The sequence below is a fragment of the Scomber scombrus genome, chromosome 1 (assembly GCF_963691925.1).
Source record: "Scomber scombrus chromosome 1, fScoSco1.1, whole genome shotgun sequence".
NCBI lineage: Eukaryota > Metazoa > Chordata > Actinopteri > Scombriformes > Scombridae > Scomber > Scomber scombrus.
In genome coordinates, this window is record NC_084970.1 from 6,666,397 (window position 1) to 6,810,575 (window position 144,179).

At 38.7% G+C, this 144,179-nt stretch overlaps 1 long non-coding RNA gene across 1 annotated transcript; it reads right to left on the bottom strand.

Moving 5' to 3' along the window:
- Positions 1 to 16,923: 16,923 nt before the first annotated feature.
- On the bottom strand, positions 16,924 to 99,209 carry LOC134000075 (uncharacterized). The gene is made up of 3 exons (XR_009927396.1): positions 99,129 to 99,209; positions 97,990 to 98,043; positions 16,924 to 17,021 (listed from the first exon to the last, which is right to left on the bottom strand). It is a non-coding gene; the product is annotated as an uncharacterized LOC134000075 (long non-coding RNA).
- Between the last annotated feature and the right edge of the window lie 44,970 nt (positions 99,210 to 144,179).

Sequence of the window (144,179 nt, forward strand, 5' to 3'; positions counted from 1 at the left end):
AAGGTAATTTCATATATCCATTGCATTTATTTACATGACATATAACATTCATTTTATATAATGACACATGAAAAACTAATAATTTTAGACATTTGACTTATCCTATATTTATTTTATTTACGTACTGTACATAAAATCTATTGACATTTATACTATATTACAAACAGGCACATGTGGCTTACAGTGAAATACCTATTATATATGAAATATCTAAATCTCCAAAATGTGAACTCAACCCATACAGTAAAATTACATTTTTTTACTAAGTCAGGGAAAAATAAACTGAAAGACATACAAACCTTTGCATACAAATTTGTGTTTTTTAAAGCAACATATGCCTGTCTGAATAACCACTATTGTAAGCCTTTATAAAATGTAAAATCAAAATAGAGAACAGTGGGATGTTCAGTAATCGTGTTCCATTTCTATCCAAATTACATCATTAAAAAGAAAATTGATAATACAACAACAAATGAATGATCCTAATGTGGCACAATACCTCAAATTAAGATCCACATCAACAAAAACAGTTTTTAAACAACCTTCCGTCTCATGAAAATCACTGGCGGTGATGTTATTACTTACCTAATATATGAGCTGTAAATGTTTGCATGTATTATCTAAAATATTCTTCTCACGGATGTTGCCAATGAAGGAAAACGAGACGTTTTGAATGTATGTAGTCATTAAATGTCATTATTAGATGTGCCTCGTTTTGTGAAGCATGTGCCCTAGCTATGTCTAATGACAATAAAACTCATCTGAATTTTATTGAATAGATGTTTTCCTTTTTAAATATCCTGTTTACACAAATATAAAGACTTCATCCATCAAACACTAACAAGCAGAAAATAACACAAAGGAGAGAATGATAGATCAGCACTGTTTAAAAAATGTGTGGTGCTTATTCATCAGTGGGAGAACCCCAATTATCTAAAGATTACACAAGACCTCACTCATGTTTGTGTTGATTGAAATGGTCAGAGCATGGCAGTGTCTGTATAACAGTTAAAAAAAGGGTTTGTTATTGGGTAATTTACTTGTTTTAAGGGTGAACATATGTGTGTCCAGGGTGGGGGCATGAGTTGGATGACTGGCACTGACTGGAGTATCTCTTAGGGTTGCTGGTGTTCCATCCAATGAGCTACTCCGTCTACACTACAACCCTGCACTCTGACCTCTCACACACTCTCCATTAGCTTGTGAAGGTATTTCAATGTCCCTGTAGTTTTTCATCTTTAACATTGCAGCTGCTTTACAAATTTTGCATTAAAATGAGGGATGCACCTTCTCCATTAAAGTGATCTTACATTATTTGAATTCCATAAATTCCATTTATTTACATCATGCAATAATACTGATGCTCAGAGCAAAGTGGAGGTACAATGCTGCCGTGTGATGACACATTTGCGTGGGATTAGAAAGCTACACTGGAAATGTTGTAACAGAACCTGAACTTTACTTATAGTAAAACACACATAAAGGACTAACCTTATTAGATTTCCTGGAAATTGTCTTACCATATTCATTAACCATTATAGGCAAGGGTGATAGGGAAACCATTTTACATTGCATATTGCTGGAAAAACCAAAAAATGTATTATTATTATTAAAACGTTGCATTGAAATTTCTTTTTACCATTTTTTTTTCTTTTTTTTTTTACAACTATTTCAACCTTATTAATAACAATCCTGGCAACCTTAAGCTTTTTTTTCCCCATCATAAACCATCTCTTGAAGCCATGATAATCTTTCTCAACTGAGAACAGAAGAGTGATGTAACAGCTTCAATAACGTTTTCAGAGCCACAGTCAAAAACATCCGATTTTTGTCGTGACACCAGCGAGTCAGGTCCTCTACTTCTTTCAGGTTTGGCCTTTTCATTGTTATCTATAATCAGGCCCACCACAGTGTCATCAGCAAACTTGATCATAGTGTTGGAGTTGTAAATGGCTGTACTGTTCTACACAGTGTGTACAGGGAGTACGGCAAGGGGCTCAAAACGCTGACCTGGGGTGCTTCGGTGATCACATAGAAGAACCTTTTTTGGTTCAACAACAGAACCATTCAGCAGAGTTCCTTAAGAACCATTTCAGCAAACGGTTCTGTAAAGAACCTGTAAAGGTGCCTCGAAGAACCATCAAAAAAACGGCTCTCCAAATAACTTCAACAAAAATAGGTTCTTTATGGAACCATTTTAAAGAACGTTCTTTGTTGACCCTAACTGGTTCATTAAAGAACCTCTTTTAAATGGTTCTTCAGTCATTTTTCAAAATAATTGGTTCTACACCAATTTTGAGATTAATTTATGAGTGATAAGCAAGTACAAGAACATAGTTGTTGACAGTTTGACATTCCTTTTTATTTCATAGATTTAAAACACAATATATTAAAAATTCAAGCTTCTATAGAAGGGGTGAGTCCGCCTACCCACCCCTGCCTGTCCATCAGGAAGTCAAGGATCCACATGTACAGTGAGGTGTTTAATCCCAGGTCCTTGAGCTTTTTGACGAGACTGGAGGGATTTAGGGTGTTAAATGCTGAACTGTAGTCTACGAACAGTAATCTCACATAGTTCCCTTTCTTGTCCAGGTAAGATAGGGTGGTATGGAGGATATGTGCTATGGTGTCTTCCGTTGATCGGTTTAGAGGCAAACTGTAATGGGTACAGTGTGCTGAGAAGCGAGAAGCAGACTTAATCCTTGCCCAGCCATTCAGAGCACTTCATCACTAAAGAGGTGAGTAGTCATTCAGTCACCTGGTTGAATGGTGGTTTCCAGTATTCCAGGATTTATCCCAGTTTCACTGAATCTCTGATATCCTGATCGAAACTGATGCAGGCATGGAGGTCATCCATTTTATTATCCAATGTACATTTGAATTGTCTGTATATTGGCAGAGAAGATCCATGTGGCTGAGATTACAGCTGGTGTTTAATCCCTCAACGTTTACTTCGGAGTTTCCTCCGATGTTGGGGGAGAAGGTCTTGCTTGTCTATGTGGTTGGGATCATAGCTGGCTGTTTATCCCCTCCACCTTTTCCTTGATGTTTTTTGCTCATCATTCGGCCAGGTAGAAGAGTTGGCAGGAGGAGAGTTTATAAATTGATAAGTAGACTTACTGCTGCAGTAGGTGTTACTGATGTTACAGTGTGTTCACATACATAATTACATTTTTTCTCACCCACACCACCAACACAATAGGTTTTTTTTTTCTTTTCGTTTATATAGAATATTCTGTCTTCTGTGTGGTGTGTGGTGTATGGTGTATCGTCTATGTAGGTGTGTTGCACACAGGAACAGGAAGTAGGTAGTAGCATCCTGTCCTTTTGTTCTTTTCTTTGCCTGGCATGCACGAGCATCAGAGGCCATCTTTTTCAATCCTGGCTTGTTATGGTTAAGTAAGCCATAGAGGTAAGTTTATTTCCTTAATGCTTACAATCATGTTTGGCATTGTAATAAGTATGAATGCTCAGTTTGCCAGCATGTATTTTTTTTGCAAAGCAAAAGCGCCTATTTGGCAATATTTCTGATTTAAACCCAATGCTGTAGTGAAATTGATAATGTTAATCAAGCAATCTGTAAACTTTGCTTGATGATGGTGGCAGGATCTGGAGGCCCTGTTGAAAAGTAATCATTCTGAGACCTCTTAAACACTCTCGACTGCGAGCATGAGGTAGCCACCCATTGCCAGATTGGGCCACAATGGACCATCTCAGCAGCCGAGTACTTTTCCCTCGCAGCAGACATGTGATCCAGTACAAAAATATTACAGTACATATCACTAACTTTACATTTATTTGACACAGAATGAACCCTGGTATCCAAATGTGAGAACCACACTGCCGCTGATCTGCACCTGGTTGAGCTGCTTTGGGCAGAAACATGACCATCGCTGTGTCCAACACTTTCAACAACACAGAGAAAGTTTGCACAGACCGTGTCCTGGCAGTTTGTCAAACAATCCACAGCATGTTCTCTCACAGCTGGAGAAGGAGATGGGATCTACAGAAAGCCCAGGTCAAGCTTGGCCACATAGAGCACTCGCTGGTAGCAGCAAGTTTATTATAGTTTATAGGTGATAGAGTTTGGGAACAAAACAGGGAGGTATTAATGAAATAAAATACAATAAAATAACAAACAATGATGATAAACAGTAAAATGAACAGTAAAATAAATAATAAATGATAATGAATAAAAGTAGCCTATAAAATAATCAATATTAAATAGATGGATTTTTCTGAAAAAGTAGCATTACCAAATGTTTGTCTTCTTCTTTGTGGAACAGCTTTACATTTTATTCTATTTTGTTTTTCTTTTCTTGTTTGACACATTCACATGATTTAAAATAATTTACAAAATCTGTCCTAAAACAAGTAAATGAGGGTTTGGTGCCTTTCTACTTTCATGTATAAATATGGTATTTATATTATACCACCACACCCAAAGTATTTTTTAAATAGTATGGTTAAATTGGGTATGTATTTTAGCCTAACATGACTGTGGAACTCGCTGGGTCTCCAAGCAGGAGATGATCGAGAGGATGTTAGAGCAGAGGCAGGATATCAATCCAGTTCTTACAGATGACCGTAAAGCCATATCAGAGACCAGATGAGGTGGAGGTGTCCATGGAAGATAAGGAGGGTGAGGCACCGAGTTGCATGTAGGTTATGTGTGCTGTAAAAAAGGGGATTTTGTTTTTTTGATAATGACAGGAAGGAGTGAAGATGATAAGAACTGAGAACAGTTCAATTAAAAATAAAGTACACAAGTAACATGATTTCAATATGGCTCTGGTTTTCCCATCAGTGTTGTTCTATACCTTGTTCGTGTTAATAGCTTTCATATCACAGATCAGATGAGGTGGAAGTGTTATGGAAGGCAGGAGGGCACAGCAGGGAGAAGCACCACTGAGTTGCAGGTAGGTTACATGTTATAGTAGTCTCTAAATAGTTGCCTAGACTATATATTTTATTTTTATTTAAACTCTCTCAGTGACGGCTGTGTGATCATTGCATCGTGTGTGGCAACTGTGATACAAAAATATCAGCTGCTTCAGACACATAATCAAGTTTGTATGTTTCAAATTAGTGTCATGAAAACCCTTCAGTAAAGAAACTGAATGTGACACGCTGATGCTACACTATCATTTCACTGTTGACAGTAAGCTAATGTAAAGAAACAAAAGCCTGATGTCAGCAGTAATTCATAATATCAGTGACACAACAGGAACTTACAACTTTACCTGTGAAAACCTGCTACGTGCATACTGTGTCAAAAAAAGGGAACTCTAGACCCTAAAACTTTTTAGGAGAAAACTTCAGAAAAAACAATAATTTCCAACAAGTTTGACAATTTGACACCAAAAGAATAGCATGGATTTGAGGGCTAAACCCAAGAAAGTGAATATATTTCACAGGAGACACTGCTAAGATGAGTTGTTTTATACCACTCAGAGTTAACTTGGGTATAACATGAAAAATCAATGTATGAGAAAAAAAGTTAGACTATCCCTGGCTGTACACTGAAGTAAAATTTGGAATTTTAAAATACATCAATGTAGTATTAGTACTTTAATCTGCATTATGTCTTGTTTTTGGGCCTTTTTTCACTAAATTATGGCTCAGTGAGAAAAATTAATCCTGCAAATATTAATTTATATAAAATTATAGCAGCAAAGCAACAAAAGAGCATTCATGTGACTTTTTATATTCCCCTGTTATACTGTAAACTTTGTATTGTGTTGTTTACTGATACTGTTCTTCCCACATAATGAAATTCAAGAATAATGGATGATCGATCCCAACCAGCCGTATTCAAAGCAGAGGAAGAAAACCATTGAGAGACTGATGAGTTCACACATCTTCGAGAGATCTTAACATCTTAAATTTCAGAGCAAGTTTTGCCAGCAGACTGGATCCTGTATCAGTGTGCTCTATTTGGAACCCAGTTAAAAGCTGCCCGAGATCCTCTTTTGTAAAAAGAGCCAATTGATTGAAACGGGATGACACTTGGATGTTGGATGTAGATCCGTCTTCACACAAGGTTAAAAGTCTCGGCTGATCTAAGGGACAAAGAAAGATGATGTGCTGCGGTATGAGCAAAGTATATACGAGCCATGTGATCATGTGAATGTTTGAAATCACCTCATACGACCAAATCAGAACTGTTTAAAATGCTCAAGGTATGATGTTTTTCTCTGAGCCTCAGCCAGAATGGCACCGTGATTGATGATGCATCCTGTCTTGACATCCCTCATAGAAACAGCTAATAAAACTGCCTAAACCCCTTTGCAGCATGTATGCTGTGCATTTGAATTGGCAGTAACTGTAAGCTCCACTAACGGCATGTCTTGGCTACTCACAGCTTTTCTTTCACCGTCTTTTAGTGAGTAAATAATATGAGTGGAGCACAGATTTCACACAGGTTTATGCCAGAGTATCTTTCATGTGTTGTTTCTTTGACAGTTTCAATCAGAAGTACACATTCACCTGCTTTTTTTCTTCTTACATGAATGTGTGCAAGGAATCGCAAGCTGCCCTGGTGCCACATATGAAGCAGCAGTGGCCCAGTGTGTTAACAGCTGAAGCAAAATGAAGGTGACTGGTTATTGTTTTTTCCCTCTCTGCTATTTAATCTCCTTTTAGAGAGCTTCATTAGGCGCCAAGAGCAAACGGCTTGTAGATAAAACTTGATCTGTAAGCCCGGGACACTCAGGACAAACCAATCTTCATTCACCTGCTGGCCTCAATGGCATGAGCGCCAGTCTAATATTCTGTCACATGAGTGTTCTGCAGCAGATCTGAAGCTTTTTGTTGTGCTTTTATCTTGGTGCATGTTTTCTCTAAAATGTTGTAGCCAGACCGGATAAGATAATTCTAATTATTACAGAATGTGATGTTAAAAATACATAATAAGGCTGTACTAGTGTTGCCTTCAGCATCAGCTTGCTAACATGCTACCAATAATGCTAAAAGTAACATGCTAACATGCTGATATTTAGCAGGTATAGCATTAATCATTTTATCCTTCTTAGTTTAGCATGCTAAAGTTTGCTAATTACCACTAAACACCGGGTACAGGTCTGGATGATTGGGATGTCATTGGTTTTACGGGAATCTGGTCATGAATAAGACTACTGTGATCTCTTAACCTAAATTATAGAATGTGATTTTAGAAAGACATTATTGAAACAAAAAACAAGAATATGAGTCTACTGACACTCTAGCAGCTCTTCAAGTCTGCGCTAATGGTACTTTTAACATCAGCTTGCTAATATGCTACCAATAATGCTAAAAAAAACATGTTAACAATGCTAATATGTTGATGTCTAGCAGGCATAGCTGTAACTATGATCTCTATCTTAGTTCAGCATGTTAGCATGCTAACATTTGCTAATTACCACAAAACACAGGTAACATGTGAGGATGATGGTAATGGTCATATATAAGACCACTGGACACAGAAATGATGCATTCTTTTAATCATCTTCTTGTCATCGGGTCAGTTTTGACCCAGGACAACAGACATCAACTCAAAAATTAGGTATGCTTTCCTTTAAATGAGGCTTACTGACTATGATTTCAAATGAATATGTGTAAAACATGTGGTTAAAGTTGCACAGTCCATGCAAAGACATCAGGAGGGCTTACCAAGAGTTAAGAGATCACCAAAAACTCCTGCAGTGGACATGGATGTCTGTATCAAATTTCATGGCAATCTATCCTAAATTTGCTGAAGTATTTTATTCAAATCCACAAATGTCAGTCTCATGGTGGTGCAAACTCAGAGAATCACCAAATTGATGGATGTCTGTGCAAAATTTGATGCCAATCCGTCAAGTAGATGTTGAAATACGTCTGTGCAAAGTTAATGGAAATCAGTTGTTGAAACATTTCAGTCTGGACGAAAGTGGTGAATCAACTGACTCTTCAATCCACACAGCCATGCCACTAGAATGGCTAAAAACAAGTCATAAATTAGTGAACCACGGCATTGCCAACAAGTCTCAAACCAAAAACTGGGCGGGAATTCGAGCTGGCTACTTTAAATCCAATCTCTCCTTATACCAAAGCCAGGAACGGCACACGCTGAATGTAAATGAAACATGCCAATCTCGCCCATCCCCTACTTTAAATCCACCATCCGCAGCACTGGAAAGGAAGGTAGAAAGCACTTTGGCTGTGATTTGTTTCATGTGAGGCACCGGGGGGAAGTGTGGAAATGTTCAGTTGTTATTAGGAAGGACACGGAGGAGGAGGAGGAGGAGGAAGAGGAGGCGGAGATGGCTGCGGCTCCGGCTATGGGAATGGCGTGAGCATATCAGGTTGAGCAGATTGTGTGGTCTGAGTGGCTATTAAAAGTGACAGGATGGAGGCCTTGGAGTTGGTGAGCCGCCTGATTACACCTCTCCTCCCCAGTCCCCCCCCTATTGACTGTGGTTAGGATGTAGCTTTCCATTTCCTGCCGAAATAAATTAAAAGTCAGAAGTAATTTGCCTGATGGGGGGAGATGCAGGTGTTTTCTCTATCATTTCTTTTTTTTGTGTGCTTCAAAGTTTCTGAATAAAAAAATCTCCTAGCCTGGAAATCAATTGAACCCTTGGCTCTTTGATAAGGAAAGGGCTTATTTTCAGCCTGTGACAGTTTTGTGGCAGGGAAGCAAAAAAGGTAGGGATTTGATTAAAGGGGAAGATAGTGAGAGATTGAGGTCTTGTTCTTGCCATAGGAAAGATCAAGGCGCGTAATCACGTCTGCTACAATGCTGGCTCTACCGCCATGCTCCTCCTGCTCCCTCATTGTCACACACACACACACACACACACTTGATTTCTCACTCACATAAACTCGCACAAGCACACGCACATGCTGACATTCTCTCATGTGCGCTTTGTAGTGACATCTGATAAGTAAGGAATGAAGGAGGGGGAAATGCTGCTTTATTTTCCCGCTCAGTTCTGTTCTGTCCAAGATCCCAGGATGATCCGGGTTTTGCTAGGGTTTCTACGACGTTCTCACCTACGCAACCTCTCCAGCAAATATCCAGTTGTTCTTTTAAAAAAAACAAAAGAAATTTGCTTTACAACCCTTTAAAAAGGAATGCTTTGCCGCCCACGCAGCGTGATTTTTGGTAGTTTTGGATAGATGCCTCGAGAGCGCCAAAGTAAGGGCAGGGTGTGAATCCTCCCCAAAGCTGTTAAAACTGGTGATGAGCAAGGCTTTCAACAGCAAGCTGTGTGACAGTGACGACTCTATGTGGGTAGACCACTGCCATCGGGATAAAAACCGCAAACAATGACAAAAATGCATCAAAAGGGAATCTGAAGAGTCTTAGCACATTTTAAACTGAAAGGAATGTAATTACCTGTCAGATGAGACAATCACAATCCTAAAACAGAGTCCTCGCACCACTTTGACCACACATGCCCACCCAACAGAGGCTCTAAAGCATTGCTTTTTTGGCGCTTGTTACTCGTGCTCCCGCTGTCGTGAGCAAGGTGAACCCCTTGAACATCAAACAGGCTTTCATGTTTCTTTTATTTTAAATGGCAGTGTTTGTACAACACCAGGAATCCGAAGCCTCATCCCCTACCCCTGCTCACGGCTCGGGGGGGGGAGCATCCGTATCACCTGACCTCACCCCTCGGCTTCCACCCTCCCTGCTTCTGGGACGCTGAAACCCCTTGTTCCCGAGAGGCCCTAGACGGGGCGCACGGAGGCGTCTGGCGTGGGCGGAGGAAAAAAGAGAAGGAGCGACGGCACAGAGATGGAAAGGGTCGAGGCACGCAGGTTCTCCCTCGTCTCTTTGAGTGGCACAGATGAAATTCACATCAGGTGCAGCACGATCAAAACGCAGATGAGTCAGTGTCGGGCCGTGTTTAGACGCTTGGCTTTACGACTTCAAATGGCACACAGCCGCAGATCACACCGACCTCCCTTTGCACTCCCACATGCCCCCCCCTTCAGAAACACACACACACACACACACGCACATACTCATGCACAAACACAGATAAAGACACACACACAAACACACAGATCTCTCTGGTGAGCCCATCTGGGAGTGAAAAGAGGCCTCGCTTGAAGTGCTTCCCAGTCGAGGTGACTACATAAATAGATGGAGGAGGAGGAGGAGGATGAGGGGGGGTCTTCAGAAGATGGAGGAGAGAATGCGTTTGGGCACTTTCACCTTCGTTAATTTTAGATGTTGTTTATTTCCCTCCTTTAAGCTTTCCCAGTAGAGAGCTTATTGCCTTGGTACATATTTCCATTTTTCACCAGTGGCTGAGCTGCTGCTGGGTAATTTCATTTGACTGTGATTTTGGATGCCATGATCTGAGTTTGTTCACTTGGAAAACAGCAAAAGAAAATGCTCTTTGTGTTCAGGCACTTATGTACAAACATGCCTGTGTTCACCAACACAAAGATATCCAGAAGGGTTTTTTTCTACAAGAAAAGAAGATGACAATGTGCAATAATAATTTGAGACATAAGCACACATGCTGTAGACACCATGATTTAGATCAGGGGTGTCAAACTCATTTAAGTTCAGGGGCCACATACATCCCAATTTGATCTCCTGTGGTCCAGACCAGTAAAACCATTGCATAATAACCTATAAATAATACTATAAATAAATCAATCTATTCACAAAACTGATGAACAGCCTGAGATGTCTTCAGAAACATGAGTGCAGTTTCAACAATACTACGTCTCAGTGTGGAACGCAGTTTTGTGTTATTGATGCTTATCAAAGGAAAAGCTTGTTCACAAAAATAAGTCATCCCAAACATGCACAAACCTGGTAAGAGATACTGATAACATGTGTCTGAGCTCACTGAGGCAAATCTGTCCTTCAGATCTGAATCATCCGCAAGTCAGTTGTCTCAAGTTGGACGTCCACGGGCAGATCAGAGACAGAAAAGCACTGCATTTTATTGAAAATTTGGAATTACTTTACTGCAAATTTTCATACTTTACAAAGTTATCCAGTGTGCCGGATCGGACCCCTTGGCGGGCCAGTTCTGGCCCATGGGTCATATGTTAGACACACCGTCCAGATTATGTAACATCAGGGTAAATTTGACAAGTGTTTTTTTTAATCGTTTGCCAAGACATTAAGACAAATATTTATTATAATTATACTAATGATAGATAGGATTTTAGTTCTCATAAGAATCTGTTAATAATGCTTAATGTGACATCAAAATACTGGAAATATATTTAACAATTTGTATATCTTACCAAAAACAAAGTTAAAGGTAATAATTCAAAAAAGTTAACGTCTGAGTAGATTATTTAGTTTGTTCAAATCAAATGAAAGAGCCTCACCATTGGTTAACATTTGGGCTGTATTTTTGTTTGAACAAATCCTATAATTCTGCTGTCTTAAAACTGTACCAGAGCACCAAATGTGTATTAATCTGTATCTGACAATAGTCCCTAAAGTTCCCAGTTGTTTTAGGAAATGACTCAGCTTGAAACACGACGACAACAAAAAAAACCTGAATATATATATGTATAATATCTGTTCTCTTTGTGTATGGCTGGCATTCCAAAACTATTCCATAAAGGTCCATGTGGCTGCAGGTTTTTGTTCCAGCCAATCAAGGGCACATGATTCGACCAATCCACTGTCTGAAGACTGAGATCAGTTGATTTAATGAGACGAGCCTGGTGTGCTCCTGCATGGTTGGTCATGGCCCTTTATGGAATAGTTTGTACATGCCGGGTGTATGAGGACCAAAGCCGTAAGCATATAGGGGGTAGTTGTCTGTACATATTGTGATTTTAGTTTAAATAAATAAAAGTAGTAGATTAAATGTACCTTTGGTCCATAAAAACAAAAAAATCTGACTCTTTTCAGACAGCGGGGAGACTGTAGCATTTTGGATGGGATCAGGTTTTTGTCATGGTGAAACAGAAAATACTTCCTGAAAAGTAAGACTTCCCTCACAGTGAGAAAACTTGTTATTTCCTTGACTTGGGAATTGAACCAAGTTTGTTGGAGATGTTGGAAAATGTTGTTTCTGCTTGTGTCTCATTCACCTAATGCTGTCCAGATGGGTGAAACTGATTTCTCTGATATTTTTTTGTGTGTGTGTGTGTGTGTGTGCAGAGATTTCAAATTAACATTTTAAATCATGCTCATTTCACCAAATTCCACGAAACAGGAGTGAGACAGAAGAGGACGAGAGACAGAGGAAGGAGAGAGAGACAGAAGGTGAGAGAGACAGACAGGGAGGAGAGAGGGAGAGAGAGAGTGAGATTGAAGGAGCAGTGTGCCAGAGGGAGTCTATCTCCTCTTCAGCAGGAGCTGTCAGCCGGTGCCGTCAGAGTGGCTATAAACAAAAAGTGTTTTCTCCCTTAACAAGCTCAACAGGACCTTCAGTGGGGAGACGACACAGAAATGCTTACTCTCCAGGGGTGACAGCCACTGTCTGCCATCAATCAGTCAGACTCACTGCGCTACCCGCAGACAATGCCTCAACAAGGGCACAGCTCAGATTCATCACAGAGGGGAAAAAAAACTAAACAACAGGCATGATGAAATATACACATCAGCGCTGCAAGTCATTTAATTTTAATGCACGACGTGATTGGGTAGATTATGCAGAAAAAAAATGCAATGACAACATGGAGAATTAAGTGTCATGTATCGTAAAGGGTATTTTTCTCACATATATGGCTTTGGAATTACAAACGCTGATGGAAGCAGCCCACAGTCAGTGGGCACGCGCCCGGGCTCACTAGCAATACTGTATGCATGCACCTACACACAGACTCACTTAGACATTATATCCTTTGAAGCGCTGTCAGTGTTTCGAAACTATGCTCTCTGTCACAGAAATCATTTGAAACACTTCTTTCAGAATGTCACAGCCCTGTTTGGGCTTTGATCAAAGCCAACAATGTCAATTTTGGGAGGAACTGCTGTGTAGTAATGCATGATGAAACTGTCAGAAAGTTGTTTCAGCTCGCTCCCCTGTGCATCTTAAAATAATCATTGGGTTGCTGCCTCCACATATGTCGCCGTTTTTTTTTAAAAATTATTTTGTGAGGATTTCCTTGATGGTTTACAGACATTAGCTGACAGGAAACAAAATGGGTTACATTTGTATGATAAAATATCCTATATTACTGCAGGTAATTTACACGTGTAACTCTTGTTTGCTTCCTCTGATAAATGCTCGATCCGATGATAGTCAAGATGCTTTCCACTCTGGCAGAAAGCTCCGCAACCTGGTGACATGTCAGGTTGTGATTGTGTACTGTATGATAAACTTTACGAGCAATGAACAAACTGCCACAAGCCTGTGCCAGCACGAACGACCCCCAATAAAACTCACTCGTGTGGTTTGTATATTATACTGTAAAACAGGCAAAGAATAGATTTGAATCTGTCGTCTTTTATTTCTAATGTGGGTGAAATAGTTTTCAGTCAGTAAGTACGTGTAGGCTTTATCACACATTTAAAGAAAACATATAAACCCATGAACCTATTCTATCTATTTATGCTGCATTTCTATCTTGCCTGTTTTTCTTTGCATAACTGCCAGATTTTCAGTATCAAATAGCACTGTTGTGTTATTAAACCCTGTCTCCCCTGTCTCCTATAAATTATATTTAAATGTAGTTATTGTTTGACCTCAGTGTTAATTAAGAAGAGTGGAAATGTTGCTGTACAACTTCCTTTAATTTTCAAATGCTGTTATTTATTGAAGGTTTCAGTGAGGTTTCATTTCAAAGTTTCAGGCTTCATTTATATATGTCACGAACAGCTGCCTCCTAGAAGTTAACTATATGTTTTGACAGAAACATGATACCACCTAAATTAAGTGTCTTTACAGCACGTGTCAAAGGTTTAGACACACCTTCCCACTCACTTGAAATAAAAAGTGTGTCCAACATTTTGATTCTTAGGCTACCATATCTATACAGTATATATTTTTTAAATATTCAACATGAATAAACAGAAAATAGATAAAACAGAAAAAGATAAATATAATAAATCCCAACCCACAGATCATCCCCCCAACTCCTCAGAGCAAAAACTAAAAGTATTAGTGACAAATAGTAAGAACATTTCATAACACATTAACAATTAATACTGAGAACTCATACCAGAAAGTTCAACTGACAAAGGAACACAAAATAAAAGATAAAAAAGAAAAAAAGAACGGTTGAAACAATCAAAACATATGTATACATTCACACTGTACATGCATACACCTGAATTGTGCTTCTTAGTAACAAAATAAGGTAACATTTCCAGTGATCGTAGAAAGTGTCTATCATGTCACCAAACTGTTCAACTAAACATATCTGTAAAATGTTCACTAACAACATATTTCATTGGTTTTCCTACAATAACAGCTCACAGCAGCTACAACATGATAAACATGTTCATGGTTATGTTGAGGCACTCAGATCATTCAGTCATGGTCTTGGTTAAATACTAAAAAAAAAAATCAAGACTTACTTGAAGCAAAAGGCATGATGTTTACTTAAATGTCTTTAAATTCAATGTTTACCACAGTCTTTCCCAAACTTTTAACCAAAGTGTTTTTCTTGCCAAAAACCTAACTACATGTGGGACTCAAGATGTGAACCCAGGTCTCAGGAGTCAAAACCTGCACACCCACCTACTGTTAACGACTTGTATGCAGTTTTTTTTTTTTTTTTTTAAAGAAGCAGAACTTAATCATAATCCTGGCAGAAATTACACCTCCCTCCAAATCCAATTGACAAAACAAATTAGTCGTGAATAAATGTAATTTCTAGGAGGCGAGGCTGATGTAAGATACTGTATGTTCTTGAGCTTTAAATGAACTGCAGTGCTAGCTGATCAGGCTGCCTTTATTCCAAGATAAGACTGCACTGTTATCCAATATAACGTAATACAAGGTTAACAAATCAGCTATGAAGAAACACGTTGCATAGAAATGAACAGGGTAATTTGAGCCAGCAAACATCTCCTCGACCTGTATCAGTTTACCCAAGTACAAGGCAACGAGCCAAACACTGAATCAAAACTTTAATGCTTTTCTGTCTCGGTTCAACCTGTTAACCCACAGTATCTTGTCCTTATCTGTTTCTCGCCAGTCATTTCAAATCAGGCCAGCAGTTTTGCAAGGTAGCAGTTTTGCTCTCAGTTCTGCTTGTGTCACCTTTCTGTCTCGCTATATGAAGGCTATGTAGGTGACGGTGTGCCACCAAAGACGGAGAGCACGGGAAAGGAAGAAATGTTCTAGCAGCTTTTAACAATAAAAGAGAAGGGAGGAGAGACAGGGAGCCGCTCACTCCAATTCATCTGCGAATGGCCTTGCTGACTTAGAGGGGGGAAAAAAGAAAAATGATGCAGAATGATTTCACCTTATATTTGGCATCACACCAGTCAGATCCTATCACAATCAAAACATCTCTTTGTTGGGTAAAAGCACACACCTGCAAACCTCAATGTAGAGAGGAACAGGGAGGAATAACTAATAATGTGTGCTTAATGTCTAGCAAGTATAGACACCAAAGCAGTTCTAAAGACTCAATCTAGATTGTTCTGTATCGTTTTAGACAGGAGCAACCTCTCGTGGATGACTAAATGTGCTGAAATGGAGTGTCCTCTACTTGTATCTCTTCGGCAGCCTGTACTCATAAGAAAAACGACACAATAGGTCATCATGTCAGGCACTAAAAACAACCTATAGTTACGTTATAGTGACAGGCGCCATCTAGCAGCCGTAATTATTATGACATGTACAAGTGGCGCATTTCCAATGATGTCTTTTTTATGTTTCTTATTATGTCTACCACTACTGCATCTTTTACAAGATTTAAAATAAAAGATAGAGTGTGAGAATGATGGGTCTGCAGCCTGATCTAGCAAAAATTCTCCTCACATCTTACTTGGCACAGGATTGCCCATCTGAGTCTATAGATCTGATTGCTGAAGGCGGCCTACCATAAAATTCCTATGAGCTTCTGTACATGGAAAATAATCCTTGGAGCAGCTGATGAGGCAGTATATCTAAACACAGGACAGCACCATGAGCCAACATAATTTAACAACACATTAATCTCTTCACTAATGCAGTCAATAGCATATTAAGCGAGCTACAAAAGCAAAATTAATGAGAAGTATTCAGCATAGCGCTCCGGTGAAATCCCGAGCAGTCAGCAGGAGCGGTCGTGCCAACTCATTTCTTAGCTGTGTCTCTTTATTTTGCATCGGGATATGCCCTTGGGTGAAGAGGTGCTCAGATTCCACAGATGTCATCCACAAATGCCATATTTCAAACGGCCGGGGACGTGATCTTCAGCCTCACTTAAAATACGATTCCCAATGTGGCTCTAACAGGTCGGTGAGAACACAAATGTGATCCCTAAGTCTGTAAAGAAGGACTAGTTTTGTGGAAGTGTACATTGCAGCTCCAGGAGATTCACAGCAGATTAATAAAATACAACTACCACTGAAACTTGTTTACTGTATATGGCAGGGTTTCCCACAGCACTTTACAGTTAAGGCGGCCGCCTAAGCAACACACGCCTGCCGCCTTAACTAACGTCTTAAAAAAATAAAAAATAAAAAATAAAAAATAAAAATAAATATATATATATGATCAGGGCCTGAATTTCAGCGCGGGATTGCAGGTATTGCACACAATTTAATTGATTCCCGCAAATCCAACACTTATATTCCCGCACACATTTACAGCTTACTGCTTACTGCAGGACGACTGGCCGGAACCGCTATGTCCGACTGTCTGACTTCGACCCTGAACACACCTGTAGCTCTCTCTGTACCTCCCGCTAGCATAACACAGACATGCTAACACTGATATTAAGTTTAAGGAAACAAACACAGACCGCTGGTTAAAACATAAATCTACATCATCTGAGGCAGAACCTGCTCAGAAAAACTAATGAAAACAGCGCCATGTGATGTCATCATTAACAACGTTAATCCTCAGACAGGTAACTGTGACGTTACTATAGCAACACGTTTCAGGCTTTCTCATTCAGCAGTCCTGAAGAGAGAGAGTGAGGCAGATTCAACAAAAACGTGATGCTACTGAAGCTGAATATCACTAATTAACTGTATAATACTATATAACTTGTTATTACTATAAAATATAGTTCAGAGAATAAGTTAACTATATAAGATACTCACTGGCCTAACCTGTGCAATCTAATTTAATCCAATACAGCAGCTCTGCTATAAATTCTACATTTATGAAGCTTATACTACATTTTTTAAAAAGAAGGTGAAAATTCTGCTTAATGTTCATTATTGAGTGATTGTGGTGTATTAGGATGCATTATATTGAATGGTGTTCCTAATATTTTGTCCATTCCATTAACATACATGAGGAGGGCAAAATATTAGGAACACCTTTCAATATAATGCACCCAAGTACACCACCACCTCTTAATACAACCTCAGTAATAAACTAAGTGGAATTATCACATTTTTGACAATGTCAACAAAAACTAAAAATGTTTAAATTATTTATTTATTGTAGAAGAAGAAAAACGAATTTTGGATAATACTGAGTTGATTATACTGGGAATCAAGAAACAGAACGCTCTCTCTCAAATGATGGATCATTAATCTCTTCCCCATCAGATTCTCCCTCACTCATGTCCTGGAACATTGCCAGAACTTCTTTGGCATTTATCCTTCTTCTGCTCCAGTTCGTGTTTCCAAGTGAGTTTATCTATCTATCTATCTATCTATCTATCTATCTATCTATCTATCTATCTATCTATCTATCTATCTATCTATCTATCTATTTAAACAAATGGAATGGTGTGAATGTTTAGCACAGCGCTGTACAGCGACCTCTTTGAGCGGTAGAAATGACCAGTTTGTTGCAATCTGCAACCTCACCTCTAGATGCCACTAATGCCTACCCACTGCACCTTTAACATTATTAAAACGTGATGCTTTTTCAGAGTTTTGCTCAACTGCCACACAGACCCGTTGCTTCTTCCTACTTTAATCAGAAAGGAAGCTAGTAGAGTGTTTGCTGCAGTAGGGCCGGTAGGAAGCACAAGCCTTTGCTAGCCTCCCAACTAGCCCTGGCTCTCCGTGTGGATCAAGCCAGAGCATCAGGGCTGTCAGGGTGAAACAGTCCACAATGGGGACCACAGTTAGGCAGCAGAGGAGAAGGAGACTAATTGGCCTGTCTTATCAGCAGAAATGTTCCTTTCAGCCTGATGCCGATATTTAATTTTAAAGCCTTTATCGACTGAATGTGCCATTTCATCGATATATATCAAAAGAAAAACGTATTTAAAGTGGGAAAATGGTTGATTTTGCGATTAAATAATATTATTTTCACTCATACGGCAGTGGGGTCTGTGTACCTTAAACAATTAGGAAGTCAATCTAAAGAAAACATAAGGGCAAAAAAAATGGTGGATGGTCTTTTAGATCATATTCACGGCAAACATTTTGACTTGTCAAAGTGTTACTAATAACCTTAACGATTGCTCTCTTCTATTCAAGAGTCCCCGTAAAGCAGTAATAGCGGGACGTTGAAACTGAAGCAGCTAAATTGAATTCAGCCATCATTCTTTTGAATATTTATACCTGTATTTGGCCCATTATGACATGGCTTTTTCAATTAAAGAAATGTATCCTATAGAATTACTGTTTACATTTCATATGGTTCTGTTTCTAAACTGCTACAATCATGCATAGACGATCATGTTTTCTATTTTGCACTTATGGGACACTACAAATTAGATAACAATTTTCATATTTCTGTATGTGTCATTCTCTTTGACGCATATGACCATGAACAATTAAAATATCCCAAACATATGTATGTGTTCATTACTATTATTATTTCAAAATACGCCTATTAAACTGTTTTTCAATGGAAATTGGAACATATAATATTAGTTCAAATATAGCATTCTTTTAACATAAAAAAATGAACCATTATTGCTGTTTAAGTGCTAAAAAAGTGCTTTCAACTTTATTTACAACAAAAATATCTAGAAATCATAAATCTAAAAATGAAATATGAATCAGTAACTCCCTCAATGACTACTTATCATTGTACCCTTGACCAAGTCACTTGAAGCCCTCCCTCAGATACACTTACAGTGCATGTCATTACTGTGTATTCGGTGTGTATTCCAGGAGTGATTTAAAATTTTTGTACATGAAGTGTTGTAATCAGTCTCCTAGTCAGTCTCCGCCAGAAAAATGTAAGAGCTGCACCCTTTAAACACAACCCTGTCTGATGGCAGCACTGCCTGCTGAAAGCTGGATTTCTTGTTGAACTTTGATACTAAATACTGATTCCACAGAAATAAGCCCTTAATAAGCACATTACACCACCAGGAATGATTTGAGACATGATGTCTGACAACCCACTTTGGCGCCCTCAATTCTTGCATGAAGCCTGCTTAAAAAAAGGTGGTATTATTTTTGATAGTGTTTTTTATTCTGATTTATATTAGTCTATCATTACAAACACAATGGCACCAAACCGTGACAAAACTATCCATCAGCTAACATAGGTGAAGTCACTTAGCCTTGGCAAAACTAACAATCCAAAGATTCTTATGATTTGGGATTTGTTTAACAAACAATGTTTCAACCTTATTGGCTGTTCATGAGATCAACATCTGTATTTGTGCTTTTTCTCAGAAGCCGATCACATACAGCGTGGTTTTCAAATTTTGTTATCTAATAATAACAGGAATAAGAAAATTCTTCATTTTGTTGCTGGCAGTATAAAGATATGAGACTGAAAATGATTAGCAGAATTAGCAAGCAAAGTAAATAGGAATAATTTCAAAGATTTTATTTATTTATTTATTCATTTATTGTAGGGGGTGGGTTCTCTTATTTAAACCCTTGTGCAAGACTTTGTCCTCTTTTGTCTATATATTCTGTGGATGAAAGCAAGCAAACGTATGTATGTGTGTGTGTGTGTGTGTGTGTGTGTGTGTGTGTGTGTGTGTGTGTGTGTGTGTGTGTGTGTGTGTGTGTGACAAGAGAAGCAAGTGGTTTTGTTTTTCTCTTCATCAGAATGAATCTACATTATGTGCCCAACAGCAAACATACGTCAGAGCAAGCCCACAGTGCAAACACTATGTTTACATTGAGGATAGAATAAGCCACTGGAATAATGCATGCTAACTGTGATATATACCCCAATTAAGCATTCTGGAAATTTACATAACAGAAAAAAACAACAACTTCAATTAGCACATGAGCAATGGCTGCTGGCATTTGATTGCAGGAGGGAAATACACGGGACAATAAACATAATTTACAAGATGTTTAATTTTGTGTTTGGAAAATTGAATCCACCGGCAGTAAAAAAATATGTTGCATGTTTGTGGGAAGATGCTGTGGTTGTGATTGATTGGAGGAAACTAATCTGTGTTGCGCTGCACCGGCAATATACATAACCCAACCTTTAACTCTTAGAAGGCAAACAAAGTCCATGGCTGTAGGAGAGATGAAAAGGCGCACAGGAAGAGTTCTGCTGTGTAATTTTGTTGCTATTCGACCTAATCAATTCTACCTCTGTCGTATGCAGATCCCCATGGAAATATAGAGATTCATCATCTTTTATACTCCACGGTTCACCGTCCCTGAGTACGAGGAAATAATTTCAATTTCTCCTCTTGATGAGCTTCTACTCATGGGCAATTATCTCAACACAATAGATGGTACCTTGGTGTACAATTCGGCTGCTGCTGTCCACAATATGAGAGAGAGAGAGACAGGGAGAGGAAGAAAGAAAAGAAAGAAAGACAGGAAGAAAGGGAGCTTATGAACCTCCCACCCCCATCAGAGCCAGGCAGTCCGGGGTGAGAGAGCTTCAGCAATGACTAATTTGTGTTTTGCAAAACATGACAGCATGTGAATGGTAATGACAACACATAACTTCTGTTGACTGGGTTAGGTCAGCTCTGACAACTAGATCGTAATCATACACAGAAGACAGAAGGGGAGACAGTTCAATAAACTAACAGATATGTCAACCAAGTACAGCCCTGCATTTGAATGTTTGGATTAACTCAAGTTCAGAGAGCAATGTTCCAGGAGTTACAAAGACATATTTGTAGTTTAAAAAAAAAAAAAAAAAAAAACAAAGAAAGGGAAATAACCTTCATGGCGATAATAAGAATGAAGAAAAATGAATTAAAACATATCTGTACAACTGAACTACAATTACCATAGATAGTCTCTCTTACGTGGATTTGGCTTACTAGACTCAAATTAATGATCTGTAACATATGTATATATTCTGATATCAAGGTTTTTCGGTATCAACCAACTGACATTAAAGACATTTCAATACTCAAAATCTCATATGGTTCATCAGCGCTGCTGAAAGGTATGGATTCCCTGAGGTTTGAAAAATCCATATATTAGAGACATGCTTATGTGATAGTCATTAGAATCTCGTGACATGGTGTGAATTGGTGTCAAGCTACATGGGTGAAAATGTTCTGATAGCACTGTGGGTAGTGGACAATTGATGTCGCAGTCTGCCCACTCTGTTTAGGGATTTTCCACCCAGACATAAATGAAGGTACATTTCCTTCCCTTTTTCTCCTGTCCAAATAGTTCTCTTCTCAAAGGTGTCTTTGGGCAGGCCTAAGGATTTAAAACAGTTATCTTGTAATGACTATGTCCTTGTGCTGCAGTGTTCTGGATCATCTGCAGAGGTTTGAACACACTTGTGGGGAACCTGCCAGTTAGGAGTAGCAGTAGTCAATACATGATATTATTATATTATGCTCAGATAGATGGGGTCTAATCTTCATGATGTTCCCGGTGTTAAGGGCCTTAATAGATAAGGGGACAAAAGAGTTTTTGAACCGGTTGCGCTTGCTTAAGGGGATTCTGTACCACCTGCCTAAGGGGAGAGGCTGATATTCAGGGTGGAGAACGTGTTGGATCTGAGATGATTTTTGAGGAACCCATGTGGATAAGCCATTTGGTTTAGACACTCAAAGACTTTTAAAAAGATCTTTCTGAGAGATAGAACACAAACCAGCAGAGGGCAGATCCTGAGATGCTAAAATTAGTGAGTGTCTACAGGAGAATTTGGTGGTTAACTGTGTCAAAAGCAGATGACAGATGTAGTTTTTCCAATTACCAACAGGAGTGCAGTATCGGTAGAACGACCTTACTGGAAGTCGGACAGATTCTGATCAATGTTATAACCTTATGTTTTTGTCATACTCCTGGTCATCAACTCATGAGGGAAATACAGGGCTCATTAAAAGCTAAATAATCCACTGTTTTATTATATATACTACTATGTTCCCCAGCGAGTTGCTAATTTTGTCTGCTGTTTAGTGCTGGGCAAGTAGCATCAGGTAGGGGGTTTTGCTGAATTGTCTGCTAGGGCTGGAAACAAAGTTGATGTGAGCTGTGAGTCAGAAACAAAACAGCAACTTGAAAGATGCTAAAGTGTTCTATAGGGTTGCAGAGTTGGGTTTCTGTGGGCGTTGTTATATAATAAATACGAGTCTTGCCAACATGCACAATGATGTTCACCATCTTAGTGTAGCACGTTAAAAAGATAAAGTGTACTAATTAGTTTGAGGTACAGCTGATGATAGGGATGTCATTAGTTTTGCTGGTCTTAGGTTATAAACCAAAGCCAAATTAAATTAAATTAATTTTTTGACCCCATAATGGGGTTCACCAAAGTGATAACATTTCATCCTGTTTTATGGAAATCCATCCAATGGTCACCAAGGCATTTCACACCACAAATGGCAACCTCACAGTGGCACTAAAGGACATGTGAGGGGATCATCAAATTCACTGTGATTCATCCTTTACAAACCACAAATGTTTAACTAGTTTAATTACGATGCATCCACTGGGAATGATGAATGTACACAATCCCATGGCAATGCATTCAGTAGTTTAGATATTTCAGTCTGGACCAAAGTGTTGGTAGACCTACTGACCAAATGACCCTTAGACTGACTATAGCATCCATACCATTGGCATCCATAAAGCCAGCCTGTGTCTCCACAGGTTAAATGTTAACTTCAGGGTCTTGTTGTAGTGGATTATCCCTTCTTTGTTGGACCATGCCCTGTTTATGTTTGGAGATACAGTAATGAAACAAGGTTTACTATCAACCTTCCCAAATTTTTCTGACTCTGCAACTTCATGACAACACTTACTCCATCTCTACCTAGCCCCTGTTGATTTGATGAAGGTCCAGTCCAGGTACAGTCAGGAGCTTTCGATTCTTGCCTCAGGTGTTTGTGCTCTTTATCCTTGGACTCTGCCCACAGTAGCACTACTTACACATAGCTTGTGGCAGATATCAAACAGCATACTAGTAAGTGTTTAGATAACCAACTTTCTAGTCAAGAAGGGCAATTTTTTTTTGGTCAGTACATAATCATGAGTGAACTTCATGTTGTTGTCCACTGAGAAGATGTATTGGTCAAGGTTAGAAACGTTATACTTTATTTTAAATATTGATTCATTCTCAGGTGTCATGTACTGTACATATCACAACTAGTAGCTTGGAACACAACCTAGGTGTTATACAGGGACAAGAGTTAGAATGTAAGTCAACCTATGAGATGAGTCGGATTTTCAAATGATCATTCAGTATGCACTTGTTCTCAAGGCTAATAGATGTCAAAATTAGTCAACATTCCCTCAACATTCCGAATGAAATAGATTTTTTTAATTAAAAAAGGAAACAATGGAAATTATTACAGTTAATCTAAATGCTGTTTTGGAGTAAATACACTATTTCTGGTACATTTAATCTCAAGGTGCTCAAATTTGCTGCCAGAAATTACAAAATGGAGTAACAGACATGCATGCAAAGATGCACAGGCAGTCAAAGCAAACACAAACTGCATCGACTTTTATTGGGATTGTTTAATATCTCTATGAATAAAAACCCGTTACCATCAGATTAATTTGAAACATTTTATAATCACATAAAAAAGGAGATTAATGAGGCATGGGATTGACACTAGCACCACCAAGATGGTCAAAACTGAAACAAAAAACTAACTGTAAATTGTCATGGGATATTGAAAAGGTTGCTGTCCTGCTCTGTGATATTTTGTTTATTTCATGTAACTTTTAGTAACTTCATCAAACAAATGCATTGATGTGCTTTTAAACACTTACAATGAAATTACATATGATGGTCTGGCACCTGTAATGCTGTTAGAATGCCGGCAGTACTAGTGTTAATGTTAATGACACATAATGACTTTAGAGTAGATACATAGGCTATGTGTTGTCAGATGTGAAAAATTCATACATCATTAGCACGGTAAGATCAAGGCTTTAGAGGTGAATGGAATGGAAATAAAATATTAATTTTTGCATATACAAAAACAGGGCTACAACATCCTGGCTGTATATCTTCTTCCACAGGTCAGGCATAAGTGATTTTCAAAGTATGAAACCCCAGCAACTGGCCAGAGTCATTTGGTACTAATCAACATCCCTGTCAACCCCCCACACAGATATATTATGGTAATTTTATGCTATGGGGCATTGAAAATCTTACTAATTGCCTCTTGAGTATGTGTGCTGTATAATAATTAAAGACCACACAGCTGCTGTGTAACATTTTACGTTATTAAGTGTATCTTTGAGTGCCCTTCTTCGCTACAGTACAGCTGTCATAGATCTCATAGATCAAGCACCATAGTACGAGCTCTACAGCTTCACAGCCAAAGCATTATTTTATACTTGTCTGATTTTTCACGACTTCCTGTCCTGTCTCGCATGTCTGGACTCCAGGTGTGATTCTATAAAAGTAGCATTTTTGATTTACAGGGCCATTACCGACCAATCCGGAGACACTGGTTTGGTGTCAAAAGAGCATATCATTATTCTGTTGTATGACAAAGCAGTTTGCCAAAGGGGACTGTAATTACATCGTTGTCTGCTTTTCAGTTGACTCCCGGCAAGGGAATTATTGGTAATCATCCATGTAATGCGGTGCCACTCAGTTTTTGACAGCTGAGTGAAACCACAGCACTGTGGTTTTGTCCTTTTTAGATGTAAAATCAGAGCTAAAAATCCCATCTGTTCCCTAGGCTCAGCACATTGTTCCTTATGTGTGCTTTCCCACCAGAATCCAAGGCACCAGAAAGACAAAAAAGGACTGTTTTATATGTACAGTTTCTACCGCATCAGCTAGAAGATTTCTGGCAAAAATACAATTTTTTTTTACAGCTTTTAAAAGAATATGATGCAGTCACTCCAGATTTCCTTGGAAGTGTGTCATTATGCCTCATGAAACACACATACTGTAACACAAAACAACAATAACCCCCCCATCTCCAAAAGGATATCATTATTATTTAAAGAACCAATCTCTGCTCTTAAACCCCTTCACCTTCTTCATGCCGGAGATGCCCTGTCCGCATGAGTGGCCTGCTGTCTTTGTGCTGCCATTTAATAAGCATTCTTTAACCTCAAGGGACTGGGCCTTCCACTGACTCTTGCAATGCTAGACAGGAACGCTGTGACACCAAAAAAACCCAGACCTCTTATCTGTCGTCTTCTCCGCCTGCAATTGTCAGCAAAAAATAAATAAATAAAAATACTGAAGCTTCCATCTCCAAACCGGTGGTGCTGTCAGCTCCTATTTAGAATTTGTGTTTATTCCCGCGTTCAGGCTTTTTATTTATTTAACAGAAAAATATGCGTTGGGGTATTGACTCGCAGGAAGACATGTCAAGACACACAGTGAAACCAGCAGTGTCAGGGCAGTTAACACTTCAGTAGACAGCGCTGTTGGTAAGAGTTCTCACACAGTGATTGTGTTGTGCGTCAATGTCAACACCAAACACACCATGCTTTTTTTTTTTTTAAGCGGTGAAGTCCATACCTTGCATGTATTTGAAATCTATACTGATAGGAGCAGCTGTGGCATGCCATTAAGGAAGAAGATTCAGTTTCACAGTGTAACCAAAGTCAACTATAACAGCTCCAGTAATCCCTGTGTTTATTTCTCGGAACTGGAGGCTTTTTGATAACAAACAGGCGAAAAAAAGGGGCATTTTAGCAGTGCAAAGTTTGACTTTCAGTGGATCAAGCCTTCGGTAGAGAGAGAGAGAGTGAGTCAGATTAATAAATAAGAATGCATAAAGGGTGAGCAGTGCTAGCGGGTCTCCCTTGGATATTGCTTAGGAGTCTGCACACCTGCCCAGACTGTCAAGCACCAGTAGGCTTTAGTGATTTGGTTTAAGGTAAATTTAGCACAGGCCACTGGGGATTTTACATCCAATTCCCTTTTTTCATAATACAATAGATGTAAGAGTGGAGAGGAAAGCCAAATAAATCAGCTACAGGTGGCCAGTTGGGTCCTTAGTCACTGACTTTGTCAAATTAAATAGTTAGGATTCAGAAGTTGCTCACCTCCACATGGCATAGCTGAAATAAGTCATGTGGATACATTACAGGAAACTTCTACTTAGTGAGACAGGTGGCCAATGCCAGTAATATCGGTGGCTGATGCTACAGGCCTATGGAAGGTAATTGTAAAAGATGTGGAAGCTCAAACTGGGCATTTTACACACTTTTTGTGAGGGTGATTTCCTTTGAATCACTGTAATTAAATTCTACAGTACATGGCTGCACTGACAGTGGAATATGACATCAGGGGGGAAACATAACCCTATCACCAGACAGGAGCAGCAATATTATACCATTTTGCAAAAGCCTGGAGTACGGTCAGTGCCAACATCCAATTGTTGACTACAGGATAATTAAGGTTAGGGAAATAATGCAGTTATTATCTTTTTCTTTTTTTTCTATATTTTTGCATTTGCACATAATTATACACTGAAGATCATTAGACAACACAAACATACTGTAGAATACAGCAACAACATATTATTAAAAGACACGGATATTGTGCTACCATTAATGTAAGGTAAAAAAAATAAATATGTATAAATATAATATTAAAACACTCAACTCTTACCCATATTTTAACCCAGAAGTATGTGTGTGTCTAAAGTGTCAAAATGTCATTCAGTGTAACTGTCCCCAATAAAATTCTAATGACAAAAATGTTTTTAAAATGTAGAAAATCATCCTAAAATGTAAATGAACGCCCATGGCAAAGTATGTAAGTGTGTGCAAAAATATATAGAATAGTGGGCAACATATTTTATCTTTAAAACATTTAAATTTTGAATAACTTCTGTCCCAAAATTTGTGCGTCATCAATGTCATTCAGTGTAACAACGGTAAAAGTCATTGTAAACATATGACATCATGCTGATCATGTGACAGTGTGTGACATCACGAAAAGGACCCTTAGAAGACTGCCCATGTGGTGAGGTGACTAAATATCTATATTTATTTATAGTATAATATTTGATGATATCACTTTTTCACCCACTAGTAACCCATGTAACAAAAATGTCCTTTAGTACAACACAGAAAACATACTTTTAGTTTTATTCTTTGTTAAAAAACCATATTAAATATGATAATTAATGATAAAGGTCACAGCTTTATATTGGTGGCAAAGGAACCGCCTGATAAATATGTTTATGTATGAGATCCATCCCTCAGTGTAATGCTTATGTCATTCAGTACAATGCCTACAATGTACACTCAAACAAAAGTAGTCCCTTTCAGTCATCACTTATGACCTACTAGACATGTGTATGTATCTGCAGAGACTGCACTCTGCCTGAAATTTCTTATTTACTTATCTTTTTGCTGTGTTCAGGATGTTTCAGGGCTTCAGCCTTTGGGCAGTGGGTGCGTAGCCCCCAGCCAATAAGAAGATATGAGGTTAGGACTCATACCATAGCAACCAGGTTACATTACTTTGTTTTCCTTTGATTCAGTGCTTCCTCTGCTACTCTTTCTCCCTGCTCTACACCAATGTACAATTGCTGCATAGTATACCTACATTTTAATTAGGTATTAGCCATAATAGGGTCAACCTGACTTGTTGGGGGAGCCAAGGTTTAAATCCCCTCTGGTTTGGGCTCAAGAAAGGCTAAAATAACTGGGATAAGGCCTTCACATTATTGATAATATTGCCATTAAAGGAAATTCCTTACTTGATCCCACCTCATTCGGAGCAGTTCTCTTTATACAAATAACATTTAAAAATGATCTAACGAAAAGCAGTTTGGTTTGCAAACCTTATATTTCAACAAAATGAGGAACACCTGATTTTGTGACAGCTGCTTTGAAGGACAGTAACAGCTCTTGTTGTTTCATACATTCATCCACCAACCCAGACCTCCACTCCCTTTCTTTCTGCCATGCTACATGAAAGGCACACTACTTCCTGCAAAAGGCACCGATGTGTTGGAATAGGATGTTAATCATGAGGTGCAGCGCTGTATAACTGTATGTAACTCCTAAGGATACTGGCAGAAAAACAACAATCAAAAGGCCTGCAAGGTCTCCATCGGTTGATATTTTATTCGCCATCCAGTTTTTCATTATTTTCCGAGCCTATGAAGGAAAATGAGAATGACCTCAAATCAAGCCCTCAGTTAAAAACTTAAAGAAAGTAAGTGGTGAATATTTTAAGTGTAAATCCACCCAGTCTGTGCCAACAGGACACAAGGACACCGAGGTTTGTGCTGAGAACATTAACAGTTTATTGAAAAGGTCTCCAAACTCATCCATTTAGGCAGCTGCCAGTGAAGAGAAGATTTAATATCCCAGGCGCAGAGACTCAATTCACACTGCAGTCCTTCACTCGCTGCTTGTATCTGATACCTTTGAATAACTCTTCATATCAAAATGTGACTTTGGGTTTTGACTGACTTGAAGCTGCTTCACAACTGTCAAGCTGGCTGTTTCTGCTTTCTTTATTGTTGTGTTTTATCATCATCAGTGCTTATTCAGATTTAGACATTATGACAGTCATCTCCGAGTCATTCTGGACTGGTTTCTCATCTTTTCCCTCAAATGTTTTCTGCTTTGAACCAAAATCTACTCGTGCCGGAGTGTCCTCACAGCAGAGTGGTTACAGCACATGCCATATGCCCTTAACGTCCCTGGTTATAGTCCAGCAAGGGATGTTTGTTGCATGTCATACCCCTTTCTCTCTCACCCCTTGTTTCCTCTCTGCCACTAAATGTCCAATAAAGGCAAAAAGTGCCCCCCCCCCCAACCTGCAAAGAAGCATGTCCTTTTAATGATGATCACACAAGACAGAATTAGCTCTACAGTAAAGCAAATAACAGTCAAGTGATGTCTTTAAAAAATATATTGTAATAAATGGAGTTTACAAGTCAAAAATGGCTAGAATCATGATTTTCGTTTCGAGTCCAGAATTATCTAATGAAAGGACCACTTTCACCTCCTGGAAAACTGTGAATTCTACTCATTTAACAATCCATACCTGACAGACCACTGATTTACAATTCACTGTCAAAGAACAATACATCAAGATAGTAATGATACCCTATCTTGAGATCTTGAAGTCTACCTATGTCCAAAAAAAAAATCATATAAAGAAATTGTAAGCTTTTTAAGTGTTTATCCTTTTTTCGAACTTATCCTACCATCAGAAGGTAATCTTACAGAATTTGCACATTTTTCATCTACACTCTTTAAGATGGTGTTTATTCAGTCAAATATCAATCTGTCTGCAATTTATCTGACCGGTGTTAAAACTGATTTGGCCCCGCGACTACTAGAGAGAGGAGGGGTGGGTGGGTTGGGGGATGAAGGAGGGGTGTCTGGCAGTGGGCAGCTGGAGGCACGTACACTCGTTAGCCCTGCTCGCTCTCCCTTTCAAATGGGGCCTTAATGATTTATAGATGTTTGCTTTAAAAAGTCATTGGCATTAATCCCATGGCTCATTAACCATTTAATTAAAATTAAATTCTGTGTTAGGACTAAAGCAGATTGAGAGTATTTCCTCCTGGTGGGAGGCTGTTGAATCACCTCATTTTCGGAAATGCTTCATGCGAGGGGGATGTGTACCAACACACAGCTGACATGTAAGAACAACTGCTGGCAAAGTCAAAACCGGGAACGACCGCGCTGATGGATCGCAGCTCACATTCAACGAGTATACCTTCTAAATCATTTCATTTCGCCGCCATATGCCAGACATTATTTTGATACGGATCCTGGCCTGAAATAGGAGTTACTCAAATTTATACACACCAAATAGTTTTTGAAAGGCAGAGGTGAGGAGTTGTCTGTTTATCCTCATCAGCAGCATCGTTAAGTGCAAATAAGCTTCAAGTTGACAGCAGTTTGAGTCATGACCTGGATATAAAGTAGTGTCTCTTTCACCTGGTGGGAATTAGTTGTATAAACATGAGTGTGAACTGTGACACCACACACACACACCACAATCCTGGCTCCTATTTTCATTTTCTAGCTGACTGCCTGAATTTCTGATTGCGAGAAAGTCTCCCTGTGCCGATTCCCAGTGTTTCTGATGGCAACTGCACAGCAGCACTGAGCAAGAGTGTTATATAACAATACACCTGTCTTATCAGTCTAAATCACAGTGGGGTTGCATGCTCAGTAGCTGATATGTTATATCTGCCCAAAATAATTTCTGCTGACAGTGTGGTCGCAAGTAGAAATGTTCCCAGCTTATAGAAAGTGAGAAATTTAACAGGCATAAAGTGCACAGACCTAAAGTATATCTGTGGTCATTTCTTGTATAAAAGAAGGAAATGGAGTATGAAATTCACTTACTAACTTATAGCAGTAGGTCCACAAACAGGGAGATACTCTTACTCACTTTTTTTTTGCTGAGAGTAAGACAAGAAAATGGAAACACTTTCATACCTGTAGGCTAAACATAAGTCTACTGCTGGTAGCTGCTAAGCTTAGCTTAGCATAAAGCATGGCTCTTTCCTAAAATAAACAAATCAACCTCTAAAGCTCACTAATTAAGACGTTATATCTTCTGTACTTCCCAAAGTCTTCAATATGAGATAGAAAAAGGGTTACTGTGCCCCACCAAGACCCAGACCAGTACATAAGCCACAAACTGTTGTTACTACCTTGTTTGGGTTTTTTGGTACAGATGAAAAATAGATAGCACATGTTAATTAGTGAGCTCTGGAGGTGCTTCTAGGCTGATTTTGATACAGAGCGAGGCTAGCTGTTTCCCTGCTGGCTCCAGCTACATATTTAGCATGTTAACAAGAGAGTGGTATTGATCTTCTCATCTAACTCTCAGTTAGAGAGTGAATAAGCCTATTTCCCAAAACGTCAAACTATTACATTCAAATCTTGATAATAATTATTATATGTTATAAACAGGAATAGTTTGCCATTTTGTTTAGTGCCATTTTTTTTGTCATTTAAATACACATTTGGTAGAGGCTGTTTCTGAAACATTTAAAACCTGCATAGAAACACACTATCCCTATTTTCTGTACTTAGTGAAAAAAAACACACAATTCAGCATGTAAGAGAGCACTCACTTAAAAACATCACCTTTTGATACATCACTGTCTTAGTCATCTGTTTCAGTGTCTCCTGCTACCAACACTAACACAACAACAAGTCATATCAGGGAGCTTTACCGCAATGGTGATACAGTGTAATTAAGAGGCACCACTCCATCACTGGCCCTAGTATCTGTGTAGTACCTTAAATTGCTTTCTAAATGGTTCTATGTTACCCAATATGTGGTTTTCTCTCCGTGTTTCAACAAAGTGAAATGAACTTGGTGGGAGGATGGAAGGAAAAAAAGCAAAGATTGATCGCTGTGCTCATTGGAGTAATTCAACCCCAGTCATTTTCCTCTGCAGGTTTTTATAGCATTTAAAATAGCAACGCGGTAATGACCCACCCCTCCTCCTCCACACACACACACACACATATATAAGTGCACACAGAGGCAACCACTTTGTAAGTCACAATGTGGTCTAAAAGTGCTGGGAAATGAAAGAGGGTCGAAGGGATTAATTTATGTCTCCAGAAATACTCCTTTTGAAAGTGTATTTGTTTGCCACCTATGTAAGCTGAGATATGACGGTCCATTTTGGTTATATGATCATCTCCTCCACATATATCTACTCATTTAGAAGTCAGACATTTTTTTCCAGGTATTTTTGAAAACGAGTGAACACTGTATATGTCACATTCAGCCGTGTACGGTATACACTGAGCTTCTTACTGCCTGAGCAGCTAAGCCTATAACTCTTATCACTGGTAACCAATTGAGATATTGTCCAGAGCACAGGGCCGATTTACAGGCTTACTCATTCAAAGTATAAAGTGAGCAAAACACGGTGTAGCGAGCAGTAGCAATAGCAAACACGCTCTGATGACTTTTCTCACTTTCTCAAATTGTTTTGGTCATTGTGTGTGAAATGTATGGCGTAAGATTTGCAGTAAATGTATATCAGTGTTATGTCCTGGCCAAGACCTGTCATCTAAGGTATGAAAGAGCCATTGCCAGGCACTGACATTTAAAACTAATTGCATAGAAAGGAAGAGTTTCATCTCCAACCTGTTATCTCACTGATGTAAAGCCAAGCGGTGAAGACCACTGAGAAATAATGAATCTACTTGAATTACTAGTGCAGAATAGATCATATAGATATTGTTAATGAGTAGTCAAATTATTGATAAAGGATCAGCTCGCCTAAAACATAAAAGACAAGAAAAACAACAAAAAAACATTCCAGTTTCAATGTATTTTTTAGTACAGTTGAGACATATTTGCATTTTTAGATATATTTATAATTAGAATTTATCATTTGTTCATTGAATTTTAACCATGTATATGTATTTTTTTATCATTCCTACTTTTTACACTTGCCTTTTAGTACAATCAATCAATCAAACTTTATTTATATAGCACCTTTCATACAGACTAGTGTAGTTCAAAGTGCTTTACAGTTAGCTGATAATAAGACAACAAAAAACAATAATAATTATTATAAAAGACAAAACTGGAGACCAATGCAAGCAAAATAAAATAAACAATAAATACAAATTAATAATTAAATAGATAAAAAATAATTTAATAAATAAGAACAATTTGAATGAATGAATTCATATAATGCTAAATAAGTATGTAAAACAAACAAAACCTTTGAATTTTTAGCCATGCAGAAGGTTTTGTTCATGTTTTGATGGGTCTGTGCTTCCATGCTGTTTGTGTTACTCTGGATACCACACAGAACACATGTTGTCTACAGTTTTCATAGGAGCTATTTGATCCATAGCACATATTTCCAGTGAACACTATTCAAGACGCCACCTGTAAATGATCCAAATCTGTTTATCTCTTTCTGGAGAGGACCACAAATTCCATCATCATCCTTTTATAATTGGATGGAAGCAGAAGGACAAATAAAACTGAAAGTATTTGCATGGATACAGTAGATACTACAAGATGTATGTGAGAAAAAATAGTGATTTGGGTGAATCAACCCTTTAAGGTGGCAACAGCAACAATATGAAGTACCGCCAGCCAGAGTAAGACATGCACCCTTATTCTCATTCTTCATTGGACCGACCCTGTGCTATTTGCAAGTTCTAAATATTTGCCTTTGTTTGACATGCAGGTAAAACTCCTGAATAATGTAGATGAGAAACACATTAGCATAAGGAAATGACTAACATGACCGCGGGTTATTGCTGTTGAAGCAGGTGTGTGTATGTGTGTGTGTGATGTGTGTGTGTGATGTAATACGTTGCCTCGATGGATGTTGATGTATGCAAACACAGCTCGCAGTGTAAACCCTTGAAAATGGCCGACTCATCCCGTTGTTTGAGCAGACAATAACAGAGCTGCCGGTGGGTTATGACTTCTTTCCCACTAATGTCTTTGCTAAAGTCTGGCTAGAGGCCAGCGGGAAGAGGCAAAACTGGCAGACGGCACCACATCAATATCCCAACTAGCCACCAGAGCCCGACTCAAACGATCGGGGGAGTTTAAAGGTAGCAGCTGGTGAGTTGATATGGGGCTTCCTGCGTTCTGCCGAGGGGCTTTAGATTCATTTAAATGATAGAGATTACTTTAAAGCGCTACACACACACGTTAATTGATGTTGAGAAACAGTCGCATATTATGTCCAGCGCACGCACGCACAAAGAACTGTCTCAAGGACGTTTTGTTCCACCTATCTATCAAAAGAAAGTAAAGGTAACACATAAACACAGATCCTTATGTACTCTGGTAGTTTGTTATTCTTTCAAAGATAGGTCTGTTCTTTTTTGAATTATTCACCTCTGGAGTCTCTGAAGGACTTTTTTTTTCACATACTGTGCTTTTGATTTTTTTTAAAGTATCAATACAGTGTGTAACCCATCCTCCCGTTTGTATTGTGCATGGTAAAACTCCCCTATCCCCCCACCTCTCTCTTTTCACTGTCTGCCTCTCCCCTGCTTCATTGTAATTCTTCCCCCCGCTTGGTTTCCATCTTCCCTCACTTAGTGGCCCAAGAGGTGCTGCTAGTTCCCCGAGGAGCCTGCTGGCTCGCGGTCAGAGGCCCTTTGAGCTGCCAAGTCAACTGAGGCCGTCGGTCCCCCTACTGTGTGTTCCTGCACGGAGGCTGCTGGGATGCTGGCACAGGCCCATTGATTTACTGCCTTTGGCTAGGATACTCTCCAAGGAGCTCCTATTCTGGCTGGGATATCATTTATTTGGGACACATTTGGCAATGCTGGCTTCTTGGCCCTCATTTGAAATGCACTGTCCAGAGACAAAAAAAACAAAAATGGTATCAAAGACGTGTCAACCATGATGCTTTTTTCATGAAGGATGGGAGGAAGGGACGGCACACTAAAGCAATTGTGTCCCGGCACAGCGCAGCACCCTGTTCAGAACAGACACGGCACAACAAAGCTTGACATCAATAAGGCTGTTTCAGTGTGTGTGTTAGGCGCGTGTCAACGTCATCCAGTAGAGTCATGCCTGACACTTCATAATTTCTCGGCCGCTGCTTTACGGACAAGTATTTTCATTTCGCCTCTGATCATAGAGATCTCAAAAACATCACATTGTGCCTGTCAGACGTAAGTGGTGGGACGCGGCTTTGTGACAGTGCAATGTTTGCTACTTCACACTTTGTCTACTGGGCACTGAGAGACAGCCCAGGCATTGTGAGACGTCTTTCTGTTCCACTATTTTCTAGGTGAAATTTGTTCTATGTTGATACTTATAGGCAGGGGAGAAGTGGGAAGCTGTAGTTGAGTGGCAGCATTTTGTTTTGCATTTGTCTCCAAACAGATGCATAGCTGTCATTCAAGGTCCCATTGAAGATTGCTATCAAATGTAATCGCTTCAAAGCTTATTCCCATGGATGCCCGCTTACAGATACAGCTTTTTCAGGTGTCTGTCAAAAGGATGTTGCAGAGGGGCATGCAGCAAAAGCTTCAAATATATGAATTTAAATATAGAAGAGGGCACAGACATTATGATTCACATCAGGCGCTCCTAAAGCAACACAATACATTTGGTTTCATTGTGTTTTCAACAGTATTGCTCTATCATTAAAGACTGTTGCTTTGGTGTAAACATTGAAATGTTAATATTCTGGAAATCAAGCAAATTATAGGCTTTGATACACTGAATCATATAATCTATTCAGGTATTATTTAAAGCAAATCAAAGTCAAAGTGACATAACAGCAGTAAGTGTTTGTATACCTACCTTGATCAAGCAATTGTTCTCTCGTTTTTTTCTCCAACTCTCATCATAGCTGTTTGGCCAAGCGGTTTAAATTTTGTTCAGCAAATTGTCTCTGAAAAATCAATTAGATGTGACCCCGGTGTTAGCCTTTGTAATATTTGGAATCAATCAGCTTCATGGCTCAGTATGGATTTGCAATAGTACACCCTTCAGTCCTCTTAAGAGCAATCACAGTCGTTTCAGTCACACCCTGTCGTCACCTCAGGCTAAGAACCATGTTGGCTTGGAGATGTTTGCCATTTAAAAACCATCAGGTTGTTCTTTCATCCAAGTGCTGCAAGGAGAGGAAAATTGCTGAGCGCGGGCAGCATGTAAAACCATGTTGACACAAATGTAAGATGTGAAATACCTGATAACTGAGGAAAATTACTTTTTTTTTTTGTTACTATATGACAAAACGAAATGGGAGTGTTGAAAGACAGTGAAGAGCACTTACTGTAAGTGGAGGCAATCACCTTGCTACCCTTCAAATTAATTTCCTCAGCTGATATTATAACTGATATAGCTCAACACAGTTTCACATCAAAATGTGTAATAGCTACAAATGTATTAGTTTCATGATAATGGATCTAAATTGTTAGGTACCTATTTTTTTGTTGTTGTTTTTTTTAACCTATTCTTTTCTATCGTTCTGTGTCATGTGACTGCCAGGCGTCTGTCTTAATTTCCACTATTCATTTCTCAGTGGAAAGTGAAGTATTTTAAGATTGTTTTGTTTTGTTAACATTTCTAGCAAGAAATGTGCATTTTATTTGAAACATCTTGATTCAGTGAATGTATTATGATGTTTAGTTTGTCAGTTATCATAAAGATTCTTTCAGGCTTTCTATCGTTGCTATGGTGGTTGCTATGGAATGTGTTATCACTGAAACCACATACTTGCATGAATCATTGTCTTTGCGTTGTGTAGTTATCTAGCTGTGATGTTATTTGTGTCATTTTATGTAACTGTTTGATGATGTTCTTTCAATAATAACGTAGTGTTTAGAGCGCTGCAAGGATGAACTGAATTTGAAATGCAGAATTTGAAGCTTTGTGATTGGCTGACTGGAGGAGCCGCCTGGAAGAATTTCATCATGTTAAAGTTTTCTTTTAATGATCTTTCTCAACACGAAAAACACGAGTGTGCTTGATAACTCTACAATATGATAGGCTCATGTTCATGTTAGAAGCATCCATGGCAACCACCATAGCAACAATAGAAAGCCTCTTTGTAATACCTAAAAAACTAAACATCATATACTTTCACTGAACCAAGATTATGAAAATAAAATGCGCATTTTTCACTGTTAAATGTTATCAAAAAACATTTGAATGCTGACGCTATTTTAAAATATTGCTTTTTTCTCTGAGAATAAAATAAATGTCAGCCTTCTTTTTGCAGACAGAAAATTGACAGTCATGTGACGTGGACGTCAATAGAAAAGAATAGGTCAAAAAGCAAAAAATGTAGGATTCTCACAACTTATTGCGGTTATTGTGAAACTAATATCTTTTACGCTGTGGACCTACATAGCTGTTACTCATTTTGATGTGAGACTGGGTTCTTTTTTGCCAGTAAAGCAGCCAAGTTACATAAGCTGAAGACAAGAGCTAAAACTGGCTGATATTGACTAAGTAATGACGAACTAGTAACTGCACACTCAGCTATAAGCACATGAGCAGCATGTTTTCTATTTAGATTTACTGTTGTATGTTCTAAGTATCACACAGTCACTGTCTTTAGCAGAAAAAGCACAATTGCACAAATGCATTCAGCTGTGAAATCTAAGCAAATGTGATAAAAACAGAATTACTATTGATCCTATGTTTGAAATATTTATCTGGAGTTCCTGTTGGGATCAAACGCATGTGATGTAAGTAGCACAAAAGAGATTGCCTGAGAAACTGTATTTTAATGATACCTAACCTTGAGAAACTATACATTATTGAAAGCACAGCGCCTTACAACTCTATGTGTATAAACCATCATAAGATCCCAAAATCAAAAATCACGGCAGCTGCTTATTTTGTGGCATGAATACATACAGAAGTGCAAAAACTGTGTTCTGCAGTGAAGCTGATACACTGATGCTGTGCCATCATGTTACTATGACAGTGTACTAACATTAAGAAACTTCTTCATCCATGTGTCTGAATTATTTGATACTATCAGTGATGCAAAATTATACCAAACAAGAACACACAACATAACCTGCAATGACTTTCTTCCTACAAACAATGAAAAAACTAATAATAAAAACACACTCTTAAAAGTGCAGTGTGTACAATTTGGTGACATCTAGCGGAACAAACTTGGCAGATATAGAATATAATATATAAGTATGTTTTAATTAGTGTTTATTCACATAAAAATAAGACTTGTTGTACTTTCATTACCTTAGAATGAGCCCTTCATATCTACATAGGGAGTGGGTCCTCTTCCACGGAGGCTGCCATGTTACACTGCCATGTTTCTACAGTAGCCTAGAACTGACAAACCAAACACTGGCTCTAGATAGGGTCTTTTGCATTTTTCATGATTTTTGCAGCCTTTCTAGGTTCTCCTTGTCCTTCTTCCTTGGTAAGTGAGGGAGTGGGGTATTAAACCGGTTGCAATCTTCAGCCTCACCACTAGATGCCACTAAATCCTACACACTGCACCTTTAAGTACATAACAATAAATAAATAGCAATGAGTAAACAGATAATGACATAGATGAACATTTAAAAAACTATATTTATAATATGCCTGTGGGTATCACTGTACTGTACTGTGTGCGTGTAGCTATATGTATGCCATGTCGTATGGATGTAATATTAATGTACTATACGCATAATACATTATATATTCAACATTATGTATTTGTATGCATGTGTATGCAATTTAAAATGTCATAATATTTCCCATTCTGTCAAAAGATTTACATACATATTACATAATGGCTAAGGATTTACAAGGATAAAAAATTTAGAACAGTTACATTTTTTTAAAATTTTAACATCAGTATTTGTTAAATAGCCAAATCATTACTTATTTAAGAGTTTATTACTGAATATAAATGAATTAGACTGGGTGAAAGATAGTCCCATGCTTCCAAAGACCAGAGGTAGTGTTTAAGGGTTCATTTTCACCAAACAGGTGAGGCTAAATTTTATTCAGAATTAAACTAAATCTGATTTTTTTGATGATAAACTCATGAGAGATCACTTTGAGTAGTGACCAGGATGATGGCTGTAATTTAAAAGGGCTCAACAGCTGCAACTAGAGCTTAACGGACATTTCAGTTTTAAAGAGAGCGTTTTTAGGTTAGAGCCTTGATTCGGGGTCGCACGGAATGTTAAGATACAATAGCATGTCCCCTCAAACTGATGCAGGGAACATGCATATGTATAAGTCAATAGGGTAGATCCTAAGGGTTGACTATAGTAAACAAGTCATACCCAGCTAACGGCCACTCTTCCCCTCCAGAGGACACGGGCAGCTGTGGCAGACACCGAGGCATCCACGCCAAGACGCCTCATGCTCTAGTCAAAGATGACACGTCGATGCTTCACACCACATATCATTGTCACGTAATGTGTCCCTACTGGTGACAGGCTGATGACCACAGTTACCCTGCAACCCTTCAGTCAGTTCAGCTAAGCCGACTGGGCCACTCCAGAGGCCGCAGTGGAAATAACACTGGACGGCGAGGTGTGTGTGTGTGTGCGTGCGTTTAAAAGCCGGCCCCGATGCTGCTACTCTGTTTTGACATATGCTGCTGTTGATTTAAGGTGAAAACTTACAAAACAAGCTCCGTTTCATGGGTTACCCACCTGCTCCACCTACCTGCTGCAGGTGAGAAGAAAAAAAAGCCGGTTGTTTGTGCGGTTCTGCATAAATACTGCTGCATTACACAGTCTGTGCTTTATATTTCTCCTATTTATTCGGTTTGCTGGTACAAAACAGGGCTCTATACTGTATCTTTCCATCAAAGACTGCAAAACAGAACAGCACTCCAAAAGCAGATGATGAGCCAGAGGGGGGTCACACATAAATTAGATTCTGAGACATATTAAACTCCTTCCGATAAACAAACAGCAATCTTGGAAGGCAAAACTGTTTCTGCCCACAGAAGTTTGTCAAGTTCTTGGCAACTTGAGCACTGAACTTTGGCTTGATCCCAGGTGTGGAATGGATTATTGCCTGGTTTGAGGTCAGATATGATGCCTTATTAGCTCATGAAAGAGCAGGACAGAGTGCCAGACCATTGTTCTCCATACTGAGATGAAAGGCTAGCTGTCTAATGAACATCTGCCAGCCAGCATAAGGACCCCAGCAGACACACAAAACCTTGAATTGACCATTGCTGAGCAGCTGCTCTGATCACAAAGATTCTGATGTAAATGTAGGCTGAGGGTCCACCATGGAGCAGCTGTAATAGCCAAGGACTAAGATTAGGAGGGAGGCATGCAGCGCTCCTCTTATGTCTGTCTAAAATGCCAGAGTTCATCAAGCTTACCTCTATCAGGCCGCAGAGCAGAGTTCACTAGTTCTGTCCTCCGAAATGGGGATACTAAAAAAAGGATGATGTAGATTTCAAAGATGTACATTCACATTCACCTTTTCAGGAAATGAGAAATCCTATCAGATTTCACCTGTGACTCCTCTGAATTTGTACAATTTCCAGTGGAGCGTCTGAGGCTTATTTTCATAGAGCCATATGCTGTTTTTCAAAGGGAACAGAGCCACATATAAAATTAAGCTAAAAAAAGGTTATGTATGGTATGACATGATTTCAGAATGTTACATGTATTGCTATTTGTCAGAAAAAATTTAATAAACGGTGTATGCAGTACATGAAAATAATGATACAATTGTATAAAAGAGGAAAACCTTTCATGTTGATTATCTTTTTATATTTATTTTCCCATGAAAAAGCCTTCATATAGAATGTTTCTCAAAATGTTCTGAAGATGCTTATTTACAATTTAAAAGTGCCAAACACTTAAAGCACCTCAATTCTTGGTATCAAATCATATATATATTTATCTACAGAATTAAATATTAATGAGGAAATAAACAACAATCACATTTAAAGTCTGCAAAACAAACAAAACAAAAAAAAACATACATAGTTATTATACATTATGAGTTTAACTAAAGGACCCAGGACTTGTTACTGTCAGATCTGAATATTGAGGAGTCATGATTGGTGCAGGAAATTGCTTCCCATCCCACTTCAGACCAGTGAGAATCACAAACCCAAAAATTCTATCATCCAAAATAACCAAAACTTTTCTAACTCAGGACCCCATTGGTCAGGGTAAGACTCTGATTGAGTAAACAGGTTTTCAGGTTCTTTTAACACATTTTGCTGCAATGCTCACAATAAATATCATGCTATTTAATGGCAAAAAACCTGGAAAACTCCTTTCTGTCATGTTAAGTCCAACGGGTTAGGGACATCATTAAGTTGTCCTCCACATGATTCTGAATTCATTTGCATAATGCTATAACTCTAAACCCTAAAGTGCAATTGCATTGCTCATACCACCATGCACTAGGAAATGATTCCCCTAACTACAGTGTCAGAACGCATCACGAAACATATCAGAGTAGGATCTGAAAGCGGCAAAGGCTACAGTGCAGTGTTAATTAGGTTACTGATACTTTCCACTGCACAATTACTCTGTCAGAGTGGCTCATGTTTCATTTTCTCTGGTCACCTCCTTCCCTCCTTAAGTTTACACCGGGAAATTGAATCTGTTGAACACACTTCTGACAACAGTTAGGTAACAAGCAAGGTAAAAGTCTAATGAAGGCCTTGTGATCAACACCCAAGGATAACCAAAGAGAAAAAAGAAAACATTGGAAATAAACAATGTTTGTCCAAATTTAAAAAAATAAAATAAAATAAAATACTTGGGAATGTTTGCAGTGGCAGAGGAAAAAGGAGGCAGATGGCTGCTCCAGGGGCAGCTCAGAGAAGCTGGTATAAACCCTGCCAGATAGTTGTTGCTTCTTGGACTTGTAAATAGAAGTAGGAGATAGAGGAGGACTTTAAGGTAATTGTTTAGAGACCTCTCTTCTCCTTTTGATGGGGGAGCTGGTGTATTTTTGGAGAAACCTGAAGGATTAAAAGAAACCCCAGGCAGAATCACTGGGTCACACCGCCTGAACCATCCAGGCCTGAAGCAAAATCATTCAAATCAAGGGGGTGCAGCGCTCAAGTGTGTGTGTGTGTGCGTGTGTGTGTGTGTGTGTGTGTGTGTGTGTGTGTGTGTGTGTGTGTGTGTGTGCGTGTGTGCGTGTGTACTTGCGAACATATATGTGGGTGTGTGCATGTGCCTGCATACATGTAAGTGTATCCCCTATGAGGCTGTGCATGAGGCAGGGGGTAATTGGTATTAGAAGTGTGGAAGATTGCCTCAGACAGTGAGGTTATCACTTGCGGTCTTAGCTAATCTTCCTGCAAATTGAGGAGGAGCTCTCTTCAGCCTCACCAAAGCATGGTGGACCAGAGTTGCCATTAACTAGGGCTGACTCTGCCCAGCCAGAACGCGCCTGTGAGACAGACCCAGCCTGTTACATGAAAGAAGATGGTAACTGAATAAATATATAGTCTAATCAGGATACTTTAGTGAATTCATGCATGTGTGGGGTTTTATATGTATTAAGTGTTATTTTTACAGAGTCACCTGTAATTCTCTCACTACAGTTGTACATTTTGCAAAATTGGTCACAAATATAGGGGAGACCGGGGTTGGTTGTCACACTTTTTACTCTTGTGAGATTTGCGGATCATCCAAACATCTTTGATGATTCCTACATTAAATGGTACCCTAACCCAACTTATTGCAACAAGAAGTAATTAACCATCAAAGACACAAAGACACATTGTGACAACCAACCCCATCACTGTGTTGGTTGTCACAATGTATGGGGTTGGTTGTCCCTATAGTTTTAATTACCAAAAAAAGTGATTTAAATGAGAGCAAAATGAAGGAATTTACATTGCTGAAAAAATCTAGCCTTTATTAAAGCCATTGTTTCATAACATATCAGTGTATGGACCGGACCTAGCCCCCAGAGGAATGAGACAACCATTCCTGACCGACTTCTTGACAAACATTTTAAGCTAGCTACCAGATTGCTTTAGCTTGCTACCTAAAAATGGACTCCTATCAAAGCTATTACCTTTTTACACTTTTTTAATGTGTTTGATTTTTAAATGACTAATATCCTAAATGCTTTTAATACAGAAACAACACCAACATGAAAAGTTACTCTGACACTTAGTGCACCATAGTTTTGCTTTTAAAAGAGGTTAAATAATATCCTAAGACAACAGTGCACTGTGGTTTCTCCCATATTTTATTCATAAAGGAGTAAATAGTGTATTTGTTTGGGACTATTTTCAACTAGGGATTAATACACATACGGTGCACCAGTGAGTATTTACAATAGCGGTACATTGTATGTGGGTTTGACACTAAATAAACTACAGCGTGTGTGTTCATAGTAATGAAGGAACATGTCACAGTGCAACAGTGTGGTTCATTGTACTGTCTTTTAATCATTTTTAGACAACAATGGAGCTCCTTTCCACAGAGGAATAAGACGATTTTGTTGGTTCATTGTTGTCTTTTCATGAGATTTATTGACAATAAGAAAAATATAGAATGCTGTCGGCGTGAGCGTTTTAATGCGCTCTAAGATAACTGTGCACAGGACAAACAGTACCACAACTGAGACACAAGAGGATAACATGTTAAAGGTAATTTGGCAAAAACAGCCAATTTCTGACAATGTCGGTGTTGTCTTATTCAGGTTAAGCTGTTTACATGACTCTTTGATACCCTGTGATTAATGGTCCCTGTTGACATGACTAAACCAGCTGACAAAATATTCTTATCCACAGCTAGAACCATCTGCCCGCAAGTATGAAACGTTACTCCCACTAGCTTCCCACACTCTCTGAGTGAGCAGGAGAAGGTTATATCTAATACGTGGAAAAGAAAAGATGATCCCTGTAGTAATGTGCAGCATTTTTTTCTTGGCATCGAAAAGGACCCAAGACACCATGCAAGTCTGAATTTGTGCAGACAATGAAAATCAGAAGTAGCATTAAGATGCTTCCATGCCAAAGAAGCCAGTCAAAGTCAAAACAAATATAAGTAAAGTGTAGTTATGTGTTTATCAGTCTCTCCCAGATGATTTGATACATATGTATATACTTGGTTCGTAATCAGCTACAAAATAGTTAGACAGTAACTGGACATGTAAAACAAAAAAGAAAGAAGGAAAATGATTTCTACTGCCAAAATAAACATGTACAGTGATACTTGAGTTTTATTTTCACTTTAGTACTGGGTGTTCACTTTGGTTCATGGCTGAGAGTTATACAATTTGGATATTTTTTTAAATATACAATATGGCACATGTCCTTGGAAATAAAACTGCAGATTTGGTCAGTTTGGCTAAATTTTATTGCCATGTGCTTCAGCTGCTAATACTACATTTACATTTAGTCATTTAGCAGAAGCTTTTATCCAAAGCGACTTACAAGGGAGAATAACATTCAATCTACATTGCAACAGAGACATTAATGTGACAATAAATAAATACTGCTAAGTAGTGCTAAGTAGTTGTAAGTTAAGAGTGCTAAGTAATTGTAAATTAAGAGCTGGGTCTTCACGTGCTTCTTAAAGACAGAGAGGGAGGCCCCTGCTCTGGTGGTTTTCGTGCTGCTAATGCTAATGTTTGCTGCTAATGTTACGTAACTTTAACAACGCTGTGCCACAACAGCACATTTTAAGATAGCGTTTCTCATTTTACAGACTACAAACATGATTTCAGGCAGATTAGCACATAGTAGGATTGATTGAGTCATTGAATGTGGATGAATGAGGTTTCTGACAGCTGTATCCATTTTTACCACAGAATTTGGTTCACATCTTTAGTTGTGTATCAATATAGGAAACAACCGGATAAAGCCATCAAAATTATCAACCACAAGCTACCATCCACCTTTTCCAATTTGGCTAATCACCCTTTTCATTTCTTTCCCTTTTGTGAGAAGCTTGAAGCTATAGAACAGCCAGCCTCTGATACAGCATTTATTTAGTCTAATCTAATATACTAGAGGATGTGTTATTACTTTAAGACACTGTAATGGTATGCACACACTGGTACAAGTCAGTTTTTTTTTTATGTTATTGAACAACCCTATGGGAACATGGCATACATTAAAGTACATTACTTTGCATGCTGTCACCCTTTTTTATGCAGTTAAAGTTTTTTATTATTTGACTTTGTTTGATCAGTTAAAAATATGTACATAATTGCACCCAAAGCAAGGTTATTTCAGACATGTGAGTGCGTTCAAACACACAGTGCACTACCATGGTTGTATTGCTATGTGTGTGTATATGCACAGATGCATCTATAACACAAGCATGCTGCACCATGACAAGGGCTGGCTATGGTGCCACAATACCGAGAAAAGTCAGCTGCTGCGTTTGCTGCTGAAGAGGAACTGCCTTGGAATATGAGTTGGAGACAGTTGGAGAACGTGGCGGTTTATTTCTTAATAAAATACTTTTATTTTACAATTCAACCATTCTTTTGAAACATTTGAAAAACAGAGGGACAAAAAGTACAGCACTAACGCTCAGTAGAGGCTGGATCAATACGTGATAGAGAACTTTTATGACTATTACCTCTTTGTGTGTGTTCTTTTTTGTGTAGGTGTGTGTGTGTGTGTGTGTGTACAGTATGTTGTGCAGTTGTGCGGGCATGCGTGTACGCCATAAGTAATAAAGGCACTGTGGCTGTGTTGCAGCAAGCCCTGAATGTGTGACAGCCACTCTCAGACCACAGGGGAGGAGAGGGATGGCTGCTCAGAGCTTGAAATATTGAGCTCCGGTACAGACGTGTAAGCAGCTCGCCTCCAGCTCCTCTAGTCATGACCCCTCTCTCAGCCCAAGGCAATTACAATGGATGAGAATCAGGAGCTCAGGAGCACAAAAAGCCTCCTGCAGAAACAACACAATAAAGAGTAATTTCCAATTCCACCTCTACCCGCAAGTATTGAAAACATATGAATGTATTCTCTTTGCACTATCTACTTATTAAACACAACAGTGGAAGGGAGGCAACGACAGTAATAAGAATGCACAGGGTTTTTTGCCACGCTTGGGCGGGCAACCACTACTGTGCCACGGATAAATAACAGAGGAGAGGAAGATGACAAGACTGTGCCTGTACCTAGAGCAGCCGAGCCGGAGCCAGAGGGTTACAGGAGCAGCATTGTGTTGCAGTGTAACAGTAGAAGGAACCACCTCTCTGCTACCCGCCTTCACTCAACTGCTTTGATCACCAACTAGAGTGTCATTCATCACCTACAGCACCGCTGAGGGCTGATGATGGTGTATGTATGTATGTGTGTGTGTGTGTATGTGTGTGTGCCATTTCTGAATACCAGTATTGTCTTTCTATTTCGTTTCAACTTTCTTTTTTTTCTTTCTGAAGTCCACACAGTACGTGAGAAGAGGAGGGGGGGTGGCAGAGTAAGAGTGAGGCACAGACAGACAGTAAAAAAGGGAGATTTAATTTGAAGAAGGTTTTCATTTGGGGAAGATTGAGAATCTAATTTTTTCACCAAATCAATATTCTGATCCCTTGACCAATTATCATATGACATCGACAAACATGAATTCCGTCCGGTTTATTTGATTTCTGAGAAAATATTAGCATAGAAAATACATTCAGGAATTATGAATTCCATTTAGTTGACTTGAGAGCTGTGAATCACACAATAAAGGCTGTGAATTGTACAATTGCACAATCACTGCAGCTAATAACAGATGACTAAATTCTGGATGAACACTGCCAGTGACCCGCTAAAGATGTCGCTTTTAACTTCTGTAAGATACTTGCTGTCGTTTAAGCCTTTAATATGAGAATTTAAATAAACCCAAGCTGCTTTTGTTGACTTTATGAAATGCCTGTTGAAGCTGAAATTTGCAGGAACCAGAAAGCTGAAGATAACAAAGTGAAGTTATTTTGTTCTGAAACATGAAAAGATACTCGATAAGAGATTAGAAAATTAGCATGTCTGCATATTAGCTACAGCCTTTTAGCTACAGAAACAAATGAATACATTGTCAAACAGCAGCATACCTCATTTCTTTGCTATGCAGATGATACTTTGCTGTACTTGTCCAGCAAACCATCTGAAACAGCTGCGTTATCTGCCCTGCTTCTTCTCCCTAAGGATTGGATGGCAGTACATTTTCTTCAGCTTAACTGCTCCTAACAGGAAATCCTTATTATAGGTCCTGAGCACACTCATGGCCATGCTCTGTCTGCTCTTGGCTCTCCAGCTCAGCATGTGGCACCCATTGTTAAAAACCTTGGACTTATTTTAGACCAGAACCTCACTCTCGAGTCTCATGTTAAAAGGCCAGCTCAATTGTGCTTTTTCCACTTGAGAAATATCTGCAGAATTAGATCTTTTATTTCTTTGAATGATCTTCAGAGAATTATTTATGCTTTTATCACTTCTCATTTGGATTATTGTAATGCTGTGTGTACACACCTTAGCCAAAACATGATTGCACAGCTCCAGGGTGTCCAAAATGGAGCCGCCAGACTTTTAACCAAATCACAAAAGCATGATCATATCTCCACTATTTAAGCTTCTCTTCACTGGCTGCCCGTCCCTTTTTAAATTGATTTTAAAAAATGTACTTTTGACTTTTAAGGCCCTGAATGGTTTGGCACTGAGCTACCGGGCCGAGTTTCTAAATCGTTTCTCACCAAGCTGCGGTTTGAGTTTCTCTGATAAGGTCCTGTTAGCTATTCCCTGGTTAAGGCTGAAGACCAAGGGCAACAGAGCTTTAGCTGTTAGAGCTTCAACCTTTTTGGAATATCTTACCTGAGGAACTAACCCTAACTCTAGAAAAGTCATTGCCTTCTTTTAAATCATTGCTCAAAACATACTTCTGCTGTATGACTTTTGCTTAATTATTGTACCTGTTACTTATTTTATCGTTAATGTATGTCTTTTATCCATTATTTTACTTTTATAACTGTTTTTTCTGTTATGTTATTTGTTGACTGTGATTTTGTATTTAGTTGTTTTCCTGCTTTCTTTTATTTGTCCTTGTTTGTATAGCACTTTCTAATGGTTGTCCTAAAAAGTTCTATATAAATAAAGTTATTATAAAAAATTATGATGAAAGATTTTAAAGAGTGCCAAATCAATAATAGTATTTTTAATAAATATGGCTTGTAGGGTAGACACTGGTGAGCCTGGCGTTATACAAGGCTCACTTTGTCTTGAGCGTACAAGCTGCAGGATAGTTGAGCTGGGAGACCACCCAGCCCACCCTCAGCTAAGCAGCCACAGGGAAGCTGAAGAGATAGAGGAAATAAAATCTCAGAAGCGAGGTGGGAGTCTTCAGCTCAGCAAGGAAGCACTTCTTGGGGTGCAGGCGGAATCCTTCATGTCCTAGATGCTCCCTCACTGGGTAACCATAACCCTAGCCCCCCAAAATTGATCTTTGATATTTTTTGTGATACGTGGTTGAGTTTTTCCTTTGAGTCTGGGTGAGAAACATGGTTACTCTCTAAATGCTACAGTAGCTTGGGAGAGGCAACTGAGGCAACTTCACAAAACGCTCTAAGAAAATGTGTTGTTGCCCATACAAGCGCTAGATCAAGCTAAACATACTCATGACCCAGCAGCTATAAAGGTGGGTATATATTTCAAAATGTATGACAACACAATAAAGCAAAATGATATGGCTAACTACTATCCATCTTCCATTTTTGACCCTTTCATCAAAAATCACACCTGTTCTTTCACAGTCATCATCCAATCAACCACAATGCATGACATACTCAACTTAGTGATATCTCTGACATCCATAAAGAGTCCTTAAAGCTGATTCGCTTTTTTTTTTTGCTGAGGGTAGATGAGAAGATTGATACCATCTGTCAAATTCAATATGAAGTTGAAACCAGGAGATGGTGAGCTCAGCTTAGCAAAAAAAACAAGGACCCAGCCACCTTGCCTCACTGTGAAAATAAAAAAAATGTGTATACCAGCACCTGTAAAGCTCTAATTAACACTTTACATCATGTTTGTGTAATCCATACAAAAACCAGTGTTAAAGTGGCAATTAGTGGTTTTATAAGGGATACTGTGTGGGACTATTTCTCAAGACAGAGAAATAATCTGCTCCCAGCCAAGAAAGTTCACCAGCTCTGGCTCCAGCTTCATACTTTATTATACAAACAAATATGAGAGTAGTATCTGGTAATCTTCTCATAAAACTCTCAGAAATTAAGCATATATTTCCAAATTTTAAATTGTTCTTTTTTAATTACTCTTTGAAGTTGGATACAAATGAAAAGTCTCCTAATAACTTTTTTTTTGCCTCATGATCCTCAAATATAGACTTTTACTTCTAAGCTGTCCTCACATCAATACAGACAATACAGAACTGCTAGTAGTTAAACCCTGACGTCACAGTAGTCTCTCCGGTGTGGCAATGTTCACAGGGTACAATATATCATGTGTTAGCACAGTAATTAAATCAAGTGGAGTAGTGCCACAAAGCCTCTCTTTCCACATAGTAATGAGCTGCAAATATAGAAAAATATAAATAACACAATTTAATATGCTTGTGAAACACACACTGACAGTATGGCTGCTGAAAGACTCGTCAGCAATTAACATTAGCTTTACCTACTCAAACACATATTATATATTAATAGGTCTAGACATATTTGCTGTCATTTACAACAATCAAAAATGCGAATAATGAAACAATTTTACACTGAGTCAAACATTTTTTCTCCTATAAACTGTTAGTATGATTGTATTTTTGAGTAGCCTATCCATTCTGAAAGTAGCAGTAAATGGCATGCCACTAAATAAAGGCAGTGAAAACTGAGAAAAACAGCCCCAGGTTCAAAGAGTTTACTTGCAAAACAGAAATTATTATATATCATTATATAATTATATAATTAATCTAATTATAATTTAACAGAGTTCCATATTTGTTGTAAATCCATTGTGCATTAGTTTGACATTTCCTCTGTGACAGCAGCAGCTGAACAAAAAATGTCCCCGGTAATTAAATTAACAGGGGAGCTTTTTGTTTCATTTTTGCCCAATATCCTGACTCTATAGAGTGCCTTTGAAATGAAGTCAGGCACTGTGTCGATAGATTTTAAAATAATCACTGACAAAATATGCAAAGACATACAATGTCATATTACAGCAGTGAGAAGAGAGGATAAGCAACTCTCAGGCAACAGTATTAGAGCGTCAGTTGAGACGAAGGGAATAGAGAAAAATGCCATACCCTCAGGTTCACTGTTGCTTTGTTGCTCATTAAACTTGCATTGTTTGAAGTGTTTAGCTGCCGAGCTTGTTGACACAGAGGTGCCATGCGATGCATATGAGGCAAACAAGTTCCACTGCCAACCAGGAGCAGAGAGCCTATACTGGTGCAGTAATGAGCCTCGAGAAAATGTAAAGCAGGGGAAGATGAAACAGACTGTGTGATCCATCAGCTGTTCAACCTCGTGGCTTTCTAACAGCTCCTCTGAGCTGCAATGAAAAAGCTGATTGACGAGTGGAGCAGGTTGGACGGGGGGCAGAACGGCGGCTGAGAGACGAGATGAGGTATCAGGTGGAGGAGAGCTCTGGGATTTTTACAAAAGCACACGTCTGAAATATTCAATTTAGCACTGATCAACAGTTGCTTTTTTCAAGCTCAGATTGAATTATCCTATATGGCAACGCCATTATGTTGGGGATTATTACATGCTCTCCAGGAGATTTGGTTTATTCATCTTGCCTATTGTTGATGATGACTGGAGCACTCCCTTGAGAGCAGCCCAGAGAATTGATTTCTGACAATCCATGATTCACCTCCTCGAGTCCCCCCTCTTCTCTGATACTTCTGCAAATCAACTTAAAGGCAGAGCCTGACAGCTTCTCACATCGTACTCCATATAAACAGCCATTATTTCTTCAGAAAGCTCTTTTTGTCTTGTACGGGGGCTTCAAAGCCAGCACATCCCTGTTAAGATGAGCCACGGTTTAGAAGGCACACAGTAGGACTTTGAAGCCAGGAAGACGTACACGACATGGAAGAAGTGATGAGGCGGGAGAGTCACGTAACTTTCTCTAAAGCCAGATTAGTTATAGCTTTCACTGCTGAGCATCCCAGGTGACGGTGTTAGAGCAGGGAGAACGACCCCTAACGCAGAGCTGTCAAGGTCACACAGTTGGGAGTTTGGGTTAAGTAAAATGTACAGAAAGTGATGTTTAGTTAGCTTTCATTTGACTGCCATAAATCAAATTTCCTCAGTGGCAAACCCCACCACCTGCTTCTCCAGCAGGTTATTTGCTTTTTTGCCGAAAGAAAGATGAGACCAATGCCATTCTTACATCTGCTCATTCAATAAGCTGAAGCCAGGAGACAGTCATCTTAGCTCAGCTTAAAGGTAGAGTCAGTCATTGTGGAGACAGATTGTAGGTATTTGAGCTAGACACACGAACAAATACATACCTCCCTTCAAGCTCCTTTCAGAAGCCCCATCCCCCAAATTCATGGACCAGCATCACTGAGGCAACGACCTAAAAAGAATTCACAGCTGTAGAATCACACACATTATCACGAGCAGGAAAAAGAAATGAAAAGAAGTCTCATGTTAGCACAACGGTCCATCCACACTCTCCACCTCTCTGCGGCCTCCCCACTTCTAACTCGACCTGCTTTCAGTGTCTCTGTCTACAGAAGCATCTGTCTGTCAGCTGCAGCTAACATCAGCATTCTAACTGAAGTGATGTCGCACATATTGATGGACATTGGGCACCCACTACCCCACTCTCTTGCTATTTTTATTGTCTTGGTTCATTTGTGTTCATCCACTCATTACTGGATACCTATTCACCTGCCAGAGGTTAATTAATTGATATGATGAGTAAAGATCACACATGCAATCTGGGCAGCTGAGGGGTCCTTTAGGCAGGACACTAGGGGGCGTCTCAGTCAGTAAACAGAGACGGCAATGCTGAGCTAATGTGCTTGTGTTACTGTATTTCCAGGTGAGCAAAAGTGTACAGAAGCAGCGACACATGTATAATGTATATGTGTATGAGTAGCGGACTATGTGCTATGCAAATAGCAGTTTCATTGCAGTTTTGTAAGTTAAGCACTTTAGCTAGTAGTGTAACCACTGTAACACTACTAGCTGCTAAAATATGAGTTGTAAATGTGTAGAATAGTGTCGATTTGAGTAAGTTTGAGAGTTAGAGTGAAAGTGTATCTTTGATATTTTATACAGTTTAAGAGTGAATGTTAGTATTTACAGTGTCTCAGTCAGTAAAGCCTGAGGTATCTAGCAACGCTGAGCTAATGTGTTTGTATTTCCAGTACGTTTTGGGAAGTAAATAAATCATTTCAACATAAGCAAGCCCGGAAGTCTCTTTGTGTCCACAAGTGCAACATAAAATACTCACAATGACCGTGTTTACATGTTAATATTCAGCACATAAAATGTCTCCCACGTTCACCATCTTAATTTAGCATGTACGCATTTGCTAATTAGTACTTAACACAAAGTAGCCTACAGCTGATGATGGGAATGTTGTCACAAATTGAAATTTTAACTTGATTATGATCATCCTCAGTGAAACATTAATTGTAAATACCAAATTTAATGGCAATACATTCAAAATTTGAGGCATTTAACTTAAAACGACAGGTGTGGACGTCCTCCACTAGAGGAAAAGTCAGTGGACTTCCACCAATATCTCTAAAGCTCACTAATTCATATGTAATATCTCCTTTGTTTAATCTGTACAAAAAAAACATACTATAGATTAGATATTTTATGTTAATCAATGGACATTTTTTATGCTAAGCTATGCTAGCCATCTCCTGGCTGTAGCTTCATATTAGACAGACAGATGTGAGAGTGGTATCAATATCTCAAAATATTCCTGTGAAGCAGGCACAACAAATGTGAATACTTGAAGAGTAGCTTCACCAAGCAATATGTCAAAGATTTATCAAATTCACAGCATTTAAAAACAAATACAAGATCCCAATCTAGTCTGGGTTTTTCTGACTGTAAATATGTGTGATAAACAGGCTTTGCCTCCAAGCAGATGCACTTAATCAATCACAAATTGAATTTGCGATGGTACAGATTCTTATTTAACGGTGTGGGGGCAATTCAACTGTGTCAAAAGACATTCTGATGGATAAATGGTATAAGAATGGGCCCCCCTCCAGTCAACGCCTCTATGTTTCTGACACGGCCATTCCACGTCACACTGCTTGAAAAATGAGCTCCGTAGAGGCATGCAGTCCTGCTATGAGATTGCACTTCATAAAGGGGAACAGCTCACAGGGGTGAAATTCCACTGTAGGGTTATGGATTTTCCAGTACATCACTGATAGATTGCACTAATATAACCTCAATAAAGAGTTTGAGAACAACTTTATGGATGTTTTCCCTCTTTTGTCATCTCATTTTTCTCCCCATTGATGTATGCTCCACTTGATTTGTCTGTTTTTTCTCTTACTTTGTCTGGCTGTCACTCACGAGGCGCAGAGTAACAGTCTCAACACATTAGTCATGGGATGTGAAGCATGGAGTGTTTCATCCAAAACTTTCACAACTAGAACCTCGAGCAGCTCAATTTTGTTTGTTTTTGCTTCAAGCAGCAGAAGCAGCAGCAAGATGTTTTGGAGACTGTGATGTGTACATTGCACATAAATTCCTAAACAGCACCACTTAACACAAAAGACAAGAAGGGCTTCTTTAGAGCTTTCTCATTTAATCATCACTCCGAGCTATCTCCAAACTAAAGATCAGCTACAGTTCACTTTAATTACTACAAATAATCAATGCTGGGGAAGCTACTTTGAAAGCTTAGCTGTGCAAGCTACCAATTACTTCATAGTGGAAGAAGTTGAACATCAAAACTACCCTAGAGAGATATTGAGTTTTGTTCGATCTACTTAGAAAAAGCAGTTGAAGCTACTTTGTCAATAAAATTATCAAAGACATGATACAAAAAAGCAATTAATGCCTCTCAATTCAGTTTATTAAAAAAAGGGGCCACTTATTCACAGGTCATACATATACCAAAAATATATATAATACCCCACTATTCATGGGAAAATGCAAGGAGCTTTGGTTTTGTATACAATGTCCATCAGTCAAACGACTGCATTCCAGAAAGTAGAGTCCAGGTGGACGTATTTCACCCAGCAGGATTACTCAGTTACCTCAGTAACTTCCAAAATAGCATGCAACAATTTATCAGAATATGCTAATAGATAGCAGTAATCGACACATCGACTAAATGACAATAGTCAAATATTTTTCACAGGTCAGCTAACAGTCCAACTTCTTGGTATAACCCTTAGAACTAAACCTGTCCTAAACTTAACAGTGTCATCTGAGCTTTTCACAAGACAATATATATTTTTATTGTTAAAAAAATCTGGATTTTGTATTATCTGACTACAAGTAAACAAAATTTACTTGCACCCTTTTTAGACCGTTGAGCGCTCAGACTGACTTGAGCGCTAGTCTAAAATTAGCCTGTTGTCTTACTCGTCAGTTTTGTAACATCTTACTTGTACAATCTTCAAAATCTTCAGCTTGCATCTTTTTAGACAGTATGAAAAGCTTGAACACTGGTCTAAACAATGGGGACATCTTTTTACATGTCAGAGCAATATTATTTTTTAATATTGTACAATACATGAGCAGTCTCTTAACACTGTTATCCGACAAGCGGCTGTTCAATTATGACTTTCGTTTTTTTGACAACAATGAGAACACATTTAGTGGGGATATATATGGAAACTTCAGAAATGTGTCTCCATTTTCGAGGGTTAGGGTTAGGGTGAGTTGCAACGATCAGCGCTAGCAGAGCTCCAACTGGTATTTTCCTGACCTTGAAACTTGCTTCATGGGTTCATGGGTTTCTGTTGTATTTTAGTGACTAGCACAGAGCGCACAGTGCACAGATGGGAGGAAAGACGAGAGGTCCATTCAAAAGCAGAGCAAAGACACCTGTTGTATTTAAGTGGACATTTTGTGGACGTTGCGCTGAAAATAGACGTCTCAGAATTGCATCTATCAATCTGCTGCTGCTTTGGTGATTGTATCAACAGGATCAAACTAAATTATTGCTGCAGATGTGCTGCAACAACAGACTGATGATTAAAATATGAAAAATGTATTTCAGTTAAACACTCTCCTACCAAAATTGGCACAGAAAATAATGTTTAATGTGGTTAAAGCAGTAAAGTCAGTAAATCAGTCCACATTGATCTATAAATGAATGTGGGTGATTCTTACAGTATCTGTTCTCCACAGATGCTCTTTACTATATGAGAAGCTTCCCCTTAAAGTCATTAAATCCCTGCAGCATCTGAAGGCAGCAGCACTGATATGTTGATAAATCTGCAGCTTCTGAGAAGTGCCGCATCAGAGCGCAGTGCCGTTACGCACGGCCCTTTAACTGTGTTTACCTTCATTAAATTGCCTAAAAAATGACAACAGGCTGCTACAAAATAACCACACACACACCTCCACACACATCAGACTGGTTGGTTACAACTCAATAAGCAGGAAAGACTGAGAGAGAGAGGGGAAAGGTAATGCAAATGCTGTTGAGTTCACGTTGTGCTGTATGTGTCAAGAAATGCCAGGTTTGACTTGATATAATAATATATGAAATATTCATATAGACTGTAAACATACCACATAGTGATATGGCAATAATGATATACTGTAATCAGTGGTAGAAAGTTACTATAGATAGTAACCAGAATACAATTATATGTTATGCTACTTTAAACTTACATACATTTAAATGGAAAATTATATTATTATTATATTGTACTATATCGTCCACTACATTTATTTGAAAATTATGGTTTTAATGTTGTACATATCACAATTACAAAAAGACTAGAAAAATGCTATACAAGTGTAACCCTTTCGCCACCGGCTCGTGATATGAGGAACGCTTTCAGATATATTATTATAGCATTAACCTCATTTTATCTCCAATAATCAATTGTGGTGAACGGGACATCTCATTGTATAGTTAACATGTCTAGGGTAAACAATGATTCTCACTCTCTCATAATACCCAATGAGAGGCTGAGGGAATAACCCTGGCTTTGACAACAAAATAAAATTACTGCAAAAATGTATTCATTATCCTACTCATATACTCACTGTATGAATTGACAAATGAAAGCACAACACGGTTTCTCAGTCTCTCAGTTTTGTATTAAATGAAGCAATAAATCTTCCACATCAGAAAATAGAAAACATTGTATGAAAAATAAAATAGGAAAACCCCTAAATAAAATTGACCGGGGATTTTATTTTCTCAGTCTGCTAGTTTGAACAACCTGAGTGCACTCTGTGTTTATTATGTGGTCTTTTAGCAAGCTTGAATTAGTTCGTTGGCGCGCTTTGCGTTTGAGCTCATGAAGAAACAGGACGCAGTAATGTGTAACCCTCAGTGGCGGCACCAGAGTATTTTTTGTGGTTCAACTATGGTGGGGCTAACCCCTACAGCAGTGGGCCAGAATTTCAATGTGAATATATATTCAATGTAACAACATCCTCCCACAGCTAGAAACACGCACACACAGAGAGAGAGAGAGAGAGAGAGAGAGAGAGAGAGAGAGAGAGAGAGAGAGAGAGAGAGAGAGAGAGAGAAGTTAGTTAATACTGTAGTTACGTTAACAGCACAGCAGGTGGATACGACTGAAAATTCGGCAGATATAGAAGGCGATGAGACCAATATAAGATCACAGTGGGCCAATAAGGCAAACTTTGACGCACAGATCACCCAATTCAACACAACACAATACTACCACACAACAGCCAATAGTCAAAACACATCTCCAACAAATTAGATATGCTAATAAAGCAACAAGACCGCAGCAAGGAAGGAACAGACAACACGCAAAACGCAATAATAAAGTCAGCAAAGTTTCCAAAAACAATATTAAAACTCCATTAGAAAAGATTAAACAGCTCCTACCACCTCCGCGAAAATCCTCCCCGTCAGGCCTGGCTCAGCCCACAACAGTTAGCAGCAGCATCCACACTCCCAACAGCAGCAGACAGCAAGCAGATGGTCTCCAGCCTCAGTAAAACGTCCGCTGCAGCTCCTCCCGACCAGTCTCCTCCTCTCGTCTGTGCAGGTGAAGATGTCCAACCGCTCTCCCTCGACGGCAGCAGCTGCGATGAGCTAACGTGGCTAACTAGCGCGCTAGGCTAACGTGGCTAGCTCAACGCTCTCAGTAGCATAAAAACACGTTATTAATAAACAGTCCCAACTCTGGTAAAGTCACCTCCGAGCTTTTCTTCAGCAACAATATTTACATAGTCCAACGTGAAAAACACAATAAACGAAGACGTCTGCAAGGACTCTCCCATGAGTGCCGCTCTTCTCCTTTTTCATTTTGAGTTTTTTTCCCTCGTATTCTCACGTGAACACTCAGAGGTCAACCGGAAGACAAAACATCCGGGTCATTAATTCTCCAAAATAAATGAAAATGACTGTTATGGTTTTCTTTTGGTAATGAACTGAACCACTTTTAAAAGTAACTTATACATTTTAACTGTACGTTTTTAAATCACTATTTAAACAGAGTAATATATGGATAATGCTTGACAAATCTTTTAAATGCAACTTGACCCAACTGAATAGAAATTATGCACCTGTCAACAATTCACATATTTTAAATGAGGGACAAAAATACAAAATAACTGATTGACATCAGGTTATTACACAAGTAAAGTCCATTTACCATTCATATCTCTATATGCACTCACTGTTTCCAGTGTTGGGTTCTTGAAACTTGTATTAAGCACTGGTACTTCATGTGTGTATTGACCACAAAACGTAATCAAATCTAACCACTGCAAAGCACCAAACACCTTGAGCAGGTTGGCATCATATCTCCTGCAGCATTTCCCTGTAGAATCTCCTAAACTTAAGCAGACCTGAACTGTTGGCTCATTTTGGAACACACATGATCTTATCGTCACATTTAGTTGAGGTCTAGTGGAGCTCTCATAATGTTATTTTGTGATATGAGGTCTAGAGCAGTGTTCATACTTTACAAATAAATGTAGTTTATTCAAAAGGGGGATTAAATAGGCAATTTTAGCCCCTGTCCTTGATTGACAACACCAGCTCATAATTTAAATGACGCAAGGTTGTGTCAGTTCACATCTGGAAAGATTAAAATGTATTAATTGTGATTTGTGAGGGGGGAAAATACAAGGTGTATCTGTGATGCTTTGATTGGTATTTATATAAATACAGGGTATAAAAGATATAGCACCTCCATCCCAACAATTCTGTCTGGAACATTACAGAGAATTGAATCCAGCCTCTTAAAATAAGCCAGCATCTGTGGTCTGCACATCTGAGGTCCTGCTTGCTCAGTCACCATGCGATACCTGCTGATCCCATCTCCAAGTTTCCTGACCGCTCGCTCCTACCACTTGCTTCCAGTCCGAGGCTCCGCTGTGCCCTTTTTCAACCCGGTCAGCAGGACCTTGCCCCCCACAGCTGTTACTGCAAAACACAACCCTCCATCAGTCTCTGTTCTTTCTCTCTATCACTGTCCCTCCTTGCCACCTGGGGGAACTATTCAATCACCTATGACCCAATCCATCTTTTAATGATGTTCGGACACTCCAAGGCCCACCTGCACCCAATAAAAAGCTCTTCTCACAGTTTGTACACTCTCCTTGGCGAATCTTCACTAAAACTGATATTGCAGGATATGTGTGTGTGTGTGTGTGTGTGTGTGTGTGTGTGTGTGTGTGTGTGTGTGTGTGTGTGTGTGTGGGTGTGTGTGTGTGTGTGTGTGTGTGTGTGTGTGTGTGTGTGTGTGTGCTACGGACCAGATGCATGTGTTTGAATAGCCCCTGCAGCTTTTCCCCATATTCCTTCTCTTCTGAGACCTTGACCAGTTTTGGGTTTGTTTATGAGTGCATGTTGGGAGAGTCCGGAGGAGGCGAGCCATGTGCCAGGAAAAACATATGGCACTGCTGGGATACAGACACCTGCTGTTGGACTGGTGAGAGCGCTCCCAGAATCATTAGGAATTAAAGGAATTTAATGACTTCACAAATAATGCAAATTCTTTTCCTAGGTGGATCATTTTACCCCCACATGGGTAACTTATCCCTTTTGCAACACAACCTGGTATGCCCTTGCTATAACTCTGTGTGGGGTGATGTGCGTGTGTGTGTGTGTGTGTGGGTGTGTGTGTGTGCGTGTGTGTGTGCGTGTGTGTGTGTGTGTGTGTGTGTGTGTACAGACACCGAAAACTTTTTTTAAACTTCTCTAAGGATAAACCGACCTTTCTCACCCCTCTATAGCAAAGTGTCAGGTTGACACTTTACAGAACTATCACTAAGGCTCAAATAACTTGTGGGAGCCCTGCTGCGTCATGAAACGAATTTATGACACCCAACAGGGGCACTCACAGAGTCTTTCCGATTCATCCGAATCAACACAACCTCAGGAGGAACACAGACACAAAGGATTAACAAAACTTTACCTGAAAAAAAAGTTTAAATTCGAGATGAGATTAGATGTCTCATCAAGTCTGTAATGAGATTAAAACAATCCTGCTATTGTTTTGCTCTCCCTGCCGCTCCTTCTTCTTACACACACACAAACACACACATGTTTCCATCACTTCAGAGGACAATACATTGACTTACATTCATTTCCTGGAGACTCATGTTGACCCTAACCCATAACTACCACATACCTAACCCCTAACCTTAACACCTAACACCTAAGCCTAACCCTAACCCTAAACTTACTTTAACTTTAAACCAAGTCTTCAAAGAATTACATTAAAGGGACTTGCTTTTGGTCCCCATAAGAGAGGTGAGTCCCTGCCACATGAGCCTGTAAAAAGATTTACATCCCCACAATGTGAGGAATACCTGGTCCACACACACACACACACACACACACAGCCCTCTGTCTCTCTCGCCTCACCTTGATGTGATCTTAGATAAGACATTTGCCAGGCCAGTCATAAATTACGGACACATTCCACAATTTGAATTAACCCCATTATTCCCTTTATTCAAACCAAAGCTTGAATTAATGTAAAGTAGCTGTCCAGCTACTCAGAAACCCAGTTAATATTACTCAGCAAATGTTTTCATGTCAGATGTGTCAATTCTGATGTATGTGCAATATAAAATGACAGAATTCTCCATTCCTAGAATAAATGCATTAAATTACCACCACACGCACCCAGTGACCATATGATAATCTCTTCATCTTTGAATCTTTTAAGACTGAGCAGAAAGTATAAAGGAGAGCAGAAGAATTATGGCTTGCACCTTCTTTAGGGCACAAGCTAACACTCGAAGGTGTATTTTTTTAATGACTCTAGTCCTCTGAAATGAAGGCCTTTTATTTTTCAACCCTAACTTAAGTGTCTGGACTTTTTTTTAAGTAGCGAGAAACTGTAATCTAGACTATGAATAGTTTAGTTCCCTTTAAGACTGAGCATAGTTAGCAGTTCTGTAAAGATTGCAGTTTTATTTTATTTTGTGATCAAATTAGGGATGTTTAACCCATGCATGGATTTTCTGTCAATGTTTGCGTGATGTATGGTATCATGAGATCATTTGCTCATGAAGCATTCTGAATTACTGAAAGTTGTGACGCGGTCTCATTAATGTCGCTTAAGTTTACCGAGTTGAATATAGTCAGTCAAAAGAAAAACACACATTGACTTTCAGGCAAAGGACCAGGGGTGTTTCACCATTTTTAACACAAAGTAGTAAGCGTCCACCTCAAAACACACCCCTGCCTGCCGAAGAGACAAAACAGGCGGGACCCTTGTCTCACTCGCTAGTCTCTGGAGACACATGTCACATCTCAGAGTTTTTATGTGCTTTCTTTGTCTGTTACAATGTGCTCTCTTAAATTTGAGTGTTAGCCTGCATTTGTTTCTTTTTGCCCAGTTGCACGTGGCATTTTAACTTTGACGATTACTTTCATACTTGTGTAGTTTGGAAATCGCTACGCTTGGCCAATAAAATTACTTTTTATGTTATTTTGGTGAGTAAAGTTTAATATTTAACGGTTAATTCAGAGCTATAACCGCCTAAATCAAAACAATACATCAAGACTCATCCAAGTGGAGGGACAATGGGACAGTGGGCAAAAGAGTTTCATCTGCTGCTGCTGCTGTGGTTAAGAGTTAATGTTGGATAGGACTGAATTCTTACCTTTTAAAAAAGAGGTTTAAATAGTTTGACCTTAGTGTTCAGCTATTCGCTGGTAGCTTAACGTTACCACACATTACCGTCTTTAACCATCGCTAAGTAATCCATTCCAACTTGCCATTTAAAATTAATTGTATTCATCCATTTGATTCTACCATTGTGTTACTGCCTCATTTATTCATTTGTTAACAACATTTAGCTGTAAATGAATGTTCCATTTATCCAGTGAGAAGTCGCTGTGAATATTTCTTTTAAGCAGGTCAATGTGTCCAAAGAACTTACATCTTAGGTTTACTGAGTAATTTCAATTATTTCCTCCTAATTAATTAGTTAATTAATGGGGGTGCCCCATCTTATGAGTGCAAATTTAACACAAAAGTAGTTATGAGAGAAGTAATTAATTATGCATTTTGTCTTTATTAAGCTAAACATTTGTATTATGTGTCAGACGTGGAAGCGGTGGATGCACTATTGCTATAACAGAAACAGGCACATGTGCATTTGTGTGTGATTGTGGCTGTGTTTTTCTAGTTGAAATGACCTGCATCTCCAGGCACCCAGCAATCAAATGCAGCCAGGCCAGAAAAGCCTTGACTGATTTGCTTTAGAAACCAGTTTCTGTGATATTGCCACTCACTAACAGCAGGTCTTTGAATATATGGCCAGGCAACCTACTTATAATAAGATATGTCACAAACCAAGAGAAATTATTCTTTAACAAAGCTCATAAACAAACAGATAATTCACATTTGAACACACACACACACACACACACACACACACACACACACACATAGAATAGTACCAAATGATGTTAAAAAGGTCAGTAAATTGCCTAGTAAAAGATGTTTTTGTAGTTTTTCCCGATCAGTGGGACTTTGTAGCATCAACTTGATGGGAATACCTGGAAAGATTTTTGAAGAGGGTGTTAGGGGTCCTATTTTACAATTTGGACAGGGGAGTTTGGGGTAAACCAATTATTTTGTTGTCCTGATTAGCTATTAGATTAGCCGGAGAGTTTTGTTTTTTGTTTGGTGCTGAGGCCGTTGTACGAAGATGAATGTTGAAGGTAAGTATATATTCAATTAGTGTACTGTAAACCAGGTTAAAATGTCCTTGCTGACATTAAAAGTCCTGAATTTCCTTAGCAGGTAGAGGTGCTGCTGGGTTTTCTTGGGTACAGAGTCAGATTGCTGGGAAAAGGACAAGGAAACGTCTAGCCATCTATTTAAATGATTGCACGTTTTCCACCAGCCAGCCTTTGATGCTGACGGCTTGGGGAAAAAATGGCTGTTTTCTCACTGCTCCTACAGTACAGCTCCATGGTTTTAGTGATGTAGAGCTTGAGGGAGCGCCCCGAAATGTCTGGAACAGGTTGTTTATTGCCCGATGGTATTTAGACAGAGCATTGGTGCCACTCAGGTGGGCCACTAGGGCCATGTCATCCATGTACTTAAAAAGTGTCATTCCATCCCTGTTACAGGAGATGTTGTTAGTGTAAACAGAGAGGAGAATGGGGGATAAATGCAGCCTTGGGGGGGAGTCTGAAATCAACTTACTGAATTTGAAACCATTTAGAAGAAACTGTTGTGGCCTGTCCTGTAAAAAAACTCCCAACTCTCCCGGAAGTTCCGGGAGTCTCCCGCATATTGATAGCGGCTCCCTGACGCCGCAAATGAGACACAATCTCTATTGTGTGGCATGAAATCACATCCATTTTATTTTTATTTGTAGAACATACCACTGCTGCCCTTGCAAAGTATGTACTATTGCATGCAGTGCAATACAATAGAGACCTTCTTCGTCATACCATTGTGCCTTGAACTTTGATGCTCTTGCTCATATATGTCACAGCCTATAGTGTGAAAATGATATAGTTATATGTTATATATAAGATGATTGACACTACATTTCTTACATTGGAGATATAAATGCTGTTCACCAAGCTCACCAGAGATGTAATTACTGCTGGAGGTCAACTTGGGAGTGCTCTGCTGTAGTCACTTTATATACGGTATGTGTTTTTAACTTAACTGTAGATTCTAACATGCAGTATTATAATCACCACAGTAAAATTTCATGCATTTAAATGTTGTTCTTATTTTCACAGTTACGTCCTTTTGTTGTTATTATTATTTTGTTCACTTAAAGGTAGGGTTGGCAATGTTGGAAAGCTAGCAAGAGAGCTAGCAAGATTTGAAAATAGCACCTCCTCCTGCCTCCTCTAAGTTCCACCCCGCTGCTCCCCCTCCCGTCAGTGAGTCCGTCCAAGCCACGCCCCCACAAACCGGCAACAGCGACAGGTGAAGACTGTGCACGTGCAAAATAGGAAGGGAGAGAGGGGGGCGGATACAGAACTAGACATGAAGGCACCTGATTGGTTTTTGCTTTTCAGTGCGAAGAGCATGGATTGGTCGGAGTTTTATCAGTCCTGTGGCTGTCACAGAGGTCTGATTTTTTCCGTTCCTTTTTCTAAAGACATAATGTATTGATACCTCTGATAATAGAAGTACCATTTCACCCAGTATAACAAAAAGTGCTTCTGAACAGGATTACCAACCCTACCTTTAAATAATTCCTATTGTTATTATCTATTCAGCTGGTCACCAAAATAAATATTACCTCCTTGTACTGTTGCTGGCAGATGGTTCTTTGTTGTTGAATGTGTTTTCATGCCGAGATCCATCTGCTGGCACCTACACGTGAAGCAACCTCACATTTAACTTCATTTTATTTGTAATGCAACAAACTTGTCAATTCTGTTGTGTAACCATATTCCTTATATAGTGTATATGTATCTCAAACTGGAAATAAACCATGTACGAAATGAATTGTAGCTGTTCTAGCACCACCCTAACAGTGTTGGCATGATTGAGAATAGCTATAAAATATGAAACAGTTGTACCAATATAAAACAGCTAACTGGCAGAATAGGATTTTACAGGAATTCAAATGAGGCTTTTGCATGACATTGAATCCTTTTATATCTCATATTCAAAGCATGTCCACTCTACAACATACTACCACTTGAACCCAAACGTGCCCATCCTGCAGCTCTATTCTGATAGTGTGTCCACCCTCCGCCCTGACCTTAACCTGACAAGAGAGTCTATAGCAGCACTTTCAGGTGCAATTACACATGAAGCTGATCGTGAATGGAGAAAAAAAGAGCTTTAAGTCCTTGTATTCCTATACTTTCCCATGCAGCTTCTTACAGGCTACTCTCAAGGGCTTTTGACATCCCCAAGGCTACAGTCCATTGGATAATACATAACGTCAGCCAGGCAGCAGTTGGGTTCCTGTAGAGGGTTGTCTGGATCCGGTAGTGGATGTTGGCTTTGCCCAGTTAGCAGGCTCCCCAGCATTGCCCCATTGACCGGGGGAGGATCCAGTTGATTGGTGCAACCGTGAACCGGTTGAAGAAGCTATTAAGCTACTCTTTAAAGTACATGGCATCCATGCAGTCAGTCACGGCAGATCCAGGGGCTTTACCCATCATGGTGCTTCATACCAGATATGCCTCCTTTGCATTTCTAGATATCAGTTTCTGCTCCACCTTGTCATTGTGGTGGCTATTGGCCAATTAGTGCTCCCTTCTGGACTTTTTCTCCTATTCCCTCATCCTGAGCTTGTCTCCTTTAAAAAACCCTTTTTCTTTTGAACCAGGCAGATTTTCATGTCCTTGGTGAGTCATTGCTTATTGTTTGGATGAAGAGTTAATTTGTTTGCTGGGAGTTCCCTCACATCATGAAATGTAAGAGGTCACTACATTGGTCAGTAAATGAAGATCTGCACCACAATCATAAAAAACAGTCAGTCCCAGTCAGTCAATTCAAAACTCCCCCTTAATCTTTCGGTCGCCTCTTTATTCCAAACTCAAATGTTTTTGGGTTATTTTTATAAGTACACCTCTTTTCAGTTGTAACCTGTACTTTGGCAGTAACAGAATGACATTGTGGTCTGATTGACCAACAGGAGGGTGGTGTTTTGAGGTAAATGCATTTGGAATGTTGCCATAAAACAAGCCCAGTGTATTCAGCATTGTGGCAGGAGTTGTTACTGCTCCAAATTGGGTAATGCATGGTGATGTTGCATCTGTTAAAATCCCTCAGTAGAAATACTGGTTGTTTGCCAGATCGATTGAAAGTTCAGTTATAACTGTCTGCTATGTGCTCAGCAGCTTGTGTGAAATCAGGGTACATACACTAAAATGATGCTGATCTGGGAGAACTGTCAAGGCAGTGCCATCTAAAGGACACAGTCATCAATTTGCAGGGTTTATAGGCCTCAATCTCTTGTTGCCCACTTACTGTTACTAGCCATACATAGCCCACCCCCCATCAACGTCCATGTTTTCCTTGCAACTCTGTCAGAACGTATTATGTTATTATGTTAAAAGCATCAAGATGAAAATCTGCTGCATCCTCGGAGATCCATATGTCACTGTAAAAACAGAACAGACTGGTTTGCAGGTAGTCCAAGTTGAACCTGCTTAGTGTCGAAAGCTGCTCTAATAAGAGGGAGGTAGAGAAGGAAGAAGGAAGAGCATGAATTATCATCTAAACATACTGAGATAGGTTAGCTCTGTCCCAGTTCCACATCACACATTTACAGATAGAGTTTTAAGAGTGTTTTAAACATGAAACTCTACCTGTAAAGTCTGATGCTCTCTTTTTCTGTTTGCATTAAAATAATTTAAGAACATATCTCGACAGAAATAAAACTGGGCATGGTGACTTGGAGCACCAGTGCTGGAAGGGACACCAGCTTTCCCAGCATATTGAATTATTTAAAACTTTATGAGAATTTGCACTTATACAGCATGTATTAGTGAGTTTAGCTTTGCCACCAACCCCGTGAAAATGTCAGGGAGCATACGGAGCAGGAACTAAACTCTTGTCCACTGCAATAACCCTGAGTTTTATTTCCTGTTATGCTGAATCCATCTTTCAAAAACAATTGTCAGCGTGCATGTGGGCAGCTAGTGAGGGATCAAACCCATGTTGCTAAGCGACTTGCACTTATTGGTGGGGGAAGCTTTTCTACTGGCGAAACTCCATGTTACAAGCTGAAAGTTGGGGGAAAAAATTCCATCAATAACCTTTCATACCACTTCTCTGCTGCTGCCTGTAAATTTCATACTGTGTATCTAGTAATATCAGGTGATTGTGAGCAGTTTCAATGTAATGGCACAGCTGGGGAAAGTTTCCAATGATGGGCTTTCTCTTCTTTAATGCAGTTGACTTCACGGTATAAATATCAAGTGATTAGCTACTTAGTCTTGAGAAAATGGTAACTTACCAATAAAACTCTGATTTTGAGCAGGTTTACAAAAGGAACATGTATAATGCACTGAGAAGATGCTTGCATTTAAGTGACAAATTGAATTTTATGTCTAGTAACAACAAAATTATACATGCATTTTGACTGTTAACCTGAACCTTTAGCTTTTGTTTTTATCTGACATCTCGAGGATTTAAAAAAAATAAAATCTTTTGATATTTCTTACACCTTAAAATCCTCTGTACAGCGCAATTAATGATTTTATATCATGTTTTCCCGGCTTTAACTTTGATGGTGAAAATCTCTCTTATCCTTTGACAGGGGTTGGTTGTTTGACTTCTGTTGACATTAAGGTCAAGCAGTAAGACTTTTAGAGGTGCTCCAATTTCCAAAAATGTTTTAACAGTATTGTTTTAACAGTAATTATGGTGCCAGAAAATCATTTATCTGAGTCTGCGTTGTTTTCCTAGTTGTATTTCTCCTATGTGGGCATCATGTTTATGCATGTCTTACATACGACTGCAGCAGCCAGATGTGTCAGCTGACTTCACACCTAACAGATATGGGTGAGGCTTGATAAAAATCAGTAATTGTACCGGTAAGGCTCCACAACTTGCTCTTGTTACAGTTGCTCCAGTTGTCCAAACCTGCTTGACAATGCGAAGCACAGGGTAGTTAGTGTTCTTGTGTTAGGAGATGTGTTACAGAGATTTGCATTTAGTGTACACTGAGAGAGAGCGAGAGTAGGCAGGTTGTTGAGAGACAGAAGGGGAGTCAGTATTTTGATTAAACATTCATGAAGGCTCAGGAGGAGCCACTTACTGTCAGGTGTTAATTAAATAAAGGTCAGCCACTCAAGTTTTGTTTATTGAAACAAGTTGTTTTCTAAACCGCTGTACACAAGTCTGCCCTTGTGTGAGTACACAGGATAACAACTACAAAACGTATGTTGAAAATGGAGAAATTGCCTCTAGTGAAATTAGATAGAATGCCGGTTCAGTATTTTGGGAAATATGCTCATTTTCTTTCTTACTGAGAGCTACATGAGAAGATCAATACCGGTCTCATAAGTGTCTCATGAATAAGGCTACAGCTAGTTTGCTTAGCTTAGCATAAAGACTAGAATCAGCTAGCCTGGCTTAAGGTCATTGGGGTTAAATGGTAATTGCGCTGCACTTTTCTTGTCTACCGACCACTCAAAGTGCTTTACAACACATGCCAACATTCACCCATTCACACACACACATTCATACATCTAGAGAGATACATGCTAACTCCCTGTTTCCTGTCTTTGTACTAAGCTAAGCTAGCCAGCTGCTGACTATGACTTCATATTTATCCATTATAGACATTAAGGTAGTGTTAACCTCTCCATTTAACTCTTGCTCTTAAGAAAGCGAATATTCCTAAAATGTCAAACTATTTCCTAAAAGTGCTCTAGCTAAGTCTATCTGATAAATGTAGCTGAAGCATGGAATATTAAGCTAGCTACAGGTATTTAAAAGTGTTACATTTTCTTCCCTTATATGCTAAATTCTGTCACAGCTAAACTGAAAACAATAAATCAAAGTCACTGTTGCACTAATATGCAACACTACTATATGTGTGTGTAAGGATTTCTTCACTGAACCGATTTATAAAATAGTTGTACTACTACGCATAGTAATGATGTATTATGCAATAAGTTAGTCTGGCTGAAACGCATCATTAAAATAAATGAATTAAAATGTATTACACCGAGTAAATAATAGTAAGTGAATAATACTTGTTGAGGGTTATACAGTAATGAGTGATTAAAGCTCTTAGTTGCAATATAGGACTAGAAGTGGTAAATATCATATTGGTTGTTATTTGTGAAAGTATAAATAGCTAAAAGAAACTTATTTTGAGTCATTAGCTATTCCCCGTAATGTGAATGAAGTCTAGTAGCTGATGCAGCATTGCCTCTTCTATTATAAGAGCTCTTATTTTTTTCGAGTGTATCGAACTGATTCTTGATTAACAATTGTAATCAATCTCAGGCTTTTACCCCCTCAAGTCCACTCAGTAGAAGCCAATCTAGAAGGCTGTGAATATTTTTGAGCACATTGGACACACGCTGCCCGCTATCACGAACCCAGGCCACTTAGCACCAATCACATGAAGGGTCATGAATGGCGAAGAGTGACAATCAGCAAACGGACCCAGACTGAACCGAGTAAATAAGAGGGCTGAACACGCTTTGAAAATTTCACCTCTTATGCTTTTGATTTTCTTCTTAAATTTCTACTTAAGTTTCTTGAACTCAAAAAGAGAAATACATCAAAAAAATATACTTTTTTTTCACACTTTATGACAGTATTAAATCCTGTATGTGCTACATCTCTGCATCAGTTTATGTACATTTCCCTCTAATTCAGCCAGACATATTTCATATATTTAAACTTTTAAATCTTTGAAAAGGTTGGCATGTCTCACAACATGACTGTTAAAATAGACACACCAGTAGGTCGGGTCGAATTTAACAGAGTGGGGTACCAATAACTGACTTGATATATCTTATTTAAATCACAGGCAAGGATTTGCAGCTTCAAAGCATTTCATCCCTCAACTGATGTGACAGGTGGCACTTTTGGGCTCGCAATAAATCAAAAGGCAAACAGCACAGTAAGCTAATTATTCCTGGGTTTTAGGGATTGTATGCTCAGAGCTGCAGACCTACATACAGTCTTCCTGCATGCTCAAATATTTGCTTAGCGATCATGTTTATTTGGATGTGTGGCCATTGATTTGCTGTGCAAACAAATTCCATGAGCAAGACCAAAATAGCACGTTCCACTTCACTGGCTGATTCACATTAAAGGAGGGGCTGAGGAAGAAGTGTTGACAGAAAATAACACCATATCTCAAAAGCCCAACAATGGTTACGGTGCTAAGCGCTGGGTCTCACTGGGCATGCAGAGAGGAGGGGCTACATTTACTGTAATAGCACCACTGATTAATATGGTAATGTGCAGTGTTCGGTGGCAGAGAGGTAGCTGTATTCATGGCCAGATTAACCCTTTAGGTGGCCCTAAGGCAAAATGAGCTGTGGGACCCTGTTTGACCCTCTGTTCCTGCCACTCTCTGTGCACTGTGTATGCACATGGACACCTCCAAATGCCCATCAAGTACAATACACACAACAGACTACGCATAGCAGTTTAATTTCATTTTTGCCTAAAGCCACAGAAACCAACCAATAATCTCACGCTGGAACTACCTGGTCCCAGGTCGGCTGTGTGTCAATTAGTTTCAGGTAATTTAATTAAACCCAAATCTATTTAGAATAATTTTGCCATGCAATACTGAAGCACCATAACGACTAAGACAGGGCCTCAAGGTGAGGAAATAATACAGGACCTGCCTCGAGGCCCTTATCAATTAAGTTAATATTGTGCTGCACTGGTGTGTGTTCCCAAACAAAAACATTGAAATGAATTAAATCAAAAACCACATTCAATGGTCTGGTGTTAGATGTCCTCTTTGACCCGTGAGTAATCTATCCATAGTCGTATTCTAATACTCTGTGGAGTTGTCACATAAAGTATTCTGTCCCTCTTGCTATTTAATTTGAGGGGAGGGAGGAGGGGGTTTCTGTCCTTCCTCTTGTAATATATAGATCGTTATTTATTTATGCACAAAACACTCAACCCTAAACAATTGTCCCTCCACCATCTTCATTGTTTAATCTGAATGCAAATGCAGCCCATTTGACCATAAATGTGGACAAATGTGGGAAAATTTGTAGCTGAGGCCCGCTGACTGCCACAGCAACCGCTATGCATACAAATTATGTTCTGGAAGAAGTCTCTGTCCCACAATCCCTCTCTCCCTCTCTCTCTCTCTCTCTCTCTCTCTCTCTCTCTCTCTCTCTCTCTCTCTCTATGTCTCTGTCTCTCACTCCAACCTTCTTGTCTTTGGTTTTGCAGTAGCTGTCGCATCGCTCTTAACATTGCACTCACATTTCTCTGAGGCATCACCAAGAGGGAAAGGTTGAAAATCACGTTAATAGTAACTGCATGGCTGGGACAAAAGGCAACGGGGGGGTGGGGGGGTATATTTATTCATTTATTTTATAGCTTATTAAGAATGGGTCTCAAGGACTTGCCAACATTGTCTTCACACGCTGGCTCACGCACACAATGTATGCCCTTGGCAGTAACCATGCCTGTGTTACAGTACAGTATGTAACAGAACATGATACATTGACAAGCTGTTTCATAAGACAATCCATTTAAACCTCTAATACCCCATGAGACGTTTGATAATATTAACATGCATGAGTTATTATATACTTAATTATGCTACATGCAATCAGTATGAACCATCAATAAAACATAACATTTCAAATGGTATCCTCTTAGAAATTGTACCTCAAGGCATGACAACAATGTTAATGAGCACTTGTTCAGTGTATATCTGTACCTGCTCATTTTGCTATTTGCAGATTTAAAGGATTTATGAGATTTGTACATATGATGAAGCAGTGTGTCTTCATATGATGAAGAATGTTGTCTCATTTATAACCTTTCCCAAACCAAAAACACACATAAGAAAAGTTGATGTGCTCTCCAACGTAGGCTTCAAACGTTAGCATGCCTGGCTAACTAGCTTAGAGTGGCTGACTAACCACCTCAGCATTAACTAAGTCATTACTATTTGTTGGGTTATCTGGGATAGCGTTAAAGATTGGTTCGTCCTTGAAACGTAGCGCAATTAAAAAGCATGAATTGCTCTGTTTTACTCAAGTAAGGATTTACTTTTCACCTGGGACATGCTTTTAATGCATCAAACTGTATATTCAAGACACCTTTTTTTTTTAATGAGTCAACTAAAAAGCCAGGTGAGGACAACTCTTTCACCCAACTCAAGCACCAAATGTTAGCCTAAATATCCAGTAAACTATAGCAAAAAACTGCTATCAAATCTGCTAGCAACAGTCCAGCTAACAACACTGACAGTTGCTAGCTAGGAACAATAAGCCAGCTTTCTCTCTGAACCCAACATTGTTTCAAACATTACAAAAAATGTTGGTCTTAAAACTGCTACCATTATCGACGGCTACTGACTCTCATACATTGACTGTGAGACGCATACAGTTGACACTTTTCACACGCTCTTACTCCACACGTCCATTTTCTCATATAGCGAAAAACAAATGAATAACTGATAAGGTTGTGGTGTGTAAAGGAGGACACTGACTGCACACATCCATTATATGGCCTAGGGATGCTCTGGTCTTGTGTCTTGTTGCTCTGAAGCTTTTTCACAATTCCCAATAATAGGTTTTTAGGTAATCTACAACCATTTGAGGCTGCATGTTTTTAAAAAAAAATGTAATTACAAATATGAAATAGGCAATATTTTGATAATCATTTCCTGTCCTGATCCATCCAATGACATACTGTTCTAGATGCATTCTTGGTTTTCAAAGCATCCTCAATCTAACTACACTAGATGCTAGACTAGTAGAGATGGGGCTTTTCTTAATCCATAAGGTTAGTTTGTTTAAAATGCTGGAAATTCATTTTAGATTAAACTTTTTTTTTTTTTTTTTTTTTTGAACTAATGAAAAATATGTGTAATATCTGGAGTGTATATAAAAAATGTTACACAATAAACTCACATGAGCAAAAAGAAAAAGGTGTTGGTTCATAAGGCCAGAGAGAGCTCACATGGGTTCACCACTGTTTTCCGCATATATGCCATGTGAGAACCGAATTCTTGACAGGCGTAGCAACAGGTTTTGGGGGGTGGGGGTTTAGCCAAAGGTCAGTTGCAGATTAAAGAGTAGATTTCTTTACTTTTTACACTCACATATCAACAAATTACATAAGCACAATTTGGAAGTAGTTCTTAACTGGCCGTCTTTCTAAATGTAATTAATTTAATTTAAGATGCTAATCAGTTGGAGCAAATATATACAGTAATCCCCTGATTAGCATCTAGTGAAAAGTGTCTTTACAGCTCACCTTTATGTAGTCCTCAGAGCTAAAAATGTGAAGCTCTTTGACTTTCTCCCTCTTCAATGAACAAACACTTGTTTGATGGGAGGGATCAAGTGTGCCTTGTGGGTAGAATCATCTCTTCAGAATCCCTATGAGATATGAATGTTTGGCTGATGGAAGAAGCACTAGGAATGCACAGTTCCACTGTTTAAAAGTGCTTTTGACTTTGACTGTTTAGCTTTTGTACATGTCAGGCTCCTCCTTGTGTGTCTGAATATGTCCCCAGAGTGAATTATCACACCTCACTTGTCTTAAGATGTGATGTGTGGAAAATAAGTCAAGGCCAGCTAATTGATTTAGTTTCCTGTCCCTGGGGTTTCTTTATTATTGCGTTATTATTTTCTAGTTTAAGAAGCACTGATGATGAAAAAATAGACTTTGTGGTGACACTGAGGTACAGTGGTACTCTTGCTCACAATATCATCACACAGAGATGAGACTCTACCATTACAGGTGTTTCATAAAATCATTGCCACATATGTCCAGTAAATTCGAGGGTTTTTTCCCAGCAGCACAGTGTCAGAGTCAGGGCTCAGGTGGTACAGAGAGGTGCAATTCAACAGGACAATTACCGCAAAAACCTGACCAATGCTCTGTGGGCCTGTAAATGAATCTCCTCTATTATATCACTCCTGGCAAGAATTTTTAATAACTGCAACTCTGGCTTTTTTTTTTATAATCAAGGAATAGATTAGTTAAATGTCATGCAAAATGTAAATTAATTAATAAACAGCAGCTCTGGATATCATGCTCTTTGTGTTATTCAGTTTTGCTGTGTTTAATGTGGTGACCCATACAAACACCGGGCTCTGATTTCTTGTTTGACACTCTAAGCAGGGGAGGCATGTGATTGGCACAGTTTAATTTTTACTGAGAAGCAAGGTTGAACAAGAATGAATGACACAGTTATTATGGAATTACGTTCACAAATATTTCAAGGTCTGAGTCAATTCTCTGACAATCTCATGCAGTTTACCCTGCGCCTCTGCCGCTATGTTGTAATATTACTGAAGACGACAATTAAAGATGCAGTGTGAAGTTTAGAGACGGTCATTCCAAGAAAAACAACACAATATTTCACAATATCAGTCTCACAAAAACACTATGTAGTATTTTTTGAGTGACAGATGCCATTTAGCAGCCTTAGTAATTATGACCCGGAGCTGCAGTGCAGTTTGCCTGTATAAGTCGACAGTTGATGGGTTGGTGGTTCCAACAGTGAATTTGGAATGCTGTTTCTTTTTCTGTTTCCAACCAAGAATGTCACATTTCCAACATTTTTTTTTAATATTGTAACTATAATCGTCCCTTAATCTTAACCCCATTACAATGAAATTCGCCTAAATTTAGTAGTAGTAGTAGTAGTACTTTTATCATGCCATTCTCTAACCTTTACAAAGTGGGTCATTTTAACCAGATCCATGATCTTTCCCTAAACCTAACCAGACCTTAACCACTGTGCTGTTACATCATAAAACATCATTATATATTTTTTAACATTGATTTGTAATGGTTCTGTAGAGCACAGACAAATGATGCTGTCTTGCCCATTACCGCTGATAGGGCTGCCAGATTAGAAAATGCTCCTCTGTCTCATTATGGAGTGCACAACAGTGAAAAACAAAAACATTATGCTTGTTAATTTGGAGGAGGATTTGTCGGACCAGATCACAATATTGAATGACTTAACCCAATACCATACAATAAGAGTATGTCTTAATTGATAGTATGATAAGAAACAGAGCTTGGCAGGGGATTGAATCCAAATTGACCTACGATAGAGCTCCATTAAGGTCCCTTTAACTCCCTTTACCCAATATTCACTTTGCTTTAAACGGCAATACTAGATTCGAGGTCGAATAGACCTCACAGTGACAGTCTGCATTGGTCCTCTGATGAAAACTTGTGTTAAACTGTTCAAATCACATTAGTCAACAGTACAAATGTGAGTGGAAAAGTTCACCTTAATTGATTTTGATGCAAATAATTCACACAAACTTAAAATATTATTTGTTGATCACAGCAAAACCTCCAATACCAAATTATATTTTTACTAATGAATGTTATATGAATAGGCTTTAGGATTTAGAATGTGTATTTTTTTATTTTTTTGATGGTATTTTACTTATCTTTTAATAGCCAAATACACTGAATTTGAACACATCATTCTAGTCTTCAATTCATAGTGTCCTCAGACACAGAGAGGGCTACAAAACTGTATCTAAACACTAAGTGAGCATGGGCATTTTTTAGCCTTTCAGGAATACAGTATTACATTCAGCGAGCATCAGAATTTCTGCAGCTTTTAAGGTCGTCAGCTATTCATTTCAGTATCACTCTCTACACAATCAATACACCAAAAAGTTCAGAGTGCACAGAGAAACAAAAGAAACTAAAACCAAGAGCTTTACTCAAATCTATACAGCAAATGCCTCTCACAAGAGGGACTTAGAAAAAAAACACTGACGCAGACAAATCAGTCCCCCTGCAACACATACAGAGACACAGAGATGTAAAAACGCCACTGGGGAGGTTGTCCTTCTCTTCCCTGACACAGACTCTTCAATACGACATGATGGAATTCTTGTGTGCTGTTATTATTTAGGCTTCTTTCAAATGCGGCAGTGACTGTACTATAATTAGAGAGTGAAGCTCGTAGGTCTGAACAATGTGAGTGATGTTTTCGCAAGTTCTTTTGTGTTGCTCTTCATCTCCCTTAACTTTACCCCCATCTATCAGAGCTTAAGAATTAATCAATGTATTTATAATGGCCTTCAAGCCCTGTGGCATCTCTCACGGCTATGCAACCAAATAGGATGCAAAGCTGTGATCCTCAAAGAATTTCCATCACAGGAATAATGCGGTCCCAGGGCACTGCTGCAAACGCTTGCCCCGAGCATTAGGCACAGATAATTTAAACACATAAGCAGGTTCTTAGCGCACCTTAATCAATGCCAACGGTGTCTTTTAGTTGGGAGGGAGGGGAAGGCAATAAAGAGATAACACTGGTATAACCTGGGGACTTGCTGCAGAAGAAATATGGAGCGCTGAAGCCCTCTGGGTAATGAGAAACAAAACTCCTGACAAAGACTTCTCCTCCTGGAGTTTGTGCACCACAGCAAAGTCACATAATGAGCAAGATCACACCGTGTACATTCGATGAATTCTTATGAGCGCGGCGGCAGCTTACCGGAGTACCGTTTGACACAAAAATAAACACTGCAATAAAGTTAACACGAGCGTTCGCTGGATCAGTGTGCTGCACGTTATGTTTGGAGAAAAAAAAAGCTATTCGGGAGCAGACATGTCAGCGCAAGTATCGGCAAACCTCTCAAAATCCCATTGCACCGGAATGTTTTATGATACTTTCACAAATAAAAGACATAAAAGGTCACACAAAGCAGACAAGGGAAATCTCATATTACCGCGTGTTATAAAATACACCGACAAGCATAATTCATACACCCTATTTTTAAGAAAATTCTTCCGATGTAGAATGGATGCTGTAACCAGGCATCCACATCAACAGCTCCCTTCCCTTTCCACCATCTCCCATGAAACTGATATATGAAACCATTTCCCCAAAACCAAACATGCCTGAAAACATTATTAGTGCCATTTCCTCTTCCGTATTAAGGCAGATCGCGGAGAGCCTTTTCCCGGTGATGAAGTGCCTTCCTCTTCAGGTCCTTCTCACATCACAGAGGAAATGTGAGAGATTTATCAGTGTTGGCCCCCTCTCAGGAGCTTTCTCTGTGGTGGTGGAGCAGCTCTCTCTCTCGGAGGATGCCGCCGCACTGCTCTTTCTCAGGGAGCAGGTGTACTTTTGCCACAAAGGGGCTCTGAATTATATCTTTGATAGCATTGTCAAAAACACGAAATGAGAGATGGATAACTAGAAAACAGCAGACGTGCGAGCGCGTGTGCGTGAGTGTGTGTATAAATAGCATGCAGAAACAGCACAAAAGATATATCGATAATAAACTCATTGCTCCATCCATGCGTAGCTTGTTTTGAAAAGGACCTAATTTAAATGCTTTTTGGTATTATTCCTACATGTTTTTGCCTCATAGCTCGTTCTCACTTGACCTTTATGAGTCTTTTGTTTTGTTTGTTTGCTGCCCTTGCATGTACTAGACCAAACTGTGCACAATTTTCTGTACCTTAATGGCAACCGTGAAGTCACAGCCTTTACCCACAGCAAGTAATTGGCTAGCAGGGAATTATATAGGACCTGTGCACTTATAAGACAAAATACCTTTAGTTTGAGCTATAGAGGCTTTGCAGTTGCAACACAGATGTCCTAGCAACCACTTAATGTAGAGATGGTGGTGGGTCCATTCAGGAAATTTAGAGGTAATAGTAAGCAGATAAGGCAGTTTTGTTCCAGAATTGATTACTGTGACGTGGGGAGCTATCTGTTGTCTTTCTGAGCTTGTACTCTACTGCAATTTAATTCAGTTTGAGCAGCAGCAGCAGCCTATAGATTTCCAACTTTGCTAACTTTACTATGATGCATCTACAAGCCAAGTCAGCAAATATGATCAGATACAGTATGTTGGCTCATAGTTAATTAATCCATCCCACAGTTTCAGGGTCACAGGGGGGGCTGCAGTCTGTCCCAGCATGCACTGGGTGTGAGGCAGGCCTGGACAGATCTCCACTCTATCACAGGACTAACACATATACTGACAGAAAAACACATTTACACTTCAATTCACACCTAAAGGCAACTTAGAGTTTCCAATTCAACTGGCATGTCTTTGCACAGTGGAAAGGAACTGACTGAAAATCATATAAAAAGAGCTGTGAGACAGCCACTGAGACACCATAGTCCATTTTGGTACACCTGTATTGTATGTTATCAGCCAATAAAATGGCAATTATCAATTGTTATCACTGCCATTATAATGCTTTAAATAGGGCAGGTGGCATCAACTGGTAGGTGCATATCAACCCACTGGAATAGGGCCGTAATATGCCGCTAACTTACATTATGTTATGGACTATAACCCTACAAACTATTGATGTTTAATGGTGTGACAATGCTGTGGTTAAGGTCCGGTTAGGTTTAGGCACAAAAACACTAGGTTAGGGTTACAAAGAGATCATGGTTTGGGTTAAAATAGTTGAGTTTCAACTTCCAGTTGAAACGGGAAGTGTACAGTCTTTTGTCTCAAAAAGTTGTGTCTCGCTGCTTTTGTAAAATTTTTGCCATCTAATTAACTATACAGTCATCCACTCAACCCACCTGCTCCTCCTCCTAATGGCTGAAATACACCAGTCCGCATGGGTGAAGCACAGTGCGTCGCTGTAACACTGAGCATGGAAGCTGCTCGCACCCACACCGCTCACCTCTATTTCACATGTCTGCACGTCATGCAGCTACACAGCCTTCAAACAGGTAAAAACTACATAGAGCTGGCTAAGAAACAAGTACAACCTGTTTAAAAATGATTAACATAAAGACCTCATTGTACCAGAGGCAACGCATCAGTTCAGCTTTGTGAGTATTTTTATGTACATTAAAATAAACCAATCAAATCAATGTCCATGTTCCTGTGCTTAAAACAATCTAGTTAATTAATTAAGTACCAGTTAACATAGCCTACGCTTCCAAACCCTGCATAACCAACTGCATTATCAATTGGCACAACTCAGTATGCACACAGTGAAGCTGATCATCTATGTGGAAAAATACTGACAATGTAGTCAACAGTAGGAATGTTAATGTATTGGAAGTAGGAGCTTTAAATTACCCATTTTCCTAAGTAACCTACGCAAAATCTCAAGTCAAGGACACATCTGGCCACCCTGACCACTAAACGCTCAGGCTGATGGGTGAAGTATTGTGAGTTAGGCAGTGCCTGGTTTTGAATTGTATTTTTTCAATATGACAGCTGGATCACAAACATCCGAATATTACAGCTAAATAGTACATTAAAATAAGTTTCTGAAAATATTTGAGGCAAGAAATTGGCAATGCAGTAACTTCTACAGTAAGATTCATATTTGATCACAGCATAGTTTTGACAGTGTGATCGGAGTTTCGCAAGCTTAACGTGATGCGTTAGACGGACTCTTTTGCATACAGTTGAGGTCAAGATGTGATTATGCAAATTCAGATATAGTGGGCAGTCTGTCAACTTGCCTAGCCGTATCCATCATGCAACACATGGCCAGATCTCCTGCTCTCCATGGAAAATGAATAGGATCCATCAACAGATCCGATGTGTCTGCACCTGAAGTGAGCTTATATTAACGTCATCTTAACTATGTCACTTCCATGGGTCATTAATATTATTGCCAAGAGATGGCACCTGTAACTTAAAGGTGACATTAGCTGAACCAATCATCGATTACTGAACCGATTATGAAGTAGAGTAGGGCTATATTACCTCAAATCTATGGGTCCCAATGACAACTGATAACATCCATTTAATGAGCTGATAACATCCAAAGCAGGTGATTTGGTACATAAAGTCTAATAACAGGTAAATGTTTATCTTAAATTAATTCTAATTTTTAATTACCATTTATAATCTAATCATCCCTATCCAAATATGTGTTTTAGAGCATTTTTCCACCTTGTGGAACAGAAATCCCTATCAAGTGGCTTATCTATTCATGTTTATTAATAATGCCCCAAAAAAGAACTGCTGTACAGTAAACTCACTGAAAAGCTGACAGATGTTATTTGAATACACAAAACCAGAATACCAAAGCAGAGAATCATTAATAAACTTGCGATAATATATATATATATATATATAATAATACGTCAGTGTGTTCACAAGATGCAAACATTGACAGATTATCAATTGTTAGGGTTTACACTTTACACATCCAGCAGATACAATGCAACGTAAGCGTTTAGTGGAATGGTGTTTCTGGCATCCAGATGAAAGTACACTATTTACTCTCGTTTTAGCTCTGCTTTGAGTCTCCGCTAACTCCTGAGGGAAATATCTGGCTCTATAGCTGCTAAATGCTCCACTATGTTCGCAACTTCTGTCTATCGTTTAGACTGAAAACAAGCTTTACGAGAGCAGTGAGACTGAATCGAAAGAGTACAGTTGCAAGGCCGTAAAACCAAACAATCAGCTGAAAGGTGCTAAAAAAACTCTATAAAGCAGAGTTCAGTGATAAATCCCGGTGGGTTCGTCCCTACAAGTGACATCTTAGTGACTAATAGTAGTAGTATTAGCTAATATAAAAGTATTAACAATCTCAGGAGTTGCTAAACAAAGCTCTGTAATGTAGGCAAGTGAAGCCAGATGAAGCCATCCCTCATCGAGAGCGTGTCTCAGGATTACATCCCCTCTTGCTGGGAAGCATTTAAATTCTCCTTTCGGCACAGTGACACTTCAATCTTTCCCCTGTAATTACACATTATTAATGTTATGTAATTTGGCAAGACAGAACCTTGGACGCAGTGACACAGTTATTGACATTAGCTGGTGATGCTTCTTTCCTATGGCTTCAATGAAAAGGCCGTGCCTAATTATGGTCCGATTAGGGTTTTTATCTCTGAGGCTGATTGTGGTACCGCTGACAGCATATGGACACAGCTCCACACTCAGTTTCCAGAGCCAGGAAACTCAATATTTTCATCATGTTAGACTATATTAAAGCTTTTAATCTTTGTTAAGTAATGCATCATCTATTCAGTGGTTGTTGGACAGTATCGGTCTGTAGATACATAATTTGTAAATGTCCTCTGTCATTTTATCATCTGACAACTGAGGAATACTCAACACATGATTGATGTCCGCACAGTGAAGGTGGAATTGGCGTGTAAAGGCTTCAGAAGCATTGGGGTTTTATGTGTCCAAAGAAACAAAGACCCAAGTTTTATCACCTTTCAGAAAAGAAAGCAGAAGCTGGAAAATGCTCATCATCTTCAGAGTGCAATTTAGTGGAGTGAAAGATGACATTCTGAGATGTCATTTCTACCAGTAATGGCTTGGTAGCTCTGACGCGTTAGCTCTCTATTGTAAGGTAATTGAGGTATTATTACATTGTGAAATTGGGTCACTTTTATCCTGGGAGGAAATAGGCAACAAGACAGCAAAACTTTATTTCACAGAGATTGCCATCAAAAGCACATATAGAGCTTTGGAGAGGTGATCGATACCCTGAATCAGAAGCAGGGAGTGTGGGTTGTGACCTCTGAGATGATTTCAAAAACTCTGAGGTTACTTTGTGACCTTTTGTAATATATCATTTTGTCATAAGGTCTTCATGCGTTTTATTATTATCCATTGGCACTTTTTTTTATCCACTTATGTTCCAATGATGACTGTCTTTAAATATGGCCATTTTCAGGTCAAAAAACTGCCTCATCCAAAACCATATTCAGCCCAGATACAAACATTTATGCCAGAATAGTAGAGGAATATGTCTTTAAATGGAGATTTAAAAAATTCCAATAACATTTCAGAAAAAATATCTAATCAGATAATACAGGCACAATTTGAGTGCTTTGCCTCACTTAACACTACACCTCATCACCTTCAATGGACATTCTTGTTCGATTTCTTACTGGTGTGTGTTCATTGGTAGTTTCAACAAACCTCCAGCTCAATGAAAATGTATTTGGACAAAAAAATGAAGGTGAACATTGAATTGATGACCCAAACTGTTTAAACTTTGACTTGCTGGTACTTACTGTTGTTGTGTGAGCATGTTTCCTTTATGATGATGTATAATTACTGAGTTTTAGGATGCACAAACATTTGATTTTATCTCCACATAAAATGGAACCACTAGGTAATTCAAGCAGGCATGGGCATTATTTATGCTCACATGTTCCATACACCCGCCAATGTATATCCACAAGAGGTAGGTTGTCTACATGGTAGGTAGTCTTACAAACATGTGGCATTCATTCAGTCTGCATGCAACAATGCTGAGTTCTGCCCTTGCCCTTTTTTCTTAAATTTAAATAATATAAAATATTAAATAATCTGGCTAAATTGTCAGTTTGTTTAGAACATTGCTGATCGTCTGATCGCTGTATTGTATCAAGGTCAACGTGCTTCCAGATCTCAACAATTCTTTTGGCAAGTACAGGTTTATCATAACGGATATAAATGGCGACCAAAACTGTGAAAATACAACCATAGTAATAATAACCCAGAATTACACTTCAACTGCAGTGACCTCCCTCAGTGTTTTGGACAGTCTACACTTCTTTACTTTGGCGCTGTCTTGCTTTGGCTGCAGTATGACCCATTGGCAACCACATTAAATACACACTGAATGTTACACAGCTCTTTTATTTTTAGTCACATGCATTTGGATGAACAGTTGTTGAGCCAACATGAAGCCAAGGTTATCATTTTTGTATTCAAAAAGTTACTAATGAGATACCACATGTAATGCATTAGTTTTTTATTATGTCAGCTAGCGTAACATGAAAACTTACAGTTCTTCTCCTACATTACTGTGGTTCTCTGTGTGGTGAGCTTACTGGACCTGAACTTTAAAGATCTGTTGTTGACTGACTGCTTTTTAGCAAGATTGAGCGGCAAAAGCTATATCCAAGAGTGAACATCCAAGGATAACTCGGATCTTAAGGTTGCACCTCCACAGAAATAAATATGCTTATTGCTGCCAAAACATGTCTTTGAGCAGCTATTGCAAGGAGATATACATGTCAAAATATGACATCAAGAGTTATACAATGGAATGGAAAGAAACAGACACCAGGATATGTCAAAGGTTATCCGTATATCTTTTAAAAGCAACAATGCACTGTCATTTCCAACCCCTTGTTGGCCAGGAAACAACACATCATCTAACCCTTGAGAGCATCTAAACATGCCTGTGCACTGCAAGGCCAGGGCGGCATGAAATCAGCCACTCTATGTGTAAATGGACTGCTGGATTCACAGGTGACTGGACACTGCTGTCATTGTGAGAGAGATGGAGAAAAAAAAACACACGAAACCTTCTCAACCAATTGACAGACTCGAAACAGGAGTACTTATGTGGCTTTGTCTCTGCACATTTTTTCATGGACAGTTCCAACAGCGTGTCCTTAAAGTTCAAACAATTTACTGAGCAGAGAATACAGCATGTGTGGTGTGAAAAGCACAGATATGAGTATGTGTACCTTTACTTCAGCCTCTGTTTCCAAGCTATTGCAACATCCAAGGAGAATAATTCAATAATATGTGGTGTACAGACAATACAGTATGCACTGTAAGTGCTGAGGTGAATTTGGCTATCTTTAGCCGAGTTTAAAATAAATTCAACCTCTTGGAATTTTAAATTGTGGCTTTTTACCAATTCATGTTAATTCAAGTCATATTAAACTATTTAACTTTTATTGCACAGGACCTTTTTACATTGCTGGATGCATAAAAAGGGCACATTAAACTACTTAGGAAATCTAACAGTTAACCATATGACTGAATTTGGGTTTGTGGGGTCTGATGCCTGGAGAAAAAATACAGACAAAAACTAACCCACTCCCACTATAACTTAATATTCTAAAAATTACTAAAGACTAATACAAATACCTTAATCTGGGCCCCTTGACCCCAAAAAGAATGTGCAAATGTATTACCTACCTCATTTAAATAAAACATAGCATTTTCTTTAAAAATATAAAACTACAATAATAGCAGAAGCCATATAGTTTGGAACTCAACAGACAGGCCAAAAGTGGAATAAAATGATATGTTGGTAGTAAAAGCACATTGGTAAGGGTGAAGCCAGTGGTTTCGCAATATCACTATCCGCCCTCTATTTTAAATTTCACATTTCACAACTTGGACATGATCAGACTTTGAGTTGATCTGGGGGCAGTGGCCGACAGTTTCAACAAATAGGTTCACATTTTTCAAGTATATCTTAAAACAGTGCTTACATGCCCACATGTTCATTTTAGGGTTTTTTGATCTCCATAATCATCCCTTCTGTCCACACTGACTGTGAAGAAATCCCTACCTAAAGCTATTTCAAAGGAAGCGTTGGGGGACAAAATCCACAGCCCTCTTTCTGTGTAAAAATGCATTCCAGTGTTCAACAGCAATCTGAGTCCGACAAACCAAGTGGGTATCTTCCTTTGTGTTGCTGTCCCTTTGCTGTGGCTTAGAAAGCAAACCCTGTCAGGGAAAACACAAAGTGGGAATTTCATTCTAAAAACACTATGACTTCAGAAGATATCCAGTTTATTTATCTAACCCAGACTGTGGAAGCCTCATATTACCTTCAACCAACCTTTGAAATACATTTTTATTGTGTGAGGACTGTGAATTGTCTCCCCCATCACTTACATTGAACTTACTTTAAGAAAGGATCTTTTTGCACCCAGTATGGACTGCAACAGCAGCCACCAATAACCCTTTGAATGTATGTGTGGCAATGTCAGTATTGTTTTAAGTCTTCTCTGGTGTTTAGCACTGACACTTTGCCAAGACTGTGGCTTTTAACTGTGATTGGAGACCTCTGTTTCTAAGCTAATTTAGCCTGACTCTAATTAAGCTGGTAATGTTAACAAGCGTTTACATTACCAGCAGAAATACTTCATCAAACAGCAGGCTAACTTAAGCACTCCAAACAGCATGCCTGTGACTATGTGCTGACACCTTTCACAGACAAACAGCAGTAGTAGTCTCTCGTAGGAAACACACTTTGACTGATTGGCTTTGAGTACCAATAAGACGACTCGCATGTGCTTTTTTGAGTGGTTATGGTCAGTCAATATCCCAAGTGACCCTACATCCACCGTGTTCTCATACACCATGTTGACATAGGTCATGCCTCAAACAAACACCAACCACTTACCTCCCCACAAAAACTTAAAAAATACAGAAGAACCAGAAAAATTGAGCCAAGCGATCCTCTTCATGTAGAAGTCATATCACCTTGAAGGACCATTGTGTCTTCACAAAAGGCAATTTCCTATATAGACGTATAGCACACAGTTGAATGAAAGAGGTCCTGGTAAACTCTCAAGGGAGCAAAAAAATTCACTCAAGTAGCAGCAGGGAGCCATTTACTGAGAGGGATCAAGTGATTTCCTCAATTGCAGTTCCTCCATAAAATGGCATTTTGCCAGAAAAGGACCACTGAGAACTAGTTACATCTACAACAAGATTTTGTTAGTACAGCAAACTTTTACTGTACATTTTATTGTAGAGAACATACAATGTCAAGTCAGATTATATGAAAAAAAAACACATCAGGATAGGATGAATAATAGAGTAGACTGCATGTTCCTCTATTCGAAGTGACTGCTTGTTAATAGCCTTTAAATTCAACTGGCCTTTCCCCTCTCAGGGCTCATGCCTACAGGCTTCTAAACATAGTTCATCTATGCTGGAGTCTGTCAATCAGTGCCACAGTGTGGGCACCTCTCCTGCAAGAATTTGAAAAGAAAACATTATTTAGTGAACTCTGAAATTTGAGCATCAGTGTGCTGTTATAATAGGCCTAACATGGTCAAGCATCCGTCAAAGGAGTCTAATAATTGAGATATGAAGTGGTACCAACGTGATATGGCCTTTCAATGTAACATGAAGTCTTTTATTCATCGTTCAAAAATAGATCCATGAATATATTTTTACATTAAGTGCAGCAGAAACCTAATCCTTAAGCAAGGACACGTTGATACTAGACTTTGATTGCTATCGAATTTTCTCTCCTTTTAAATGGTTGGTAAAAACAGGATAGTCCATCATTGAGGAGCTTCATGTGCAGCCTTTGATATTTGCTCTTTGATATTGACCACACAATCAATAGAGCTTTCCTACTATCAGAGCTGGTAATATTACTCAATTTTCACAGTTAGGTAATATTAGTCCCTTAAGAGCCTACCTATTGATCTGACCACACACAGCCTTTTACTATAAGGAACACTTCCTCAGATCCAGTATGGAAGCCACACTACAGTCCAGTTAGTGAGACCGCAGCAAATATCCTGGATTTCATATTCACAAAATGTCTTTCTTATTATCTCAGAGTATGTGTTATTTGCCAAAAGTAATTAAGGCTGGACTGAAATCAACGCAAGAAATGTAAATCACGAAAAGACAATCAACTCTAGTTGACTGAGATATAGTAATTAAGAGTCTGTTTGAATGAACATCAAAGTTAATATAATATACCCAATTTGTACATAAATTATGGGCACTGATGTGTTGTTTGCTTCATATTTAATGTATTGTAATAATGTCTACTCATCTGTGTCACTGTTGTACTGTACATTTCTGTGGCATCATGTTAACATAAATGTACCCTGTGAAGTTTTGTGAACACGGGTGAAGTAAGTCACAGTCTGCAGCTGATTTCACAGTAGTCTGCTTATCAACAGTTGGTGGCAATCATACACAAAGAAATGTAGAAGTGTGCCATCAAAGCCAGTAAACATGACTGTAAACGATGCAGGATTTAAAATATGTAATGCATTTATAACTTTTGTGGGTTTAAAGGTGTTACAACGTCGTCTGAGTATTTTTTTTGTATTTGTATGTGTTTTGATTGTATGAATTTGCTGTGGATTCTTCTCCCTCCCTGTGTGTGTGTTAGTGTGTGATGGGCTGCAGGTGAGTTGGGTTAATTGAATGATTGTGAGTCTACAGGTTGTTCCAGGAAGCTGATTGGGTCCCGCCTTCAGGCTTGTGGTTTTATTTAAGGCCAGCTTCCTCCAGCTCTAGTGGACTCTTGTCACCCCACTTCCATCAGCCTGCCAGCTGCTACGTTCCAGTGTAAAATGTTGTAGGAAGGTTTGTTCATGTGAAATACCAACCAAGTGGTAGGGGTGGGCAGGATTTTTGTTTACCATTAGTAGTTAGGTTAGTGTTTTGTCTCTTTGCGTTAAGGTTGCTTAGCTTTAGTTCTTTTTTGTTTATTGTGCTGTTAGCCCACTTTGTAGCTATGGGTTTTAAATAAAACCCCAAAAAGGGCTGCAAAATGCATTGTTGTTGGTGGTTCTTGGGAGCTAGGAAGAGGGGAGTCTCCTTCCTTCCTAGGCCAGGTCGTAACAAAGGGAATATACTATGACACATTCTTTATTCTGGGACATGATTCACAGTTCAAAAACTCCTTATTTATCTTATACTGCCCCTTTGTATAGCCCTTCAGTTCAGCCTTTTTCTGAAATAGGCTGTTTTAGCTCCTATGTGCTTAAGACCTCCTCCCAATAAGCCCACTCTGTTCTGATTTATCTTCTTAAAGCTGCGTCATGGCCGACTTCCGGCTGATTGAGAGGCTACGGCAACAAACTATAGTAGTAGGTTTTCACAATTTCTTCTCAAAAAGCCAACTTCTCAAATACATCTGTACACATTAGAGCTGAAATTCAATCCGAAATATGAGAATGGATAAAACAAACACATGGAAACCCTTAGCAACAACCTTAGCAACCAAGACTACTGACGGGACTACTGATGTTTGCTTGTTGGTAGAAAAAAAAAAATGTTGCAAACAAAGTGTTTAGGTCAGGCTGAAACCTTGGATTTGGAATTTTAGTAAGCATTTCTGTGTACGATCCCCTCTGATTTTTGGAACATTGACTATGTTTAGTATATGTGACATAGCAGTAATAATGGAAAACCAGAAAAATGCATAATATGCCCCGTTTAAAGTGAAAATTTAAAAAGATTTTTATGAAAGTTAATGTCTCTTTTTTGCTACTACCTGCTAATGAAACCATGTAGAATTGTCCAACCTGGTGGCCAGTTCCTGACAGGTAATACTGTACATTTGTTGTTATAAATGCTAAAGGATGTTGCTCTTTACCAGGAAGAAAAAGTAAAGTTTTTAAAAAACAAGCTACACACATTCCTTCACAAAACAGTGTAGTGGCATTGCAGCATATTCTGGTTTGTGGTGTGATAGCATGACTGTATAAAGGAAATAAATTGATTTAAAAATAAAAACAATAAAGGGTTAATCTGAGTTTTTTTTTTAGAATGATGTTAGTTAGAGATGGAAACACAGCACCATACATATTTTATTGTTTGCTGTTTGTTCCTTCTCTTTTCACTTCACCTATACAGTCAGTTTCATGTTTACACTAGGATCACCTCAAACCTCAAAAATCTGTATAACTGCATGCAAAGTTAGAGTGAGTGAGTTTGTGTTTGCTTAAAACACCAAAGTGACTTAGCAGCAGTGCTTCTGAGCCAAAGAGAATCACTGAACTAAATATTTACCTTCACCAGCAGAGTTGGATTCATGTTGTTTCTGCTCCGCTCCATCTGTTGTATGTCTGCTAGCAGTTATGCATGGATTTCCACAAGTGAGTGGGTGAGGTTTTCTCTTTTTCAAAAAAAAAAAAAGTATAGTTGCTGTTGAAAAAAATAAAAAAATATAAATCCAGTAACAGCATCCAACTTTGTGTAAGAAAAGACTCCAGTATGGACCAAATCAAACAAAATAAAGTTTTGGTATAATCTGTCTGAAACTTGATGCACTTCTCTTCCTGTTTATAGAGGCTGAATAGAAAACTCACTGACCGCTGAACAAATACAGAGTTAGTTGTTGAATTGGAGTTGTGGCAACCTAACAATAAATAATGGAAAAGGAAACGTGGAACAGAGGAATTTACACATACTGAGGCAATGAGTCCAAATCCCCCCAATACACCACCCATATTTTATTTATTCACTCAACTTTTCAATTATATTTTCTGTAAAGAAAACATTCTTGCCAAAGTGAACTTCTAAATGATATTTCAAAACCTTTCACCAGAATCACATTCCTGGTAGTGTTGGAGGAGTAATACTGAAAGCTTTCCAGGGCTGGATATCGATCTGCCTTATTTCTACAGTATCAAAAAATGGTCGTGTGTTGAAAGCTGGTATAAAATACATGGTCACATTCTTTCTGAATCTTGTTTTTTTTATTATTATTATTATTATTATTATTATTCATTTTTCAGATACCTCTTCATTTAAATCAGCAAATGTCTCCCTTTATCTTTATTTTCTTTATCAAACAACAATGAATTGAGCAGAATTTTGTTAAAGGGGAAAAGGGTCTTTAATACCAAGTAATACCATGTTGGAATCTGTAAATCAACCTTGATGTATGAACTCCACAAGGGTGAAAAAAAACACAAATTCCTACATGAAAAAAAAAACAAAACATGGCCTCAGTGACCTTAACACTTCTGCCCTGATAGAGAGCTGACAACTAAGAATTGGCAAGCACTTACTGAATCTAATGTAGTTAAATGGACGCTGTGGAGTTTTCAACCAATAGTTATGGAGCAATGTGTAGTGTGAATGCAAGAAAACAAACCAATGGAATATATTGAACAGACTGACAACACATGGCTCAATTTCTGGCCAGGCCTGTATATCAGTGTTTGCCCAATGTGCTGGTAAATGAATCTGGCATATAATGAAAAGATTGGCCATGATTAAAGCAGGGTAAATTACATCCTTTGCCTTAGTGCTATTTGAATATTTGCACTGGTGACATATGTACATTTTAACATATATAATTTTGAATTTAATTGTTTTTCCCTTCCTAATCTTATTATTTTTATCTTGAATTTTCAGCATTTATATTTATTTATTTATTTAATTCTACTATACTACTGTTTGTCATTATACAGAGCAGAGGAACGTACAATGACATTAGCTGTGATGACATGGCAGTACAGTACAAAAGTGCAAATTAAAAAGACAAGAATAAAAGTAAAGAAATAAAGAAAGAAGGAAGACACCATCACTAATCACATATGCACTTGTGTTTGTGACAAATAAACAATATTTCAGTCCTAACACTGATTGAGAGTTGCTGTCAGAAATGTGCCAAGAAACAGCTGTAATTTTACAAAAACAACAAAAATCCATCAAACCCACATGACCCTGCCATCATACAGAGCCCTGCTCTTAGTTACATATTCCTCACTCAACCTTTTTCACTGCAACAGTAGCAAAGTGGTGCATGCTTGCAGTGAAATCGCAGGCATATTTAATAATTTGATCAAGCAAATCGGTTTAATCTCGCAGTAAATACACAGATATAATCATCTCCTTGTCTCTCTGAGTTAAGAGAGGAACAGTCAATTCATGTGAGAGGATGGGAGAGTGCGCCTCTGATAAATTGGAATGAAATGCGAAGCAGCTGGATCCAGACTGACAGCTCCGAGTCAATGAGCAGCCAGGTATAGAAGCATAATATCTCCTAAGAGTCTATTTTTCTGACTGACAGACAAGTTCACCCAGGTTACTGTTTTCACTGCGTAAGGTGATTCTTCAAGCGTGCAGAAGCAGGACCCTCTAAGGGAAATAAGAAGAGGCGATGCTGTCAAGCTGCTCGCCGAGGAGCGAACATACACAAACATGAAAAGTAAAGATTGAGACGTGGATGGCGGCGTTTATAAAAACTGACACAGACACATTGACTGACAATCATCAGCAAACTGTTTTACAACCAAAAAAACACTGCTTTACAAGCCGCTTTCTCTCTTGTGACCAGTCTTACTCTGTTCACTGGCTCGATTGATTATATTTATTATGATTTTCCATGCGCACTGAATACAGAAAAAGAAGCATTTCCCATTGGAAAGTAGTCTGAGATTATGACTTCATAAAACAACAAAATACCTGGAAATATAATTGGTTATTTTAAAAAATTAACACAATCCTTTTTTTTTGCCACTTTTTTTCTTTGAATTTCTTAAAAGATTTTAAAAGTAATAAACTGCTTTCGGCCACAAAAGGTGTATGAACCAGAATAACAAAAAAATACTCTGAATATTGATGTTTTGTATTTTATTCTACCACAAGCACCAAAGCCAAGCTCTCCACAAAGAGTAGAAAAAGTATGTTTAATGTTTTAAAAATAGATTTTTAAGCATTGCTTAAAGTCTGTGTCATTTATCATGCTCTGTAATGAAAGTCATAGTTACTTTCTTTCATACAGGCTTTAGACCTTTTTTTCTATTTCAACATAAACAATCATTTCTGTCACGCTAACAAACTGAAAACACATTATAATGTGCCAAGAAAAGTTTGCCGTCATAACAGGATTTTTTAAATGCCATAACAACACAGAATAGTGTCACTGTACAAAGACAAATATATTGAGCTGTGAGGATCTCATTGTTTTGCAGATCTTCACACCTGAGCCATCAACAGATGTCATTATTTGACAGGGGAAAAGTTCTGTTGTCTCTTTGTCTGAGTTTTGACAATCAAACACTGATTTCTCCACTTTGCTGCATGATAAGTTTGTTTCCCAACAAGTCGCTGCAATCCTCAACATCATGAAATTCTCAACAAGTTGATGAATAGAGACCCTGCGATTGGCTCATTAAAGCAGAAGGGTTGGTTTATGCATACTGTGTTAAAAATAGAAAAATTATTGTTTTTAAAAATGGTCACATTTTGATATCAAGTTAAAAATGGTTATATTTAAATCATCATTAGAGGTGTTTGGGCTTAAATAAATATCTTATAAGTTAAACCTGCATTAATTGATTGTAACGTACAACTGGTCTAGCTTTTTTATTTAAATAAGGGTGATGGGTGGTGGGAGTGATTCAAAACTGAATGGCTGCAGAGCATAAAACCGGAAATGCATCGCAGAGTTGGGTAATAGTTCTCTGTGGGTTCTTCACTAGTAAAACCTTTCACATTAAACCTAGTAAAAACATTTTTTTCATTTTTAATATGAAAAAAGCTCCCACACACTGTCTCGCTCACCACTTTATTGAATCGCAACTTTTCAGTCTATCTGACCTTCATCAGGTATATAATGCAGGTATCATGAGGTGTACTTCACATGGGTTGCACTTTCCTTCTATGCACCCTGCCACTACTCAGGTGCTATTCAATTTTTAATATGAAGTATTGTTTAGTCCAGCTTTAAGGTTAGGCTGTGACTGTACTCACTGCTGATAATTAGAAACTAAAGATGTAGTATAATCAGAAACTATACTAAAACTATTTGCCCAAAAATTGTAGTTTTGTGCAGTGTTTCATATAACACTGTTAGCAGGAGTATGTACTAGAGCATTAGTCTCCTACTGGGTAGACCTCAGTGGTCTGTGCAGGCCTGAGGGGCAAATAAGAGAGCGGGCTGGAGATTTATGTGCTGCACATTGTCACGAGTCTGCTAATGTGGAAAGGCATGAAATTAAGTTTTAAAAGTGTGGAACCAGAAAAAACATGTTATTTTGCCTCATATATCTAGAAACTGCAACTCAAGTGGTTGCTGAGGAGATGGCTCAGATGCTCAGTTTACATGGATCGGATTGTATCATACTTAGAAACACACACACACACACACACACACACACACACACACACACACACACACACACACACACAAACAAGCAGAGCACAGGTCTATTGTAAATGATGCATGCACAGATCACTCTGTCCCTCACTGCTATTTTCAGCTGTAACTGTGACCCAAAGTTTTTTGTTGTGTTTTTTCTCACTCGCTCATGAATGTATATGACTGTGTAGAGCTGTGTGCACAGCAGTACTGTGGCTGAACAGATCCAAGGTACACACTGATAGAGAATGAATGTTAAAATGCTGCTTCTACAGTCAGTGTAGATGTATTGTTAGATTTAATAGCAGCACAATGCTTGTACAAAGATAATTGTAGTGGAGCATGCAGCTAATGCAAGATGTGATTATGTACAGTCAACACAACAGTACACTTGCTTTGCAAACTAATTTGGGCAGGACTTTGCAGTCTGAACAGACCTACTGTCTGTCTTCACCCCAGTGATGCTGGCTTGAATAAAAGACTTATTTCTTTTTCTGGTTCACTACTTCTGATTCCAGCTCTGTGCAAATATCTAGCCTTGCATAAAGTCTACATTTTGCAAATTCAGTTTTTGCACACGTAGATTTTTGCAAGCAAATAATTCACTGTGAATCGATTGAGCCTGGCAACAAAAGCTGGACCAACCAGGAATGCAGATATCTTTAATTTTAATGAACATTTCCAGCATCTTGTTGTGAATGAATTATTAAAGATCTAAAAACTAACTGGGGAAATTTGACAGCAGTCGTTTTTCCCCCAGTCTGAAACCCTGAAGTGAAACCCACAGCACAGTCGTGAGTTCACCCAGTCAGGTGCAGGAAGAGTTTAGACTGCTTGTTCAAGGAAGGAGAACACCTGTCAATCATCTCTTGGCTGGTTAAAGATGAAAGATAGATTGTAAACACACATAACTTCTGCAGGACAGAGTTGAACTGTATTTTTTGACTTTGCTGCTACTTGCTGCCTTAACACTACCTTCCAGAGTATCATCATGTCCCCCCTGCTCTATATGAATGGTTTGATTTAGTGGAAGGGGCCTTTGGTAAGTGTTCAAGCTGTGGAGTTCTCTGCATTCAGTGATTGGCCTCCATCCCCAAGCTGCTGCCGCTGCTGTTGCTGCTGCTGCTGACATCGTCAGAAGTCCTGATAATCTCCCGGTTATTGAGTCGGCTGTTTTTAGGTGTGTGGTAATTCACTGAACCTCAGAGATCAAGGATTACAAGACACTTTGGGCCACTGGCCAAACTAAAAAGGCAGACAGATGGGAGGGAAAATGAAGCTGGGTAAAGGCCACAGCACATAACATCTTAAAGACAGAGGGATATAAAGCATATCATAAAAGCTGATAATGGTCAGCTTGAGTGGTAGTTAATGTTAATTTCATTACTGAAAACCAATGACTGACTAAATATGCTTATCAACATGCAATATTGTTGGCGAATAAAAACAAGACTAAAATTAAATGTAGTTTTTTTAAAAACGTGATCAAAACCTCTCTATATTTTCGTTGATGAAAAAGAGGAGACAAATGAGCATAGCTGACAATGGAGTAGCATGAGCTGCACGCTCATAGAGATGTAGCATCAAGTGTTCCATCTGCGTCTCAAGCGACAACCTCTAGCGCTGAAAAATGACGCCAACACAGGAAGTACCAAAAACTGCAGTTCCTCAAATGGCCACTTGAGGCTGGATGCAAAAGTAAGTTAATTCCCAGAGACCCCCATGTTAAAATGCTTTACAGCTGAAATAAACATGTTCATAGCTTGGTTCAAAAACAAGGACGTTTTAGTTTCTAAAGCTTATGTCCCCCCATTCATGACAACTGTACAGAGGATGCATTCAAATTTTGTTAAGGCTTAAATTATGCATAATTAAGGTCAGGGCCACTATGACGAGTCAGCACCAGGGCAACTACATTGGTTAGGCAACATACCGTGGCGTTACCATAGTCAAAGTTTAAAAGCAAAGCCGTCACAATTTCAGTGTTTTGTGTTTTCAGTTCAAGTTAATTGTGATATTTTGGTCACAAAAAAAGTCTTGCTCACAGTTTGGTTGTACTAAAACACTTTCTTAGGGGTCTGATGTTCACCTTTTCTGTTAAGTACATTTCATTTGAATGTTTTTATACCTGGTTTTCAATGGTAAAATTAGCATTATTACAGTGACCCATAGAGTGTAAAAGCACCATGCTAACAAAGCTAGCAGCTAGTGCAAGGGTCAGTTCCATCCTCTCATCCAAAAACACTCTGTCTCCAAAAAACCCAAGATCACAATGCAAACTCAAGCTTTGAAAACCAGAGTCCACAAAACCAATGGGTGACGTCACAGTGCCTACGTCCATTATTTTTTACAGTGTATGGTGTATGTACACTGGAAGCATTCAGGTGCGGTAAGCACCCAATACACAATGACTGTAGTTGCACACATAAAAAGGAGGAACAAGCCATTCGATTCTCAGCTCCTCCAGTTTCCTTGGCCAAGTTATTGAACCCCAAATTGCTCCCGAAGGCTGTGCCATCGGTGTGGGAATGTGTGTGTGATTGATTAGCTCGTCCTGATGAGCAGGTACCTTGCATGGCCACCTGCCATCAATCTATGAATATGTGTGTGAACAGGTGAATGTGGCTTGTAGTGTAAAAGTGCTTTGAGCGGTCAGAAGACTAGAAAAATACTAAACAAATACAGTCCATTTACCATTTACCTTATAATGTATATATACACACAGTATTTCAAACTTAGTCTGATGTTATTTCACATTGCACTTGTACCTGCTCATACACTTGATAATTTATACAGTGGTTCTTTTGGAGTCTTGCCTTGTTTGTAAGTTGCTTTGGATAAAAGTCTCTGCCAAATGACAAAAAGTATAAATCTTGCTGTGAGCTTACAATAATGAATATAAGAAATGAGCCAACTCAGATGAACATATCAAAACTGTATCCACTCATCTCTTCTATCATTTGGATTATGGTGGCAGGACTGCCAGAGGATAATATCCGAGTCACTTTCCAAACAAAACCTTCAAACATTTGAATACATTATCTTTGGATTTGGAGGAATATGATGGGTATTATTCATTATTACTGCCAAAACTATTAATTGATTAATCAAGATAATAATCTGCAGATTAACTGTTAATTGCAACTCTCTTTTGTCACTAACAGACAAATCTATACAAGTATTTTTGATTTTCTACAGATTGTGTTCTTATATTTAATTTCTGTATCATTTTGCAGCAGCGGTCACATTACCTGAAGAATTACTGAAGAATCAAGCAATTAAAAAGCAGAATCTGTTCTGGTATTACTTATAAGTGCTTTCTACTAATTGTATTCAGTCTAAAGATTAAACTGCACAATACAAACAAAGCAGATCGAATGACAAGAAGTAAGAAATATCATTAAGACGTATCATTTCACACAGTCAGGAAAAGCTGGAGGGTGACAGCAATAAAACATATAAACACATATAAACCTACCAGAGTACAGCACACTTGAGAAATCACTGGGTTTTATCTATTGTCCCCACTTCAGCAGCAACTTCACTGTGTTTCATGAAGTGTTTAATACCACTCACGCCCCCTTTGTGTCCCATTTTTAAGTGTCCAGGTTAATTTGCCCTCTTTCCTATACACACCGGTCCTGAGCAGATCCGTTTTTGTGCCACAAGATGCAGTGAACCTTTGACTTCAATTTCCTGGCGCTGGCAGACGTAAATTAGAAGAATGTTTCAAAGGAAAGTACAGCCCCCTGGCCTCCACTGTGAAGGCTTAGATAGAAGATGAGGGAGGTCGGTGTAGTTAGTGAGGGATGACTCTGAGACCTTCTTCTTTTAGTTTGTTTTGGTCATCTGTTTAAGTTTTTAGGACCTTATCATTTGTAAAGCTTCTGCACAAGGTTCACATGTATTCAACTGTGTTTTAATATGATATTCACATGCCCTCATGTATGTCACACATTTTTTGGTTGCTGTAATTGTTCTGTTTTATGGTGATTGGTGTGATTCTGTTGTAGGTGATGGGGGTCATTAGCCACAGTCTTTGCTTTGTGTAGAAATGTATTCAGAAGTTAAACCTGATATGATTCTTGTGAGTTACATAAATCAAGTAAGGTATCTTGTTATGTCCCCTTCATGAAATGCAAGGTTAATTAAAGTAGTAGTTTGTGCCACTTGTGTAATAAGCTTTTAGAAAGGGGGTTACATCTGAAGTCAGACCTTTAAGATTTTGATCAGCAAGGTTTTTTCCTCATTTTTTAACATTTAACATGTTACTGAATACATATATTACTGTTTTTAATCCTTTGAAACAATATTTTATATATATATATATTTTGTAAATAAATCAGGATGCAGGCTTATTTGGAGCACAAATAGTGTTAAATTGTGTCACAGTACCAATTAAGCCCATGCCAGACTTTTTTTTATAAAATATCTTAATTTTATCTACATGAACTAATGAATACATTTTCAAATGAGAGATAAATCTTGCTTTATAAGACATGATCTCCCTTATGAATCATGTCAGTATCTAACTAACCCTAACCCAAACAGCTGAATTTAGATTTTGGTGGGCTTAATGGGTACACTTACCCTAACAGTTGAAAACACAAGTTAGAAAATTAGAAAAGTAATCAAATATAATAAGTTACATTACTACATTTATCTGATACATGTTGACAGTGCATCAAAGTGAAAGCAGTTAATCTTGCATTAATTGATGTTTTCCTGCAGCTTGAGGGAAACAGTAAGGAGCCCCTGAGTGGTCATAGAGAGGAAAAAATACATATATAAAGGCCATGTTTACTACATTTAAGTGCTCAAAATGCTACTGCGTTCATATAAGATACAATTCGTTCCCACCGTTTGATTAATTAAAGGGCACAAGATAAAAATTTGCTCCCACGTTTTTGGTTAATTGGGGGGCACGAGATACAATTTGTTCCCACATTTCGGTTAATTCTCGCGCACTAGATAAGATGAATGTACAGAGACTGACAGGCGGAGAGGTAAAGGAGTCGGCTCAGCTGCCGATGATGTTAAACAAGCGGCTGAAAGGACAAACACTTATCCTTTAAACAGTCAGATGTTTTAAATATATTGTCATGTTGCTAAATGTAACCCAGATGAGAGTTATTAATAAATGTATGGCTGTGTTGTCTCTGATTTCAGACACTCTTTGGAATATGACCTCGTAATTTTCTGTTTGAAAAGCTGAAAAAAAGACACTCCTATCAGTAATCACAGCCATATGCTTATCATCATAAGTCAGCTTTTGTTTCACAAACACGTCAAAACAAGTAGAAGTGTCACGACACTCACCATATGCCTGTTTTTAGTCTTGTTTTAAGCATATTTGTGGTGTTTTTGCCACAAAAAGCGCTATACAAATAAAGCTCATTCATTCAGTAATTAAGATAAGATAAAGCTTTATTCATCCCCTGTGGGAAATCTAAGTGCTACAGCAACAGCAGAAAAGAGTAGCCTATATAAAGCAGAATAGATTAAATAAACACTGAAGTTATAAGCAAGCAATTAAATGCAGTAAAACAATTAAATGAAGAAAAAGTGAAGTGAATGTGTCAAATGAACAGATGTGCAAATAATCACAACATAGGTAAATAAAGGTGAATATACATTACAGGAAATAACACCAATCAAGTGTAGCAATGTTTAAATCCAAAAATAGAATAATTGACAGATACGTTGAGTCAATCATGGCTTTGCAGCATTGGAACACATTATGACACATTGAAGTGTCTCATCTTGAGTCTTTTCTTGGAAATATTCAATGTTAAAAAAGCTAAAGAAGTATAGTACATAGAGTAACAAGGATGGGTAAATCTTCCAAGATGCCTAGTCAATTAGGGGACCAAAAACATCCCTCAAAGTAGTAAACACTATATATACTCACATGTCTAAACCTAAACAAAAATCTCTCTATTCCCTTATGATCGAACATAAAACAAACATATCATTGTCACCATGGACGTCGTTAGGCCAATTTTGGGGGGGGCTTAAACCTCCCTAAAATGTTCTAAAGCCCCCCCAAACCATTCAGGGTTTAGACAGGCCGCCTAAGCAACACACGCCTGCCGCCTTAACTGACGTCTTCAAAAAATTTACAGCGATGTATATTAATGTTCAACCAACATCTGCAGCGGTGCTTACTGAAGGACGACTGGTCGAAACCGTTGTGTCCGACTGTCTGACTTCGACCCTGAACACACCTGTAGCTCTCTCTGTACCTACCGCTAGCATAACACAGACACGCTAACAGTGATATTAAGTTTAAGGAAACAAACACAGACCTCTGGCTAAAACATAGATCTACATCATCTGATGCAGAACCTGCTCAGAAAAAAACAGCGGAGCCCGAAAAACTAAGGAAAACAGCACCATGTGATGTCAACATTATCAACGTTAATCCTCAGACAGGTAACTGTGACGTTACTATAGTAACATGTTTCAGGCTAACCGGCTCAGAGTATAGACCCCTTCACAGAATGTAAACAGTGTGACATATTTTTGGGGGCGGGGCTTAGCTGGAGGCAAAACATCTCAAAAGGTATAGCTTGTAAACGCCGGTAAGCGTGTTTTAACGGACGCCGGTTAGCGTGTTTTAACGAGTTTTGGCAAGAATGGACAAGGAAAAATCTAATTTTAGTAAATATGTAAATACACTAACTCTCCGAGACCGTGTGTGTTATTTAAAAAAATTGACACTGACTGACCAGACGACATTTACTGACCCCTACACTCTCACTCACTGGATGGACAATTTGACAGGACTGCCCACCGTAAAATGGCCAGACATTTACACTTACCTAATTGACTACCAAGCGTATACACAAAAGAAAAATGAAGGCATACAAATCATTAAACGCTTATAACTATGTCGTGAACGGACATGTTCAAGATTTTCTCCCACTGCAAAAGTAAGAGAGCTAAGTTACTCTGGCTAACGTTACCATGACTGCTGCTGCTACTAACTTACTGCTGCCTGCCACTACTCACGTTACTACTAACTCGATACTACTTCTTTTACAGTGACTTTTACTTTTACTACTAATACTGATTTTCTGCTATTGTTATTACACCTGCCTGCTGCTGCTACTACTTCTACTACTACGACTACTACGACTACTAACTTACTGCTACTCAAGTTATACAAGTTGCTACTCCTTGACATATTATTACTGCAGCCCCAAATAATGATTAACTTAACGTAATTTCAGTCACAATTTAGTCTAACCCATAACGTTATCCAGGCTGAAACTGATGATGCATTACATATTAATCTTACCTGATATGAAGTGTGCGCTGCAAACACGAGAGTTGTTGATTATATTTTCAGTCCAATCCTTCCGTTTAATCGCGTTCAACCAAAGTAGTCTACAACTGGCAGTGGCTGGTATGCGATAAAACTTTAAGTTTGTGTTTTTGCTTTTGCGGTTTTGGCACCCAAAAACACAGCAAGACGACATTTTCGCAGGTGTTCGTCTCAAGCTTACCTTTGTTTTGCCTCCAGCTAACGTCGTGACGTCACAGTGACGTAGGCCATGAAAGGGTCTATATGAACGGCTCCAACTAAACAGGTGATATTAACGGTGCAATGTGTAAAATACTGCGGTGCTGCGCGTTTTATCAGCTGATGTTACAAAACCAATATTAAATTACTCAGATGTTTCTCATTCAACAGACCTGAAGAGAGAGAGTGAGGCATATTCAACAAAAACATGATGCTAATGCTACTGAAACTGAATATAACTACTTAGCTGTATAATACTATATAACTTGTTATTACTATAAAATATAGTTCAGAGAATAACTTAACTATATAAGATACTCAATGGACTAACTTGTGCAATCTAATTCAATTCAATGAAACAGCTCTAAATCTACATTTATGAAGCTTATACTAAATTTTTTGACAAGAAGGTGAAAATTCTGCTTTATGTTTATTATTTAGTGATTGAGGTGTATTAGGGTGCAATGTAATGCACCCAAGTACACCACCACCACTTAGTATGACCTCAGTAATAAACAAAGTAGAATTATCACTTTTTTTGGCAATGTAATCAAAAGCTGAAAATGTATAAACTTCAAAAAAAAAAAAAGGGCAGAATTAATAGCAGAGCTGTTGTATTGGATTGAATTATATTGCACGTGTTCCTAATGAAGTTGCAGATGACTGTAGTTCAGAGAATAAAACTACTTGTTAACTAACCAGCCTCCAGACCCCGAACCGTAGTAGAGGGTCTCTGGTTTAAATATGTAAAACACAAAACAAAAACCGGGACTTCTTCGTTTGAACAGGAGGACCGCATTTATTTCCAGCTCTGCAGAGTTACGGTCACCACACGGTATAACGCTGAACTGAACACTGTTTCACTGTGGCTGCTTCTAATAAAACTCCTTTTACAACGTGACTGCACACTTCTTTTTCTGTAGTTTACTACCTGTTCTCCCCGTCGCACACACACTGACGTCACATGTAAACACACAGCGCACCCACCTCGCATACTTCCTACGTCACAAGTACATACACACACACGGCTCCACGTACACATCAGGCTGGGCCTGTAACATACTAATTACTATATAATATAGTTCAGAGAATACCTTAAATTGAAGGAAAGTGACAGAATGCCTGACGCTTGCATTGTGACCGATGAGCTTTTGCGTCCGTTCACAAAATGCTAAAAGATATCAGCATGTCAGAACATATCTCTGTCTAGCAATTAATGTTGATACATATCATTGCGCAAGTAAATTCCGGACCTTTTCTAGTGGGTAAGTGTAATACCTATGTATACTACACTACTGATGTGTGTTCGTCAAATTTCACTATGCCATCTCTTAGCACCTGGTTCTGGTATACTGTGAGCGTGGCACATCGCTCATAGAGCTCTGTATATCTCATGATAAACTTTGTCCAGTTTATCACCAATGAACAGTCCTTCATCTTCCAACTCCCATAATAGCTGAATCCAATACTCAATCCCTTCCTTTCGTATCACGCCCCCCCAGCTCTCTATTCTTTGGTTTGCTGTGCTTGCTCCTGTTATGTAACTTCATTCTCCTGCTTTTCTGTGTTCATCATTTCTTTGCAGATACAGCTGGATGTCTCTGACAGTTACATTCTCTGTTCCCATGTCAGCCTGTACAAGCTTTGGATACCCCCCCACCCAACCGTTCTATCACTTCCACAAAGTAGTCTCCTATTTCATGTGGCTCACTGTTTGTTCTGGCAGCCTTCAGACAAATTATCCTCCACGAAAATCCATCTTTATATCCATTAATGCATGTACCAAACAGCTTAAGCTTAACGTAGGAGTCTAAGTGCTATATAAAGTTAGGCCCGTCGGAAAAGTACTGTCTGTGTCTGACACATCCTCACCGGGGATGTTGGGACTTTTCAGGCTCGAGTTGTGCACTTTGTGTACATCCTACAGTGTCCAGGGCCTTGCAACTGATTTATTATAAAGTCAGTTACCTCTGCCAAATTTCAACATTTAAAACGATAAAACCAATGCCAGTGCTCTGACTAATAACAAAGCTTTGACTAGTAAGTGTTGACAATAGGTCTCCATAATGCTTCCCAAAACTGAAATAAAACTTAATTATTGAATCCCTATCCATAATGATGTGCACAAATACCAAACAAGCTGCAAGCTGTCTTCATGAAATTGCTTCTTACTGCAATTCTGGTTAGGCTTAATTTTACGAGAGGCAGCAAGTATGATGTGTGCGTTTTAAGCATTTTATGAGTAATACGAGGGCATGATTAAGTTAAATGAGTGCACAAATAGTGTTGGGGAGGGTTTCTAAAAAAAAAAAAATTGATACAATTACTTTTAAAAATGTAGTGACTAACCTAATCTATGTATCACAATAAATATTAAAGTATTATAATATAATTAAAGTAACCTAACTTGATTGCTTTCTGTTACTTTTGGATTACCGCAATCCCACATATGCATATAAAGACACGAGAAAAAGAAATATCAATAACAAATCAATAAAATGACTTCTGTAAGGGTTAGGGTTAGAAAATTAAAAAATGAGGAAACCAAGATTTTTTGCATCTAAAATGCCTGTAGAGCTTTCATGAAAGTGCTGAACACATGATGTGCATTACAGATGACATTCTCAGAGAAAGCCTGTGACGAAACAGCATTTGGCCCACTGGCTATGTGAAGCTATAACAAAGCCATAATGTATGTCGCAGCAGGAGAAAACTCCCCACTGGGTATTGGTGCCCACTCTATGAGAGCTCTGTCCTCCTCCACAGCTCTTCTCAGAAGGATGGCAGTGGCAGACTTATGTGCAGCAGCATTGTGGGTTTCATATTGTCCTTTTATTCATTCCCCTCTATCTGCATCACACATCAGAATTCTCTCTAACTCTAATTCACTATTGAACATGCTCAGTGACCAGTGACACACGCTCAGCTCTGGGAATGTTAAACACAGTCGTCTCAGTGGAGAGCCACCGCAACGAGCTGTGGTATACTCTAGCTTTCTTTTAACTTTTTTGTATGAGTCTTTGGGACTGCCACAGCGCATAACCACCGTCCCTACCTCCTCTTCCTACGTAAATTCACTGTGTGTGTGAAGTGTGTGTACGTGCGCCCGCTGTGCGCGGCATGTGGTGTCAGCCTCTGCTCACACCATCATGGATCAGTGAGTTATTTTGCCCTCTCCTTCCTACTCTGTTTGTGTTTGGGACTTTTATAGTGCATAGTAGTAGTATTATTCTTTGTTTTAAAGTGTAATTTAAATGTGTAATCCTGCTAATAATCCCCATTTTCACAAAACATTTGGTAATCTGATTGTCTTTTTTTCTGTAAATTTAATGGAAGACAGTTACCTTTTTTGTCCTTTTTTGTCTTAATTATTGTATTGTATTGTATTCTGTTGCTTCCCAACCCTGCACATACACTAGAAAAAAAGCGTATGCCCAATATTTACTCTCTTTTTAGCTCTGTTGTAGTCTCTACCAACTCTTTGGTTGCTTAACGTTCCACTATTTTAATCAGATAGCCACTAATTTTATCGGTCTGCCATTTGGTACTGTGCAAGTAGCATACAGTGGTTAAATTGAATTAATCTGACAAAAAACTATTAGCTGAAAGACACTAAAAAATTCTGCAGACCAGATGGGATGGTAATTCTCTGTGGGGGACCACTTTCACATTTCATGTAGTCTCTCTTTCATTGTTATTATAAAAAATATTGATTTTGTGCTTCAACTTGCAGCAGTTTTGCACACTTGTGCAATTTCCCTGAGGAATGGACCATTGTGATGGACATCTCAAACAAGCTGACCTTTAACATCTAAATAATTTGGTATTGATAATAGAGTTAAACCATGGATTTGTTTACAACCTCTCTGACAGTGTGGCATCTCTTGTTGCTTGCCCTATGGGACACCATCCTCTTCCTGGAGGAGTCTTCCTGCGTCTCAGCTTGTGCTGTAGGTGTGGCAGGAGGTTGCTTTACTTCCCCCCAGTGGGTTGGTCATAGTTTCATTATCCATCATGTTGTTCTTCACACAGGTTCCCCTGCTGTTTGTGGTATTAAACTATTAGCAATCAGTGCGACCCTGCTGTTAGTGGGAAGCTGGCTGGGAGTCATCTGCCCTGGGTGTCTTGGGGAATGAGGACTTTGTGTTGTGCAGTTCAAATTGTGCTTATACTGTGGTTTAATTGTCTTAATTGCACTCTTGTGCATTTATTAACTAGTTTTCATTTGGTTCTATGTTGGCAGCCAAAAGTTAACTTAATTGAAAACCATATTGTCTGCTAACACATACATTTATCATACTTCTCCCCACTGAAGGAATGTGTTACATAGCCTGTAGTTGAGTTGAATGAAATTGAATGAAGCACATATTTCAAATGGCAATGCATACAAGATGATGACTGCATCTCATACTGGAGCTTGTATGCAGAATCATCCTGGATGCACAAGAGAAACCTGGCCAGCAAAAGAAAAGTGGCCTTTTGAAATGCTATTGCAGTTCTATACAGTACTCTAAGCAAATCAATGACTTACCATATAAGTTAATATCAATTACTGTAGAAAACATATTTCCTTTTTGGCGCCAAGGATGCCATGTTGACTAAGTCAGATTTACTTTCATTTTCTTCTCAGGTGTCCATGTATGTGGTACATATGTGTATATTTTTCAGCGCCAAATTTCATGTAAAATGATAGCTTATTAACTTTTTGTAGGAAGGCATAACCGTATGTAAAATGATGAATGAAATTCAGAATAATGTGAATGCAATTCCATATAACCTCCCATGATGCCTTCTGCTCAATGCAAGTGAGGTACTCAGATATTGAACAGGTGTCTTTCTCAACCAGGGGAATATGATTATGTATTATGTGTTATAAATACTCAGTCAAAATGGCTGGAGGCCATAGCTGCAATAATGTCCTTGTATAACTATTCTACTGTATACATTAACAATGTATTATGCCAGGTGCACCGCTATGTTGGCAGAGCTTTTGTATTGATGTAATCCTTGCCCTTGAAAATAGTTTCTTTGCTTGACAGAACTGGACGGGAACAGCTACTGCGACCAAAGTACAAAGCTTGGTTTGTGGAACTTGCTTCTCAAAAACATCCAACAACTGCAACTTTTAGTTTGGATGGAATGGGTTGAAAATGTCTCGTAAAATCGCCAATATTCCAAGAATAATATGTAATTTATCTTTTTGCTACATAAAGAAGCTGAAAAAATGATTTGTTTACCGTCCGCTACCTTTTTACACCAAAGTTTAGCAGCATTTTTAAACATGGATAAACACACAAAAAATTAGTTGATTGACTCCTTTCAGATTGTCAGTAGACAGGTTTTAGCTAGTTAGCTTTGTTAGCATCGCTGGCATTACTGAGCCATGCTGAAAATAGGGTGTAGCCACAGTGTTTCTTGTTTAACAGCGCCATGCTGGGTAGGTATATTTACAGTGTTTGTGTGACCAAATCATAAAAAAGGGGCTTTATTGTACTGACAGTAAACACAACATTTAGAAAAACTGCATTATAACTGGACAGGCCAATAATCCAATGGCTAGTGGATCCAGTGTAAAGTGACACAAATACATTACTGCCCTTCTCTCCATTGGAATAAATCACTTTGGCTGCATCGATACAACAATCACAGGTTCCCTTTTGACTGCAGTGCAGATAACATGCAAAGGTTCTGTCGCATGTTGCCAAAGACTGAAACATAATCCTGTGTGTGCCAGACACTAATTGTCAAATCTGAATGTAACACCAATGTAATGAAAACACACTTAACTTTGTACTTCAATCCCACTGGGGTGGTCAGCATAACAGAATGCAGAAACGTCTGTGTGCACCGAGGCTGCACTAATGTATCAAACACAAGGGTAATTCATTGCAATTAGCGGTGCATCAATTAGGTAAGTAATGTCACCACAGCCCCTGATGAATGGCAATCTAGTCAAAGACATGAGTCGTGTTTCCTTTGTCTAAGGGGAACAGGCCATTGATATTCAGAGAGAGAGAGAGGGACTACAAAGCATTATGACATTTTAGACATGGGATATTTAGAATAACCTTGCCATTTGAAAAAAAATGTTTGGTGTGTCAGTGTGGGTACTACAGTATCACCACATTAATTCAAATGAAAGGTTAGTGGGTACATCTTACCTTGCTCTTTGAAATGGCTCCATTTAATGAGGATTTATGTTTTTTGATGAGTTCTATTAGCTGCAATGAAACAAACACATGTTTATTTGAGCAATATGTGACATTTAAATTATAAAACATAAATTACCCATATGAATGTCACAATTCATAAACTGATGGGTTTAACATGCTCAGTGTGTCATGGCTGTTCATACAGTAACAGGAGTTTTGTATAGTATCGGTGCCATTAAAAATGATTTTGTGTTGTTCACTTTTGATTGTAGGTGGTGTATTCATTCCAGTGAAATGCATTCTTCCATGAAGAAACAGATGTCTCTGTTGTCATATAGCTTCCTGTTCATTGTTCTTTATTCCATGGACTTCTGACTGCTGGCTAAAACTAGTCTGTGGTGCTTTGACATTGACAGTGTCGTCATCAACAAGATATGACTGAATGGCAATTGCGTTTGAAAGCATTGAGTCTGTTGGGACGGTGGTCTCTCACTGTCCCCATGTGGCTTTCTACTGGCCCTTCATGAGCCATCAGGCAACTGCTGCTGTTGTTGAACCAATAAAATACATTAGAAAAAGCTGTATTGGAATTTTCTGACAAATCTAATTTCAACCATTCATAATTCTTCCAAACATAAATACCTCATATAATCATACTGACAGACTCGCTAAATTTCTCTGCCATTTGTGGTGTAAAACCACTTTATTACACCATTTAACAACAGCAGCAATATAGAGCCTGTATTTACATGTGTTAATATCCTTTGACACATACAGTAAATTAGTATATTTTGTACTATCAATAGATTACAAAATCTGGGACACTGACAGCACAAGTGCAGTCATGGAAAACAAGATGACTGGCAAACAAGGACACTAGATACTAGGTTAAAAGGTGGTACTGGATAACTGATTAATTTGATACAGCAGTTTTTCAACACATGGGATGAAAGAAAAAAGAAAATGGTAAAGACAATAGCTCAAGACCTCATTCTAACAGGCATCCCTTAGGGAGGATGGAGACAAAGGCAACGTAGACAATTATGATACATAAAGAATGTCATACTGTACAGATAAAGAGGTCTATATCAGTAGAAAAACAATAGTTTGAAACAATGTAAACATAGTTACTGTCGGAGATATAATTAAAGCTAGATACTTGATGGTCCAAACTAGTATGATACACCTGTTTAGTATTACGGTGATGGTATCAACAGGAGAAATCCAATGCTGCTTTATAAATAAAAACATACACTATAGGTATGTATGGCAGGGCCTCCTGTTAACTGCTTGCATCAAGTATGAATCCAGCTTAAAGGGGCCCTGTGGAGTTAGACGTGCAAACAAACAAGTTATGTTTACACTGCATTTTCCCCGAGGGAAAAATGCATTGTATGTGTCCTTGAGGTTAACAGAAGTTTGCAGTGTTTGCATCAGTGTTTACCTGCCTATTGTCTTCTTCCTGCCTTTATTGGTGGATTGCTGCATTTCTTGGTGCATTACAGCCACCTGCAGATCATTGGAAAAGTGTGAAACCATTTGGCAGGACTGTAACACAACACCACATGCATGTGCATCCATGTGCACGCCCACAGGACAAACTTAATGGGGATCCACTGGTTAAAACACTGCTCCATAGTGCTACTATAGTTCAGACACTATATTTTTAGAAAAGGGTTGAAAATAACATATTCTTGGATTCAGTGACTTCTCTGTTCTGAACCATGGTGTTACGCTTCGTAAACATGACACCCGGTTTACTGCATCTGTTGACCAACACAAGCTGTTTGAAAAAGCCTGAAGAAATCTGGCTAAGATGTTCACATGCCCCATTAACTTGGAAGATTTGGCTAAAATCTGGGCTCTGCTTGCTCCAATTATGACCGTACCCTAATTAAGATCATTTCTAAAGTAGAATGAAAAATGTCCTGACTCGGGTGTGTGTATGTGTGCGTATACTGTATGTGTCAGTGTGCACTTCAGCAGAAAAGACACGCATGCATATTTACAGACAACCAGGGATGGAGTCCTACTGATTCCACCAAACCTTGAAATTCCTCTCTGTCATAACAAAGAAGCCTCTCTCCTGAAATGGAGGGGTGGAGCGTTCTTCCCTCAGGTAGCCACCATGAAGAGCTGGCAGATGGAGGCTGCAGCTGTTCCCAGGTAGAAGAACAGGCTGGAGATTGGCTTGCATTCCCTCTGGACCAAGCCCATCTCAGTGGGGAATTCACAGCCAGGCCTTTTCACATTGGCAGCCTCTTAGACTCGGCTGCAACCGGGGCTAAAGGTTCACACCTCTCCCCTCTACTGTTTCCTCCCTGTGCCTTTTTTCCCCCTCATTTGAACCTGACTTGTGCTCCAGGATGTTTCTCCACTTCCAAAGCAAGAGAGGAATTAAACATATTCCATTTTGTATTAAATTACAGTCTTACAGGAATCGTTATTCTGCATTCACAGAATTAGTTCTGTATATGTGTACATTTTTAATCTAATGTTGACACAACCTGAAACGCTGCTGCTTTATAAATGTAAGACGTGACACTGGAGCTGGAATATTTATTTACAAGAACAGAACGAAGAGAGACTTGAGTTTTTATGCAGTCATACAAAATACAGTTAAGAGCTGTAGCATGTCAAAGCAGGTGTCAGTGAGGGCAAAAAAGGTCAGAATAGAATAGAATAATCTTTATTGTCATTGCACAGGACAATGACATTTTGTTGGAGCAGTCCTCCAGCTGCCTTATAAATATAAATATAAATATAAAAATATAAAAGAAAACAATTAACAATTTAAGAAACATATAATATGGGCGCAAAAAAGGGTCAAGGACAATGTGTAGGAAGCAGGATAAACAGTAAATGTATTTCATTGAATAATGACGACATTACTGTAGATAATAAGGCAGTGTGTAAAAGCAATAGAAACTCAGTCAAGGTTCCAGCTCACAACAGTGACAGCCAAGCTAAATTAAATTTAACAATAGCATTCAGTGTGACTTAATAGCTATACCCCACAGTTAAAAAGCAAAAGTACATTTTTTAAACATGCAGATTTTTGGCCATGTGGGGCATAGGGAAAACACAACACGAACATATTATCACCATATTAAGTTTTTATAGAAAACAGTTGCTTATTCATACATCTAGTAGACATGGAAACACTATTAGCATTAATTTAGAGTCATTTTATGCTAAGTCCCATATTCACTCTCCTATTAGGTCTGCTTTTGGTTTCCACCAACTCCCGAGGGAAATATCTGGCCCTAAATGCTCTGCTATGTTAGCTGGTGGGTAGTGTACAGTGGGGTTTTAGGGCTTTTGTCACTGAAATAGCAACTGCCGGGAACAATGCAGATGAAAGTGGTGAATTAAAACAGTGAATTTAGAGGCCTTAATGCTAAAATAATGAGTTAAAAGATGCTCAAAAACCCTAGCTGAGAAAAACTGCAGAGTTCAGTGACAACTCTCTACTGGTTCATTACTGCAAGCAACTTCTTTCAAACAAAACAGTAATTTGACCCATTATTAATATAAAGAAAATGTTTATTGCAGCTTTTGGACGCAACCATTGGAGTGAATTATACAAGTCACTGGTCAAAGCTCAAAAAGAACTGTATGACAGCATCTAATACCCCATTATAATACATAATATTCAGAGTTAAGACATCACCAGAGATGCTGTTGAATGCTGATTATGAACTGGATAAATGTAAAAGAGTGATGAGGCTGAATGCAAGAGTGATATCTTGAGAGAAAGAGGTTCAACTCAAATGTGATACACAACTTTCATATTTGGTATAGGTGTGATATTTTATAATTGCTACATTTCCCGTGATTGAATATGATCTGCCTGGCAATGATTTTTTTCTGGGGAGGGTTACACTGCTGGAAAGCTAGCTTGTTTCAAACTAGAAGATAGCGAAAAGAAAGTTTTGAGTGGTCAGTTGCAGCAGGCTAAGACGGTGAAGACGCTCCGGCAGCATAGATCGCCATTTGTCCAAAACTCCGCAAATGAGCATTGTAAAGTTCAAAAGTTTATATTTATTGAAAAAACATTGATGTAATCATTTCCAAAATTCAGAACATGTTTTTACCTAATGAAATGATCTGCTTCAATCCATATTTGTTGGTGTTAAGCTTTTCTAAAACCACTTTTTCACTTCTCAAAAAACCCTACCTCATACCACAAAGTCAGGCACGCACCTGCTGATCTAAGAGCAATCTAATAGCCCCACCAAGTAGGCCTATATTTGTCTTCTAATCACAATAAAAATTCAAAATAATATATTTCGGCTCTTACACTAGTATAGGTCTACTATAGGCTATGTTGCAGGCTATTGTGGCTATTGTGTGTGTGTGTGTGTGTGTGTGTGTGTGTGTTTGTGTGTGTGTGTGTGTGTGTGTGTGTGTGTGTGTGTGTGTGTGTGTGTGTGTGTGTGTGTGTGTGTGTGTGTGTGTGTGTGTGTGTGTGTGGTGGGAGGGGGTAGGAGGTGACATCATAGAATATGACAACAGGCACATGAAGCTGACGTTCTCTACCCTAATATATCAAGGGTCATAATGACTGCTCTGTTGTAGTTCTAGTACTTATGGAATTCCAGTAGTTTAAGTGTTGCCTATAGATGGTGTGACATATTCAAACCACAAAGATGACTCATTGAAAATGGTTTGAGTCTAAACAAAACTGTACAGACAGAAAACGCCTTGCCTTGCTCTTTGGTTAAAAAAAAAAAAAAATGTAAATTTTGTCCAACTAAATCTTTTTTTAAATTGAGCTTCTGGAAGAAGTTTTGTGGTATTTATTTGAATATATTATAATTTAAATGATTCCAACATACAGCGAATGCACGAACAGACACGCATGGCTGCTACCGTGTATCGTCAGCTGAAAACTGTTTTGCACACTTCACATCTGATTTGCCTCAGAGCTTAAAATTCCTCCTGAAACTGTCTGCTGCTCTCCATCTACATCTCCTCCTCTGTGACTGAAATAGATTTAATAAGGGGGATTGGGTGAGGAATAAGGCTTTTAGCAGGCTCACCTCACCTGTCTGGCAAAGGGTCCATAGTAATTTGTCCACTTGGTGCGCGTCAGCTAATGTTCCACTTGAACCTCGGTTGAAATTGCACAGATTGACTCATTTGTGTTTGTTTGGTATCATGTGATCACTGCTAAAACATTGTACAACTTTGATATCAGCAGTAGTTTTTATACAAACCAAACTCTAAGGTGTGGGTGAGGCATTACTGGCTACTGTGTCCTTTTACACCCATTCCATGTCACATTTAATTTATGTGAACCCTTCACTGTCTGATCAGTCAAATGTTCGATGCCAAATGATTCATCAAATGTCTGTCCTGTAACTGGAACTTGATCCACCAGTACTAAACTGAATGGGGGTTAGAAACTCGGAGGCGGTAGCTAATGTGGTTACAGCACATGCCACATACCTGTAACCTCCCTGGTTTTAGTCAGGTCTTTTGTTGCATGTCATACCCATCTCTCTCTCTCTCCCCTTGTTTCCTGTCGACCTCTCTGCCACTAACTATCTAATAAAAAACACAAAAATGCCCAAATAATGTTTTTTTAAAAACAAGCTCAGAGGGTAAAAGAAATATTTTGGAAATGTATGTTTCTTGCTGACAGTTACATAAACAGATACTGTACCTCCCTTAAATCTATCCATTTGCTATAGCCAAGAGACAACTAGCCTAGTTTAGCTTAGCATAAATACTGCGAATAGGGGAAACTAGCCTGGATTTGTTCAAGGAAAGGCATAAATAAAACTCAGGACCTCAAGGCAAATGTTACACCACAGCCACCCAAATGAAGAAATAAATAAATCAGTATCAATGGTGTCAAAAGTCATAAAAGAAGAACACGTTGTGCCTTTTTGTGGCCAGTGTGACTTCAATATGTTTTAAGGACATAGAGTGTTAACAAGTTCTGCCTCTGATGGACAAAACCATAAAGCTGTAAAAGTGCAGCTCCGGATAACATCACAGAGGAAAAGCTGAGGTCTCATGCAGGGCAGCTGTCTCATATGTTCTCTTGTATATTTAAACTATCATTACAGCAGTGTCTGAGCTAAAGAGACACTGCTGTTTTGGCACAAAACCAGAACTCTTTTTTTTTAATGCATTCATGCTAAATTATGCGTTGCAGTTACTGTGTATCATTGTAAATACACTTTTCTGACACAATAATTATGCTTTCATCATGCAACATGCAGAGAATGATTCTGTTTAAATATAACATAATTATTCCTGTTATTTCCTTTCACAGTGATTTAAGTGGACACTCAAAACAATATCATAATCATATAGAGTATATTATAAGCTCTCTTTTTTATTTGTTGCTGTCTTTCAAGGTACTGGAGCATAAAATTGGAATATCATTCCATGATGGTACTGGCAGAAAAATCGTTTGATGGCTTCAACTCAATTGTATATTTTGTAATTACTATAAAAGGTACTGGGGAAGAACCAAAGCGTTTAAGGTGGATGGCTTTTTCATTTTCTAATTTGATGGCTTTTTCTTTGCTGTCAGTCCTTGTCTGTCAAGGCAGCAACTCTGGAGGCATTTACTAGCCACGTCAATACTCCACACACAGTATATTTTAAAGGAAATAAATGTGCTCAGAGGTGCCAATTAACAGCATTCAAACTGAGCACTCTGACAGGTCAGGGAGAGCATTTTCATCTATTGCACTACTCAAGAATGAGTTCATAGAAAAGATGAATTTTTCCTTGTATTAGTGCAGAGACAGAGGTTACTTTTTTTTTTTTTAAAGATGTGTTTGAATCACAGCACAGAAGCTAAAACATGGAAAGTGTCAAGAGCTCTTTTATACACATCAAACTATTTGGTGACCCTGCGTGTCCTGTATGGAAGCAGACCACTCATTTATTCAAGCCTTTTCTCTTTGTTTGTGACTTGTCTTTTCATACTTGACATTGTTGTTCTTCACTTTACCACAGCAGCACACCATCGTTTTTCTTTTTTTTGTGAGACTGCCATGAATACCAACTAGTGTACAGTTTAATAATGGTTTTCAAGAGGCATCTAAAATTAGAAAAATGTTTAATATTCACATGAACTCATGAATAAGAACACTTTTCAGCTTAAAGGGCTCATTTGGAGAAAAAAAAAGAAAAAAAGGGGATGTCACAAACCTCTATCCACCAGTAAGGATTGAGCAACAGTGAAATTTCATCATGTGTCCCGATATGATTTGTTCAGTTATGGCTTATGTCTCAAATATATGTAAAAATATCATTGATTTGTAATGACTCATCCTTAACTGGTAGTAAATTTATTCAATCAAATGTAATTTGGCCCAACTAGCTAAAACCATTCTTTACTGTTGGCTCATTGGTCGTAGCAATATCAGCAACAATTGTTTACATTGTCAAAAGTTGAGGGAGGTTTTCTTTCTACAGCTGTCAAATATATTTTAATCTTTTAGAGAAATAGTTTAGAATTGAAACTATGTACACAGGCACTTGACCGAGATGTTTGAATCAGAATCAGCTTTAATTAGTAGCTTTTTAACTATTAGCTTTAATTGTGTTTAAGCATATGAACAATTTGTTTCTGGTGGCTCCCAATGTGCTTACACACAGCAATTTGAGAAGGCTACACAAGGACAGCATAAAAATAGCTCTATTATTAACAAGAAAGTGGGTGAAAAATAGATACATGCATATAGAAATAAACAAATACAATATATACATATAGATATACAGAAAAGCAAAAATGTGAGGGGTGTACTCACTTTTGTTAGATACTGTATATTTTGTTGATACACTGGGTATTATAGTGCTATATTACTGGGTTATTATGACTGAGGTAACTGTTCATCAGGGTGATGGCATGTGGGAGGAAACTGTTCTCATGCCTGGTTGTCTTGGTGCACAATGTTATGTAACGCCTACCACACGGGAGTAGTTGGAACAGGTTATGCTGAGGGTCTACTAGGGTGCGTTTCCTGACTCTGGAGGTGAACATGATATGTCTGTCATTAACAAATATCCATATAAGTAGTCTGTATGTCAAGATATTTAACCTCTCTAAAATGTATAATGTATAATATTCATGTTTTTTGTATACACGTTTTTAATCTACTGGCCCCAGCATAGAAAGTAAGAAGCTGACAACTGAGAGCTCCAAATATCCGTGCACAACCCTGTTCAGTGCCACCCTAAAATCAACTCGCAGGCGCTATGAGCTTAAGATAGGCAATCCATCACAGTCAACATCTTTTTTTGTCAAAGTTACATTATCATTGCATGCTAATGCAGTTCAGGGTGCGTATTGATTTGAAAAGCCTGCTGCTCCATGGCATGTGCTGGTGCTCTTGGGAGTCTCCCACAGTACATTTCAATCCTAAGAGCTGGTGTAAAGAATTTATCAGCAAACTTGCTAAAATTAGTTAACTGAGCACTTCAAAAATTCTTTATGCACTAAGAAGTGTAGCGTAGGTCTCGGCTCCATCTCTCTAAGCCAGTCTAAAAGTCTGCTGAAAGTGACATTTAATGTGCAAATGAGCACTTGTGTTCAGAAGTTTACTTTTTGGGCATTTCTGTCCTTTGTATTGCCCATGATAAACTGTTATGAAGCAAAGTGTTCCTGCAGTTATATTGTTTAACATGTCGGGTTGGAGATTTAAAGTGTTTGCTCATGAACTACTGTGGATTCAGAATAATTAGTGACTTTTTTTAGACTGCTGAGCCTGCTGGTTGAAAACACTGAATATACTGTAATGACTTACACCCCGTTGTTGAAATACACATGGACTTGAGGCATACTGTGCACTGGAGGCAATAATGCATGACAAATTGTCCTGATACAGTCTGTCTGACATTGCGGTAGGTCCCTCTGGAAATGAATAACTGGTTTCCTTATACATTTCACTGTACACTTATTATGACTTCATATATTGTCCTGACTGAATGCCAGCATATTGACTCATTTTTCACAACTTTTCACCACGTCCAAGTGTACAGAAAAGGTATTGAGACAGTGGAGGAAGAGGCAATCAAGAGGCAGGAGAAAATTAGACTGCAAATTAAGCTGCAGGAGCTGAAGATCATTTACAATTTAATGTGGAGTTATAATCATTTAGCTTCTGTCTCATGTTTCCTTCTTAGGTGCCCATAATGCATCAGCATCTATGGGTAAGTATTGAAGACTGGCCCCCACACACAATGATGTGACAGTAATATCTCAAAATTGCTTCTGGTGTTTGTCAACCACTGTGATAATTTCACTTAAAAAGTTCAAATGATGAAAGAACACTTCACATATAAATAAATATATGTATTTGATGCTTTTTTCTTCATAGTTTTATGGCCATTTTTGTTGTAATGCCACTGGTCACTGGTATGGACAACATTTTTGGGTCTCATGTTGCATACTAACCCTAACCCCAACCCTAACCCTAAACCTGAAACAAAACCTGCTTTTGAGCCTTCATCAACATTGATGAGCAGTAATCCAGAAATCTAAAACATCATTTTTATAGCAGAAATATATTTTTGGTTTGTTTGTTCCTTGTTCTTCTCCTGTTAGTTGCATTGCATGCCTTCACATTCATCTTATGACTCCTTTTAGGGGTCCAGACCCGGAAGTTGGCAACCACTGCTCTACAGCACTGATGAAGAATACTCCAAGCCAGCACATTGTGAAAATGTTGACCTATATCCCATTGACTTGCAGTCCAATTGAGCTGGGCATGCCTAGTCTTCTTTGAAGTGAGTAAATTATGTCTCACACTGGTAGCCTCGCTGTACTTTAATTATTACCAGTGTACAGTAAGTTGTTACTTTGCTGACTACGTCTTCAGAGAAGCTTCCTCAACACCACTAGAGACAACATCAGAGGGCTTAACTGTTTCTTTTTCCCCCCTAGCACTTACAATTTCTGACAAAGATAAATGAGTGAAAGGGTTTTGACCCTGCAGTGTGTTTAATAAATTAGATTAGACATTGATTAATTTGTTAGGTCAAATCACCAATAGCTTCATTAAATGTCAGTCTCTTTAGGCTATAAATTATTCATATTCATCACCAGCATTCAGAATTTAATTTGCACTGTAGGATGTAAGTTGATGACAGTGTCAAAGTCCTCGTAAAACTGCATGTTTTTAACAACGTGTTAGTGGATAAACAGCCACATAACCACTAACATGCTATAATTCAGGTAACAGTAAGTCTGAGGAGGGCCAGTCATTAAACCTGTAGTACAGTGTTGGGAGCCTGGCAGAGGGAGGCAGAGGTTTACCTGCTTTAGCATCTGTCCCCGGGGTGGCACACTGCTGTTGTACTTTTTGAATATGTATGTGAGTTATTGGTCCTGGGGGAGCCACTATATATCCATGGAGCGGTGACAATGGGGGCCCTAGTCTTCTTTTTCCTTTATCTGGGCCTGTCTGCCACCTGATGTATCTCTCAGCACAACTTTTTCAGATTGCCTCATCTATCATAGGCCTCAGATATGAAAATGTGGATCCCTGCGTCGGGGCCCGGTCACATTGTTACGAGTGCAATCTGGAGGCATCATAGGGGAGGCCCTCCTCCAAAGTTAAGGTGGGAGAAGAGGAGGAAGGAGGGGGGTGGCAGAGAAAGCGTTTCAGTGAGTAGAAAGGAGCTACTGTGCATCTCTTTATTTTTTTATGACTCTCATATGCTGGTTGTTTGTTTTTTAACTTCTATATTAGGGGGGGGGGGGGTAATCACGTTTCTTGTACTAAAGGAGGTAAAGATATCAGGGAACTCCTATACTATTCTATTTAAAAAATGAAGTGAAACTGCTTGTACATCATGTATTTTACATGTGTAATTTAACACTAATAAGTACACAATGGTTCAGTTACTGTCTATCTTCAAGGACATATGGCCAGCAGCATGGCAGCAATCAACACTGCGGTGTTGCTGTGAAATTAAAGACGTGTTTATGATTACGCTCCCATGCCAAATCTTTATACCCCGCATTTGTTTATTGGCTTCCCTTAATAATGTGTGAAGGGGGATCTTAATTAGATTAGGCTTAATAAAGGAGTTACCAATTTGCATTACACAAGGTCATTCATTATCTGTTCACAAACTTGGAAGGCCAGGTTATCTGTTGGTAAAACTTGTTATAGCTGCATAGAAATGGCTCAAAGAGTCTTTGTTTATGTGAATGGCAGCATGCCTCCAAAAGAGCATATTGGCTTTTTATGGTGCCAAAGACTGTTTTAGGCAAATAAGTATGACCTCCAGGTATCAACCAGACTGCCCTACAAAGGGTGAGAGAAGTTATGCCAGAACCAGTGATTTTTTTTAATTTTTTTTTTTATGTTGTAAGTCTGGCCTGCAAGCTGTGTAACAGATAGAAAGGTTGTAATGCCTTAACTTTTCTGCTTTTTTAGGCTAATGATTATATAATATTAATAATAATGAACTTTAATTACATAGCACTTTTCAAAAACAAGTTTACAAAGTGCTTTACAGTCATAAATACAGACAATATACAGTGCAATCAAAAAATAGAATAAGTTCAATACAGTAAAGAAACAAGAACATAGATAAAAAGCAATGGATAAAAATATAAATAAAAGCATAAAATAAGGAGGAGGACACTGAGGTAGTTTGTCATAATTCTTAGACCTTGCCACATGCATCTGGAGTTGCCCTCCTGGAAATGTATTTCCATTTTGCCTCCTTTACTGCCCTCCTTACATTGCAGGTTGCTACTTTATAATTGTCTCAGTGTTTCTAGACTGCAGCTCTAAGTTGTAGGCTGCAGTGTGTATGTTGCTCTGGGGACTGAGAGCAACAGCTGCTCTGCAGATCTGAGAGTAGGAGAAGGAGTGTAAGGGGTGAGAAGGTCAATGCTGTAAGATGGGTTGAGGCCACTCAGTGAGTTAAAAAAAAAAAAAGCAACAAAAATTTAAAATCAATTCTGTACACCATAGGGAAACCACTGCAAGGAATATAGAATAAAGTAAATGTGCTTGTATAGTTGAGTTCTTATAAGAATTAAGAATTAATAAATGTACCATGATCAACTAAATCAAGCAGAGAGACCAAACACCAAAACAGCACAACAGTCAGCATCCTATTTTTAATTTAAACTTTTGGAAGTGTAGTCTCTATATTATGATGAATTTGAAAACAGGACCGAAACTTTTCAAAGACTGAGTGATCAATCATAGGGTAAGGATATGAGCTGAGAAGATACCTCATTCTCCACTACTTCTCCAGTACTGCAAAAAAGAGGGTAATTTAGATATGGGTCTAAACTTATTAAGATTTGGTTGTCAAGATTTTTTTCAGTAGAGACGGAACAACAGCTGATTTAAAAACTGGAGGAATAACTCCTGAAGAGAATGATTCAACTAAATATCTGAACATAAACTTAAAGATAAACCTAATTTTAATTTTAATATTTCATAATATGTATGCCAGGTGTCTGGCTGAAATCAATATAACAATATAATCAATATAATATGGTTGGAATAAAATATTTTTTACCTCTTTCCATGACATGATTGTGAAAATGTGATTTATTCTTGATAGATAAAGTGTATATATTCTCAAAATTGTATTGATCAATCTCATTGCACCTGGTCAAAGGTAATTACTGATGTGTATAAATAGAAAATAAAAAGAGGAATGTGTCTGAAAACAAAATTATTCCAAATATATGCTTTAGAAGTATCTGCTTGCACCAAATCACATGAATTTCACATGGCTCAGCATTGATTGACCCATTTAGTTATATGAAACAACAAACTGAATTATTAAGCTGTTTATTAAAATTGATGTTTTTCAGTTACAGATAAGAGCTACTATAGACAAACAGTAAGTCAATTTAGTTTAAAGTTTTAGCTTTAGCTCACCAGCTAGCTTTCACTCGATCAAATTGCAGTAGGTACGAATTTTAACCGATTCTAAAATATGTTTTTGCTCCAGTAACTGTGTTCTGGCTTTCAGGCAAGAGAAGTTACTGTTCGAGAGTCTTTCCAGTAAGCTAACATGCTGAGATAAATAGATTATGAGTCCATGTGAAATTTATTATAGCATGCAAGGTCACAAAACTAACTCTCCTGTTTGTTTAAAACACTTAAGGTGTAAAGAAACTGTTATTCACAACTAGCTCACTTATTGACAGGTGCACAAATTCCTAGAGATTAGGCCGTTGCATTGATTATTCCCTAATGATGCCTAAAGGAGAGATTTGAGGTCCGGGGCTGTCTTGTCATGAAACACGGCTGAAGTGAAAGCAATGAACAGGGGAGGAGACCTGTGTTCTAATCCCACAATCAACAGCGTCTCCACAGAGGGGTTTAGCATAAAAGCAACAGCTGCAGCACTGCGCCGGTCACCCAACAGAAACCTCGGGTCATTTGGCAGCGGTTTCAACAACCAAATCACAGCAGCTCAATTGAGCAGATTAAAGTCAATGTTTCCTTTCTTTCCCTTCTCTCCTGTGCTTTCTGGATGTCTTTAATATTCTCACATTAAACGCCGAAATTACATAGGAAAGAGGGAGCTAATTGCTCAGTCATAAAGGAAGGTAACAGAGTAGATTGTATCCACTTTCGGTTGGTTTGTCATTCAAGACACTTATAAGTCAATCCTTCAGGCATTCAAGCTGTTTTGATGTGGAAATTGCAGCTTTTCTACAGTGAACATTTCATGTGTTAATGCACATTCCTTAATTCACCAATTAACAATAATGGATAATGGATGGTACCCTCAAATACCAACTGTCTGTATGGCTATATGGAATTATAAAGGGAAAAGGTGAACATCTGTCCAAACAATGTAAGTATAACATACAATTTCAAACTACAAATTGGATCAAACTGTGTAAATAATAGCTAGGATACCGTCGAGGCAATTACGGTATGACTTGTCATACTGTACTGTCATACTGTTTGTCATATTGCTGCGCTCTATCAATGCCTGTGTGACTTAGGAAAAGGGGAATTAATGTATAATTCATGTACAAATAAACCTTTCAATACACAGACAAATTTGTACCGGCATCACCATGGTAAAAGATTGACACAATGGGTACGAGTACCTCCCTCATGAGTGCGCTTTCTGACAAACGTTCTCCTGCCTTTCCAATTATAATGACTTTGGATCCAGTGCTGCAGTGGATGTCAAATAATATCTCAGTGGCTTATTTCCTCTCCAGAGAATCGTTGCTGGTGTAAATAAGACTTGTATTGGGACATGCCACCACACTGTTGTGTGTTTGGTGTTGTGGTTGCAATTATGACGAGAAAATATATAATTTTATTTTTTCTCTAATAGACACAGTATTTTCTTTAAATGTGCTTTTCCTGACTTTATAGTCCTGAATGTTTGTGGATAAAAGTTAGAGTGCAGAGGATGTTTTGTTTTTTGTTTTTGTGTGTGTGTGTGTGTGTGTGTGTGTGTGTGTGTGTGTGTGTGTGTGTGTGTGTGTGTGTGTGTGTGTGTGTGTGTGTGTGTGTGTGTGTGTTATACCATTAGACTAAGATTTGGCTATACTAGTATTCATCACCTTAACACTCTCTTCTTCTGAGCAGTGTCATTCATCAGTCTGAGATCCTCTCTCAGCCGGTTGCAACTTTCTTTTTTCTGATTTCCAATCTAGCTTTCTCTGTCTCCCAAACTTTCTCCTTCTCCACCGTCTTCATCCAAACCTGAAGATCACATTCATACATGAATATTTTGTATCCTAATGACTTGTTCTTCTTAGCTGTCCTCTACTGCTACCTTCAGGGTTTCATTTTAGTTGGTTAGTTAAATGTTACTGTAATTATTGGAGGGATTGCCATCAAATTTGGTACAGAAATCCAGTGTGTCCAGAGGATAAATCCTAATGACTTTGGGGATCCCAACTTTTCATCTAGTGCTGCAACAACTACTAGATGGACTGCAACAGAATTGTGTACAAACATTGATGGTCCCCAGAGGATGAATCCTAATGACTTTCTATACTATCTTGTTATATATCATCTGGTGCCATAAATGTTACTTACCAAATACCAGCGACACTGATGGCATGTTAACATTCTAAAATATAATGGTGATCATGGAACATGGTAAACATTATACCTGCTGAACATGCCTATTAGCATTCAGCTTAAAGGACCTACATGCATAATGCATTACAGTCTCTTGTTTATGGTTATGTTTAGGCACTCAGAGCACTTGGGTATGGGTTAAGGAAAGGTTGTCATCTTGGCTAAATATCCGAAAGGTCAACAATGACTTTGATGCAAGACAAAAAATTTTTGGGTTTCTTTTAGATTTATTTTTGGGCATTTTTGCCTGTATTTGACAGTAGGTGGCATAGAAGCCAACAAGAAACAGGGAGAGAGAGTGGGGAATGACCTACAGTAGGAATTGAACCAGGTACGATACCATCATGTGGCATGCAAAGTAACTACTCAGCTACCAAGGCACTCCAAAGACACATAAGTTTTACCAAAACCCCAATCTTTTCCTAACCTTAGTCACGGTGCTTTTGTTGACAAAGCTGAACCACAGGATTGCTATTAAGAAGTAAACCTTGCTCTTTTGATGTACTTAATATACCCATGAATGACAAAAATTGAAGTAAAAACGTTGTGCCTTCTTCACTTGATGACACTTCCTTTCTTCAAATGCTGCCATTGAACATATTTTCCATATTTGTAACATATCAATTTCCCGGTATATGCCTTGTAAATATGTGATAAACATATACCTCGTGAACTGGTAATTACTACACACAGTTTTGATTCATCTGTTCATTATCCCATATGTTCTTTCTCTGCTCACTTCGGTTGTTGTCAGTCAGCGAGGTGAGTCACATCCTCAGACAAGTTAGCACTGCTGAAATGCAGCCCTGACACATGAATGCAAGTTGAAATGTAAGAGCATTCTGGGTGATTACAGTGCTGCTTACGACAAAAGCGGATCTGCATCAGGCATTGTAATGAGTCTCATCACCAGAAAAGGCACAGCGTGGGGGACAAGGCGAAGTAGAAATCACAGTTTGGAGCCAGAGACAGATCCAATTCCCTTACCCTGTGTAATTACTGAGGATCAGGCTTTATCAGTGGCAGACATCAGCCCTGGGATCTCAGCGAAAATGAGCAAAGAAATGTTCAAGGGAAGCAAGAGGAGGGCGGAGAGAGCACTCTTAAAAACTGTCGGCTAATGTTGAATGAGGGATTATCAGGTGTACGTCAAATATCGCGCTTCAAACAGAGCGGATAGTTAAGCCCTGAGAATTAAAGGGAGGCTGTGTAGTCCACAGGCCCTTATCTTTTGTCATATGGGTTTTCTCAGAAGAACTGCTTTGATTGTGAGCTAGGGGTTGTCCAAATGCTTGTTTTTATATTTTTTTTAGAGTTGATGAGATACAGTGGATCAAAGGATCACACGAAAAAGATATTCAAATGCAACATACTTCTTACAGATTCTTGATAATATTACCTTGCTCACATGAATTTAAAGTTGGATAGCTACTAATATTCACCAAAAGGGATACTTAACATATTATCAAACCTGATTATACATCAATGCGATAAATGGCACAATATAATATCACAACACTTAATTAGTCATGCTGTATTTGTGGCTTTCATGAACCAGTTTCATTTACACTGAAATTAATTGGCTGTTGTGTGAGGCAAGTGGCAGTGAGAGACTATGAAGAATAGAGGAGCGGTCATGGATTTCACTATAAGGCAATGAAAAGCCTATGCTATGCGCTGAATCAGCAGACTGTCCCCAGTCTCACTAATCACTATTCTCTCCTAAGCATACAGAACCAGGGGGCTTGAGAGCATTTTTACAGCAGCCAAACGAATGCATTAATGAATATTACATTTTCAGAGCTATCAGGGGTTGTGTCTGGCTGTTACGCTGTGATAGATATCTGATGTCTTGGAAAGTTGTCCTTGGCTGTGCGACGGAGCTTTTGAATCATTAAAGTAACATCCAAAGCAGGCAGGTTCTATAAATGCAGGTGATCTAAAGTTTCTTCAATCATGAGTGGATTCTATAATCATTTAAATGAGCAACTACTTGACTAAAAAAGTCAATGTCAGGCAACATGTAGGAGGTGAATCCTGTAAACAGTAGCTTATATATGGGTTATAGTACATGGTCCTTTAGGGATACTCCTTATACTCCTTGTTTGCAGAGGGATTGTTTTAAAGCTGAGGTAATATGTAGTTTGCAAAGATAAAATCAATCAACAAACTTCTAATAGATATAATCTAGTCTTCAAGAGCGAGTTCAAAACTTACATGCAGTCTGAGTAGGCTTGTTTACAGATGTTACTGCATATTTTTCTATATTAGGACTTTTAAATGTATCTGTAAGGAAAGCCACGAGTTTCACAAATATCCCTGGGCAACACACACACACACACACACACACACACACACACACACACACACACACACACACACACACACACACACACACAAACACACACACACACAAACACACACACACACACCAGTTTCTAAAAATCTATAACTTCCGAAGGCAAAACCATTTTAACATCATGCTCACCTTATTGTAGAGCCAATTTCCTCCACAGGTATATTTGCTTTTAGAGAGTGCAAAATGCACAAGATAGGGGACAGTGGGGCATTTGCTAGTAATATTGCAAATATGCAGGTTAATAAGAAAGGATATGCGAGTGAGGGAATAGAAAATAGGCAATAAGCTACAGAATCATGAAAATGCATGTCAATGTTATGCAGAAGCAGTACAGTTGGGGGGGTGATGTTATTTGACAATATGAGCCTGCCAAGATTTTTCTCTTCAGACCAATAAATCCTTTTCTCGGCTAATTACCATATGTTGTTTTAGACTGCCTGCGGACCACAAACAGTCATACACTTTTGTTAACGGTGAACATATTCCATCAATTTCACAAGCTTATCCTTTCCAAACTGTGTTGACATGCATTTTGTTTTCAGCAGCAATTTATGATAGGGAAAAAATGTTAACTATGCATGTTAATGTTTCTACTGTATTCGTTTGAAGACTGATATTGTGTGCATCCACTGCAGTTTCACTGTCAAAGTTTTTCATTCACTTGTTTGATAAATATGTGAAATGATAGTACAAGTTTAGTATACGTAGGTCAAGCAAACAAAACCTTTAGTTTAGTTTATGTACAAAATCGAAATAATGAAAATGTCAATGCTAACTACTGACAAAAATGGAACAAACATGGTGTATAAATCTAACCATCCTCCCACACAAACCTCCACACCTTTATTCTGTGTGGATGGACCTGATTATTTCCTGCATTTGTACAGAATGGAGCCATTGATTGCAAATACCTTGTGCAGAAATACTGCTTGCAAACTGAATATGGGGGCGATATATGGAGTGTAGCCATATTTTTTTTTGGGGGGGGGGGGGGGGATACAAAAAGCTCTTTGTGATTTTAATCATTGTTATCTTTATTTTTATTTTTATGCAAAATGCTGCAAGACTTAAATATGTTTGAAACATATTTGTAGACTTATATAGGTGAATTGTTGAGCAAGAATAAGCATGTACATCCACTTCAGCACAGACAGGGCAGAAAATCAAAGTCCACTCACCCATTCTTATGCTCCTGCTGCTGTACTTCCTAAGTTATTCAGCTAAATGGCAGAGACAGACTGAACAAATCAGAATCTGCACACTGTTCGGTCGATTTCCATTGCTTCACCTCTTGTAACCAAAGATGGATATATACTGTATTCAGTCATTTTTTACTCCATTCCCCAAGTAGATTTGATTGTCGGGTTTGCTACAGTGTAGCCAGAGTCAGTTAGTGGTCCAGACTCACAGTCTAGCATAAGTATTTGGTATTCACATCACAGCTTATGGCACTACCATGACTGTCATGGCTATTGTTTTTAACATCATCTGCATCATCATGCTTTGGAGTTATGCCATTCCTGTACTTTATGCAAACTTTTTTTGAATTATTGGTAGATGGTTTATCAGATTCCTTTGAAATTTGGTTGGTATAACCCTCAGACATATGTGGTGCTAAACTGTGAACAAATAGTCGATACTTTGAACTATAATGTCATAGATATAGTGATTACACATTATTTAAGGCACTTGGAACTTTTCAAACCTATAGGGTCCACCTCAAATATGGTCAGCAAAATCTCAAGACATTCACAATGCCAAAATGCAAAACTTGTAAGTTTTCGTGGAATGCTGTTGCCACGGTGATGTGGAAAATTTGCATGTTTCGCCATGAAAGAAGCTTTTGTAACTTGCCTCCTCATTGTCCGCTCTGCCCCACTTTCCACATGCTGGATAAGAGTCCAGGCCTGAAGATATCTACATGCCCATATTGAGTCATAGTTATTGTGCCACCTATTGACAACATGAAGTCAGCCTTCTGTGAGAAACTGATTTAGATGCAATTTACACTGTGTGGTCAACACATGATATTCAGCAACATGACATAGACATTAGTGAGTTCTGTAGTGCCACATAGTACAATCTGGAAGTGATATTTATCTCCTATGTGCAAAGTCCAATATTCAAGAATATGTGTATCCATGTCAGTTGCCCTCTGGTAAATATTGCTGCATCGCTATAACAGCTCTTCAACTGCGGTGCACCCCGTTGTGCACTAAGGTGCAAGGGCCCCGTCATCACTGCTTGCAGCTTTAATTAACATTGTTTCTTCTCATTGTCCTGGAGGGTTTGAGTTTTCCAAACATTCACCACCCGCTGACCCACAACTGGGAAGTCCACTGTGCCAGAGAATATCAATTTTAACATGACTGTGAATGTATTGCCTCTTGGAAAGCAGAACAAATTAACACAACTGTGTGTCCATGTGTGATTTGTGCATGATGCTGCACAGCCTGAACCACAACACCCCAGTTCCTCTCTGTGTTAGCAGTTGTCTTGTAACCATTCATTTCTCCTCTGTAATGAAAAGCCATGCTAATGAATATGAATTGAAACATCTGCAATTTCATTCCTGCCTCATATTGTCCTTTTGTTTCTCTCCTCCTGGCAGTGACAACATTTCCTCCAGCTCTTGGTTTACTGCCATGAAGCGCGGTCTGGTGTGATGGGGGGGGTTTCATATGCTGAGAAGGTCACGTCTCCTGGCGATGGCTTTCATTGTCCTTCAGCGGCTCCTCTGACACTAATCTAGATGCATCAGTTTTAACTGCATGCCTCCATTGCAACATGCATCCATGGAGATCAATCAATCCATTCTGTAATTTCATCAGGATTCTCTCCTGCTCTTCTACACCTAACTCAACCCCCCCCCCCCCCCTCACCCCCCCTCCACACCACCCTCCCAAAGTGTGAGACAGGCCATTCATCAACATTCCCATTGAGCATGGGTATTTAAAAATTGTTTTTAGAATGCATTGGCTGGGACTCCAAGAAGGCTATGTGACACAACGGTGGTCAATGGATTTATAATGACTCTGAGTAAAGCCGTGTCATAAATATCACTCCACCTCTCCTCGCTACGTGATAGGTTATTCTTTTAGGCATGCGAATCCAATAAATCAAACAGAGGGATTAAATCGCTAAAAATAGTATGACACACAATAAAATATACAACGTACTCACCTTAAGCTAACAAATTAAAACCCACAGTCTGCTTTTCAGAGGTTTTGTAGAAATTCACATCTCTTGAAAATATGCTGATTTTTGTGTCCTCTTTGTTTCTCTCCTCTAGAGCTTTTGTCATGTGAAGCACACACACCAGATTTTCTGCATGTTTACCAATGACAAATGGAGGACACTGGTCTTTAGGGGCATGAGGAGGAATCAGGTAGACTGAGGAGGCTGCGGGCCTTTAAGCTCCAGCGGCTTTAAGCCCAGGGGCCACCAGCAGAGGAGAGCAGTGATAAGTCTGGGCTGAAGAATGAATACGATCACACGGGACGAGCAGGAGGGAGACAATTGCTGTATTGTTTTCTCCAGTCTGCTGTTGCATCACAATACGCATTCCCACTGCACACTTCATGAAAATGGATTCAGCTCATGGAAAAGGACATTTCAAGTCTTGCAGTCTTGTTGTAAAGAAACTTTCAGTGTCCACTACATCTGGATGGCTGATGGAAATCATGAGCGCAGATGTGGTATCTTAAATAGACAAAATATTATAAACATTTCCAGAAAAAAGACTTTAAAGATTTAGTAGCTACATCACCACTGCAATCACTTCAACAAAGAACTTATATTGTAAGTTAAATGACAATTAGCAACATTTTTTAAGCTATAAAAGAGGCTGAGCAATCAGCGCTTTGTTATTAGTCTTTTCAAAGCACCCTGAGGCAATGAACACAGCTCTAAGAGAGGGGGCAAATGAGGGCAAATGATCTCTGTCTATATTACAGTTAAATCAATTGAAAAATATTTTCTACAGTAATAATGGATAATGCAAGAGGAGAGGGTCCTGACTTTCTAGCGGAATTTTGCATTTGCATCTAAGTTTAGCTGCAGTGCTTTCAGGAAATGCCTCACCCCCTAACAGCATCATTTGAGAAATAAATGACTGCAAATTATGCTTATTTGGAGCGAGGTCTCTGCATATATTGGAGGACAGAAGCAAATAAAAACCACCTACATGTTTTCCTTGCACTGTCCTCTGCAACATTTATTTGCAAACCCATGACAAGAATTGCATCATTTCATTTAAAGGGACCTATTATGCTCATTTGCAGCACTAAATTCTTTATTCTGGGACTCCATTAGAGTACCCCTCCACCCGCATGATGAGCCCACTCTGTTTGGATTGGCTAGCTTTCCAGAAGCCTGCCAGTTACCGCTGTTAGTTAAGTTACTGCTGATGCAAACCCGACATTTCCTGCTTTACTGCTTCAAACCCTTTCAAATTACTCAATAATGAGAGACTTTTATTGTGAAGAATTTACAGGAAATGAAAAGTGTTCCTCACCAAATTAGCAGAGTTTCGTGAGCAGCGCTAAAACAGGAAGACAACAAGCTGTGGTCATATTTGGAGCTCTTTGTACAGCAGATCAGTTAGAATGAATGCAGGGAGGAACAGTAAAAGCAGTAAAGGATTACTTCTACATTAATTTACCACATTATTTGACACTTTGGCCATATTTAATATAAACATCCAATATTGTAACATTATATATATGAAAATAAAGAAAAGCATAATAGGTCCCCTTTAATGTTCATTGTGCATTACTGTGGATACTTACATACCTGGTTATGGAAACCAAAGAGAGCTTTTTTAAACAATTTAAAACTAAATAAATAAATAAAATAAAAAGATGAATGAGTGAGGGATTCTATTTGATATGAATCTGCACTCATTCTGCCCGGCCATTTTCAGGTGGCAGAAATGACTGGTTGTACACACACCAGGTTTATTCCCACTGCTGCCACACTAGAAACTTTGTTTCTTTACTCAAACTTTTCAAACACACCAGGTCACTTGTGGTTTCCCATTCTCCTGCTTCCATCTAACAAAGCCCACCTCCTCTTGTTTCCTGTACTATTTTCTACAGCAGTCATGTCTCCAGCACAATTCCTTAGCTTAATTGCTCGTCTGCACAGATTATTACATGGTGATTTAGAGACTGATTACAAAATAGTAATAGATGGATAGAGTAGAATAGACAGAATTAGACTGCGAGTGTGTAATTTACCTGCACACCTGTGGACACTGAGACACATCCTTGAATAGTCGTGATTGTGTGAATGATATTGGAAATACCTCATCCCAGACAAAGACTAATCTCTAAAGGAACCATGTACCAGATATATCATTATGACCGAAACTAATAACCTCTGTCCAGTTGAGTTTATCAATAATGTTTTCACTGGTGATGCGCTACACAATGGAAATTATTTTGTAAAGTAGAGAGGGCTATTTTTATGCAAGTGCAAAGTTCATGCAGGCAGAAATCCAGTTTCAAGTCCTTGATTTTAATCAAGCACCAATAGCAGGCTAGAAATATTTCAACATCTACTTAATGGACTGGCACAAAATTTGGTAAACATTTAGGGTTCCAAGATGATGCACCTTTGGTGACTTTGGTGATAGCATTAGGATCATGTTTGTGGTGTTATGTCTCAGTAATTTTGGATGGATTGCCATGAAATTTGGTTCACAGAAGGGCATCGTAGTAACATCTGGCAGCACCAGCAGGTACAAATTTTGATTCATCCACTACTTTGGTTTATGACCAAATACCTGCAAAACTAAAACATTTTTAAATTAGCTTCAGCTGTATTTTGTTTTTTTTCTTCGAATAATTAGAAAAAGATAGCATATTAACATGTAAAACTACATTCTACATGCTAAACACCAGCATGTCACTAGCATGGCTGTAGACTCTTTGTCTTGTTTTTAAATCTGTTACTTTTAAAAAAAAATACAAAGGGCTATTTATGGGCAAATGCAAAATTGGTGGAGGCACAAATTCTGACTCGGTGCCATGTTGGTTGCAAGACAATTTTCACTGAGTTTGTGCCTTGCTTTTTGGGGATTTTTTGCCCATTTAAAATGAAAGTATTTCATGCTGAACATTGTAGACTGGCACAACTTGGTTGTGTATGCAGTACAATTTTTTCGTATTCACTTTCGCAAAAATCGTACATTCATTTCCTATCCTTGCTCCGACCATCTCTTACCATCAGTACAAACACACCGATAATGTAATCAATATAGTCCAACAATCAGGTCCTGCTGCTAACAGAATATACAGTACCAGTCAAAAGTTTGGACACACTTTCTCAATCAAGTGAATGGGAAGGTGTGTCCAAACTTTTGACTGGTACTGTATGCAGTCCTCACTTTCAGTTATTTATATCCCTGTTGCCATCAGAGAGCAGCAGGACTGATATGTGTGTGTTCCATCTGCGGTCTCTGATGTAAAGGATGTGCTGCACATGACCAACAACGTGGGGACCAGCGTCAGACTCTAACAAGGTAAGTGCACTCCAGATTGAAAACCTACAACACAAATCATTAGAGGAGGTGTCCTTAAAATATCTCGGATCATTTTCTTTACTCAATTCAAGATCCAAATAGAAATGTATCTTTCTGAGGGGCTCTCTCAGTTTATGCAATCATGCAAACAGCATATTAAGTAGGCAATTGCTTTTGTGACAGAGGCACACAAAGAAACAGTGGTGTTATGGGGAGAAAAAAGGCCCCTCTTGCCCAGTTTTACAGTTGGGGTCAGAAGCAGCAGTCAGCTAGGCCACTCTTACCTCTTTTCTGGAGTGCTTCTCTAGTGGTAGGAATAGTCACATAAATTCTCTCCTTTTGCAGTCCATAAATAGTTTTCTTTCACCTTGATGGAAAACATCAAGAGGTAAATAGGTGAAAGAGAATTCATAAACAGGGGGAAAGACAACCACAAGCCAAGGAGAATTTGCACATTGTGACACAACCATATATTACATATTAAAAACTTGAAAATGTGTGGTAAAAATGTTTTGGGTTGGAGCAAGGAATTGCATGGCAGAAATATCTCCTTTCCTTTCATAAGAATTGGTCATGTGTTTCCTTTTTAGCTGAAGGAGATAGAAAAGGAAGCTCTAAAGCTTCTCTCTTCAGTCTTTCAGTTTCAGTTTTCCACCAGCTCTTGTCATGGCTGCCGTCTTTCAGGTGAGTTCTCTCAGTTCAGACCCCATAATCAAAAAAGGAAAAAAAACAACTTTTCCATGTACTACAGTTCTTTCTGCCACTGGCTTGATTAGCTCATATCCAGCAGTGGGGTTCCCTCCAGGTCTGCAGAATTTGCTCAGGGAATTACCGGCCCTCCCACACTCTGCCCAGGGGCCTCCTGTCTGCCTTTGTGGAGCACTCTTTCCTGCCCACTGCTCCACACTTAACTCACAGGTGCTACAGTAGTGGTATTATAGGGACCTATTACCGTCCTTTGATTGAAAATAACTATGAATTTATATCCTGGGTGTAACTTTTAAAAAGAAAAATGAAACAGATTTTATTGAAGGAAGTTGTTGGGTTGCTTAAGGATAGGATGCTGAGTCTTTTAAGGGTTCAATATGTACCAGACCTATACTGGTAAAACTCAAAACACACTTAAAGACTTGAAGATCCCAGCACTACTTTAGGATGTGATAAGTTTTAAAAGCATAATTTGAGCACATTTTATTTTATTAAACAACATATCTAAAGAAAAGTACAAATTGAAAAGTAAACGCATTTACCCAATCATCTGACCTGTTTTGCATCAGTGTGCTTGATCCTACAATGTATGTGTGTGCATGTGGACAGCACATACTGCCTTGCAACAGTTTAGTAGGAGGGCAATGGGAAATTAAGGGAATCAAGCAGTGCATGGTTCAGGATTAGCAAGCAATGTATGGATTACTATGGATGTATGACTGATGTACATCACAGGAGATGACTTAAAGGGCTTGTCCTTAATTTTCCATGCATACATCGGTGCTCATTAGAATGTCTTCAAAGGCAATACTTTGATTTAGAAAACATGCCACTCTGCTATGTCTGTGCCAAGGTACAGCTTTAGACCGACTTGGAATAGCTCATGTCACTTACTATTTACATGTAATATTTTCTTTCTTACTACAGGTCACATGTAGACCTGATCTTTTACATGGCTGTAATCTTTTATATTTACAATGTATCACAGGGGTCACCTGTTCACTGTCCATTATCACCAAACTCAACAAGTCTATTAAACGGTAAAGGGGTCAAGTCTCCAGCAACACTTGATTTATCCAGAAACAGTTTAATTATGAGACCAACACATTTGGTTTGTGGCTTTCACCAGAGTTAATATACATCACACACTTGAAAACTAAAGCTATTGTTTGTATATGATTGGTTATTTTCTTTTTTTTTCTCCACAACAATTTTATTCAGATATTCTTTATAATGTGTTGTATACTGATTCTGATGAAAGACACTCAGAGAAATGCATTGGTCTCATAATAAAGTTGTTCCTTCTACAACAAGTGTTGCTTGAGTCTTGATCCCATGAGACTTCTTTGCATATCCATGCATCTGAAGTTGTGTCAGAGATCCTTTCTCCATCTAAATCCATGCAGATTGAAACAAATGCTGCATTTGGCTGAAATAATACAACACAAAATCTTTTGTGAATAACTACCTCTGGCCTTAATCCAATTTGAATTTGTAGAAAATGGGTTGGAAATCAATAAATGATGGTGATTATCACAGATGGACATGTATTTATACCCATCTGAATCAAAAGATAACTGATCCAGCTCTCCACACCAGATTATCACTACCCAGTGGTTCTCAGATTGCCCTCACAAGAAAACTGGCAATATTCGAAAACTCTTTAAAAACGGTGACGTACGTGTATGCTTTAATTTTTTTTCTTTCTCTCTCAGTCATTAAATTAATTTAAATCTCTGATAGAGATGCACCAAAGCCAAGCCCCTCAGTCCAATTTTGGTCAAGAGAAGGATAGTGAAGGAGGGTTGGCTAGCAGACGTTTAACTCAAACTCAAACTTACATAGCACCTTTATTAATCTTAACAGACAAAATACTTTACAATTGCTGTCTTCTTTCACCCATTCATACACACACTCACACACCTATGGTGGCAACGTCCCCATGCAACCTGGGGTTCAATGTTTTGCTCAAGAACTCTTCAACGCATTGATCGGAAGAGCCAGGGATCGTACCGCCAATCCTGCAATAAGTGGACAATCCGCTCTACCACCTGAGCCACAGCCACCCTACCTCAAGTCACTGTCAGTGTGAATGTATAGGTGGTAGATCGGAAAACGCTTGTTAAGGTTGTTGTAGGTGATACTGACAAGAAACACTTTAATGGAGACTTGTTGGGCTCGCAGAAGAATACAGCAACCTTGACTTTATATCAGACACACATTCAACTGATTCACCAATTTAGCCAAGCGCCAAAGCAATTATGCTGCCTACACTATAGTCAATAATTAGGACAACACCTGCTGGTTAGTGACAACAAATTACATTAACAGAGTCCTTGATTAAGAATATTCACACAGACTACGTGTCAGCCCATTATCAAAAGCTGAACACTGCTCAATAGCACAGTGTCTGTGTGAAATGTACAATAATATGTTCTAAATGGAAGTTCTCTTAACCCAGTGAAGACATGTGGACAAAGTAGGGTTCTCTAGTGACCATTTAACATTTTGACTAAAGCTAAAGCTGGATGAAAACACTGTCTCTGTGATGTAGCCATGAGATATCTAGTGTACACTACTTAAAGTTGACATAATGATTACATCATTGTACATACATGTATGCCATCGCTCCTAAAAATAGTCTGGATGTTTTGACACCTGATCTCATTATGTAATGTTCTCTACCTACTGATGTTCAACTTGACAAGAAGAACATTACTTCTGGTATTTTTATATATTATTGTGCCAGAAACCATACTTGCAATGTAGCTGCGTTAGCTGAGGTGGTCACTGAGGAGTGAAAAGCTGTAAGTGATTATTTGGTCACGTGTATCAGACGTTTTTTCGGTAAAATTATTCATCAGCAAAAGAACCATTAAGTTTTGATGAATAGCACCTTTTTGGGATTTTGTGATTAATTGATGATCAAATCCCCCAAGGCCTTGGTGGCACACTCTGAGCAGGTAATCACTTCTTTTCAGACAGCTCAAGGTACACCCAGGTGGCGAGGATGGGCTCCATTTTTTAAACTTCAATATAGGGAAAATGAAGACATTCACGCTGTCAAGCTGCTCCATTACAATCCTTCACTCTGCAGACCTTAGCCCTCTCTTTATTAGCACTCTGATTCTCTTCTGCGGCCTGCAGAAAGATCCTTGGTTTTGCTAGAAAACAGAGCTTTGTTTGGTGAGTGCTCACACACGCAGTGGAGGATTCATTAATTCATGTTGAAACAAGACCTGGAGTCAGTCCTATTCCTGCAGAGTGCAATTGTATATGACTAAAGGACACACTCAGTAAAAGACTTGCAATATTCAAAACAGCTATTGATGAAGTACTACTTTGAATTGATGGGTCTATTTTGTAATTACAGATGAATTACAGGAAATCTTCCAGCTTTCTAAAAGTTCAGCAGTAAAAGCAGTATTACTGTGCCTACGCAGTGAAGGTGCTATCAGAACCTTTTCTAGCATTCATAGATAGTGTGAGCCACTGTGTCTATTTGCTTGTGCATGTATTTAGTCAAGAAACATGTCATTAAGAAATGTCTAATTTGTATCTATATGTGTAAAAGAATACACAGAGATAACCATTTGGATCTTCTAAAACCTTTAGCCATGCTAGCAGCATGGATGTGGAGACAGCTGTGTTGATTGATCCACCACTTTGGTCCAGACTTAAGTACTTCCCAAGCTATTCAATGGATTGCTGTGAAATGGTCCCCAGGGGATGAATCCTAATGACTTTGTTGCTAACCTGACTAGCACCAGCAGCAATTTTAAAATGTTCACTTCTCCTCTGAAATAGCTCAACATTTACTGGACAGATAGGCACAAAACTGGGTACAGACATTCAGTGTCATACTGATTACAGTGATTCCCTGACTTTTCATCTAGCCACCATTTCTGTTTTCAAGGGAAATGTCTCCACAGCTACTTCATGCTAATTTCTGCTTAAATCATGCACCTTCATTTTTGTCCTGGTGTATCAAGTGACCATAAACAAGGTTTTATCATGCTTTAGTCATGATTGAGCTATGAGTAAATATTTAATTCCAAGAGTAGTCATTGTCAGAAAACAAATAAAATATATTAAATATTTATATAAACATTTTACTGATGAGTTGAGTATCAACATACAACACGAGTTGGCATGTAAGGTAATTAACAACATCTCTTTACTATAAAACAATCTGAGTAAACACAATTGCTGCTGAAAATGAGTGGTATATAAACATCATTTCTAGGGGACAGGGTTGGCACCTGATATGGATCCAAACCAAAACTAATCACCTGTTCTTTATTTCCACCAAATTCAATTAAATTCTGTTAAGTAGTGTTTGACTTGCTAATCAACAAACTGGAAAAATCAAACAAAAAAATATTGAACTGATGACAGAACCTCCCCGGTGGAGGTAATTACGTAAATAAACAGAGCAAAGTACAATGATGCGTCTCAGACATCACAGTAATTCTTAACCAGCCTTCTCGTCACTACTTTAACTAACCGCATTTGTAACATTATAACATAAATTCTCCCTCTGTCTTTACTTTTCTCTCTTTTCAACCTCTCTGTCTCTGCAACTCTTCCCCCTTTTTCTCTCAGTGGAGACAATTAAAGCGTGACAGGCCTTAATTTAACAAGAGCTGTTTCACCTCGTAAGGATGAACACATGGCATTCTAATTACTGTCGGACAACACCGGGGCTTCTTCACTGTTTTACTGGTTCTCCAATGCGACCCTAATGTACCTGACAGAGAAGGCACACCAGACCTAAAATTACAGGGATTAATGTTTCCAAGACTAAACACTTCAAATGGGTTCTGTGATGTGAGTGCCATGCAGGGGAGCAGGCAGAAAATCCACTTACAGCGTCATTGCTTTGGCATTATTCACTCTTGAAAGCACAGCACGTTTCAGCAAGCTTCGTTGATGAATGTGCGCTCCTGGCCGGGCAAACTTTAATTTGGAGTGTTTAGTGTTAGCCGCACCATAATTGTCAGGATAAGGGGGAAGGCAGAGAGGAGGCCCAAAGGACGGGGCCTTGCAGCTGAAGCTAAAAAAAGTTAAATGGTTTCTTTGATCTACCTACACTGCTTTTTCTTAAACGTGCTGAATGTTTTTTTTTTACCATTGTAATAAAACATTTAGACAGCAGAATATATGGTGTGAGGGGATTTGTTTTTGAGTGAACTGATCCTTTAGTGTACTCCTTAGCAATACCGGCAAAGGTGAATCTGAGTGCAAGCCTATTTATTTACACATTTACTGAAGAGCCGTAAAAGGGGGGTGTAAGACCTTTGAAAGCAGTGTCTGTGATCCGAGTACACATTGAAAAGAGAGAACATTTACAAAAAATACATTTCAAACCAGGAGTAGATCAATCCTTAGTATGAGTTAGAAAGCAAGGCTAAAAGGAGCGGCAGCTTACTTGACAAATGACTCGTACATTCAAACAGCCACAGACTACGACTGAAAGGGTTCGAGCACAATGAGCCGGCAGCAGAAACAGAGGTTTACAAAGGTTAAATCTTGTAGTAATTCATAAAAATTGATTCAGCACCTTTAAAAATATGAAATTTTATACCAATCTGATAAAGTACAATAGCTTATAACCTGGATGTACATGTAGATAACCCATTCGATTACAATTTGGTTTATGGTATACACTGATAAAATATTTAATTCAGGCATTACTTTTGTAAATAACAACAAATGTTGACAAAATGTCGTTTGGCAAAATGATGAAATCACTTAGTTTGTATTTCAGCTGTTTTTGAGTTTTAAGCTTTGTTGGATCATTCAACAACATTCAATCCAGCTGTAACACCTGGTTCAAGAAAGGCGTGATGGGAGCAGACAGTCTGCAGAAGAAAGTCAATATTATACATTTAGACACTAAAGAAACAGACCTGCAAAGCTGACCTGAGCACTATAGTACCAGTAAACCACTGTCAGCAAGCTCAGGTAACATTGAACCTAAATACAATGCTAGGCCAAATGTTACCTACTTGAGAACTAATAATCATTTTATATCAAAAGGCCTCTCTGATATTCTATTCCTTTAAAACATTGACATTATTTTTGAACTGTTTCATAGAAGGTTCTCACAGTTGTACAAGAGAGTACTTTGTAAAAAAAAAAAAAAAAACACACACACACACAAAAAAACCCAATATGCATTAGGCAGTGGCAAACATTTCAGGGACACTATAAAACTTCATTTAGGCTGTCAAAAGATGAGATCATAATTGCATTAAACTACAGAGTAATATACTCACTGAACGATTTTTTTTTCTTGATTGAAATGGGAAGCTCTGTATTTCTGATGAATGCCTTCATCTGTGCTTCAATGAACAGTTTTTATCTGCCAACTGATGTCCCTCTCTGTAGTCCACCTCCCTGAGAGGCTCATCCATGATGGCCGTGACTGGTGTGAGGTAGCCTAAGAATCACCTGATCGGCCTGCGCATCTCCTCTTCAAGCCTGTGACTCTGTACTCTCTCTGACTGTAGACTGTACCGGCAGTCATAACAATATGACAGTATACTGAGCATTATCACATGTCATTATTAAGCCATTACTCTGACATTATCCCAAGAAGTCATGACACCCACCTGAAAGGCAATATTAAATTCAATTTAAGGCTTAAGGGCAACATAAAGACAAATGTTTTCATAACTATATCATAAAGCCTGCCAGATCACGACCTTTGACATTCCTCTCCACCTCCTCATCACTGTCAAAGTATGCCTGAAGATATCAGGGATATAGGGTGCCAATATATGGTTAAAAATGTAATACCATACCAAACTCCATTCTACAGTTATCTCCATGTTTCAATTGCAGTCTTACATGTAGAGTATCCCACTGGTTCAGTACTCTCTGTTTGCATGTAAGCAGACTGAGCCACCTGGTACTGCAGTAACTTAACAGCTTCAGGTTGTCAGAGTCTTTGAACTCTAAAAACTCCTTGTAGAGCTCGCATCTCTTTGCGCTGAAAACAAGAGAATCATTTGGAGTTTTGTAAGTGGTCTCAGATTGCTTACGGTGTAATTATGAGATTAGATATGAGGATGTGCGTGTGAGGGAGAGAGAGCATGAATGAGACAGGGCGAGAAAAAGTGGGATAGGCAAGATAGACAGTATCCATTCTTCTTATTCTTGTTTTGTTGGTTAATGCTGTTTGATTGAATGACTTCTTGTCACTAGATGTTACAGCTAATATTCTTTTTAGCCTCACCACCTGCTTTACTAGAGGGGAATCTATAAAAAGGTCAAATAGGCTTACTGGTTATGCCTACTGTCAACGTTACCAATTTAATTCCTGCAATGACAGCTGTGAAGAAACCCAAATTGGCATCACTGCTGTAATAAAGTAACTCTTGGATAAGAAAACACCTGGTACACAGATCCACGATGGTGAGTTCTGTTCTTGGCTCCAGCAGACAGTGAATAACAATCTAATATATATACAGTGGCCTGTTTGTCCCCAAGGGAGTACAAAGTAAACTTTAGATATAATTTGTGCTTAGTGGTCATCATACAGTAAACACACTGAGGGGATGTATACTGTTTATTACAAACTGATTATATCTTACATTGATATTAAGGAACTCAGACTGAATTTGAATTAAACACACCTGCTGGATGCAGTTGGGCAGTGTTATTTGAAGAGGTGGCTCCATTAGCAAAATTCACCAATATTCAAAACACAAAATTGGAATATAATATTACTTACATCTTTATTGACAACTAAACTACCAACTTAACAATTGAATATAAGTTAGCTGCGTTTTCTGATGTTGAAAAAGGTTTTTACATGGGTAATAATTCTAATTTCTCATTTCTATGGGAACAGGAATGTGCAAAGAAATATAGGTTTTAACTATGTAGTGATGCTATTCTCCACATTCACATATTGTTTTGCATATTGTACATATTCTGCACACCAACATGTGCATATGTTCAGTATAAACAGGTCAGACACAACTCCTAGACTGGTACCCTAGCGAGAGGGGTTGGATGGTTTTAAAGTCGAAGCCACGATTCCCATCAATTCCATCCAGGTGGAAATAGGCCTTGTGGATCCGTGATTGGCGAACAGACGGCAGGGTGCAAGGGCAGCTGCTCAGATCCATCTGGTGTGTTGGAGTTGGGTTAGGGCAGGGCAGGGCAAGGAGGTACAGGTGTCAAATCTAATGAAGAATAGGTCCAGTGTATTGGCCTTCTCCATCTCTCACTTGAGTGCACCACTCATCATTCTGTTCTGTGTTACTCTCTGTCTTACTGTTGTACCCGCCAACACTTTCCTTGTCAGCTCCTGTACATTCCGGCATGCCTAAATTTTCATCCCTGGGGGCTTGTTTATGTTGATTTAATAGTACTTTAAAGAGTGTGTTTGTAGGAGTTGCAGGAGTCAACACAAAATTGATGCAGTTTGTCATGCAGCTTATAAAGCCCATCACTGTCCTCCTTGCACATGGAGCATTTCCCATTTTTCTTCATCTGTTACGTTCCTGAAAAATGTCCAGGGAATAAAAGGGGTAACATATAAAAATGAGCCCGGGAGCAAGAAATAAAGGGGGAAATGGATGTGTTCACGAAATAACGAATTTATTTACAAGATAATGAAAATAACTGTGGAGCAGCAACTTAAAGCGAGTCTTTTCTGCACAAAACGGGGGGCTGGTTCACCTTTAACAGAGACAGTAGTCACAGTTAAATTAAGTTAGGCCACACAGAAAACAATGACCGTCCTCTAAACCTACCGAACCTGGTACACAACCATTCAAGTATGGTTAACCACACACAGCACACATGCTGCCAACTGGACCACTGACCCAATCTTTGTCTTTCCTCCAGCCTTTAATCTCCAGTCCTTGATAACAAAATTAAGCACAGGTGTGATACACAACCTGCACCAGAGGAGGGAGGGGGAGGGCAGAACCTGGAGAGAGACACAGCAAATGAAAACATACAGAGACACACGCACACACTTCCCTAAGGCTGTAACATCATCTGAGACATATTTTTAACCATCCTTCTTTTTTTGTTTCCTTCTTTCATTTCCTTGTTTACTGTGACAGACTGTTGCTAATTGTTGATCTTGTATGTGTAAACCATGCGAACCAAGATGTGTTCATTCATCAAGGGAGAGGATGGCTATATTGTGTATATGAAAATCATGTCACATATGTGTTACACATCAGAAATCTACAGTGTTATAATGTTGTATTTTTTTTGTTGGAATCTTAGTTGCTTCAGTAAGTGATTTGCTCAAGCCTGTTAACATCCCACAGACATGTCACTTGCACTTTTTTTTTTAAAACAGGTTTTTCTGTGAGTGGGGGTTTAGTAGCCAATGCTGATATTGACTGTGATGTAATAACTGCAAGAGGGTTTCCTTGTGTTCAAAATGCATTGAGGATTTTATTGGGGATACTCTCAGTGAGGAGAATATCTCCCTCCTCCACAACAGATTTGGTGCAAAATGACCAGCACCCTTGAGGAAATGATGACCAAATCACACAAGTGGTATCAAAAAATCAAAACCGAAATTCCACAGTTAACAAAATACACCAACAAACAAGTTGTACAAACGTGTCTATAGCCATGCTACTGATCTGTGAGGCGTACAACATCAGCATGCCGACATGAGCACAATGACAGTGCAAACTTTCATATGTTTAGCAGTAACAATGCGTACGCTAACACTATAATCACATTATATGTCAGGGCAATTCATTTAATTTCACTCCAACATTTCATAGCAATCCATCCATAAGTTGTTGAGATATTTCAGTCTGGAACAAATTGGCGACCGACTGAAATGACCTAGAAATACAAGTACATCATCTTTGTAACATTGTTGAGTTATAAAAAGTGGATTGCTCTTGACATCCAGAGTCCCGTTTTAGTAGACCTCTTGACAAACAACTTGAAGTGGGAATGGCGAAGGAGAGACAGCACTGGTTGAGACCACAACAGTCATAAAAATAGCATTAAAGGATTTGTGTGACAAATAGAGCAAGCGCACGCTAAACGCAAACATAATTTTGTCACCCTACTGGGGTTTGATGGAGATACAGTATGCCTCAGGTTACCAATATGCTGTTCGCAAGGATAGTCAGTCCCTCTACATCAGCAGTCAAGAGTCTGGGGAGACAACAGTGTCCTAATAAAAGTAACAAGGACTTTATCTCTTGACTTCTCTGTGTAAACAAAGAAGTATTGTACTAAGAGGAGCAACACACACTTATTTTTAACTATTATTCCCTTTTTATTATGTTTTCACAATGTGTGTGAAATAAATAAGCTGTGATAAACAGCAGAGCCAGAAGAGTGCTTGTGAACTCTTTGAACTGACAGAAAAGCTACAAGCACATAAAGAGCTTATTTGACAGTAAGTGAAATGTAAGCTGCTATGTTGACTTTAAACATGTTTACTCTTACTATTTCATATTCCACTCCCTGCCTGTTTCTTGGTTGTGGATGAGACATGGTTAGATGTGCATCAATAGGAGTAGGAGTGGAAGATCAGTAGGGTTACAAATCATTATCACATATGGTCTCTTTGTAGATGGTCAGTTGCCAACTTTAGTTTGTCTCCAGCTTGACCCTCAGTGGCTATTAGGACTGAGCTGACAAACTCAAGTATTTATGATCGTGTTTGGAGTCAATCAAAAGAAAATAACCTGCCAGTGTTAGAATCACAGACTATGTAGTCAGAAAAAAACAACATTGGAAGACGAGGAATGTTGACGAAAGGATAACAAGAATTTTCTAGCTGTTTACATTGTCTTTTCTGAATAAGAGAAAGACCTGACCCAAGGCCAACATTTGCAGACTAATGATCCCAAACCTGCTTAAAATCCTTTTCTTTTTTGACAAACAAGTGCCACATATTTTTTTTGCAAAGTTGAATTTCAATACCTTTAAACATGGGAATCAGTGATGATAAGAAAATTGAAGCAGACCATAGTTAGGGCAACTTTTCTGGTACACACATCCACCTCACCAACCCCTGTATACCTTTAGGTTTGGTCACTACTTAAAGGACACACTACTTCCTGCTTTAGCACCGAATGTTGGCTAAAGCAGGAAGATGATTGGCTGTAAATTGGCAGGTGCAGAATTGTCCATTAAGGATGTAATTCCTTGGACACTGTTCTGGGCAGAACCATTGACAAATGGTTTGCTCAGTCACTCAGGGATCTGAATAATTCTGCTGCTGCATTAGTACAAAAGTGTATGTGTACTAATGAGTATGTGTCTGCAGTTTGAGTGTAAATCCCTCCACAAGACTTCCATTCCTTGCCCCTCAAGATGTGACTTGCGCAAGCAGACTCGCCAGAATCGGGGGACTACTAGAATAATACACAGGTCAATTGCCTCTGGGTTTCAACCTATATGTAGGAGTTCTGTAGGTGTTTACAGTCTTAGCCCACTGTTATCCTAACCTAACCAGGCAATGGTATCTAACCTTTCTTAGGCATCTGATGATTTTTGAGCAACTACATTAAATGTATGCGCATACAGAATGCCAGGGTAATTTTAGAGGCGGCATGATTGCATACATTATCAATGGGAAGGTGTAAGGGCACAATTAAACCACAAAGTCACCCAGAGTAGTATGAACTGAGGCAAGGACACCTCTGCACCAGGGTTATTATAGTTTTGAAATTTTAATTAGTTTTTATTTTTATTTATATTTTCAGTTTGCCTTTTTATTTCAGTTTAGTTGAACAAGTGATTAAGTCGTTTTAGTTTAGTTTTCATTTTCAGGAATTGACCAGTTTTAGTTTAGTTTTTAATTAGTTGTAGTCTTAGTTTTATTTTATTTCAGTTAACTAAGTTATTTTTTCACTGCTAGTTTTAGTTTTGGTTAACACTAATAACCCTGCTCTGCACTTGTTGAAAATAGTTCAAATTGAGCAAGAAAGCTATATACAGTCTGCGAATGTAGGACATTTCTTGTCAATCCATCTAACAGTCGTTGAGATATATAGACCAAAGCAGTGGACCAACCGACTGATATTGCCAAAGCCACATTTTTTGGAACTTAATTGAGAGCATGTTTAAGTAAATGTGCATGAGTATGCCTAAATGTATGTGAGTGAGGTCAGCATTCTCTGGTCTGGGGCAGTGGTTTTATCTTCAGAAGAGAGTAAAACTAACATTTTGTTTTACACAATCATATGTGTGAGCCAAATCATCACATCTCTCTCTCTCTCTCTCCTTCCTATTCCTCCGCATTCTCTTCCCATCTTCCAGACTGTGCACCTCAGCCAAGGTTATCTCTTCCATCGATTCTTATCATCAGCTTGTCAATTGATCTATTACCCCTGCACCCCACCTACTTAATGCTAGCTTGATTAATTATTGTCCCCCATGGGGCTGGGAGAGGGGAGGCTGCCAGCAAGAATTCTTCAGATTAAGATGAATTTTCATTGTCTTTGTTCCCTGGAGTGTCAGAGCACACCAACTTGGGTTGAAACACCCTGAATTTAGAGAAGCTAAAATGGATTGGGTACCCCTTAACTGACACCAGATGTGCACTCAGGGCTAAATACCCTAGATCAGTGGTCTCCAACCCTGCTCCTGGAGAGCTACTGCCCTGCATGTTTTAGGTATCTCCTCACTCTAACACGTTATCAAGCAGCTGAGGCTCGTCAAAGGGCTTGATAACGAGTTGATTATTAGAATCAGGTGTGTTAGAGTGAGGAGATACCTAAAACATGCAGGGCAGTAGCTCTCCAGGAGCAGGGTTGGAGACCACTGCCCTAGATAATGTATGATACTGGCTTCAACTATTGCCTGTTTATTCATTTTTTTTCTTCTCACTTTTATTCTCAGTAGCATCCGGTATTATTTAGGAGCATCTGATAATTTGTGAAATGGAAATGAAAATCCCAAATCCAATTTACATTTTCATGACAAGCTTCATTGACACTCTGATATGTTTTATTCCCTGGTAACATGGAGGAAACGGAGCAAATTGGAGACAAGTAGAGAGAAAGACAGAAGTGTTTTAACTGCATTGAGCATAATGTTGGCTTTATCCTATTTTGAGCTTTTCAGCATTCAAACCCTCTCATTTATTTTTATTTGTTTTGCGAATAAGTGGCTACAGCTAAAAATTTAGTCAGAGGGTTTGTCATTTGAAGGTTCTATCAGTCTCAGTGTTTGATGCCTATTTGTTCTGGCAGGAAAATGCCTTGTGGATATGAGCAGATCAACATATTAACAGTCCATTAATGGTGCTGAAAATCTCTCCAGCTGCCAACAGCTTGCAAAAGACACTGCTTTGCCTTGAGCAACAGTTATTGTATTTGCAGTGGCAGGTAATTCAAACATAACATACACATCATTTCAGTACACATTACTGTGCCGGATTATGGATTCACAGATACATTTTGTGCTTGTTCAAATCCTGCTTTGACAAATCCCAATTTATGTACAACATTGTCTTTGATAGTTTGTTACAGAGGCCTTCCTGAGTCCAGACTTGTGAAAAGCTTACCCAAACTGACATGCATACTTTGTTTTCAAGAAAAGAGATTCAAGACTCATTTACAGACCCGGCCAGTCACTAAGTACCTCTAGTTTGTTATAGTCACAAATATGTAGGTTTCTCTCAATTTTGACAACACCTTCACAGACATTAATCCAGCCTCAAGTTTTTGGGAAAGTGAAAGACAGGAAGGATGCAGCATGTTCATTTAACAAATGGAACACTATGTGTTCTTGCAGGGCTCTGTTTATTATATACGTCAAAATGACTATTTACACCTGTATGATAACCTCAATTTAAAAGTACAATGAGAATTTTCTGAGCTTTCAAGTGTGTTGCCTGTAAGATGCAGACAAAAGATACATGTTATCTCCACTGTACAATTAAAGGAAATTTACCATACACCATACTGCATCTGTTCATTTTCATACATATTTACTAATTTTCATTCAGTGTTAAGATCCATTCTGTATTCTCCTACATATAAGGAGCCATAGGTAGACACAGGCAGCACTACAGTACAACATTAAACTGTCCAATAAACATGGACCTTAGCTTTGCCTTCAGGGTTAACTAAATAACACCAGTTTGGCAGCAAGAAATACTAGATTTCAGCACTGAAACCAAAACTTCTCTTAGAAAAGCTACCATATCTTATTTTTGTAATGTTATGGAGATTGCAGTTGTCACCGATAAATTACAGAAGGACATGACATGATAAGATTCCCAGGATGACCATGGGCAATGACCAGCAGGTCATCTTACAA